Source organism: Canis lupus, chromosome 4 (assembly GCF_003254725.2).
Source record: "Canis lupus dingo isolate Sandy chromosome 4, ASM325472v2, whole genome shotgun sequence".
Lineage (NCBI taxonomy): Eukaryota > Metazoa > Chordata > Mammalia > Carnivora > Canidae > Canis > Canis lupus.
The window spans coordinates 8116462-8259736 of record NC_064246.1 but is presented as its reverse complement, the minus strand read 5'-3'; the positions used below and the strand labels follow the sequence as shown (position 1 = coordinate 8259736).

The 143275-nt window shown below is 42.3% G+C and overlaps 5 protein-coding genes and 1 non-coding gene across 15 annotated transcripts in view; 2 read left to right on the top strand and 4 right to left on the bottom strand.

The window, feature by feature from the left end:
• The window catches only part of C4H1orf131 (chromosome 4 C1orf131 homolog), a 14719-nt gene extending 9536 nt beyond the window's left edge, over positions 1-5183 (bottom strand). Inside the window, exons 1-2 of the mRNA XM_025448660.3 lie at positions 5051-5183; positions 3828-4174 (exon numbers count right to left, since the gene is read on the bottom strand). Coding sequence (XP_025304445.1) covers positions 3828-4174; positions 5051-5138 — 435 coding nt within the window. The 5' untranslated portion in view covers positions 5139-5183. The remainder of the gene's footprint in view (positions 1-3827; positions 4175-5050) is intronic.
• On the top strand, positions 4522-39742 carry GNPAT (glyceronephosphate O-acyltransferase). Of its 5 annotated transcripts, none has more exons than XM_025448657.3 (16): positions 4522-4712; positions 14317-14499; positions 21568-21744; positions 24865-24994; positions 27262-27389; positions 27702-27777; positions 28031-28182; positions 28300-28430; positions 30076-30299; positions 33009-33251; positions 34650-34729; positions 35569-35709; positions 36832-36931; positions 37012-37105; positions 38048-38109; positions 39452-39742. In XM_025448657.3, exons 1-16 carry the CDS (start codon positions 4692-4694, stop codon positions 39493-39495), a joined length of 1986 nt encoding a protein of 661 aa, XP_025304442.1. In that variant the 5' UTR covers positions 4522-4691; the 3' UTR covers positions 39496-39742. The 5 variants fall into 5 exon arrangements, with proteins under 5 accessions (XP_025304442.1, XP_025304441.1, XP_025304443.1 ...); XM_025448656.3 differs by lacking the exon at positions 4522-4712 and adding an exon at positions 5365-5505; XM_049108931.1 differs by lacking the exon at positions 4522-4712 and adding an exon at positions 6009-6257.
• Positions 39743-56530: 16788 nt separating this feature from the next.
• On the bottom strand, positions 56531-61418 carry EXOC8 (exocyst complex component 8). The gene has a single exon (XM_025448435.3). It carries the CDS (start codon positions 61262-61264, stop codon positions 59081-59083), a length of 2184 nt encoding a protein of 727 aa, XP_025304220.1. The 5' UTR covers positions 61265-61418; the 3' UTR covers positions 56531-59080.
• Positions 61419-61489: 71 nt separating this feature from the next.
• SPRTN (SprT-like N-terminal domain) lies at positions 61490-83483 on the top strand. 4 transcript variants are annotated; one of them, XM_035715191.2, is made up of 5 exons: positions 61490-62116; positions 63091-63190; positions 68413-68541; positions 71996-72260; positions 82964-83483. In XM_035715191.2, exons 1-5 carry the CDS (start codon positions 61896-61898, stop codon positions 83017-83019), a joined length of 771 nt encoding a protein of 256 aa, XP_035571084.1. In that variant the 5' UTR covers positions 61490-61895; the 3' UTR covers positions 83020-83483. The 4 variants fall into 4 exon arrangements, with proteins under 4 accessions (XP_035571084.1, XP_025304222.1, XP_025304221.1 ...); XM_025448436.3 differs by lacking the exon at positions 82964-83483 and adding an exon at positions 73181-78817 and having other exon boundaries at positions 61496-62116; XM_025448438.3 differs by lacking the exons at positions 61490-62116; positions 82964-83483 and adding exons at positions 62124-62981; positions 73181-78817.
• Positions 83484-84137: 654 nt separating this feature from the next.
• EGLN1 (egl-9 family hypoxia inducible factor 1) lies at positions 84138-141803 on the bottom strand. Of its 3 annotated transcripts, XM_025448481.3 has the most exons (5): positions 140604-141792; positions 93524-93643; positions 90513-90649; positions 87823-87890; positions 84138-86648 (listed from the first exon to the last, which is right to left on the bottom strand). In XM_025448481.3, the coding sequence occupies exons 1-5, from the start codon at positions 141558-141560 to the stop codon at positions 86584-86586; spliced, it is 1347 nt and encodes a 448-aa protein (XP_025304266.1). In that variant the 5' UTR covers positions 141561-141792; the 3' UTR covers positions 84138-86583. The 3 variants fall into 3 exon arrangements, with proteins under 3 accessions (XP_025304266.1, XP_048964887.1, XP_035570821.1); XM_049108930.1 differs by lacking the exon at positions 87823-87890 and having other exon boundaries at positions 140604-141798; XM_035714928.2 differs by lacking the exon at positions 90513-90649 and having other exon boundaries at positions 86510-86648; positions 140604-141803.
• LOC112660932 (small nucleolar RNA SNORD35) lies at positions 106471-106556 on the bottom strand. Its single transcript, XR_003137321.1, has one exon. It is a non-coding gene; the product is annotated as a small nucleolar RNA SNORD35 (small nucleolar RNA).
• Positions 141804-143275: the final 1472 nt, after the last annotated feature.

Genomic DNA, 143275 nt, shown 5'->3' with positions numbered 1-143275 from the left:
CTCCCTGCGTGGAGCCTGCTTCTCCCTCTGCCTGTGTCTCTGCCTCTCTCTCTGTCTCTCATGAATAAATAAATAAAATCTTAAAACAAAAACAAACAAAAAAGAATATAACTCAGGACGAGCCAGATGGGGGGATGTACAGAGTAAGATAATGTGGGACAGGACGAGGCATTTCCATGTCTTCTCTGAGTGTGTCAGTCTCCAAGCACCTCCACACCATCACCAACCCAAAAACTTTCCAAACTCTTTGGGTTTCTACAGAGGCTTCATTTCATAAAGTATGACAGATTAAATCATTGACCACAGGCAATTAATTGAGCCCATTATTTCCCCCCAGAGGTCAAGGAGATGGGATTGAAAATTCCAAATTTCTAATCATGTGGTTGATTCTCCTGGCAACCTGCCCTAATTCACTCACTATAAAAGATACCTTTACTCTCTCATCACTTAGGGAACTATAAGGGTTATAGGAGTTCTGCACTAGAAATGGGGGACAAAGACCAAATATATATATATATATTTTGTATTTAAATCACCATACCACACCATGAACACCTGTTTCGATATACAATGTAGTTTAACCACAGTACTTATGGCACAAGCCTAGGGAAAGAAGGTCATTTCCTGGGTTCAGGCAGGGCCAGCTGGGTTGTCCAACTTGTCAGTACCTCTCATGTATTCTCCAAAGACAACTAGCTGACTCCATGCAGGCTATCATTATCTTATTAGACATTTTTGCTGATTCCATGTCTGTCTGAACTGTCCTACAATGACCTGTAAGCTTTCAGAAAACAGGGGTCACAACTATCTTTTACCACATTATACAAACTCTTAGCATAGCATCACATATCCTAATTACTCCCAACTGACCGACTGACTATTCCTTAGCTGGCATTCCCAGGATATGCCATTAATAACTAGCGTCATATTCACTGGTATTTGTTTACATGTTGCAATGTAAACATCCTGAAGTCTTGTACAGGCTTACGTGTTTTCACTGTGTTCATAATCTGTCTCTTTAGCCAGACACATTCATGTGTTCAAAGGATAAATTTTAAAAAGGAGGAAAGGACAGAACGCCAAGGACAACTGAAAAATTTCATTAAAGTCAGGAAATCCAAAATGTCAAATGAACTGAAGTTCCTGAGAAAAGCCAACTACAGTGAAAAAGGGATCAAAAGGGAAGGGAAGGGCAGCCCGGGTGGCTCAGCGGTTTAGCACCCCCTTCAGCCCAGGGCGTGATCCTGAAGACCTGGGATGGAGTCCAGGGTCCGGCTCTCTGCATGGAGCCTGCTTCTTCCTCTGCCTATGTCTCTGTCTCTCTATCTCATGAATAAATAAATAAAATCTTAAAAAAAAAAAAAAAAAAGGGAAGGGAAGGGAAGAAGATCGGAAAGGGAAGAAAGAATCCAACAGTCGGCAGCAAATGTTCTATTATTAAGAGACAGAGAAATGCACCCATTCAATGCCAACGTTTTTGTCCTATTAGAAACTTTCCATTCTAGAAAGAACCCAGCAAGTGTAAGAGGAAACAGAAGACCGAGACACCTGAAGAAATGAGGGAAGGTACTCAGATGCTTTGTTCGCTAAATTCTCCAAATGCAGAATTAGATATAATGCAAAGCCAACCTTTTCCTTTGTGTGGCACATAGAGAAAATACTACTCTTGGTAAGGTGCACAACAGTTGGCTGTGGTAATACCAATCACTGTAAGTTCCCTGGCTGGCTGAAGGGCCAAGGGAATCCACTTCCTATCCTGCCTTAACAGTTCCCAGTGTCCCATGTTTGGAGTATGAGTTGGAAATTGACCTAGAATCCTAAAATCAAGGTAGAGGATTACAAAAAGCACTTAGTCTTTGAAGAAGGCATGCTGGTGAGTGTGACATGAAGAGCTGGCTGAATGCTAGGAAAGAGGACACAGATGGTTTTTTAAACCATGAAATAGATGTGGAAAGCACTGGACACTAGCATGTGATCACAAGTTCATCAAGAAGGATGCACGCCTATCTTTGTGGTGGGTTGAACTGCTGTCTCCAAAAAGACATGTCCATGTCCTAATCCCCAGAATCAATGAATGGATCTTACTTGGAAAAAGGGTCTTTGTAGGGTAATTAAGTTAAAGATCTCATGATGAGACCCAACCTAGATTTCAGGTGGGCCCTAAATCTAATAACAGCTGTCTTACAATAAGGGCAGAGGGAGATTTGAGACTCAAACATATAGAGAGCCACATGCAGATGGAGGCAGAGTTTAGGATGATGCAGCCACAAGCTAAAGAATGTTTAGAGACACCACAAGCTGAAAGAAGGAAGGAAGGATTCCCTTTCAGAGAGGAGTGTGCCTAGCCAACACCTTGATTGTGGCTTTTGTGGCCTCCAGAACTAGGAGAGACCAAATTTCCATCCAGCAGCCCTAGGAAACTAATACAATCCCTTTTTCCTTTTATGAGACAAAAGTTTATAGGACATGAAGAATCCAACAGAAATAGAATATTTGGATTTTTGCAATATATTTGACAAAACTATAATATCCTTGTGGGAAAAGCTGGATAAGCAATGACATCTCTCTCTTGGCCTGAATTTTGAGTAAGGCTTACAAAATTCAGTCTGAGAGAGATTACTGCTCAGTGAAATCAAACTGCTTTCCAACAGAATGTAAGTTCCTTGAGAGAGAACAGTTTTCTCTCTTGCTCAATGCTGTATCCCGGTGCCTGAAACAGCAGCCAGAAACAGTTGTCGAATGACTCAGTTTTCTCTGAGCACCGTCAAGCAGAAGGCTTATCGGTATGAAAAGATCCACTCAGCAGGCTTGCATTTCTCAAACTCTGCAGATTCCTAAGAAAGTCTTATTTTCATATTTGGCCCTTGGCTGGCTCCTGGGAGCTGACCAATTGGAATATTGTCTGATAAGAGTGTTTTTGCATCCCCAAGCCTTGAGCCAAGCCACACCAAGTCTGCCCAGATCATTTATCCTAACACTGTGATTTATGGAGAATACCTGCTTTTATTCTAGGGGTCTAGAGCTTTAGTAACTAAGGTCAGTCTGCATGTCTACATAACTGACCTCTAACAAAAACCGTGGACACCCAGGCTGGGGTTGAAAGTGGTTAGCAACACTTCCCACATACTGTCAGAGGACACTGCTGGGGATATGAAACATCCCATGCAACACCACTGGGAGGGGATATCTAGACACTTGCACTTGGTTTCCTCTGGCCTGACCCAATCAGGCTTTTCCCTTCACTAGCTTTCACTCTGTATCCTTTTGCAGTGGTAATTTGTACCTGTGATGATGACTACATGCTGAGTGTTGAGTCCTGTGAGTGCTTTTAGCAAATCCTCAAGCTTACGGGTGGTGCTGGGGACACCTGACGTGGTCTATATAGAAACTAGAAACTCATCTAGCGGTGCCTGGCTGGCTTGGTCCCTACAGCTTGCAACTCTTGATCTTGGGGTCATGAGTTCAAGCCCCATGTTGGGTGCAGAGATAAATAAAGAAAAACTTATCTTTCTAATTTTTTTAATAAAAACTTTTTTAAAAAAAGGTTTTATTTACTTAAGAGAAAGAGAGAGAGATTGCACATGCCTGTATGAGCAAGGGGAGGGGCAGAGGGAGCATGAGAAGCAAGCTCCTGGCTGAGTAGGGAGCCCATTGTGGGACTCAATCCCAGGACCCCAGGATCATGACCTGAGCCAAAGGCAGACACTTCACGGACTGAGCCACCCAGGTGCTCCCCGCAAAACTCTTTTAAAAAAAAAAGGAAAAGATACTTATCTAAAACTGTGATATCAGGGTTTTCACCATATACATATAAACCAACTCATTACCTGCATGTTCTCATTTCGATCTAGCTTCTCTTTTCTTTTTTTATTCCTGCTGTGAAATTCTATCACTTCTACTTGCTCCCTGCTGTTCTTCAGGGTTGAGGGTGATGCTGCAGCACAAGGGACTTCTGGTCCTGAAGGGGGTTCTGCGGGGGTCACAGCAGGAGTGCACTGCAGCTCTTCTTGGAGTTCCTTGAAGAAGCTGGAAGCACTCTTCCTTTGGCCTCTTACAAGAGAACCAGGTAGGGGAGCTGGCTCTCCTGTCACTGCCGCTGGGGTCCCAGCATCTCTCTTCTTGTTTTCTCCTTTCTTTTTGCTCCTTTTCTGTTCTGCTTCATATTGTGTTTCTCCTGTTTGTTCAAACGCAGAGTGGAAAAAATAAATCGCTTTGGTTTTATCAAATCGTTAAATCACATGAATGCGCTTAGGTGCGAGCCAGGGCTATCCGCACCCAGAAATACAAAGAAAAAAAAGTTTTATTTTTCTTCAAATGGGGCTGTAGTTGCACAATTATTTTTTACTGTTTAAGCAAGCTCAGAATTTCGACCAATGGCTCCACGCTAAAACAGATCTTGCAGTATCAGGTTACAAATTTAAGAAATGTTTGCTCCTTAAAGTCCCTAATGCCTTGGCTCTCTGCGTTGTGTGTACAAGGGATGTCCTCTGACGTGGAGCAGGTTCTCAGAACGCGTGGAACCGCCTTCTGGCTGAAGTGCCAGGCGGCTGCCAATCTGTAATAACTTTCTATTTCCTTTTCCCCAGGCCAGATTGAAGGAGAGCACAGACTGGCCAGCTTGGTATTAGAAAAGGCTGTGAAAAGCTTTACGTGAAATCATCTAAGAAGTCTGCGGAGAGGCACCCTGAAGGATGGAGCTGGGCCGAGACAAGGTGGTGCCGACGCCCCGGGGGCACGCGGGGCGGGAGGGTGGCGCCGGGAGGGCGGGCTGCCCAGCGGGCCGCGAGACTGACAGGGTGGGCTGTTCCGGGAGCCCAGGCCCCGCGCGCATCGCCGTGCTTAGACGAGCCCCTTGGCGCCCACACACAGGGACGACTCGGGTGTCTGATCCCTGGGTAACAGAGCCCGATCACCGCAGCGGTGTGTGCCGGACCCATCCGGGGACCCAGGTCGGAGGCGCTGGGGCTGCTCAGCCTGCGGGAACCTTTAGCCTGAACGCCCAGGGCGGCCCAGTCCGCTCTCCACGTGGGCGCCGAGGCCCCGCACTCACCAAAGTCGTAGAGGTTCCGGAGCAGGGCGTCCAGGAGGGCCCGAGAACCGGCGGGCGCGCGGGCCCCCGGCCCCGGCTCCTGAGCCATGCGGGCCGCCCCGCCGCGCTCCGGCCCCGAGCCCGCCGACACCCGCGCCTCGCGCGGCCCGCACTTCCGACTTCCGACGCGGTGCGCGAGCGCGCGCGTCGCAGGTCCCGGCGCGGCTTCCGTCCTGGTTAAGATGGCGGCGCCCGGGGTCCTGCGGAGCGGCAGCAGAGGGTGCCGCCGCCCCAGGCGAGGTCGGGCCGCCCTGCGCGGAAGAACCGCCCCCAGCAGCGGCAGCACCACCACCGCCTAGCAAAGAATGTCAGGCCCCGCCCGGGACGGCAGCCGCACCATGGATTCTTCCAGCTCCTCTAACTCCCGTTTCTCCGTCGGCTCCGCCAGTCCCGGCGCTGTCGTGCTCCTCTACTCGGTAGGCGCCCAGGGGAAAGAGGCCCGGGGCGGGGCCGCCGGAGAGGACTCCACCCGCCCGGCCCCGGCCTTCTGCGGGCCACGACCCCTCCGGCCCCCCGGCCCCCCGGCCCCAGAGAGTGGGTTCCGGGGCCGCGCGGGAGGGGTTGGGTGCTTGACTTGGTTTCCAAGGCAACGGGGTATCGGTGCGTGTGTAAGTGTGTGTGCGCTTTTAGAAGTTTCTATGGGTGGTGGCTCCGGTGGTTCCTTTCCACTCATTCCTTCTCGTACCCTCCGCCAGGCACGGGGCCTTCAGAGAGCCCCCGATACCGGAACGCGACGCGAGAATGGACCGTTCCGCCCCTGGCGAGGGCCAGCCTTCGGGTAAACCCGAGAGACCTGCGGGTCCGACCCGGCGGCAGAGGCATCAGCCTGCGGCTCCCCGCCCCGCCCCGCCCCGCCCCGCCCCGCCCTGCTGCTGCGGCGGTCCTGGGAGAAAAGTGTTGGGCTTGCATGTGGGCATAGGATTCGAAAGACGGAAAGTCTTTAATCTAGGAAGATTTGGAACTTCCGGAAATTTTTATTGCGTTTTTGTCTTCCATCCGTACTTTTTGCAGTAGTCATTTCGGAAGACAGGCATCTTCCGAGAGGCCACCCAGCCTCTCCACAGCTTGCCTCCCGGCCCCCCGCACCCCTACGCCCCTCCCGATTTTCACCGATCTTTTTTGCCACCGGAATGTTGGTCGCTCACAATTTATGTGAAGAAATTATGAGGTAAACGGTTTGTAGTTCTCAAAATTGCACAATTGTGGGGCAACTGATCTTTTTTTTTTTTTTTAACCACTAAATTATGTCTACAGGGATATTAAAAGAATGCATTTTAAAAGCACGTTACTGTGTCCAGGTTAGTGGCAGTCTCTGACTTAAATACAGTATTAATTTGTGTAGGAAGATCACAGCAGCAAAAAGACAAGAGAAGGTAAACAAAAATCTCAGTTTCAAAAGAAGCGATATAGAGGGCTACCTTCACATTGGGACACCAGTATTCTTTGGAACTTGGGAAACTTCTCTTTCCTTGATGTGGAGAGCTCTGGGTTTGTAATTGCTGTCAACTGTCCACTTGTGTGAGGATTATTACTTTAACCTCTCTCCTCATTGACCTTTTCATTCCACATCTGTGGTAGAACTATTTTGACCTCATTTTCTGACTGCTAATCCAGAGCCAGCACATGTAGGGGAGCCGGTTGCTGTGTAGATCTGACTCGCTGTAAGTAGCTTTCTCAGCCCCCAGCTGGTTTGTGAGTTGATGGTAATTTTGCAGAAAGAGTAGGGGTTTTTTACTTCCTCATTTACCAATGGTTCTTTCATGAGAACACTTCTGTAAACTTTTTCACATGAAAAATTAAGGCAATTGTATGTGAGCTTTTTCTGCTTCTGAATCTGGCCAGAGCCCTCACTGGCTCACCTCTCAGGATTGTGTCCTCTACTTTCATGATAACCTGAACTTTTTCTTACTCTTTCAGGCTGTTCTTATTTCCTCAGCCTCCGTTATTGTGCAATACTCCACCTAATGTGAGAGTAGTGCTTAGGGATATTTAAGATACTCCTGATTGCAGCAAACATTGCAGCATCCTACTCGCCATACTCATTACTCTCAATGTCTGAGATATGGAAGTAAAAGATCCAGCCCTTGCCTCTGTGGACTTGAAGTCATGGAAATAAGCAATTACAGTTGAGATAAGGGCAATGATGGAATCATGCCAGTATGTTGTGGGAGGAATGAAAAGGAGCACCTGACTTGTCCAGGGCTTCAGGGTTTTTAAGAAAAGGTGACACCTGAGCTGACTTTTTGAGGTGTGAATGGGAGATAAGGGAGGAGAGGAAGGCTGGCCTAGGCATCCATGTAAGAAAGCCACTTGCATGTTTGGGAGGACCAAGTAGTTAGATAAGGGTGGAATAAGGAGACATGAGAAACAAAACTAAGGAGGTATCTGAAGATATTTCCTAAGGGGGCTTTATATATTATGTTTATACACCATTAAAGATAGAATCTTCACTTCCTAAGGGAACATTTCAGGATTATCAAATTTGTGTTTCATTTGTTTTGTTTTTTTGTTTTTTTGTGTTTTTTTTTTTTTAAGATTTTATTGATTTATTTGACAGAGCCCAAGTTGGTGGCAGAGGGAGAGGGAGAAGCACACTCCCTGCTGAGCAAGAAACCTGATTCAGGACTCCAGGATCATGACCTATGCTGAAGGCAGATGCTTAACTGACTGAGCCACTCTGGTCCCCCCAGATTTGTATTTTTGGAAGTCTAAGAAGACTAGGTTGCTAGAGTGGTTAGTTGTGTGGATAACCTTTACTTGAGTAGAGACTGTAGGAGGAGAATCTGATTGGAGAAGGAATCTGATACCAAAAGCACGGAGATCAGAACACTATTACAGTAATTCAGAGAAGTGATGAAAGCCTGAGGCAATGGCAGTGAGCCTAGGGAGAGAGAGGATGGGTGAGTTTGTGTGATCTTTAGGACAGTTGAATGCAGTGGCTAAGGAAAAGGAGGTGGGTGGATGTTGCTGCCTTTTGCTGATAGGAAATCTGGGGAAAGGAACAGGTATAGTCAGGGTAATATATTTCAGTTTGGAATGTGTTCAGTGTGAGATGCAAGTGGTAAAATTAATGATTTCGAACTTACAGATTGCTGTGTTATGGGCCAGATATATCACAGGGTGTTTGGGAGATACCCAAATAGAATTAGAAATATGGTACCGGAGCAAAGGAGGAAGGTCTGGCCTAAATACATGGATTTGTCAGGCATCAGCAAGTAGACTGTATGTGAAGCCATAGGTCTGCTTGAAATCTTTCAATGAGACGACAGAATGAAAAGAAGACTGGGAGTAGATAATTACTGTACCCAGAACCCAAATTATGGCTTTCTTTTAGAGTCTGAATGAAAAATCGGGACTCCTTACAATGTCTTACAAGACTGCATAATTGATTCCTCCCTGATTTTACTAATCTTGCTCACAGGGCTTCAACCACACTGGCCTTCTGTTCACTGTTCCCTCTGTATGGCATGCCGTTTTCCCAGGAATTTACATTTGCTACCCTCTCCCCTGTTTTTTTTTTTTTTTTTTTTTTTCTTTTTTTCAGTCCCAGCTCAGATATCTCTCAGAGAGGCCTTACCCAACCATCCAATCTAAAGTAGCTCTCCAGGGCAGCCTGGGTGGCTCAGCGGTTTAGCTCCGCCTTCAGCCCAGGGCGTGATCCTGGAGACCGGGGATCGAGTCCCACATCGGGCTCCTTGCATGGAGCCTGCTTCTCCCTCTGCCTGTGTCTCTGCCTCTCTTTCTCTGTGTCTCTCATGAATAAATAAATAAAATCTTTAAAAAAAAAATAAAGTAGCTCTCCAGTCCCTCCTCCTTACTGTATTTTCTTTGTATTCCCATTCCAGTGTTGTACTACGGTAGTCTTGTACTGACTCTCAAAGCTGATTGATAAATTTTCATGACGTTAAGAGCACATTGGTGGAACACAGCCATTATCAAAAAGTAAAAATTAAGTTTTATAAATTTACAGTTAAATAAATTCTGTTAAAAACAAAACTAATAAATGCTCAAAACTCAACGCTTCCTAATTATTTTCATTAGATTTTACTGTTACCTCTGCTTTCAAGTTTATGTCTGTCAGACTGTAAGATGGAAATCCTATGTAATACTGGTTACTCCCTATCTGTCCCCAGATCGGTGTTCAGTGAGATCATGCTGATAGCTTCAGGTCTGCCATGGGGGGAGTGTAAATACGACAGAAATCAACAAATGCTAGAAATCAGGGCTCTTGCGTAGTTAAACATCCACCAGCATGCTACTGCTAGTAGGCCTAAGTAAAACTTGTTTATTTGTTGTCTGTCTTTCCTGAAGGGAGTGTAAACTCCCTCAGTACCCAGTTTTTGTCTGCCTTGTTCATGCTTTATTCGTGGCCTGTAGAACAGTGCCTGGTACATTGTGCGCTCTCCGTAACTGTCTGTGGAATGAATGGATACTCCAGAGCCGTCAGCAGGGAGGTACAAGGAGAAGCCTGTTTAGCTACAGATGAGGGGCTGCTATAAAAATTTAGAGAAACAAGGGGGGGAAATAACCTAAGTCTTTCTGGGACTCCTCTCTGTATTGTGCTCCTACATGAGTAGCCATGTAAATATATTTATTTTATGATGGTAAATACTTCTCCCTCATGGTTTACGGAAGGTCAATGAATGAGTAGTTAACATTCAACCCGACCTGCATGTAGGAGTCACTTGGAGTACTTTTTAAAATAATTCTGATGCCCAGGTACCATTCACACCAAATTAATCAAGAATATCTGGGGGCGCCTGGGTGTCTTGGTTAAACACCTGACCTTTTTTTTTTTTTTTTTTTTTTTTTAAGATTTTATTTATTTGTTTGAGAGAGAGAGAGAGTGCACAAGTCTGGGGAGGAGTAGAGGGAGAAGGGGAGGGAGAGGCAGGCTTCCTGCTGAGCTGGGAGCCCCTCTCAGAGCTCTATTTCAGGACCCTGAGATAGATCATGACCTGAGCTGAAGGCAGATGCTTTAACCAACTGAGCCACCCAGGTGCCCCTAGTGTCCAACTTTTTATCTTAGGTCCTGGCCTCAGGGTGTGGAGCCTACTTTAAAAAAAAAAAACAACAACAACAACAAAAAAACACTATGTGGGGACCTGAGCATCAGTATATTTTTAAAGTGACCAGGTTACTCTCATGTGCAACCTGGCTTAAAAACTGCTGGATTAGACATCGGCTTAGAACCAGATTGAGAGAAGTTTGAGCTTTTAGCCTGTGAATATTGGGGAGCCATCATCAGTAGGGTTCAGGAAGTGGCTTTAGTCAGTAATTTACTTTTTCATTCTATAATGATTGAATTCCTATTAGGAAATGGGAATACAAAAACATAGAAGACACATTACCTACACAGACAAGTTTACAGTCTAGTAGGGGAGATACCAATCCAAGCTAACAAAGTATATAGGTGCTGTCTTGACTCAAAGGAGATGACTTGACTCAGTCAAGACTCAAAGGAGATGTTAAGTTCAGTCAAGGTTGAGGCAATTGGACACAGAGATAAACAGTAGCTGTGGTTAATGGCTAAATATTTCCAGGTGAACAGTGGGGAAGGGTCTTTCTCCATCTCTTCCTCCTCCTCCCTCCCCCATCTTCGTGCATATGTATATACATGTATACTTATTTATAAGTATTTTATATATTTATGATATAAAGTATATTTATAAGTATGTTATACATGCCTGTATGTTGATACATATAGTATATCTTTATCTCCCCAGCTGATTCTGATCCTTTTCACTTTCCACTCCCAGGACCACTAAGTAGAAAGTCTTTGAGTCCCCTTTCATTCCTAAAATTATATAATTTATAATGATAGTTTGTTGCATTGTACCAAGTCTGAGTCTACATAAACTATTATTTTACTAATGAGAAATGTGAAATTGGAGAAAGTTCTTGAAACTTATAACCAAGAGTATGGTATGTTGCAGTTTTACACCAGAATTCCATCAGTGAGAAGCTTTTCCCTTATATATTCTCTATGTATGTGGGCATAAAAATGTTCATGTTTGAATATTTCACATGTTTTAGATGCTACCCTTTTTATGTTGAAACTCCTAAATGCTCTGCTGTTTATATTCTCATTATGCTTAGTCATGTTCTTAGCTTAACATTTGTTATCATTTTGTTACTTCAGCATTTAGTTGTTCAATTATGCTATATTCCAAGCACAGCTCTATGTTGAGAAATAGAAGGAGGACATGTGTTTCCCATCTTCAAGATAATTGCATTTTAGGGAGACAGACTTGTGATTGATTGCAGAGCTATGAATACACACCCTAATAGCTATAGGTAGTAGGTAAAGATTTTCCAATGAGGACAGCGGAGTCATTCCCTGTGGGCATCTCAAGGAGGGTTCCACAGCAGAGTGATGACTGAGCAAGGATGACAGAGGAATGAAAAGGCCTTTGGGGCCCAGAGTTGAGCATGCACCAAGGCCTAGAAGCGAGTCAACAATGGATTGTGTTGGGAAATGCAAATCATTTGCTATTGAGCGTGGGGGCCAGTGAATCTAGAAAGGGAAGGACAGGTCAGGTCAGAGTTTCTTGTCTGATACCAGAAGTGGCTTAGGTCTTAATTCTGAAGGAGGTGGGGAAGTCATTCAATTATTTTAAGCAGGGAACGATTTGGTCAGAATTGTGTTTTGAAAAGAGCACATGGCAGCCTGGTGGGTTGGTTCAAAGGGGCAAAGAGACCAGTGAGGAGGCTATAGTGATAAAGTACAGAGGCTGGACTTATGACCGAGGAATAGACCTGTTCTGTCCTTGAAGGCCACCTGCACGGTATTAGATGGATCACATGTAAGGATCAGGGAGGAAGGATCTAGAATAAGGCAAAGGATTATACATGGTACAGCAGTTGTTGAGATGCCTGGAAAAAAAAAAAAAACAGGTTGTAAGACTGTGCAGAGGAGAAAGAAGTTCAGTTTTGGAAAGGCCAAAGATGAAGTGTTTACACTAAATGTGTCCATCAGGAGTTCACATGGGAGAACAGAGCAGGAGATTCAACAGCATGTATAATTAGTACCTAAAACCAGTTGAGTTGGTGCGAGGATTCAGTACTGTTCACACAGACAAGAGGGCTGGAGATGTTAACATCAAGAGAAGTAGGAGGAAGGAAGACATGTTTTAGTTTTGGTTGGAACTTTTCCTCCCAAGTTGAAAATCGCTAGTTTAGAAAAATGAGGTGGATCTTCTGCTGTGCCAAGAGTCATGAATGAAAAACCAAAGTAGGAAAATTTCAGGAGGATTGGAAGAGGGGAAAGAGGGAGTCCTTGAGAATGGTGTCAAGCTGCTGGGGGCGTTTAGGAATTTGAAAAGTAGAAAGAGAGCAGGAGGGCACCTGGGTGGCTCAGTGGTTGAGCATCCACCTTCAGCTCAGGTTGTGATCCCTGGGTCCTGGGATCGAATCCCGCATCAGATTCCCCACAGGGAGCCTGCTTCTCCCTATGTCTCTGCCTCTCTCTGTGTCTTTCATGAATAAATAAATAAAATCTCTAAAAAAAAGCAGGGTTTGATATTGAAATTCAGAAGAAATGTTGTTGCATTCATAATAGCAATGCATGAAAAATAATTCGAATGTCTCTTGTTAAAAATATAGTGGAAGAAACTTAAAGGGGAGCGTTTATAACATGAAGTGGAAAAATCATGTGGCAATTCAAAATGTATGTGTGTCAGGGGAGGGAATATGTTCACTAAAATGGGCCCTGGGTCATCAGATGACAGGTGATTTTAGTTTTCTTTGTGCTTTACTGTGTCTTCCAGATTTTTATAATGAACATATATCACTTTGGTAATCAGAAAAATACTTTTTTTTTTTTTTGCCTTTAAAACATTTTATCAGAATCGTTTTGATTAAACTTTGTATCGTTTAAGATAAAGTAAAGAAGTAAAAATGACCTAATTGCTATTTGAGTGCCCCAGAATTGCTAAGCATTTTTCCCCTAGTAAGTTGACAGCTGCTCGCACAACATGCAGGAAAGATGTAAGTTCCTAGGGTCTGCCCAACACTGAAGAGAAGACACCGTTGTGTCAGCAAAACCCATGGAAGCCAGGGAGAAAGGATGTATGTGGCTTTTGGCTCCTCATTACAGCCTGTAGAGGGATGTGGCAGGACCATGCATGACCCAGGCATCCCTGCCATCTCAGCAGCAGTCCTACAAGAGGGTAAAGTCTAAACCTTAGCCCTTCAATCCACCAAGGAAAAAAGGTATTTGAAGAAGCTAGGGCACATAAAATGCATCCACTAAAATGTTTTAAGCCAATTATTAATACAGGAAAATGCCCATAACATACTTAGGCAAGATAAACTGTATTTTGTATGGTCCACATTTTGAATAAAAGCTATGTATTTGTGTAGCTGTGAATGAAAAAAAAGAAACTAAGGAGTGGTAAAGAGTAGTTATTCCTGGGGTGTAAAATTGTGAGCAATGTATATTTACTTATATGTTTCCAAACTTTCCATAATTAACATGGTGAGTGGTATAGGGTAGTGGTTAGGAGCAAGGTCTATGAAGCCATAAGGCTCGAGTTTGAAACATGTCTCTGCCCTTGGCGAGCTGAGGAACCCCAAGTGAGTTATTTTGCCTCTCCATACCTTGGTTTCCCCTTTGTTGTGAGGATCGTTTCCATATTAAGGAATAGTGCTTGGAATAGCAAATCAGACTGCTCACCAGTAGCTTCTAGGAGGACACTTTTTTTCTTAAGTGAATTTTTCTTAAATTTATAAGGAAATATAAGGAAATTTTCCTTATATTTATAAAACCCATGTAGTTTTATTTGATTTGACATCATTTTGAATTTCTATTTTATGCTTTAATTTTTAAAGCTAAGTAGAAGAGGCAAATTTATCATTGTGCTTGATAAAATTGATCAGATAAAATTGACTATAAAGTTGATTAGATTATTCTAGAGCTTAATGTCTCAATCTTTATTATCCTTTGTTAACTTTCCCAGAGGGGTCCTGGCTTTACAAAGATTGATTGCAAGCAGAAATAATAAAATATCATGATAACTCAGTATCAATTTATTGACCCCAATTTTCATTACATTTCTCCTCTTAGTATAGGAAAGCCTATTTTCAGTGCACTCTGCTCTTGTTCATATGCCATAGCATAAAAATGTTGGCAAAGATGAAACCTTACTAATGTAATGTAGTCTCCGATCTTTCCTGATTTACTTTACAGTATGTGCATGACTTTCTTTTATTTGCCTTACCCACAGAAGGAGCTCAAAAAATGGGATGAATTTGAAGATATTTTAGAGGAGAGGAGGCATGTCAGTGACTTGAAATTTGCAATGAAGTGCTACACACCTCTTGTCTATAAGGGAATTACTCCTTGCAAACCAAGTGATATTAAATGTAGTGTTCTCAATTCTGAAGAGGTTCATTATGTCATTAAACAGGTAAGTGATTCCCTCTTCAACCCCAGCCAGGTTTGTTCATTGTCAACAAGGAACAACACAGGAATGAACTGCACAGGTCCACTCACACATCGATTTTTTTTTTCAATAAATACAGTATGGTACTGTAAATGTGATTTCCTTATAGTTTTCTTAAAAATGCTTTCTCTGGCTTATTTTATTGTGAGAATACAGTATATCATACATATAACATTGAAAATACATATGAATCAACTGTGTTAATCAGGAAGGCTGTCAGTCAACAGTAGGCTATTAAGTTTGGGGGGAGTCAAAAGTTACGCGTGGATTTTCAGTCACATGGGGGATCGGCACCCCACCCCCATGTTGTTCAAGGGACAGCTGTTGTCTGACAGGGAATGATGACAGTTATGTTGTCAATTACAATGAAATATGATACATGACATGCTAGTAAGAGTCCAGTGTACAGGGGCATTAATTACTTATAGGGCAAATACTTTTGTGTAGGGAACTAGGAAAGTGATTTTTTTTAAGTGATGCCAAAAAGATGGTTAGGGCTTTTTCAGATGAAGTGGGTAAAGAAGTATTCCTAGCAGAGCAAATGACTTTTTCCCCATGGTTAAACCTCACTTCACATTAAAATTGCTGGAGAAACTTCCAAGAATCCCTGTACATAGATCTCACCCTCATATGAATTAAATCAGAATATCAGGGGGAAGGAGCCAGACGTCCTAGTAGTAGTTTTTTTTTTTTTTTTTTAATTTATTTTTTTTTTATTGGTGTTCAATTTACTAACATACAGAATAACACCCAGTGCCCATCACCCATTCACTCCCACCCCCCGCCCTCCTCCCCTTCTACCACCCCTAGTTCGTTTCCCAGAGTTAGCAGTCTTTACGTTCTGTCTCCCTTTCTGATATTTCCCACACATTTCTTCTCCCTTCCCTTATATTCCCTTTCACTATTATTTATATTCCCCAAATGAATGAGAACATATAATGTTTGTCCTTCTCCGACTGACTTACTTCACTCAGCATAATACCCTCCAGTTCCATCCACGTTGCAGCAAATGGTGGGTATTTGTCATTTCTAATAGCTGAGTAATATTCCATTGTATACATAAACCACATCTTCTTTATCCATTCATCTTTCGTTGGACACCGAGGCTCCTTCCACAGTTTGGCTATCGTGGCCATTGCTGCTAGAAACATCGGGGTGCAGGTGTCCCGGCGTTTCATTGCATCTGTATCTTTGGGGTAAATCCCCAACAGTGCAATTGCTGGGTCGTAGGGCAGGTATATTTTTAACTGTTTGAGGAACCTCCACACAGTTTTCCAGAGTGGCTGCACCAGTTCACATTCCCACCAACAGTGTAAGAGGGTTCCCTTTTCTCCGCATCCCCTCCAACATTTGTGGTTTCCTGCCTTGTTAATTTTCCCCATTCTCACTGGTGTGAGGTGGTATCTCATTGTAGTTTTGATTTGTATTTCCCTGATGGCCCTAGTAGTAGTTTTTAAAGAAACCCAATCAAGGGGTGTCTGGGTGGCTCAATTGGTTAAGCACCTGACTCTTGGTTTCAGCTCGGGTCAGGATCTCAGGGTCGTGAGATCAAGCCCTGCGTTGAACCCCGTGCTTGGCATGTCATCTGCTTAAGGTTCTCTTTCTCCCTCTCCCCACCTTACCCTACCCTCACTTGGATTTTCTCTCTCAAAAAAAAAAAAAAGTTGGTTCCAAAGTATAGCAAAGTTTGGGAACCACAGGCATATTTTAACAACTAAAGAACATGCATATTCACAGTACCAAAGCAGTTCGGTATCAGACCAAAGAGAGCAAAGAACAGGTAATGGTGAGAATTGAGACTAGAGAGCCAAGCAGGGGCCACATCACAAAGGGTTTTATAAATCTTCCAGAGGAATTTGATTTTATCCTACATACAGTGCAAAGCCACTGCAAGGTTTCAGGTTGGAGTATGACCTTCTCTGTTGATGCTTTATTGTATTTTTTATAAGATTTTATTTATTTATTTGTTCATGAGAAACAGAGAGAGAGAGGTAGAGACACAGGCAAAGGGAGAAGCGGGCTCCATGCAGGGAGCCTGACGTGGGTCTCGATCCTGGGACTCCAGGATCATGCCCTGGGCCGAAAGCGGTGCTAAACTGTTGAGCCACCTGGGCTGCCCTCTGTTGAGATGTTTTAGAAACACCATTTGATGTTTTAGAAACACCATTCTGCAACAAATGGAAACAGGAAGTCTGGTTATGATGCTCTTGCAATAATCCCTTTATGGGATGACAGTTGCCTAAATGGTGGTTGTAGAAATAGAGATGGACAGATTTAAGAATTTAAGAGGTAGGGGCACCTGGGTGGCTCAATCGGTTACGTATCCAAGTCTAGATTTTGGCTTAGGTCATGATCTCAGAGTTCTGAGATTGAGCCCTGTGTCAGGCTCTGTGCTGAGCATAGAGCCTGCTTAAGGTCTCTGTCTTCCTCTGCCCCTCTCCCATCCTTCCTCACTCCCTCTCTTAAAAAAAAAAAAAAAGAACGAACGAAAGGAAAGAAAGAAAGAAAGAAAGAAAGAAAGAAAGAAAGAAAGAAAGAAAGAAAGAAAAAAAAAAAAGAAAAGAAAAGAGAAAGAAAAAAAAATTCAGAGGTAGAGTAGACCTTATTTATGACCAGTTGGGTGAATGAAGGGAAGGACAAGAGAGAGAGAAGATGACAGAAGAGCTCACTGAGATTCAGGATCTAGGAGAGGGAATGGGCTTGGGAGAGAAGCTGAGGTCTGGTTGCTGTCATTTGAAGACATCATGATAGAGGTATTCAGTGGGCACCATGACAGCTTCCTGACGGCTGGCCCTCCCTGTCACGTTGTCCAGGTGTTCCCAGGCCTTGAGATTTACCTGTAGACATTGTGCTCCATTGACTTTTTTTTTTTTTTTAAGATTTTGTTTATTTATTACAGTGAACGAGAGAGAGCACATGAGCAAGGGCAGAGGGAGAGAAGCATACTCCCCTGTCGAGCAGGGAACACGACACAGGGCTCGATCCCAGGACCCCTGGATCATGTCTTGAGCCAAAGGCAGACACTTGAACCAACTGAGCCTAAGTGCCCCTCCATTGATTTTGAAATGGAATTTAGTCAGGCCTACGGCCTCAGAGAAGTTCTTTATCCCTACTGTTTTGTTTTGTTTTGTTTTGTTTTGTTTTGTTTCTGATTTGAACATATAACCTATGCTCCTAATCTTTTTGGTTTGATCTGTCATGATTTGTTTTAGAGAGACTATTAGCCCTCCCTACCCCCACCCCTTTTCCTCCCTACCTCCTCCTCTTTGTCCCCCTTTCTCCTCCTTCCCCCCTCCTCCAAAAGCTCCCCAAATAACTAATACACAGCCAGATTAAGTGTGACTGATGTAAGCCAGCATTTCTCAAACTTGGCTGTGCTGCTGAGAAAAAAAAAAAATCACATAATGCAGGTAGTTTGGAATTATAAACTCAGAATTGGGCAACACACTGGGCCCTCTGCGTTACCCAGGAATTCCCTGTTTCCCCAGTGAACTCTCTACTGTTCTCCAAAATGGTAGTGTCCGTGTCTGCCCTATTCTTTCTGAGTCTACAGCCTCCTCCTCTTTTCACCCTCAACAAGTGACATTTCTTCCTACTTCACAAAGAAAATATAAACCATTATACGACAACTCTGTGATCAAGCTACTAATATAGGTACATCTGATTCCCATCATTGTCTTCGCTCCTGTTACAGAGGGACAGGGAGCCCTTTCTTCTCTGGGAGTTCAATTCTCCCCTACTCCTTTGCTCTGAATTTCCTCTGCTCCCTCCTCTTCAGGGACTTTGCTCTGCTATCTGTCCCTTCAAATGTGTTTCAGCTTCTTCCTCTTCATTAGCTCTTTACTGTTTGTCACTGAACTCGCTTTATTCTCTTCCAGCTGAAATCAGCCTCCTTTGGGCATATTCCTCTCCATATGACTCAGTGCTTCCTTTCCCACTTCTGTTCTACTCACAGAAGAAGTTGGCTATGTTTTCTGTACTTGGGGCTGTACTTTGTCACCTTCCATATATACGCAGCTCACTGGGATCCAGTTTCCAACCCGCTGTAATTGCTCTTTCCAAGACTGAATGGTTCCTCCCTGATGGCTAAAGTCAACCTTGTCAACATCCTTGGTAGCTTTTGGCACACGCCCCCTCCTTTCTTTCTCTCCCTTACCCACCAAATCTTTTTTTTTAAGATTGTATTTTTTAAGTAATGTCTATACCCAATGTGGGGCTCAAACCTACAACCCCAGGATCAAGAGTCATATGCTCCAACTGAGCCAGCCAGGACCCCCTCCCCCCATCTTTTTCAGCATTCTTCACTAGTCTTTATGGGCTTCTTTTCCTTTGCCTGTCTCTTTAAATGCTGCTGTTCCTCAAGATTTTGTTCTAATCCCTTCTCATTCTACCTACTCACTCACTGGGCAGTTTTATTACCAGAATTGTAAGTACCTTTCTTATGCTGATGTCTCCCTGTTATATTATTATTATTACTATGTTATAAATAAATAACAATATGTAATGAGTATTAGTATCTGTTACTTCAGCCCAGGTCTCTTTTGAGTGTCATACGTATATTTTTCTGTTTACTGGAATACCTACTTGGAAAATCCAAAATCAGGATGAATGAAACTCTGAGACCCTCCCAGCCCTGCCACTGTACACGTACCCCTCCCAGTCACATGCAGTTTTGCACAGATCTCCAAGAATGGCCCCTCTGTTTGCTGGAAGCTCATAGCAAGCATCTGATGGCCATCTTCGGCTTCTTGCTTTTCCATCCTATGTTGTCAGTCATGAGGAGCCACCAGTTTGCTCTCCTCAACAGCTCTTGTCTCTCTTTGTCTCTGCTGCCAACTCAAGCTGCCTTTGTTTTCACAAAAGCTACTGAAGAGCTTTTTGCCAAGGAAAGATGCGATTATTTCTGCATTTAAGAAACCACTCAGGTGTGTGACATGGAGTACAGACTGAAAAGGGACATCACTGGGACAAGGAGTCATAAAGCTGGTGCTCATCTTTTAATCTAATCTTAGGTTTCCAGGAAGAAGGATCTGGAAGTACAGACAGGTCTCTTGGGCAAATGAGAAGCCCAGTTGCACAGCATAAGAGATCAGGTCATTCTCTGCTTCTGTACTTCCCTCCATTCCTGGGGAAGGCAATTCCTTCTGAACAGACCAACCTGCTCACTTGTATTCTTCATCTGTCTGACTCCTTCAGATCCCCGGGGGTCTTGTGTCCTACTCTTCAGCCTTTTGCATGGGCCCACCTGGCATCAATACTTCCGGGTTGGGGAAGGCCCTCCCGGCCATGTCTTCTTCCTAATGCACCGTTTTTCCCTTCTCTTCTCAGCTCCTGAAAGGTGTAGTCTGCCCTCCCCCAGGCACCTCCTACTGTCAGCAGGTTGGTGCACTTGGTCCAGTAAGATTGTGGATCTCCAAGTGACCCAGTTCAATGGGTCCTTTTAGTCTGTACTTTGTCTTTACCACTTTTTCCACTCCTGTTGCATTTTCTTTTTTTTTTATAAAGTTTTTTTTTTAATTTTTATTTATTTATGATAGTCACACAGAGAGAGAGAGAGGCAGAGGGAGAAGCAGGCTCCATGTACCAGGAGCCCGACGTGGGATTCGATCCGGGGTCTCCAGGATCGCGCCCTGGGCCAAAGGCAGGGGCTAAACCGCTGTCCCACCCAGCGATCCCTCCTGTTGCATTTTCATCTATATTCTGACAATGCCCAAACAGGACCTCTAACGTTGAGTAGGTTATTAGAGTTCAAATTCTTATCCAACTGGCCTACTCCCTACAGGTCATCTAATTTATATGTTTCACAAACACCTCAAAATCAGTATACCTGCCTTCTCAACCCCTATACCACAGTGCCTTCTATCCCTGGTCTCTATCCTCAATTTCAGGATGGCCCCATGGTCCATTCTATTGCCTGAAACAACTGAGCATCTCACTGCCCTTCCCCTTCCCTTCTGCACCTATTATTACCTTTTGGGGGGCCTTTTCTGTCTCCGGCTTGAATTATTTTGATGGTTTTCCAAGTGTACTCCCTTTCCTAGGCTTGTTTCCTGAAATCCATCCTTACCACCAATCCACTGATTCCTCTATTTCCCTGAAAAAGATAAAATATGGAGCTGGGGTGAGGATGATGATCCATTTGTGAAGTAGCTACTATTTTGAAGTGGCTAATTTTATGCTATGTTAATTTCATCTCAATTATTAAAGAAGCAGCAGCAGTAGTAGCAGATTTTCCACTGCATGTAATTTTGGAAGCTGGGACTCCAGCATCCTACCCTCTCATTTTCTGGGCCTCACCCTAAAGCAGAACATTCTCCTTGGCGAAGGATAAATACTATCACATAGACGCCACTCTTTTTCAACCTGCTTCTTTAGGGGGAAGTTAGAAAGGTCAAATTAAGGTTTCCTCAGGACAGAAACTAACTTGTTTATCCCCAGGCCTAGTACACAGCCAACATTTTGTTCTCTTTACAAAAAGATGTGGTGTATTTTTTTAATAAAGAGAGTTCCAGTGTGAGGTCACTGATTTCACTAGTTATCCTTTGATAACTTTGGAGAGTTTTGTCCCAGTGACCTGTGTATCTGATATAGTCTGAATGGTCACTTCAACATAATCTTATATTTTTACCTTGTATATTACATTGTAATAGCATGGAACAAGCAGATGAAGTGCTGTGACAATCTGCTGAAAGAAACTGCTAAGTATATATGCTAGGACACTAGTTCATGGGCAACAACTTATTTTAGAGAATTTGGTTGTAAGCTTATTGACAAATCAAATGGAAAAATGAGATGCTATCCTAGAAAGCCTATTCTCTTTGAATTTCCAGTCTTTGAAGTTGTCTAAATAGGATCGTTTATCTACTGGGTTATGTCAGAATATAAATTATTTCAACTGAAATGAAGATGAAAACATAGCATTTTTGAGCTATATAATGTTGGTCTGTTTGGACCTAGTCATACCAGTTTGAGTGATTAGAGTTCTGGTGGCTTTTCTTCAGAGATGTATCCCTGCTTTCCTTTTCCTTTTAGCTTTCCAAGGAATCTCCTAAATCCATCGATGTCCTCCGAGAGGAAGTGTGTGAGATTTTGGATGAGATGAGCCACAAACTGCGCCTGGGAGCCATTCGGTTTTTTGCCTTTGCTCTGAGCAAAATATTCAAACAAATTTTCTCAAAAGTTTGTGTAAATGAAGAAGGTATTCAGAAAGTGAGTATTGCTTGTTTGAAAGCAGTCTCTTCTACCTCTCACGATATAATCAACACAGAGACACGTTACTCTGCACTAAATGAGTAGCCCTCATCAGCAGGCATCCAGGCCAGGTGGACAAGGGTCTGCCTAGACTTACAGACTAACCTAACATCACGTGTCTGTTAAGTTACAGAAGTAATACTGGGAATTTCTGTATATGATCTACCTGGATCCCTCTACAACACTTCTTTTATTGTCTCCTCAATACTCTGCTGTGTCTTTTCCATAAACAAGGACGTTCCCTTATGGCGCATTTATTAAAGTAAGCAAATTGATGTTGATAGAACACAAATACACAGTAGTACGGTCATCATTCATATCGCATCGATTGCCCCAGTTATATCTTGTATAGCAAAAGAAATCCTACATCATATGTTATATTCAGCTTCCATATCTCCTTAGACTCTTAGTTCAAAACAGTTCCTTAATCTTTGTATTTCATATTAGTTTTGAAAAAAAAAAAAACAGACCAGTTATTTTAGAATGTACCTTGATTTGGATTTGAGTGATATTTTCTTAGTATTAGACTCAGGTTGTGTGATTTGGGCAGGAAGCAACATTGTAACCTCAGTGCAATAGATCAAGGAGCGCATGGTGGCTGCCTGTCCCCTTATGGTGGTGGTCACTTTCATCATCTGGTTAAGGTGGTATCAGCCGGGTTTCTCCACCGTAAAGTTACTGTATTTCCATTGGTAATGAGTAAGTGTTGTATGTAGAGATACTATCTAAGGATGGTTCAGGGTCCTGGTTTCCATCATAGTTTCTTCCATGAGTTTTCACATCGACTGATGATTTTTTTTTTTTAAGATTTATTTATTTTAGAGAGAACTAATAGGCGGTGGGGGAGATGGGGAGGGAGAGAGAGAGAGAGAACCTCAAGCAGACTCCTCAGTGAGTGCTGAGCCTGATGTGGGGCTTGATCCCAGGACCCCAAGATCATGACCTGGGCCGAAATCAAGAGTCAGATGCTCAATTGAGTGAGCTCCCCAGGTGCCCCTCAGCTGATGATTTTTGCCTGAACCAGTTATTACCCTAATGATTGTCAAATGGTGATTTTTCTAAATCCAGTATTCAGGAGTGATTTAACAGGAGTGTTATAGTCTCCTCTCTTCCAAAAGGAAGAGCTTTTCCTATTTTTATTCATTTTTAAAAATTTTTTTGAGAGTGAGAGCACATGGGGTAGGGTGGGGATAAAGGGCAGCGGGAGAGGGAAAGAGAGAGGGAGAATCTTTTTTTTTTTTAATTTTTATTTATTTATGATAGTCACACAGAGGAGAGAGAGGCAGAGACATAGGCAGAGGGAGAAGCAGGCTCCATGCACCGGGAGCCTGACGTGGGATTCGATCCCGGGTCTCCAGGATTGTGCCCTGGACCAAAGGCAGGCGCCAAACCGCTGCACCACCCAGGGATCCCCGAGAGAGGGAGAATCTTAATCAGACTCCATACTCAGCTCTATCTCATGACCTTGAGATCATGACCTGAGCTGAAATCAAGAGTCAGCTGCTTAAAGACTGAGCCACCTAGGCGCCCTTCATTTATGTTTCTTTTTCTTTTTTAAAAAAAGATTTTATTTATTTATTCATAGACACAGAGAGAGAGAGAGAGAGAGAGAGAGAGAGAGAGAGGCAGAGACACGGGCAGAGGGAGAAGCAGGCTCCACGCAGGGAGCCCGACGTGGGACTGGATCCCAGGTCTCCAGGATCACACCCCAATCTGCAGGCGGCGCCAAACCACTGCGCCACCAGGGCTGCCCTCATTTATGTTTCTTAATATTGTTTTTCCTCGTACTAAGGAGCTCTTATCTTCATTGGCCTTCCTCTCCATGTCTTTTAATGTTTGGTTTTATTCATTTACTTGACTTTCAAGTGTTCTTCCTTTTTCCTGCAGTAACTATTCTCTAGATTGCTGACTCACTCTCCATATCTCTGTCAGAGAATTTTTGGTACAGCCATCCAGAGAATGTTGACCGACCATGTCTCCTTAACTGATCTCAGATTACCTTGCCTTGGTGAATTATAGTTAGATTGAAAAAACAACAACAACAACAACAACAGATGCCTGGGTGGCTCAGCAGTTAAGCATCTGCCTTTGGCTCAGAGTGTGATCCTGGAATCCCGGGATCGAGTCCCACATCGGACTCTCTGCATGGAGCCTGCTTCTCCCTCTGCCTCTGTCTTTGCCCCCCCCCCTTCCCCCCGTGTCTCTCATGAATAAATAAATCTTAAAAAAAAAATAAAAAACAGTCCATTAATCTTGGGGAGTATTTTTGAGGCTGACAGCCTACAAAATATATCTGGAAGCTCAAATTCCTTCCAACTGTGGGGCACCCATTCTTCCTGGCGGTGAGTCCAGTGTATGGCTAGAGAAACACCATACCTCTCATTTGTCTTACTGTTTCAGGTTTGTTTTTATTAATACACCTAAGAGACACTTTGTTTTCTCTTATACACACAACCAGTCTAGCTCAGCGAGTGACGACAGCTAACTTTTAAAATCAGGCACACTTCAGGTCCATTCCTAGCTTGGCCATGAATCAGATGTGTGACCATGTCACAAATGAGGAACCTAATGCTTAGGCCTTATTTACAAATTGTGGTATTAAACAATGCATGTAAAATACTTAGTATGTAAAATGCTTAACTAGGGATGCCTGGGTGGCACAGTCAGTTAAACGTCTGACTCTTATTTTCGGCTCAGGTTGTTATGTCAGGGTCGTGAGATTGAGCCCCACTCTGTGCTCAGCACAGAATCTGCTTAAGATTCTCTCTTCCTCTCCTCCTCTACTTGCTCTCTCTCTAAATAAATACATCTTTTAAAAATTATATGGTACCCAAATAATACATTAGTGATCATCACTATTATAGTGATCTATAAAATTTATATTTTTAATGTTCTTGCATTATGTGAGGTTATTTAATTAGAACTCTGAAATAAGTTTTCTGTATGTAGTCGGGGAGGCAGAAAAACATCTTCAGTATTCCCTCTGTACATATGTACATTCTTCCGTTTTCTGATGTGACATGTGATTTTAATGATATGAAAACTGAAATTACTCAAAATGTAACATTTATTTTAAAGCTACAACGAGCTATCCAGGAGCATCCAGTTGTTCTGCTGCCCAGTCATCGAAGTTACATTGACTTTCTGATGTTGTCTTTTCTTTTATACAACTATGATTTACCTGTACCAGTCATAGCAGCAGGAATGGGTACGTATTGTTTTTCTCCTCTTTTGTTTTAATTATAAAAATGAAAATATTCACTGACATAATTTTAACAGTTACTGAAGTATTTGAAGATGAGGATGAAAATACCCTCTCCTTTCTTTCATCCAACCCCAATGTTCAAGAGTCTGGATTAGGTCTTTCTGTCCTGTGCTTCGCTACATAGACCTAAACAAGTATGTATGCACGTAGGGTTTTTAGTTTAGGTTTGAAAAATGAAATACCACCAATATGTATGACCTGCCATGCCTTTTTTTATTTGATAATGTATCAGTGGTTATCTCTAAGGTCAATAAATAGATCTAACTTTTTTTTAACATATTTTTAAATTACAGTAAAATATACAAAACCTAAAACTTGCTGTCTTAGCCATGTTTAAGCATATAGTTTAGTGGTATTAAGTACATTCACATTGTTCTGCAGCCCTCACCACTTTCCATCCCCAGAACCCCGCCTACTTTTCATCATGCAAAACTGAAATTCTATCCCCATTCAACACTAACTCCTCATTCAACTCTCTCCCCAGCCCCAGGTCATATGTTGCACCATGTTTCAGAATTTTCTTCCTAAAGGCTGAATCATATTTGACTGGGTGTATAGACCACATTTTGTTTATCATGTATCTGTCAGTGGACATTTGGTTGCTTCTACCTTTTGACCATTATGAATAATACCGCTATGAACAGAGGTGTACAAACATCCGTTTGAGTCTCTGCTTTAAATTCTTCTAGGTATATACCATAAGTAGAATGGCTGGGTTATATGGTAATTTTAATTTTAATTTTTTGAGGAACATCAAATTGTCTTCCACAGTGAGTGCACCATTTTACATTCCCACCAGTGTAGTATGCAAGGGTTCAGTTTCTCTACATCCAACACTTATTTTTTTTTGTGGTTTTTGGTTTGTTTATTGTGTTTTCTTTTTCTATAATAGCCATCCTAATGGGTAGTAAGTAGTATCTCTGTGTGATTTTGATTTGCATTTCCCTGATGACTAGTGAAGCTGATCATCTTTTCATATACTTGTTGGCCATATCCATGTATTCTTTAGAGAAGTACCTATTCAAGTCCTCATTTTTGAATTGGGTTATTTGTTCTTGAGTTGTAGGAGTTCTTTATATATTCTAGATAACAGCCCGTTGTCAGATTCATGATCTACAAATATTTTTTCCCCTTCTCCCATCAGATTTCTCCCATAGTTGACTTCGCACTCTATCAGTGGATCCTTTGATGCACAGAAGCTTTTCATCACAATGAAAAGCCTGATTTCTCTTGTCAGTTTCTTCTGTTCTCTGTGCTTTTGGTGTCCTATCCAAGAAATCATCGCTTTACCTCTTACGTTCTCTATTAAGAATTTTATATTTTTAGAGCTTACATTTAGGTCTTTGATCTATTTTGAGTAATTTTGTATACAGTATAAGATCAAGGCCCAGCTTCCTAATGTTATTATATAATATTCAGCAATATAGATATACCGTAATTTGGTAGTTTTATGGATACAATTTTACAATATATTCTTAAATTGGTGCTTTTACTTCTGTAGGACTGATTCCTAAAAGCAGGATTGCTAACACAAATCATTGTTTATCATCTCCCTTTCAAGGTAGCCAGGAAAGTTGGGATTCAGGCATACGCTTTGGTTAATAAATGCAGTAAGCAATGAGGTAAAAACTGCCAGCGACTTAAGTACTTTAAAATCATTTTCATCTGTACAGACATGTGAGGAGGTTCTTTGAAAATTGAGGAAAATGGAAAAAAGGAGGTTTTTAAAATCGATGGTAAAATAAAGCATCCCAGACTTGCTTTATTTAATCTGTGCCACTAAAAGAAGGCTATTTTTATCTCATGGGTAAGAAAGAAAGGTAAGAGCTGGTCTGGTCAGCTGTCCAGCAGGGAAGACACATGCCAGTCTTTTGTCAAGATCAGCAGCAGCGCTAGCCGAAGAACTCAGCATGATGACATTACTGTCACCGTGTCTGCTGTGTCCCCCATCTCTGGCTTGTCTAGTTGTAAACACGGAGGTGTGTGGGGGCGCATGAGGTAGCTTCCACACGCAACCCGTACATTCCCTTCCCTCCCATAAATATTAGATGTCTCTTCATATGGATTTTCAGCTTTTGAAGTGTGATTATTAATATTATAGAGCTGTTTTCCATACATGAAATCTTTCTTAAAAGAATGTGAGTTTAGATATTTATAGAGAAAGTTTCAAGATCAGCAACTCAAGATGAACTCCTTCTTTTATCATTTAGACTTTTTGGGAATGAAGATGGTCGGTGAGCTGCTGCGGATGTCGGGTGCCTTTTTCATGCGGCGTACCTTTGGTGGCAACAAACTCTACTGGGCTGTGTTCTCTGAATACGTGAAAACCATGTTGCGGGTAAATGCAGATAGTTTCCAAGGACTTTTCAGGCTGTGTTTCCTTTTCACTGGAGCTTGAGTTTGCCATAGGATCTTAAATTCTTCACTCCCAAATGGACCACTTAGCTGCTTATTCCCCTGAAGGAATGTGTATGACCTCCTCGGTCTGCGTGCAGCCCTCGTACCTGAGTGCCCCATGTGCAGTGTTTGCTCAGAAGGCTAGGAGCAAGGGGGCAACTTGGGGAAAGGAATCAAAAGAAGCGTTTGTCACTTTGAGAGTAGGCAATGGGTTTTGTGTTTTGTTTTGTTTGTCTGTGTTTTCTCTTTAAAGAATGGTTATGCTCCTGTTGAATTTTTCCTCGAAGGGACAAGAAGTCGCTCTTCCAAGACATTGACTCCGAAATTTGGTAGGTCCTTTAGAGATTGAAAGAATACAAACCCAAAATGTGTAGTGTCCTCATAGCTGCTAAATACAGCTTGACACTTTCCTTTTTTTTTGCAAGAGATTTGTTTCTTTTTAAGTGTAACTGTTTCTTTAAGTTGTAACTGTTTATATTTATGGGCTTAGTATGTAATGTACACTTTGATATCTTCCTGTTTATGTATCCTTGTTTGTTCCACATTTCAATACATAGGGAAACCATTTTTCCCTGTTGACAGGTCTTCTGAATATCGTGATGGAACCATTTTTTAAAAGAGAAGTTTTTGATACATACCTTGTTCCAATTAGCATCAGTTACGATAAGATATTGGAAGAAACTCTTTATGTGTATGAACTTCTCGGGGTTCCTAAGCCAAAAGAATCTACAGCCGTACGTAAAAGATAACCAAACTTAATATTCTTTGAATTTAGAGAAAATGCTGATTTATACACCAACTCCTTTCTGAATTTACTCTTTGTTTCATTTCCTCTGTTGTGATACTACTAGGGATTGTTGAAAGCCAGGAAGATTCTCTCTGAAAATTTTGGAAATATCCACGTGTACTTTGGAGACCCGGTGTCACTTCGATCTCTGGCAGCTGGGAGGATGAGTCGGAACCCATATAACTTGGTTCCAAGGTGCAAGACCTGTGTTTTCATAACTGACATAGAAATAAGGATGAAAATCTGAAAGTGTGGCTGTGATTCTTGAGTTGACCACTTCTAGGACTGAGACTTCATTATCGGAGATCACATATCAGGGAAGCAGAAAGCTTCAGTTAAAGAATTAGGTTTACAGGGTGCTTGGCTGGCTCAGTCAGTGAAGCATATGACTCTTGATCTCAGGGTTATGAGTTTGAACCCCACATTGGATGTGGAAATTACTTAAACATTTTTTTTAAAAAAGAGTTATGTTTGCCAAAGAAAACAGCTGCAGGAGATATATATGTCACATTCACAGACTGCTGCTCTTTCTCCTCAGGGGAACCAGTACCCTACTACCTATACTATACTATACTACAGTACATGCAGTACTGTCCCATACTGTGTGGGGGGCAGTTGTTGAGCACTATTGGTAGGTCAGCCAAAGTATGTGGTAAGTAGTATTTTGATACTAGAAGGGATTATATAATATGAACGGGAGTGAGTCCCTATCCTCAAGAATGGTATAGTTTTGTTTTTTAAGGTTTTATTTATTTTAGAGAGTGAAAGGAACAAGCAAACTCCCTGTTGAGTGCAGAGCCCGATGTGGGGCTGGATCCCGTGACCCTGAGATCATGATCTGAGCTGAACCCAAGAGTCAGGCACTTAACCGATTGAGCCACCCAGGTGCCCCAAGAAGATTATAGTTTTATGGGCATGGAAATACATAGGTTCTTTTGGGATGCAGGTACAGATACACATTTGGGTTTTCTAAATTTGGAGAAATATACCTGGGGAAGTGAGGGCAACTGAAGCCATCTACTCAGCCAGGCTTTGTGTGACTATATCATCATAATTTATCTGTAGTGCCAGCAGTCCCACAGCCACTAACGTGCCTCCCTAGCTGCTTCATTAGCTATCAAGCAGGTGTTAGCTTTTTGCTGCCACCGGCTTTCACTCTCAAGATCAAGGCCAGTTATCTAGGACAGAGTGTCTTTATTGGCCATAGCTTTCACATTAAGCCACCGTACTGTGTGGCCGCTCTAGGTCCTGTGCATATCCCTGCTTCATCCAGCTCCTTGTAGGCTCCTGATATCATTCGATTCCAAGTCTGGTCCATGCATGAAGAATCTGTTAGGGGAGGTTCATGGCAGTTCTTGGCAGGTGACCTTGAGCTTCTCAGGAGGGCAGCATAGTAGCCAGGCAAACTGTATAGCCTGTCTAGTGTGGACATGAGCAGTTACCATGTAACCTGGTAAGCATGGTCTGGGAGACATATTTGAAGCACAGTGGATTCCAAGAGGACAGAGTAGCTCAGTCTATTGGAGGAGGCCTCAGTTTCACAGAGGAAATGATAGATCCTATTTATAAAGCAGCAGCAGCAGGGTTTTTTTTTTTACTTGAACCAGGAAGAATAGGACTCTGTCCCCTTGAGTGTATTTTATCACGTCATGAGAGCGTCCTGTAGACAAATGGACAGTTTACACTACCGTAAAGTTATATTCTGGCTTTGTGACCTGAGAGAATTCGGTTGGCAGAAAGTATGTGCAGCCTTCTCAAGGGTCTATCTTCTCCCATCCCCCATTCAGATTAGCGTAGGGTAGCAGAGCCATGATTTGTTCTTCTCTATTCTTCCTTGTAGGTATATTCCTCAGAAACAGTCAGAGGACATGCATGCCTTTGTCACTGAAGTTGCCTATAAAATGCAGCTTCAGCAAATTCAAAACCTGGTTCTGAGTCCCTGGCCCCTAATGGTTGCTGTTCTGCTTCAGAACCGGCCATCCATGGACTTCGACGCTCTGGTGGAGAAGACTTTATGGCTAAAAGGCCTAACCCAGGCCTTCGGGGGGTTTCTCACTTGGCCTGGTATGTATGTGGGACCTATGTGATAAGAGTACTTGCTTTTTATTTCTTAATCTGGAAGGATTACAGCCTAAGCATGAAAAACCCTACATAAGACACTGAACAAAGCTTTGCTTAGAGAGAAAGAAAACTTTTATCACTCTGGGACTTTGCAACATGGTGATTACTTGAGAATAATTGTTTATACGTCTCTTCTTCCTGTGAGACTTGAGTATCTCGAGAATTAGAACACTGTCTCCTTGGTACCCAGCAGAGTGGAGGGTAAATGAATCATCTTGTCCTCTGTGTATTCTTCCCTCCATACCCACTTCTTTTTATTTTCGTTTTTCCAATTTTTTTTTTTTTTATCGAAATACAGTTGGCATACCATGTTATATTTGTTTCCGGTGTGCAATGTTGATTCGACAGTTCTATACATTACTCAGTGCTCACCACAATGAGTATAGTACACTCACCTCTTTTTAAGCCACAGTTGGAAATGAAATCCATTTATAGTCAGCTACCTGCTGTTCACTCATTAAACCTCTTGAGTCTGGTTGGTGCTGGGAACTGCCAGCGATACAAGGATGAACAAGATGCCACCCCGTACTGGGTTCTCCTGGCTTTTGGAAGGCAGGGGTGGGTGATCTTGTAATGAGGGCCCAGTGAAGTAAACACAAAGAGCTATGGACAGACCACAGAGGGTTGCTGAGAGCTCTGTGTAGGGAAGGGCCCACACTCAGGGAAGCTCTCACATAAATGATTTTTTTTTTAAAGTTATATATTTATTTGACATAGAGCACAAGCAAGGGGAACAGCAAAGGGAGAGGGAGAAGCAGGCTCCTCGCTGAGCAGGGCTCCTGATGCAGGGCTTGATCTTGGGACCCTGGGATCATGACCTGAGCCAAAGGCAGACACTTAACTGACTGAGCCACCCAGGTGCCCCATAGAACTGACTTTTGATGTTAAGTTCCACCTTGATGGAAAAGTAGGAGCCGTTCAGGAGAATGAGTGGGTGAAGGATTGCTAACATAGGATCAGGTTCTAAGGGGCGAATTTTAAGCAGGGAAGCATGACTGAACACAACTGTAGAAAACAGCCTGTGTCAGCTTTAAAGATGGGCTACCAGGAGGCGGACTGGAGGCAGGGGGACAGGCCAGGAGGCTGCTCGGCCTCAGAAAGGCAGGAGCCTGATCCAAGGCCATGGCAGAGCTGGGGAGGAGCTACAAGATGTTTAGGCGGAACTGCTAGCAGAAGTGGCCATCAAATTGGATGGTGGTCACCAACAGGGAAATAAAGATGAATCAGGCATGTGTCCTGGTATTTTCACAGTCTTGTGGGAGGCAGAAGACATGTTGAACTTGATTCAGGTAGAAAATCCTAAAAGAATAGGTAAAGTACTAACTCAATTTGACCTGGAAGCATATGAAAATACAGGCACCTGTCTTTCCAAGCATCTTGTTTTTTTCAAGGTGGGATAAATAAGTGGCCAGTCCACAGATAAGAGCCTCTATTCAGCAACTAAAATAACTCCAGTTATCATGGAGTGAGAGTCTGTTGGTATCTAAGTAACAGAATCATGGAGAGTGCTTCAGTACACTTCCTGATGCAGTTCCTTTTTTCTTTTTGACTTATCCCATACTCCTGTTTTCATAGCTAGAGCTCTTTGTGATCCATCTATCATTATACCATAGCAGATTCTGTTACATATATAACAGTATCATATGTTATATCATGACCTTGAGCAAGCTGAGACAAGGCGTGTGAGTGGAGAGTGATGTGATTGAGTCCAGAAGGAATACCACACCCCTCAGTCATCCCCTCCATGAAGCATTAGCAGACTTTGTTGCCCAGCTGGAGTGGTGCACCTGGTCACACACCCTGTCAGCTAGTCCTTTGGCACAGGGTAACAGTAAAATGATTTCCCTTGCTAAGAATGTTAAATAATGCCATCTCTTCATCATGCTTCTGTAATTCTCACTCCTTGGCTGTCTTCTGGCTTGTACAGTGTCAGTGTGGTGAGTTACCAGGACCTGTTATGAGCCCAATTGTTTAGTTATCTCTGATGTGGGAAAACTAGAAAATCACCTCAGCATCCCTCTGTACTCAGGGAGGCCTGGTGCTATGGGAGTGCCTCTGGATTGTCCTTTGTTTCACCAGCAAATTTGCAAAGCAAATTGTGTGTGTGTGTAGCATGTTTTATTCATGAACCTTTTTGTCTTAGTATTGTTAAATTCACATATACATGATTTTTCTTGTCTTGTAACTTGCTATTACAATACTTTGAATATCCTCGGTTCCTGAGGGAAGTGTTGGTTTTCAGAGTGGGAATTGTCAGAATGGCTAACAAATTTGGGGTAGAAAAGAAAGTGCATTAAATGTCTTTAGAGAGAGAACTTTAGTACTTTTATAAATAACCTTTACAAACACACAAAAAAATAAACTTCACACAAGCACCTGGCTGGCTCAGTTGGAGGAGCATGCGACTCTTGATCTCAGGGTCATGAGTTCAAGCCCCACATTGGGCACTGAGATTACTTTAAAAAAAAAGAGAAAAGATATCTTTCCCATAGAGTATCATTACTTCAACTGATAGAGCTCAAAGCTAGAAGCTGATACTTGAAAGTAAGTCTGTCAGGTCAGTAGCCTTGTTGGACGGTAGGCCTAAAACTCCCAGCAGAGACCCATCCTGTTTCTGTGCCATTGGCCTGAATGAATTGTCTCTTTGTGTAGATAATGAACCTGCTGAAGAAGTTATCCAGTCCAACATTCTCTTGCATTCCAACATCGCCAGCCTTGTCAAAGACCGGGTGGTTCTGAATATGGACTCCGGAGACTCAGAAGTGGTCGATGGACTTATTTTCCAGCATATCACTCTCCTCATGTGCTCAGCCTATAGGAACCAGTTACTCAACATTTTTGTCCGCCCTTCCTTAGTAGCTGTGGCACTGCAGATGACCCCTGGGTTGCGGAAAGGTAACTTGCAGGAATATGGTCTTGAACTTTGGAAGAGACCCGACCATTGAGTTCCGCATAGGCAGCAACATTTGAAGCCTTATAATGCCCAGCCACATGTGTGCAGCCCAGGCAGCAGCAAAGAATGGGGCTTGTACAACCAGAAAAATTAAGTTTATGCCCTAAATACATGGCTGTCTGCCTCAAATTTGGGAATGGAAAGGGACCTAAGAAATTGCCTAACCTAAACTGTTCCTTTTATAAATAAGGAAAATGAGGCCTAGCAAGTTACACAATTACCTCGGGAAGGGTCTGGGCCTAGAGCACAGCTCTCCATCTCCTGGTCTGGGGCCCTTTCTCTGCTGCCAACAGTTCCGGTATCTGGCAGAAGCAGGCAGGGTGGGTAAACAATCCAGGAGTGTAGGAGTGCCTACTAGATACACAGTAGAGTTCTAGAGGCAGTGAGGAGCAGAACAATGAATACAACCAGTTTTGTTCACAGGAACCTGTAGTCAAGGTCAGGGGTTTTCTACCCAGGCTCCACTGGAGGGAGAGCTACCCCCCGCCCCACCACCACCAAAGGTGCTAATTCAGTTGGTTTGGGGTGTGGGCCAGACACTGATATTCTTGTTTTTGTTTTTCATAGCTCCATACATAATTCTAAGGAGAAGTCAGCCATAAACTTTTAGCCCTGGAAGGAACTTCAGGTGCTGTGTCTATGCCCTCATTTTGTGAATGAGGAAATGGGCCTGGAGAAGTCAGACAATTTAATTCAAGACACAGAAAACTCAAATCTTATCTTTGTTCTGAGATTTCTTACATTGGAGTTTGTTTACAACTAAAGGCTATATGCGTAGTCTTCCAGAGTTGGGACCACCCAGAGATTGGAGGCAACATTTCACATACCTGTGTCTATATATTCTTCTAATGAGAAAGTTCACAGCGTGTGTCAGAGAAGGTGGAGAAGCCTCTGATGGGCCAGGCAACCCTATGTGTCGGGAGAATGAGACTGTTTTCTCTATTGTGTGCTGGTGAATTCTAGTGCTGCAGGTACCGTAAAGACAACAGGAAGTAGAAATAGAGAAAGAAGTAATTCGTTACTTTCCTTCTCTTCTAGGGATCCATGGGAAGGGAAAGTGAAGCATTTTAGCTTCTAAGAAATGTGGCCTCTTGCTCATCACCACATTGACTGGTAGAGGCCTGGTTGTCATTCAGATCCGTTGATACCACTAAACTGTAGTTTGCTCTGTGGGTAAAATTTGGAATGGTTTAGCTTCCTCTGGGGGACCTTAATTCTTATCCTTGGCATTGAATAATTTGCCTTGAGAATAGTGCATTTTGGAGAATCACAGACTTCTTGACATTTCCTGAAAGTTTAAAAACCAGTGTTGTAATGTGATGTAATTAATTTATTTTCAGAGGATGTCTACGGTTGCTTTCGCTTCCTGCTCAATGTTTTTTCAGATGAGTTTATCTTCCTTCCAGGAAACGCACTAAAGGTAAATCTTTATGGCCAAAGAGCACAAGTAATGTTCTCAGTGTGAGTTCTAGAGGTAGTAGGCTTGGATTCACACATGTGACTTCCCTTTCTCCAAGGCTACATGTGGCAGAATTATAGAGACACTTGGACACTCATTGTTCAGTGAGCTCTATTTTGATTCTTAGTCAAGTTTAATGAATAATGTAATTATTTGGTGAGAGGAGAGGCATTCTTAGAACATTGAGCGCAGCCACTATGAATAAATCAACACTATTTTTTTAAAAATTTACCAACCAGTACACATTTTCTGTTAACAACTTGTTGAAATGTGTTGGGCCTTTTGCTTTGATATTAGAACGCCATGGTCTTGCCTGATGGTGTAGGTAGCTTGTGGGCTAGACTGCTGGGTTTGTTGGGGTGGGGGGTTTACCAAGATAGCAGAAAGTGGTTGGGTTTATGAGCACTGTGCCAGGGAGCACAGGTTTTACTTAGCTAAGAGTGAGATGAGCAATTTTTTGAGCACAGCATAGTTCCACATATTTTTAGGACTTGCTATATGTGCTTCCTATTTAAATTTAAGGAACATGGCTGTGCAAAGTGAGAAAATCCATCACCCGTTAGTGATTCCTAAGACTTACAAATCTTTGGTGTGTTTTCTGTGTTTGGGGTTCAACATTTTGAGTGTTTGAACACATGCTTCTCTGGCAGCCAACAACCAGAATCTTCTGGAAGGGTTGTGGAATTAGCTGATGTTCTCTCGTTCTGAGGGCACATGGCTGCATTTACTGAGACCAGCAGTGGATACATCCATTAACCTGGATTAGTGGATACATCCTGTCCTCTCCCCTCCCTTGCCAGGACTTTGAAGAAGGCTGTTACCTGCTCTGTAAAAATGAGACAATACAAGTGACGACCAGGGACATCCTAGTTACAGAGAAAGGAAATACTGTGTTAGAATTTTTAATAGGTCTCTTTAAACCTTTTGTGGAATGTTATCAGGTATGTAACTCTTTTGCAAATTCTCCTTCATTCTCCCATACCCAGTATAACTAAGACCTCCCACCCTGTGCTTATTTCTGGTCCAAAGGGCAAGAGTCTTTCCACGGTGAATAATGGAACTAGAGAGATTGTCCATAGGATGAAAGATTCACCTCTCAGGTGAATCGTTAGGGGAGCAAGGGCTCCTCTAACGGGGCCTTTTCCAGACCCCAGAGGGTAACAGCTCTAAGATGCGGCATAACCACACTGATATCCAAGCCTGTCATACTGTGTCTTACAGCTTTTTCCATAGCAAGTAGCACGGTGTTTGATACGTTGTGGGTACTCAGTAAATGCAAGATGTGAATGATACGTAATGTCAGTTATTTATATCACTAGATATTGGAAGGGGAAGAAAGGTTCAAGTGCAAGTATCTGAAACAGTTTGTCAGAGCTCTAAGGAGTGGTTAAAGAGAGGGGATTGGATAAATCGCCAGCAGGATCTGGGCAGATTCAAAGGGAGAGGGGAGTTTGCAGTGGAACCCCTCAGAGAGGCCATACATACTTGCCAGAAGAGGACTCTGGCTCTGAGCTCCATGTGCTGGTCAGAGGCTACTGGGACCGACGTCCTGGTGGGGCAGTGCTCTGACTGAAGACATAGCCCCTGTGCAAAGTCCAGCATGAGTAGGTATTTGACAAATGCCACTTCTACTTGTAAGCACCTTTCTGCAGTAAAAGTCATCGAGCATTTTGGGACCTAACAAACTGTTAGATGTTTTTAGGGAAAACAGTTACACAAAGTCTGGCCCCTCTCTTCGTAAACAGAATAAGACCTGCTGATAGTAATTCACTTAATTTGCAACCCATTAAAGTAAGAAAGTGTCTTGTAGTAAATATCAATACTATTTCAAGCTTTTTTTTTCTAATTTTCTAAGCAATGATACAAGCTCCAGAGAGACTTGCTAAGAATTCTGTAGCTTTTCTGTGCTCCAGCCTTGGAGAGTCTTTATTCTGCTCTATCTATAGTGTTGCTTTCTATTAAGGGGGTGCCATGTCGCATTGGCGGCTGTTGCATTGTATTTGGATTGTACTTTTTGCATTGTACTTTTTCTCTCTTTCTCTCACCTTCCCTGTTAAAATCAGATAATTTGCAAATACCTCTTGAATGAAGAAGATGACAACTTCACTGAGAAGCAGTACTTGGCTGGAGTTCGAAAATTCACTAATCAGCTTCTTGATCAAGGTTAGCCACACCTCTGTGGGTGGTGACTTCTTGTAGTGGAAAACAAAAAGGGTCCACTCACGCTTTCTCCTCTGTTGTAGGCACCTCACAATGTTACGACGTACTGTCTTGTGATGTACAGAAAAATGCCTTAGCAGCTTTTGTGAGGCTAGGTGTGATAGAAAAGAAGAAAGTGTAAGTATTGGGCAGGACTGCAGGGCACTGGAGGGTGGTGATAGCTAATGGCTGCTGAGCACAGGATATACAGACCAAGTCCTCTAAACGTGATATCGGGCTTCACTCATTAATCTCCAGAGGAGTTATTGTCAGCATGAGTTACTGTGCAAATTTTATGTAGTTATGAATAAAAATGGTATTGAGGGGTGCCTGGGTGGCTCAGTGGTTGAGCATCTGCCTTCAGCTCAGGGCGTGATCCTGGGTCCTAGATCGAGTCCCACGTCGGGCTCCCTGCGGGGGAGCCTGCTTCTCCCTCTCTGCCTCTCTCTCTGTGTCTCTCATTAATAAATAAATAAAACCTTTAAAAAAAATGGTATTGAAGCAAAGAAAGTGTTTTAGGCCAGCATTTTGGTCTTGGCCTAATATTGAAATGTATAGATTAATCATAAGAAAAGTTTTGAAAAAACAAAAAAAGTTTTGGAGGAGTGTAATAGAGTGTGTGTGTGTGCATGTGCTTGTATACACTTACATATATACACACAGACGTACATGTATAATAGATAAATACACCCATGTGTACATGCAGATAGTTAGATGTTTCCTCTTCTGGGTGAAAGAATTTAAAAGTGACCAAGCTTCGTGAGGAGAGTCTCATAGTATGTCTCTCCTGTCATCAGAAGGATGAAGCATGAAGCCAACAAGTGGAGCAGGAGCAACAGGCTTGTCAACTACTTAAAGACTGGCCTTGAGGAAGACTATTGAAAAGTAGCTGGCTCAGTCAGTGGAGCCTGAGACTCTTAATCTTAGGGCCATGAGTTCAAGCCCGGCATGGGGTGTAGAGATTACCAGGAAAAAAAAAAAAATAAACAAACCTGAAAAGAAAAGTAGTCTCACTGTATAAATAATGAACACCTCCCCCTCCACACCTGACTTTAAAGAGCTTTTTGCTTTTTTCCCTAGAAATGGTGACAGTGTATTTAATGTGAATGAACCTGCCATGACAAAATTAGAAGAGATGCTTGGTAAGTAGTTCAATTTAGTGACAATACGATGGGTTTTTATTTATTACCATATAGCAAAACAAGAAAGTATAACTGTGGCACCAAATACGCTATCAAAATGAACAATAGAGTTTTAATATAAACAGAACTATTTATATCATCTAGGTTTTTCCCAAGGAAAGTGACGAGAAAGTGCAGAGAACACACAGCAAGCAGAACCTGGTCAGTCTTCTACAATATAACAATTATCAGCTTCTAGGTTAACTAATTAGGGTCCAGGATCTGGATCCTTCACATCCAGTCTTGGTGAACATGGAGAAAATACTCCTCATCTGAGTCCTTGGATTCATTCTTTCCCTCTCTACTTTTAGATCCCTTCTTTCCCCAGTAAAGGGTTGTGGTCAGTGTTTAGCGTACAGATTTTCTGAACTCAGAATTGGGGCTGATAGCACATTCTTGAGAGAATAAGCCAACCCTTACTCTTCTCCAGATGCCATCAGCTTCTCAAATAGTCCAGCCCAGAAAGGTAGGGTCATTGTGGCTTGAAGAGAGAGTCTTATATCCCAAGAGTGTGGATATAAGGAAAGAGATCTAAAAGGTCTGAAGAGGTAGCAAACACTTCTCATAGGAATGATGAGGTAGTTTAAGAAGGGGAGGGTCTTAGTATTCAAAAAGAAAATACTTATCTGCTGATTATATTGACTAAGCACTACATCGTTGAGTGGATATTCTTATAAGTAGTAAGTTTGTAACTAATCCTAATTCAGTACATTTCTCCAACCTCATGGAAGAGCTTCAAGTGGATGTCTGGTGGGATGAAGGGAACCCATATGGCTAAAGGAAATGGTTGAAGAAAAAGTGTAGAAGGGCAAAGGAATGGTTGACAAACAGGGAAGGTGGAAATATTAGTTTATTGTTGAAGAAAACATGAAGGTTGAAAAAAAAAAAAACATGAAGGTTGAAATCCTAGTCTTGTGTTTGTATTATGTCTGAAATCTTGGAATTTGTATCCTTGAAGTTCAATTTTGAGTTTGGTTAGAGGGGCATATAGCTGAAACAAACCCCCAAACCCTCATTCTGTGAGGGTGATGGAATTGATTTCTTAATCATCAATGGCAAATGTAATGTGGGTATGAATGTACCAGAACATACTAGACTGGAAGTACCAAAAGCAGACTGAGTTCTGACCCTGGCTCTACTCCTGGTCCGTGGAGGGGATGGGGGCTGCTGCTGCTTCCCCTGCAGAGGGGCAGGTGTCTCTGTCGGTGCCCTCTCAGCCTGTGAAACCACACAGAGCAAAAACAGCTTTGTGAGGAAGGGCAAATTCAAGGTCATTTCATGGGCTGTCTTTTTTTTTTCTTAGGTTGTAAGACACCAGTAGGAAAGCCAGCAACCGCAAAACTTTAATATTGCCAAACAGTTATGAGAAATTTGGTCACATAATTGCTATCATCGAAGGACTCTTACTCCAACAAGCAGGGACATGAAAGAAGAGAGCCATCTGCTCGTGGTCTGTGAGAGCCATGGGCTCAGCGGAAAGGAAGAGGTGACAGGTGCAAGCAATCAGTGTGACCCTCTCCACCACGACAGTTAAAAAGGCAGTTGTGTCCAACTCTGTGTGTGTTTTAAAATAAAATAGTCTTTTGGAAACAAAGCCCACTCCTATTTCACTAACACTTTCAGCTTATTATTACATGTGTCAAACTTTGATGCCGACTTGTGCATTACAGTGTGACCTCGACCCTGAAGGCATGGCTGTGAGAAACACACCACTGGGTAGGGTACACCTGTATTTCTGTCGCTGTCTTTATATCAGGTAGCCTCAAACAAGTATAGATTTGACAGAGATATGCAATTAATTTGCTAGCTAATGTTCAAGTTTGCCACCCAGGGGCCTTATCATTGAAACTGCTTTAGATAAAGTATGTGCACCAAAGAGAAGTTATATGATGTATCATGAATAGGCTTAAGAAAAAAAAAAAATAGGCCTAAGAATTTGGGAAGAGGGGTGTCTTGCTGTAGAGCAATCGACTCTTGAGCTTGCTGTCGTGAATTTAAGCGACTGCTGGGTGTAGGGATTACTTAAACTGTCAGGGTGCCCAGGTGGCTCAGTCAGTGAAGCGCCTGCCTTTGGCTCAGGTCATGACCTCAGGGTCCTGGGATCAAGCCCTGGGTGTGGCTTCCTGCTCAATGGGAGGGTCCGCTTCTCCCTCTGCCTCTCCGCTGTGCTGTTCTTGCTCACTTACTTCCTCTCAAATAAATAAATCACTTAAAAAATCAAAATAAAAAATAAACTTTAAAAAAAGTTCACAAGAAGAAAAGTTTAAAATGGGTGAACCCCAAAAACTGACAGAGAGCCACCTCTGGAAAAGGACATTTAAGCTGAGAGTTAAGATGCACAGGTGTCAGCTGTCAAAGTGTGAGAGTAGGGGCCAGAGGGGCAGGGTGTGCAGAGAGAGTAGTGATCAGAACGTCCTGGGGTTGGTTCGGAGAACCTGAAAGACCACCACGGCCGACATAAGAGTCATGGGCAATGAAATTAAGAAAGGCTGGTGTAGTAGTCTGCTTGGGCCGCCAGAACGAAATACCAGGCTGGGCGGCTTAGAAGTTTATTTTCTCATAGTTCAGAGGTCAGGGTGCCAACAAGGTAGGGCTCATCCTCTGGCTTCTCCCTGGGCTTGTGGGAGGCCCCACCCTCATCACTCCACATAGCCCCAGTTGCTTCCTGAAGGCTCCATCTCCACAGTGGTGTTGTGGGGGACAGGGCCTCAACATCACAATTTGCAGGTCACAATTCAGACCATAGCAGCAGGGTCAACACACATGAGGGCTTAGGGACTCATAAAACATTTGAGCTGAAATACAAGTGCCGTGGAAGATGTTGGGAAGCATCAGCGTGTGGTGCCAGGACTTGCTGTATCCAAATTCCTGGAATGTGCATTTGTTCTGCAGAGGCCGGGCTGTTTTTGCTGCACATGCAGTTGTGGAGAGCCACTGCTCCAGTCCAGGCCTTGGTGGCAGAGGGGTCTTCTGTGTGGCTCTGCTTGCTTGGGAAGCCGGAGAGTTATGTGTGCTGATACTAAGTAGAGGAGACAATGAAGCAATGTTCCCTGGCAAAGGATTTTATGGCACGCCAGCTAGACAGGCAAGGGCACTTGGCTGCCACCACCCAGGGAGAGGGAGTCAAAGCAGCTGAGAGCCTGGGACCCAGGCCAATTCTTGCTGAGTAGATTTCCCTTAGAATCCACATACACACCCAAGTTTGGTTATTTGGGTTTCTCTATGACATTCATACTATGCATATAAATGGTGAAGATGAGTAAGATGACTCGTTTACACTGCAGACATTTCAGGTCTTGGGATACGTGCCTTTCAGCTCCTCTCCTGGCCAGCTCTGACATTGGAGCCAGTGAAGAAGCAGATCGTAGAGGGCAGGAAGATGGGGTGCAGCCAAAACCAAGTGAGGCTTTGGAGCAGAGGCTGCTGTGAGGGATGAGGGAGGGAGACTTTATCACCTCTGTCTCTTCAAACCCTCTCAACTCACCCAAGTACACTAACATCTTGGAGGATAGCATGCTTCCTCTGCTAACGCACTTTTAAAGCATGTATCCTGTACTCTACCTCACAATGCTCCTGTACACACCCATAGTTTTAAACCACACTGCTGTCCCTAAGCCCTTCCACTCGCACCTTTCTATAAATTCTAAAGTTGCCACTGCTTTGAAGTAAGGAAAAAGGCCCATAGCATGTGGCTTTCCAAGGAAGTCTCCTATCCAAATGAAATATAATGTAGCAGCTTAAGAATGCAAGGTCTAGAGCCCAACTGGGTGTGAAATCCAACTCTGCCATGTGCTAGCCCTGTGTTCTTGTGTGATCTGTTTACACTCAAAGCCTCAGCTTCCTTATCCATAAAATAAAGAGTGATGGATAATCCCTCTTGGGCTGTGAGAAATAGAAATGCCGAGGGGCACGTGGCTGGCTCAGTCAGTAGAGCATGCAACTCTTGGTATCGGGATTGTCTGTTCAAGCCCCATGTCGGGCATAGAACCTACCTAGAAAAGCAAAAAAGAAATAGGAATGTTAGTAAAATATTTGAAACCGTCTTTGCTAATAGATGTAATCTCTTATTGTTGATGGGGACACACCCTAGTTGGCTTCTCAGAGAAGATGAGATCGGCTGCTTTCAGGCGGTTCCCATGGCCGTGGATGCTCGCATCCCTGACCTACAACCGTAGCAGCCTGCCTCAGCCCAGCTGCCCAACCCAACAGCAGTATGCTGTCGTACAGAGCTCCAGCACCTCACTCAAGACACCTGCTGTAATAGAAACCACTTCCACTAATAGAATGAGAACATTCAATTTGGGTTAGAAAACAGATTTTGATGCCTTGTGTAACTTTGTTCATATCTTTACTTTTTTCTCTAAATTAAAATGACCAACTCTGACAGAAATAACTATCTCCCATCAATAGATTCAAATGTCATTTTTTTTTTCCTAGAGCCCACTCTGGGCCTGCTGCATAGCTATCAACCTGGGATTCCCCATCACTGTCCTCTTGGCAATTTAGTTCACTTTTCTGTGTTGGATTCCACTCTTTTGGATCCCATTTCTTCCTTTTTGATCAGTTCTAGTGAATCCGGTCTCTAGCTGTTTGTGGGATTAATGTATTAGACTTCACATGTTCAAAAATGTCTTTTTTTTTCTGCTCTCATAGTTGTCTGACAATTTCGCTGGGTTTAGAATTCTAGGTTAGAAATCATTTTCCCTGAGAAGTTTGAAAAGCAGTTCTCCATTGTCTTCTAAAGTTATTCTTCTGAAGTCAAAAGAGCATTCTGATTCTTGAACACAAACTATTTGCCTTTTCAGAAAGCCTTTAGGATCTCTTTTCTATACTTTCTGAAATTTCGGGTGGTGTGTTTGCTGTCAGTGTTTTATGTTTTGTTTTCTGTGGATTAAATTTATGATCTTACAGTTGAGGAGGTCAGAAGCCTGAAAGGAATCTCACTGGGCTAAAATCAAGATGTCAGTGTGATCAGGAGGCTCAAGTGGGAGAATCTGTTTCCTTGCCCAGCTCCTAGATACTGCCCTCATTCCTTGGCTTAGGGCTCCTTCCGTCTCTAATCTGGAGGCTGAGGAGCAGTGCCTGGAGGGGCAAGGTGGGCAGGCTCTCTGGACCTCTAACTGCTTCTGTCACAGGCTTCCAACAGCAGAGCTCCTCTTCATGCTCCTGCCTCTCTCGAACCTCTGATTCCCGGGCCTTGCTGGGGTTCTCTGGCACTCATTGACTGGCCTTGTCTCCAGGTTCAGGTTTGTATCTCCTAAATCAGTGAAGTCAACCACTCATTTGTTGCCTTTCAGCTCACAAGTATTCAGCCTGTAAGGCTTTTGCCAGATTTCTCTCAATTGTCTATGTTGAAGAAAAAATGTTTGGTAATTTAAAGCATACATGTTACCTCTCTGTAAGAGAAAGGCCCTTCTGAAAATTTTTTTCACTTTTATTGTGACCTTTAACAGATAACCTTCTGTAAAACCAGTTTGCCTGTGGCGGCGGGGGAAAGGTTTTGCCTGAATGTACAATCAAGATTGCATCAGCATGGTTGGAACAGTCTAGAGGCCCTTGAGGGCCCCCAAGAACTGGCTAATATTGATCTGCAAAGAGCTATTGAATAGGCACATCCCTGAGACCAAACTATGTTTACATGGGAGGTTGGCTCAGGAGGTATCAGCATCTTCTGGAACAAAACTGGATGGAGGGATGCCTGGGTGGCTCAGTGGTTGAGCGTCTGCCTTTGGCTCAGGTCATGATCTCAGGGTCCTGGGATCGAGTTCTGTATCGGGCTCCCTGCAGGGAGTCTGCTTCTCCCTCTGCCGCTCTCTCTCTGTGTCTCATGAATGAGTAACTTATATCTTTAAGAAAAAAAAAAAAAAACAGATGGAGAACAGCTCCCAGGAGTCAGGAAATGAGAAACCTATTAAAGTTATTGACCATGAAATAAAAGGAAGATGAGAGGAAAGATCACAATTATCTCAGGGGGAAAATGGTTTTGGGGTCCCTAAATTGCTGCTTCTATGTAGGCTCTTAGGGTTTGAAACACTCTTTGGAAACTAGGCCATTAAATACTGAGAACATGGGATCCCTGGGTGGCGCAGCGGTTTGGCGCCTGCCTTTGGCTCAGGGCGCGATCCTGGAGACCCGGGATCGAATCCCACGTTGGGCTCCCGGTGCATGGAGCCTGCTTCTCCCTCTGCCTATGTCTCTGCCTCTCTCTCTGTGTGTGACTATCATAAATAAGTAAATAAATAAATAAATAAGTAAATAAATAATAATAAAAACAAATAAATAAATAAATAAATACTGAGAACAAAAAGGCAACAATCCCACAAATAGCTAATACATGAAAATGAACTTGTCTTAGAAAGTGAGTCTGCCTCAACTGTGTTAGCTGGGAAAGAAATATGTATTTTCTGACTGCTTCATTTTGACAATGAGGCAAAGTGATTTGTCCAACATTCTGGCCCCCTGAGAAACTCTCAGAGGTAGAATGACCTCTCAGTTTCTTAAGGCAGGCTTGGAGAACACACCAGACCACATCTGTGTAGTGAATTGTAAGACACTGTGTTTTTTGCTTTTTAAAAAATGTTTGTAGTGCCCAGGCGACTCACCTGGAGAGCTGGTCTATCTGATCGAGCGTGCAGACTGGCAGCTTGTCCCACCAGGCTGGGTCTTTGAGGTCTAGGCATGGCATCCAAATCTGATGGCTCCTAGGAGACATCCATCTCAGCGACACTGATGGGAACAAGTGGAGGTGGGCCAGACAACCCGTACTTGTCTTGCGCTGAGCATCTCTGTGCAAGGAGGGGTGAAATCTGAGAACTGACAGGAGCAGACTCAGGGAGGCCTCAGCCAAAGTTTAGCGCCCCAGCCAGCACGCGCTCAGGGGCAGCACCACACGTGCATATGCTGCTCATAAAAACGATATTGTGGAATGGTAGCAGAGCACTTGGCCAAAGCAGAATCAATATCTCCCATTTTTTCAATGACATGTTTTTGTTCTGTTTTGGTTTTTTCTTATCTGATTTTCCCTCGTGATCTTTCTTTTGACGACCGGTACTAGACTCCTTCAGAAGTGAATTAAAAAGTCTAAAATTAGGGCACCTGGGTGGCTCTGTCACTGAAGCGTCTGTCTTCTGCTCAGGTCATGATCTCAGGGTCCTGGGATTTGTCTTGCTACACTGGGCTCCCTGCTCCATGGGGAGTGTGCTTGTCCCTCTCCCTCTGCCCCCACTCGTGCTTTCTCTCTCTCTCTCTCTCTCCCTAAAATAAATAAGTAAAATCTTTAAAACAATATTTTTTTAACTTAGAAAAACTCCATCCCCCTTCAGGTTGGAAGCGCCATCACTGTATTGCCCATACCCTGTATTTCCCAGCTGCAGATTTTCCGCAGACCGCACCAGTGTGACGACGGAAAGAACAGGGCTGCGAGTTCCTACCCAGCTTGTTTGTTCTCTCTGCCTACTCGGTGGGGATAGGACCGGTTTACAAGGGCCCAGCGCTGCCTGGGCTCCTCTGAGCCCCCGGTAGGTGGGTGTTCTGGGCGCCCTGGCAGCTGGAGACAAACAGCAATCCTAAGCAGCTAAGGTCTATTAAGCACCCACCCTACACTTAATTAAATTGAAATAGAAGGTGACGTTATGCTCAAAAACCTGCAGCTTAACCTAGCACACCGCTTGTCGTGGGCAACAGCCTCCGAACCGAAGCGCTTCGTTTGGGGGCAGTAGGTGGGGGTCCGTGTGAGGCCTCGATGGCCCTGTGGTGTCCCCTGCAGAGGGAAACCCTGGGACTTGCTCTATTTCACTGACCCTTAGGGCCACTTGCTGCTCGGCCCCGCAGCTCACTGAGTCCTCAGGACACGCAGGCGGGGGTCGCAGAAGGGGACCCTCTTGGCATCAAGGAGAGAAGCGAGCTGCCTGGAAGGTCAGCGACAGGATGAAGTAAATCGTCTTCTATTTCCCGTTTCCATTCCACGAATGCCTTGCGTGAAAGAATCACACATGAACAAGACTACAGAATCCAATTTTTGTTTCTTTTAAAAACAAAACAAAAATCTCAGGCCAGAGATCTAATGGCTGAAGCCACAGGAGCCCAGGCAAAGGCCCAGAGATGCTCAGGGCAGGAGCCCCAGGAAGCAAGAGCTCCTGGTCACTTCAGCTGCCCTGGGCCCCTGCTAGGGATGGAAGGGCCCTTCCCACAGCCTCGGTTCCCTGGTTCCCCGGTTCCCTGGTTCCGGTGAGGCTGCTAGGGCTCCCAGCTGCGCCTACAACTCTACTGTCAGCCCTGAGACCGCCCTCCCTCTCCCTCCCTCTTAAGATCCTCCTCCTCCAGGTGAGGCCCGGTATATGTACCTATTACATAGGTGGATGAATACCATTTCTTGATGTTTTTGGTGTTTTTCTCCTTTTATTTTTCCTTTTCCTTTTTTGCAGTTCAAGCACATAACTAGACTTCGTTCTCCACGTCTAGCAGCTGAGTGGAAAGCAGCAAGTTGGCAGCAAAATATTTCCCTCGGAGGCTTTTGTTTTCGGTCATTTAAACCCAAGGCAGGAAATAGGATTTGCAGGAAAAAGCAGAGGGCCTTGACAGGACCCAGGAGGAGGGAGGGGGAGATGCCTCCCCGCCGACCCCCCCAGCCCCTCCCCCAAAGAAAGAAGTTGGGGTGGCTTTTGCCTTGCAAACTGTCTCCCAGGCCATATCAGAGCAGAGGAGATTGGAGAGAAGCAGTCTCCTAGGAAAGGGTCCCGGAGGTGACCCGCAGGACATCTGGAGGAGCCACTGGGAGCGCAAAAGAGGGACCCCCCTTCAGTAACCCCATGGACCTATGATTGGGGGACCACACCACACAAAGCGCTGTGCTCCAATGTAGCCCGCTCCATGTCTGGGGGGCAGCAGCCCCATCAACGCCAGAGGTTAAGGTTAGAGCTAATGAGGATAACGAACCAGGCGCTGCTCCTTCCTTAGGTTTGGAGCTATTGAGAAAGAGACACAAGTGTCAGACGGATGGAGATCCAGTTTTATTCCTGATAACACTGGACTCCAGGCTGTGCCAAGGCACAGGCGGGTCTGGTCCTCTGCCCCTGTGTCAATCCTAGACCTTCAGCAGAAGCAGAGCAAAGCCCTAAGGGAACTACAGGCAGCTAGGCTGCAATGGGATTATTAGTAGTAGTTTTAACATAAGTATTTGGGACGCTTTTATTTGTCCCAAGGATTGCAGTTGTTGAGACATACTGAAAATTGTTGATCTAAATTCAAGTTAAACTGCACCTGGTGTCTAATCTGGAAGCTCATCTGGCCCAGCCAGGTGCGGGAATGGCTCTGGCAGCGGAGGAAGCCACAAGTGGTGGAGCACTCAGGACAGGCCCCGAGGGACAAGCAGGAATCCAGAATAAACTGGGAGGTGCCGGGTAGGGTGAAGGTGGGAGCAGAGCAGGGGAGGGAGCTGGCACAGAGAACACTAAGCCGGCCCCTGCCAGGGCCCCTTTCACAGGAACTAGTCAGACTGGATTGAGCCAGCCAGAATGCAGGACCGATCAGAGGTCCCGTGGGAGCCAGAGCCACGGAAGGCGAGGGCACAGTCACAGACCGGGTGGATCCTGGCCGACGCGGCTCCCGGGTCCTCTCCAGCCACGTTCCCAGCGTGGTCTTCCCTGCCCAGCTCTGAGTGCGACTGGCAAGTCCTCGCCTCTACCTCTCTGTCCAAACAAACTCTCTTGTCACCCTTCCAAAATCTGTTTTCTTTTCCTCTGGAAACTTCCTGCTGCTTTTTAGCCATCAATGAACTTCTTCTGGGCTTCTGTATTGTTTTAAGTGCTTATGGCAGTGATTACAATAATCTATTTATTTATACAATAATAATTTTATATTTATGTATTACAATAATTTATTTATGTCCCCTCTTCTCATTTAACTGTGAGTCTTTCAGGAGATTTGAATCAAAGTTATTTAGAAAGCCATCAGACCCTGTCTTGTTTCCTACTCCTTAAAGCCAGGACTCCCTGTGCCCACGTCCATGACAACTGGAGATTTTTTCCTCTGATGAAGTAGTGCCCAAGAACAAGACGAGATGTCTCCTCAGCTCCCTGAGCTCTGTCAGTCACACCTCAAGCTAAGAGGCTGGCAAAGTCTGGGCAATCTGACAAAGGGGTGCCAGTGGAAGCTCTGACATCCTGGTCCCCAGATTACCTCACACTGGATGCCCAGAGTTGGCAAGACCCCACCCATGTGCTCAGAGCTTCTTGTCAGGTTTTTGGTCCCCAAATTGTAAACATGAGTAGCAAGTAAATATTACCTCTTTCATGAAAGAGATGAAGAAAAGCAGAAGATGCATGAGGTGGAACAAAGCTTCAACACAACCACCACAACAAAACCAGATATTCTGAATATCCTCAGTGAGATAAAAGGTGCTCTCTCAGAAAAGGATAGTCACACTCAAAGAGAACTCCTGGAAATTAAAAGTATGGAAGCAGATATGGAATGAAAAATTCAATAAGAGTTTGGAAGATGGAGTTTCTCACAAATTAGAGTAAAAATAAAGATGAAAATAGGAAAATAATGCTCTTTCCTTCTGAGGTTCTAATTGCATGCATTCTATTTCTCTGTTTTGGTCTGGATACTTCCAACTTATCTTCCAGGTCATTCACGCTGGGTCTGATTTACTCTTAAATCCATCTACTGAATTTTCAATCTCAATTTTTGAATTTAACAGCTCTGGACATTCTACTTCATTATTTTGTTGTTGGGTTGTTGTTGTTGTTGTTTAGCATCCAGTTCTCTGAGAAACTCTCAGTGTTGCATTTATTTCTGTGAATGTATCTGTGCTCTTCTGTTTGGATCTTCTGTTGGTCTGTTTCTGTTATGTATTGTTTCTCTTGGATTCTAATCAAATGGTCTCTTTTTCTCATTGTTATTTTTGAGTGCTAGATGTTGTACATGAGTGAATGTTTGAGGCCTGGAGAATTTTATCATCCCGGTGAGAGATGTTGTATTTGCTTCAGGCAGGCTGCCAGAGGCAGTAGCCACCTAAGATCCCCTTAATCCAATTTGGGTTTAAGGTGGGGCCACCCATCAGGATTGATGGCTTCCATCCTCTTGATGGCCTCTTTATTTCATCTTTATTCATAGTGTATAGACTTTTAGGGTTCCATTCCAAAATTTAGATGGGACTTTACCAGGGTTGCCTCAAAGTCCAGTTTTTGTCTCCGTAGCTCTGTGTGTCTATGGATAGTCTGTTGACAGCCTGTTTCTCATTCTGCCACTTTGAGCATCCTGCAATTCAACCTAATTCTGATATTAACTACCTGGAGTTAATGTAGATCCCTCAGACCCACAGGACTGCCCGCGCTTCAGGTGCCAGCTGCAAGTCCTCGGTGTCCTCAATCTACCCTCACTTCTACCCATCTAACTATAAATTTGGGGTCTCCCATGACCACCACCAACCCCGCCCTGTCTCCAAGGTTTGATATCCAGCTAGAACAACTCACAGAACTCGGAAAGTGCTATATTTACAATTACAGTTTTATTGTAAAAAATACAATACAGAGATAGCCAAAAGAAAGAGACATATGGCAAGGTCTGGAGGGGACAGAGGGCCAGAGAAGTCTCTGTCCCTGTGAGGTCTGAATCCCAGTACCCGCTATGTCCACCAACCAGGATGCTCCAGGAGCCTTGTTCAGTTTTATTGAGGTTTTCTGACATACACAAGCTTGATTAACTCCCTGCCATATGATTGAACTCAATCTCCAGTTTCCCCTGCCTCCTGGGGTTTGGGGTGGGAGGGCTGAGAGTTCTGGTCTTCTGCTTTTCTTTTTTTTTTTTTTTTTAATTTTTATTTATTTATGATAGTCACAGAGAGAGAGAGAGAGAGGCAGAGACATAGGCAGAGGGAGAAGCAGGCTCCAGGCACCGGGAGCCCGACGTGGGATTCGATCCTGGGTCTCCAGGATCGTGCCCTGGGCCAAAGGCAGGCGCCAAACTGCTGCGCCACCCAGGGATCCCAGTTCTGGTCTTCTGATTACATGGTTCGTTTTCTGGTGATCAGTCCCCATCCTGGAGCTTATTAGGGTCTCACCAGGAGTCACCTCATTAGCCTAACAAAGACACTCTTACCGCACTTGGGTCCAAGGGTTGAGAAGCCTTGTGCCAGGACCAAGGAGAAACACCAGATGAGTATTTTTATTAAGCTACGCCTTCAAATATGTTCTTTGCACATATGTTTTGTATAGTTCTAATTGTTCTCAGGGAAGGACTGGTCAGAAATACATAGTCCACTATAACTGGAAGCAAAATTTCTTGTCAATAGATACTATTTAATGAAAAAAAGAACAAGAGAAAAGAAAAAGCTGAGAAACTGAGTTCTATTATTATCATTATTTGATAATTTATATTTAAACAGCCACATGTGGTGAAGGGAGTACATATCGGACCTTGGATGTTTCATCTCTAAGAGAAAGACTAGAACCGCTCACCTCCAAGTCCCCTTGCATCCTTCCCAGCTTCCCAGCATCTCAATGGCTACAAGTCTGCAGGAAGGTGCCTGGTATCTCCGTTGATGCGGCTGGCTCAAAATAACTGAGACCTTCAAGCTCCAGGCGACCGGGTCTAAGTGTTACAATTCCCAATTATGTAGGAAAACGTGATTTTTTTTTTCCAGGAAAAACCTGAGGTAAGGGAAAGAACAAGAACAGAAGAGAGATGATACCATGACCACATGGAAAAATGAAAATGTTTGACATCTTTATTGGCGAGCTGTTACAGAAGTAGGTCCACTTTCCAAAATTGTAGAGCTAAGAATTATGCTTTCCAAGATGTGCAAAGTTTATCTCCAACCAGCTGTTAGCGATAATAATAAGTAATAACAACCCAGTGGTGATGGGGCAGGGTGGGGAGTTGGGTGTAGTCGAAACAATGACAGAATGTTGACAATTGTTGAGGCTCGGTCATGAGGACATGGGATGGTTAATATTACTCTGTCACTCTCTACACATTGAAAACATTCAAAATGAAAGTCTTTAAAAATGAGTATCCTTAGGGGCACCTGAGTGGCTCAGTTGGTTAAGCTTCTGACTCTTGATTTTGGCTAAGGTCGTGATTTCAGGGTCATGGAATCAAGCCCCAAGTTGGGCTCCATGCTCAGTGCGAAGTATGCTTGAGATTCTCTTTCTCTCCTTCTGCCTCTCCTCCTGCTCCGTCTCCCCCCTCCCCCCCCAAAAAAACTATCCTTAGACCTCATACATTTGTATAAAAAACGTGCTGGAAAGACACACCCACAGAATGGAAAGAGTGGATCTTATTTTTAATATCACACTTAAAAATTTTTTGGAAAGGTGATGTGTTCAAATATGAAAAAAAAAAAAAAATCTATAGGTGTGTCTCTACCCCTGTCTCCACCTAATCAGTTCTAGCTGGTCGGACCCCTGCCGAATTTCTACGCAAATATGCGACTGTATTTTCTCATTTTTCACTTGGCTCAGCAGTTGAGCACCGGCCTTCGGCCCAGGGCCTGAGGTAGCACAGCAGATGATCATAGTGCACTTTGCCTTATACTTAACACATTTTATCTTTTTAAGTAATCTCTATGCCGGACGTGGGGCTTACACTCAAAACCCCAAGATCAAGAGCCATGCTCTGCCCACAGCTTGCCTGGGTGTCTCTCGCCTCAGCAGCTAGGCGGGTGCTCCCTGCTACGCCCCTCTTGCTGCTGCAAAAACTGAAACCTGTTCACATGTCTTGTGTTAATCTCCTTCTTCTCCTTCTGGTTTCTCATTACAGTATATGACACCCCCCCCCCCTTTTTTTAAGAGAGAGCGAGCCTGGGGGCGTGGAGAGAGGGACGGAGGGCGAGGGCGGAGGAGAGGCCCGCACGGGGCTGATTCCACACCCCTGAGATGGGCCCTGAGCCCAAGTCAGGAGTCAGGCGCTCAACTGACCGAGCCACCGGGGAACCCTACAATATCTTATGCTTTTTATACTCGTTCCTCGGTCTTTGGATATTCTGGGGTTTTGTTTGGTTTTGTTGTTTTGTTTCATCTGTGTTCTCTCTGCTTTGCATTTTTCAATACTCTATCGGTACCTCCCCCAGCTCAGAGATTCTTTCCTGGCCGGGCCTGCCTACTAAGAGGCCCATCAAAGGCAGTCTTCATTTCTATTACGGTGTGATGTGGCGTTTTGTTGTTGTTTTGTTGTTTTATCTCTAGCATTTCTTTTTTTTTTTTTTTTCCTTTAAAATTTTATTTGGGGACGCCTGGGTGGCTCAGCAGTTGAGCACCAGCCTTCGGCCCAGGGCCTGATCCCGGGTTCCTGGGATGGAGTCCTGCATGGGGCTCCCTGCAGGGAGCCTGCTTCTCCCTCTGCCTGTGTCTCTGCCTCTTTCTGCGTGTGTCTCTCATGAATAAAGAAGATCTTGTTTGAGAATGTGCACACATGAGTGGGGGGGAGGGCCAGAGGGAGAAAGAAGCAAGCAGACTCCCTGCTGAGCAGGGAGCCCAACCTGGGGCTGGATCTCAGGACCCAGGATCATGACCTGAGCCGAAGGCAGACACGTAACCGGCTGAGCCACCCAGGGGCGCCCCTGTAGTGTTTTTTTCCTTTAGTTCTTAAGATTTCCATCTCTCGGCTAATATTGCCCGTCTGTCCTTGCAGGCTGTCTACTTCATCCATTAGAGCTCTCTGCTTATTAGTCATAGCTGTTTTCAATTCCCAGTCTGCTAATTCCAACATCCCCATCATGTTTAGTTCTGACGCTTGCTCTGTCTCTTTGTTTTTTGTTTTTTTTTTAATTTTATTTATTTATGATAGCACACACAGAGAGAGAGAGAGAGAGAGGCAGAGACACAGGCAGAGGGAGAAGCAGGCTCCATGCTCCGGGAGCCCGATGTGGGACTCGATCCCGGGTCTCCAGGACCAGGCCCTGGGCCGAAGGCAGGTGCCAAACCGCTGCGCCACCCAGGGATCCCCTGCTCTGTCTCTTTGAATTGTGTTTTTGCCTTTTGGTATATGCCTTGCAATTTTTCTTGGTAGCTGGACCTGAGGTCACCAGGAAAAAGGAACTGCTATAAATAGGCCTTGAGTGAGATGATGGTGGCTGGGGGAGGGGGTGGGGTGCAGAATTCCATCATCTAGTGATTAGGTGGGTTTTTTAGCGAATTTCAGAAGTGTTTCTCAGCTGTTTTCTCCCCCTTGGTGGGGGACAGGGTGGCTAGAATGGGCTGGGGTTGGGTGGTTCCCTTCCCCTGGTCAGCCAAGCTCTGATAACACTCCAGCAGGTTAGGCTCAGGTTAACTAGTTTCCCCTGAGAGCAGACTTGGTTAAGAAAACAGAGGAACAGGGGAAGCCTGGGTGGCTCAGCAGTTTGGCACCTGCCTTCGGCCCAGGGCCTGGTCCTGGAGACCCGGGATCGAGTCCCACACTGGGCTCCCTGCATGGGACCTGCTTCTCCCTCTGCCTGTGTCTCTCTCATGAATGAATAAATAATTTTTTTTTTTTTTTAAGAAAACAGAGGAACAGAGTGCTCTGTCTCATTTCTGAATGTTCTTTGCTCCACTCGCAGCTGAACATCTGAGGGGTTTCCCTCTGATGCTTAACTGTGAGAACCTGGAAGGAGGTAGGGTTCACAGTATTGTGGGGGTTCCCTTTAGGACTGGGTTCCCTTGGGTTTTTTAACTCTCAGAGTTGTGCACAGAGCCCCCAGTTTTTGTCATTATGACTGAGGTTTCTCTCTCCACGGCACTGGTCTCCGCAGTGGTTTCCACCCCGAGCCTCTGCTCGCCTAAGGCAGGACTTCCCACATCTGCCAGCTGGTTTGCCTTGTGTCCCACCCCACTCTTGGGGATCCAAGGAGACTTGTTGATTTTTTTTTTTTTTTTTTTGGTCTGCTCAGCTTTTTATTTGTCAGGACAGAGTGCAACTTCTGAGCTTACGTACAAAACTGGAAACTAGAAGTGTTCTTAAAAATATATTCATAAATTATGTAAGCTTAATGGGTAAATTTAATTTAGGAAGTATGCAAATATTTTTTGTAGGATAAATCTCCAAAAGTGGTTTGTAGGGCCAAGGGGTTTGTATACATCTGTGGTTTTATTTTATTTTTTTTATTTTTAAAAGATTTTATTTATTTATTCACAAGAGACACAGAGAGGCAGAGACACAGGCAGAGGAAGAAGCAGCCCCCTGCGGGGAACCCTATGTGACTTGATCTCAGGACCCTGGGATCACGATCTGAGCCGAAGGCAGACGCTCAACTGCTGAGCCACCCAGGCGCCCACCTCTGTAGTTTTAGATATTGCCAAATTGCCAGTGACCCACTTTATTCCCACCAGCACTATCTGAGATGACACAGACAAATATTTTAGAGACTTTTCAACACTGGCTTGGCTCTTTGTCTAGTGTGTTTGGCTAGGTAGATAATAAATCTGAGAGTATGTCAATATATTTGGTGAATCAATCGTGACACTTAAAAAACAAGCTCTTAAAAAATAAAAATAAATTAAAAAATACAAGCTCTTGTCCGGCAACTTTCCTATATAAGTGACACCCACTCAGCTGTTCAGGAGTTTGAGCACTTATTGTAGAAGCCAAGTTTCATGTAGCTTAATGCCCCATGAAATTTCTTCGAGACTGTTTAATTTTACCAATTACAAAGATTTCAATAATGTACAATTGATGTTAATGGGGCACCTGCCTGGCTCAGTCCACAGAGCATGTGACTCTTAATCTCAAGATCATGAGTTCACCCACATTGGGCATAGAGATTAAAGAAATATAATGTTTTATTTAAACTTTAAAAAAATCTTTTCAAGATTTTATATTTAAGCAACCTCTACACCCAATGCAGCACAACCCTGAGACCAAATGTCGCATGCTCCACTGACTGAGGCAGCCAGACACCCCTAAATGAAATGTTTTAAACAAAACCAAATTGGTGTCAATGGAAATAATCTGGTTTTAACTATCCCATTAACTCAAACTTGCCCCTTTATTTTTTAAAGAAAATTATAAATTATAATGTCCTGTGACAGGGGCGCCTGGGTGGCTTAGTTGGTTAAGTGGCTGCCTTTGTCTCAGGTCATGATCTCATGGTTCTGGGATTGATCCCGGCCTTGGGGTCCCTCTCAGCGGGGCATCTGGTTGTCTCTCCCTCTATTCCTCATCACCGCCCCTGCTCGTGCTGTCTCTCAAACAAATCTTAAAAAAAAAAAAAAAAAATATTCCTGTGACATAACACCTTTAACAGAATACTTACACTTATGAATGGGTAAGCCTTTGAAATAAGGAGCAATCTGTACTAGAGAGATGTCGACCATCAGCCATAATCCAATGATACAGTTCAGTGGCTCAGAAGCCAGCCCTAGAGAAAGCCTGAGTTCAAATCCCATCTGGGCCATTTAGGTAACTCTTTGTAGGTTGAATTATTTGCAAATTACTTCACAAAACAACTCTTTTGTCAACTGATGCGAAGATTAGATAAAATAACCTGATAAAGGTGCTCATCACACTGTTTGGAACACAGTAATCAGTGGTAAATGACGCCCTAAAGGAAGACTCCCACATTGCTTATCATACTTGAATTTTTTTCATATCATATCAATCATATCATATCATATCATATCATATCATATTCTGATTATGTTTTTTGGCTCAAACGCCAATAATTCCATGAGGACTCTCCAAACTCCTCAAAAACATGTTGCCCTCTTCCTTGTCAGTATTCCCACGTAATACTATGAAAATGACAACACACAGGGTTGTTGTCTTTTTTGCAACATAGTCTGCATCCAATTATTTAATTAACATTACGTTAATTGTAATTTGCAACACACTATTGTGTATTTAATTTACTCTCTAGTTTTCCCAATTTTTTCCTCTATTTTTTTTCCAATTCTCAAGCATTTCAGAGAAAGCACACTCAAATTTAGTTTGTCCTCCCCACCCCACATTATAGTCAGTGTGAGGCATAGCATTTAATACTTTTATTTTTCAATAAATACTCTTAAATCAATTATATGTGAAAGTTCCCTCAGATCTATCTGAATTGAAAAACATTCCTTTGTCATTTATGCTCCTAGTTCTTAGGCCATATGGCCTACATTTATTTTCTTCATTTATGGATGGGCAGATGATATAAAATCCACTTTTTAGAGCAAATTCACATTTTGTATATCTGAAATTTCCCATTCAAGGGAGTCCTAAAAGAACTGAGATCTGATTTAATCACAATTCTGATAGTAAGCAGAACACATATATAAATTAGCTAACAGTTTCCTACCTGTCATCCCCATAAAGACAAAAACAAACAAAAAAACCCATTTAGACTCGTAAGATAGTATTTCAGTAATGAAAACATAAGAATATTGAATCCTAACTAAAGAAGAGAGATTTAACATTGTAACACCAATTTTATCCAGTGTAAGAAAAATTTTAAGCTTTATTTTGATAAACATTTCAGATTCCCTCATATCACAGCATATCAATAAGCAAAATGTACATATACTGATTTTATACATGTCAAGTTCCAAATTCCCAATCCTAGGTAAGCAAGTTGCAAAATACTAGTGCCAATAATTTAACTATCGGTAGTATTATAAACAAAAATAAGTGAGTGTTCAGCACTTTAAGTGAAATGAGGCTTTAATCAAATAAGAGACTTAATTCCACAGGGTGTTTTTTTTTTTTTTTCAACAATAATTAATTCAATCAAGTCTGTGATTCCAAGCTCGAGTGACAGACAGTATATGTTTGAAGCAAACAAGAAAAGGCAATCAACTCTTAAGTGGTATATTACAGAATGTACTATATTTTTGGACAATCTCTAACTGCATTTGATTTTTAGGACTTGTTTTGGAGTCTGAAGAAACAAGAATTAGAGAAAAGACCTCTGACTCCACTTTGAGGATGTTACTCAATGGCTCTGTGTTGGCACAAAGATACATTATAACACTGGTGCTCTTTGATCAACTTCCCACACTAATTCAATCACCACCAGCAGACTACCTTCAGCTACATCTTTGATTGAGAAATACACAAATTTTACCCAAAGAAAATTCTGTACTTCCAGTTTTAAAAAGCAGACAGTTCTATGAAGAAGCAACCATTTAAATATCTGAGTATACACATTTAAGTTTTTACAACTTCATGCCTTAAGTTTTGATTTCAGAAGTATTTCATGGACCTAGCATCAGATATTTACACAACATGTGTTTTATACAATATAATTTTAGAAACTGTAAGTTGCACAAAATAATAATTTTTTTATCAAATTCAAGTTTCCAGTGATCTTAAAAAAAAAACACAAATTATAACTGTTTTTGCTCAGCTGAGATACCCAGTTATGGTTATTATCTAGAAAATCCTAAATTTATGTGAAAAATTAAAGAAAATCTGTAATTTTGATAATTTTCAACCTTGAAAATGCATAGCTAAAAATAAATAAAAGGGCTCCTCAGGCAGTAAGTAACTGAGTCAGGGAACTTCAGAAAGCCTAAGCCACTCTTGGAAGGTATTTTCAGTTTTACATAATTTCCAGTCTTAATACCACTATTTTAATTCAGATAAAAGACATGACCTTTGGAAGTCCTTGGCATCAAATGGCACGTTTGGACAAGAATCACAACTGGAAGCTAGAGGAAAAAATGGATCTTAGCATAATTTCTCTCAAAGTATGAGGAATCTTAATATAATCAATGCACAATAGAAGCAGTCGTTCAGAAATCTTGGGAAGCTCAAATTTCTTTAGCTCTTTTCGTTTTACTAAACAATCCGAAGCATTATATTTACTTTTAAGAACAAAGGAAAATACAAAATAAAACGAGAAAAAGGCAGCACGTAGCATTTTAGTGGGAGTCACCAAAAGTTCTTTTTCTCCCTTGGCCTTGGGTACATTATCTCACCTTTATCTTCATTTTGCTTAAAAAAACAAAAATCTCTGCTCAAAGCAGTCGTACCGAGAACAATAGCGGTTTGTATATTTTTCCTAATTTCCCATGCACCCAGATGCTGACATCTAAACAAATATTTCAGTGAAAACTTTTCTCCCATTTGCATGAAGTCTGAGCCACTATATAATTTGCAATGGAAAGTGGGGGAAAGCAGCTAAAAATCACGGGAGGCTGCCAGTTTCCTCAGTCTCTTTCTCTCTTTTTAAAATCATTTTAATTTTTTAGTATGATAAAGACAAAAGCTGCAGCTGAAAATTCACATGGTTCAGGAATATGTTGAAAAAAAATTTACTATAGTCCTTAAGATTCAAGTAAGTGATCCCAAATCAAGTATTAGAAAGCTGCTAATTAGGTGAAAATAATGAGCCACTCAAATTACATTGGCAATGTTTGCTGAGCTGTTTTTTTTTTGAAAGCTTCCCCTTGTATTCTATAAGGATCCATGTATTTGAGTCCACAAACTAGCCACTTTCAAGAAGGTATTCTTTTGACCAAAATTTACCCTAAAATCAATTTTCTCAATTCCTTTCTTTTCCCAAAATTGTTTGATCACATTTTAAGGCGGGGGGAGTGTATGAAGCAGGTCGTTTTGCACGGCACTTGTACTCTTAAAGATACCTAACATTTTAGTGAACGGGGAAACTTCACAACATACTTAAACACCACATACTTATATTATTTTTCTGTGCTGCCTAATATATACTGTAAGAAAGTGTGTTTTGACTCAAAAGGATACACTGAAATGCTATAGTGTGGCAATATATTCATTAGAGAGTTAGCATAATTTAAAAAGGAAGCATATATTTTAATAATTCCAATGTTTTGTTATTTGGGCTTAATTTGAACTCTTTTTCTTTCTTTTTTTCTTTTGATTCTGCATTTTTATTTGAGAGGGTGTCTTTTACTTTTAAGCTGTGTTCAAGACTATAAAGAGTATCCTAATGCAACTTAATATAAATATAAATAATATATAAGCAATATATACGTATACATATACACAGAGCCAAGCATCAGACCACTGATGTTGTACTTTCGGGGTTCACGCGAATAAGTCTAGATGCATTTCTCAGGTCCTGGAGTTGCTTGGCGGGTTTCCCCACACCTTCTTCAAACCTTTTCTCCACCACAGGGAGGACGGTCTCATACAGAAAGGACGCATTCTGTCTGATAAAAGCCTTTTTCTCCGGATCCTGCTCACACCGAAGGCTATAATCCACATGCTGCACAGCAACCAGGATGATTTCCACCAGGCTCTCCAAAAGCACCATGTGCAGCTCTGGGAAATACAGCTTCAGCGCTTCTTCCAAGAAGCCCATGGTCTGTTTGGTAAAGGCAACCACCGTGTAACTCAGGTTCACCCAGCAGTCATCTCCTGTGTACTGCTCAAAGTTTCTTACCCCACAACTCTTCATCTCCTCTTTGAGTTTGCCCAGGGCTTCTGGGGTCATCAAGTTCATCCTCCTCCACATCTCCTCAGAGTTGCGATGCTTAGTGGCTTCGATTATGATTTCTTTGTAACTGTGCAAGGCCCCTTGGATGTCCTTCACCAGAAGGGCATGGATGATGAAGGTGAGGTCCAGTCCGATGTCACCCAGTTGCTGACAGTGCTCCTTTGCCACTTTTACACACTCAGCCGCCGTGGAGAGGCTCTCCTTACTATCGAACACCTGCTTGCTAAAAGCATCCACAAACATGCCCATGGCTGATCTCGCCCAGACCACAAAGGCAGAGTAGCAGCCGCTGTCAGTGCCTGCAAAATCCGTCTCAAATTCCCTCGCAGTCTCAAGAAGGCTGGTAAAGAACACGTGGCAGAGCTTATGAATGTAGAGTAAAGTGGCGCCTTCGATACGAAGCTGACGTATTGCAGTATGCACAGCTGCTGCCCTGTTTCTCAAAAACAGCTCACAAGCCTTTGTGCACTGGCCAAGGCGGATGAGTTGAGAAACTGCCCTTCGAGTCGCCTTGGGACCGCCTCTCAGGGAACGATCCGGGGACAGTTCGAAAACTAGCACCTCGGTGAGCTGTCGGACCCGCTCATCCACTTTGGCCCTTAGTTCTTTAACAGGAGGTGGACTGGGCTTATCTTCTAGGTAGTGGTTCAATTTGTCCAGCAGGTCAACGGCTCCTTCAAAGTCCCTCTGCGCGATACAGACATCCAGGTCTTCGGGCAACTCCTGGATCCACTCCACTGAGAGATCCACCTTCTCCTCTTCTACCTCAGGAGTAGCTGGTTCGTCCTCTTCCTCATCCTCAAATGGGTTCCCGGCTTTGGAAGTCACCTGCGGTGGTCCGCGAGGGGCCGCTGCCTCTTCCTGCTCCCTTCGCCGCTTTTCACTGAGGGCCCTCTTGGTTTCCTCCAGCACTTCCAGCCACTCCCGTTTGATTTTAGCATTCTCCGCCTGGAAAATACGGCTCTCGGGAAACATCAACAGCTTGAACATGTCCTTCATGGGCGGGTTGTCCTTGACATTGACCACGGCCAAACCGTCCAGGGGATAGAGGGCGTTGTAGCGATACATCCCCCGCCGCTGTGGCAGCCAGGTGGCCACCAGCAAGCAGTCGTTCATGAGGAAGCCGTGCACCCGCTGCAGTTGCGCCATGTGGTCAGCCTCGTATTCCACCAGGTCCCCGTTGTACACCAGGTACTGCCCCGGCGTCTCCAGCAGGTGCCTGCAGCCTTCCACCTTCTCAAGCAAGGTGGTGAGGGTGCGCTGCTTCCCTTCCTCGCCCGGACCCGAACTGTCGCGGGAGGCGCCCCCGGGAGCGGGAAAAAAGCCAGCCTGGCCCCGCAGGTGGTCTCGGCCCCCCGCGCCGCCGCCTCCCTCCTCCCCGCCCGAGGCCGCGGCAGCCCCGGCGGCGGCGGCGGCGGCGGCCGGCAGCAGGGTGAGCGGGATGCTCTCCAGGCTGCTCTTCTGCTCGGTCAGCAGGTGGCTGAGCTGATACATCTCGCTCTCCAGGTAGGAGATCTCGCGGGCCGTCTCTATGAACTGCCGGTAGTTCTGGTAGACGTTGCGCTTCAGGTTCTGCGCCGTCTCCTCCGCCAGCGCCTGGATGCGCTGCCGGTGCTCCTGCAAGTCCCGGTCGCCGTCCGACTGCTGCGAGAGCTGCTTCACGTACAGCCGCGCCTCGAAGCCCCCCGACTCCAGCTGCCGCCGCAGGCGGCTCGCCCCACTGTCCGACATCGCCATCGCCATTTCCGTCCGAGGCTCACGAAGCCACTGTCACTACCGCCGCCGCCGGTGCCGCCGCTGTCGAGACCCACCCAAGCCCCGCCGAGCTCCGGGGCTGAGGAAGCAGGATGGAAGAGAGACGAGTACGCCTGCGCCCGAGCCTGAGCTTCGGGCACCGCGCCTGCGCAGGGGGCCGGGCGCAGGCAGCGCGCATGCGCAGGGGCGCCCGCGGCCTAGAGCCCATGCGCCGGAGGCGCTATTGCGGAAGAGAGTGGAGGGCGAGGCGGCGAGACGCGGTACTGCGCATGGGCCGGGCGTGACGTTTGTGTTTGAAGTGAGCGGCGGAGCGTAAAGGCGGTAGCCAGTCTCCTGACGCCTTCCTAGAGTCCAGGCCCTGGGAGCCCCCGTTTTGAGCCCACTAGGAGGTATCCTGCAGAGTTCTCTTTTTTAAGCCCCAGAATCTTGGCCTCGGCGTTTGGGGCAAACTCAGTTCTCGTTCTAGAGCCAGTTATTCCTGAGTTCTCGCGAGATCGGCGGGCCGGCCCGAGAGCCGCCCGAGAGCCGGTACTTCTTAGGAGCTCGACCAGGCTCTCGGAGCCTGGGATCCGTGGAGCCTGCTTAACGCCTTCGGACGCCGCCTGGGATCCCGGCAGAGATGGACGAGGATCTGGTGTTGGCACTGCGGCTTCAGGAGGAGTGGAACTTGCAGGGATCGGAGCGCGACCGGGCCCAGGCGCCCCTGTCGCTGGTGGACGCGTCCTGGGAGCTGGTGGACCCAACCCCGGACTTGCAGGCCCTGTTTGTGCAGTTCAACGATCGGTTCTTCTGGGGCCAGCTGGAGGCCGTCGAGGTGAAGTGGAGCCTGCGAATGACCCTGTGAGTCCCGAGCCCCGCTGGGGAAGCGAGAGCGGCTGGCAGCTCCTCTGCAGCCCCCGGTCCCGGGGGGCGTGAAACCTGGGGGTCTCGTGGTGGACACCAGCAGCTCCTCTCGCTGTCCCTCTCCCTCCCCTAGTCTCCCTCCCTCTCCAACAACTTTAAGAAAGCTAGCTGTGTGGCCCATTCCGGTAGCCGATTGATTTGTAAAGGACACCGGGAGAGAAAAGGATGTCTTTGGATCTCCCCTCACTTGAAAATAAATTAACACGTTTCTGACCCAGGAGGGAGAAGCACCCAGAGTCAGCCCCTAAGAAAGAATGCCGAGGAGGCAGCGAAGCCTCCCAGAGATGTGTGTTGTCCTCTTCTGTGCCCTTTGAGATGTCACCACTTGGTAGTGAGCTCAGGTGTTAGGAGGGGGACGGGGCTGACGTTTCCGTATTTCTGGACCGAAAGGATCTTCGGGGATGCCTCTAAAAGGATGTTCACTAAAGTAGAGAATTCCTGATTTGAAGTAATCTGTTCCGGCTCATGAACGGAGTTAACAGCTTTAATATGGTTGTACACCACGGTGCTTGTCTTTGAAGTAATACAAAACAGCCTAAACTAAGACAGATTAAGATAGGACATAAAACTGGTTAAAAGGACAAATCTCCTTCGTAAAGGCTTCTCTTACGCTTTCGGAGATGCGCCGATGGAGATCTGGCTGTTAACTACCACAAACTGATTATAGTTTGAAGGGAGGAGACTGGGAGCCGCAGAACAGGATTGTCTTTGGCCTCTTGCAACCTGGCTAGGGCAAGGGATGCAGTTCTCTTCACACCTCTCTCTCACTGGGGTGATCTGAAGATATCTCCTAACAAAAAAGGTATACTAGTGTGAACTGCCCAAGAATGTATAAGGATTTATTCTTCTCCTTTCTGTTTCTCTTTTGTGTGTTTTAGGTAAATAATGCTTTTGTGGTGGTTGTTTTCCAGGTGTGCTGGGCTATGCAGCTATGAAGGGAGGGGTGGAATGTGTTCCATCCGTCTCAGTGAACCTCTGTTAAAGTTGAGACCAAGAAAGGATCTCGTAGAGGTATTCTTTGCATAAACTTGATTCTTAGCTGAGTAGTTTAAAAATGCTTTTTACTGATTTACACTGCTGTGAATTAACCTGTAATATAAAAACCAAACACCTGTTTTTCCTCATTGCAAACTTTAACTGCAATGCAGATAATAATGATTACCGTATATTTTTACAGTTCTTCACAGCTAAAGGCTTAATAATAAAGTTTTATTATTTAATTCGATCTTCACAACAGCCCTGTTTATGTACAATGTGTGTTGTCTTCATTTTTATAAATATGGACATATGGACATTTTATAAATATGGACATAAAGCCTCTTCAGAGAGGCTAAGTAACTGGTTTAAGTTACATATTTAGAAGCAAAAATTTAGAAAAAAATTAAGACCCATATCTTCCTTTTGAGACTTCAGATTTGGTTCTCTGTTCAGGTGCTGTGGTGCTGCCCTCCCAGAATATCTAGCTGAGCTGGTAGAACCAGCCAGCATGAGTGAGGGCATGCTTCACTAGCAAAATGGAGCAGTAGGAGCCCCCAGATTATGGCTAGTTGAGTCTAGAAGATGCCTGAAATTCCCTAAGACACACCCGGTGTGACGACTGGTCTTGCCCCAGTTATAGCTCTTGAAATGTGTGCACAAAAGAGGATAAAAGGTGGTAGAGGTTGGATGGGAAATATGTTAAAACATGCTTGGAAATATGAAAGATGGTGTTTTTAAGGATAATATAAGGTGATGGTTTTCAGAACCATGTGAATATACTAAACACTCCAGAACTGTACACTTAGAAGTAGTTAAGATGGTAAATTTTATGTAATGTGTTTTTCACCACAGTTAGGATAGAAGACAGTGGCTACTAAATATAAAATGGTACAACAGAAATAATTAACTAATAAAAGAGAATGGAGGAATAAAGGAACAAAGCCCCGCAAAAAAGTTAGGCATAAAGACGGTTATCAGTAATTATATTAAATGTAAATGGATTAAGCGTTAATTAAACATGAACTGACATACTAGATGGAAAGAGATGTGCTTAAGATAAAGACACACAGGGCAGCCCCCGTCGCCCAGTGGTTTGGCGCTGCCTTCAGCCCGGGGTGTGATCCTGGAGACCCAGGATCGAGTCCCGCGTCGGGCTCCTTGCATGGACCCTGCTTCTCCCTCTGCCTATGTCTCTGCCTCTCTCTCTCTCTCTCTCTGTGTCTCTCATGAATAAAAAAATAAAATTGCATTAGAAAAAAAAAAGATAAAGACACACATATGTTAAGCGCAAAAGGGTGGAAAAAGACATATATCATCCAAACAAAAACAGAAAGCTGTTGTATCAGACTAAAGATTTTAAGGGAAGAAGTTTTACTGGAAAAAAGGTTAACATTTTATAATGATAAAATGATCTATTAAATAAAAACACATAATGATCCTAAAAGTAGTAATATAGCTTTAAATTACATAAAGCGTAGATTAGTAGAAGCAAAAAGGGAAATAATCCACAATCATAGTTGCAGGTGTTAACACAACTTTGTTGGTAACTCAGTGAATAAGCAGGGGAAAAAAAGTAGGCATAAAAAAACATTCGAACATGATTAACCAAGTCAACCTTATGAAGAGCTCTAATAACAGTAGTTGCTTAATGAATATTTATTGTGTAAATGGTTAAACGCACGAACAATTTTTTTTTTTAAAGGTAATGGGCGAGAAGAGAATGGGAGATGTGTGGTAATGCTATCAAGTGAGCATTTGCTGTTGGCAGAAAGTTACAATATCAGATCGGGGTAAGAAGGACCAAAGAGGAACAGTGTGACTCTGGTCTGTACATAAAGTATGACCTAAATTGTAATGAGTAGGATTCAGAAAAGGAAAAGACTTTGTCTGGTTGAGGACAAAGAAAAGCTCCATGCACGTGTATTTTATGACTACTGACATCACCACTTCTACTACTCTTTATTGATTTATTGAGTACGTATTGTGTGCCAGTAGTGGTAGTAATTATGATTAACACTAGTGTTAATCTAGTGAATAGTTAATCTAGTGTGTATAGCCCTGCAAGATCAGAATATCCCCATATTAGGAATAAGGAGCAAGTTGTAACTTGTCCAAAGCCTTGTGCATAATCAATAATAAATCCTTGGTGTAGGCTGTTTGCCTGGCTCCAAAGCTCTTGTCCTATTCCCTATACCACATGGCCTCATTACTACCACTTTATAATTGTTACTCCTGCTAATGAAAACACGGAGGTGAGCCTTAAAGGACAGATTGCATTCTGAGAAGTAGGGATGGTAAAGGAAAACCACTCTTGGCAGAAGAAATGGGCATGCTGTGAACAGAAGAGAGGCATGAAATTTAGGCATATTGAGGACCAGAAGTAGCTGCTTTTGGCCAGACAGTACAGTGGTGGGAAGTAGAGGTGTTTGGGGACCATGTTGAGTAGAATCTTGAATCTGGCCTAAATGTGGAGTGGAAAATGGTACATCTATAAAAATAGAAATTGTTCAGTATGGTGCCATGTGCCATTTTCAGGGTGTTTAAATTGAACCCAAAATTAGGAACCTTAATTTATTTCTTCTTTATAAGATTAGTTATTGATCATTACTGTGTTAGAAAACATTTGAAATATAGAGGCCCTTTGAGTTTGAATCCCAAAGAGTGGTATTTACTTGAAAAGATTAAATTCGCTTTTAGAGATGGAGTTGATAATTTTAAAAGAGATGTTTTTGTAATGGCCAAGTTAAAATGTTTGATTCACCCATTTTTCTGTTCAGCATAATTTGATAAGACTACAGTTCATTAATGGCAATCTAGTTCTGATGGAAATTCTTTGTAAAAACATTATGAACAAGGTTTGCTTTTAGAGACCTTTATGACTTTCACTGTTTTTTTAAAATATTTTATTTATTTATTCATGAGAGACACAGAGAGAGAGAGAGAGAGAGAGAGAGAGAGAGAGGCAGAGACCCAAGTCAGAGGGAGAGGTAGGCTCCATGCAGGGAGCCCCACATGGGACTCGATTCCGGGTCTCCAGGATCACGCCCTGGGCCGAAGGCCGCTCTAAACCGCTGAGCCACCCGGGCTGCCCGACTTTCACTCTTTAAAAAGATATTTCTGGGACGGCTCAGGGCATGATACTGGAGTCCCGGGATTGAGTCCCACATTGGGCTCCCTGCATGGAGCCTGCTTCTGCCTCTGCCTATGTCTCTGCCTCTCTCTGTGTCTTTCATGAATAAGTGAAAAAAAAAAATCTTAAAAAAAATAAATAAAAAATAAAGAAATATTTAAGATAAATTATGAAACAGCAGCCTTAAATACTTTTGTGAATTTTACACCTACACGTCTACATCTTTGATGTGGAAATGAACAGTAGGCTATTGTTTTATTTATTTATTTATTTATTATTTATTTATTTATTTATTTATTTAAATTTTTTATTTATTTATGATAGTCAGAGAGAGAGAGAGAGGCAGAGACACAGGCAGAGGGAGAAGCAGGCTCCATGCACCGGGAGCCCGATGTGGTTTTCGATCCCGGGTCTCCAGGATCGCGCCCTGGGCCAAAGGCAGGCACCAAACTGCTGCGCCACCCAGGGATCCCGCTATTGTTGTTTTAATTCAAAGAAGATTTATGTAAATTCAGATTAAATTTGGGCCAATCATGGGATTTATCATCAGATTTTATTCACTAGAGCAGTAGGTTTTATTATGTATATATTTTTTAAGATTCCATTTATTAATTCATGAGAGACAGAGAAAGAGGCAGAGACACAGGCAGAGGGAGGAGAAGCAGGCTTCATACAGGAGCCTGATCCTGGAACTCCAGGATCGCGTCCTGAGCCAAAGGTAGACGCTCAACCTCTGAGCCACCAGGTATCCTGGTTTTCTTGTTTTAAAATTGCACATGATTCAAAAATCCCAAGACTATGGAAAGTAATACACATAGAAAGGTTGTCCTATCCCATCCTTCTCTATGCTGAACTCCCCAACTTCTATAGGATATTGTTATTAGTTTCTTTTTTGTTTCATTTTTCTGTTTTGCAAATTTTTTAAAAGATTTATTTATTAGAGAGAGCATGAGCCTCTGGGAGGGGGAGACAGAGAGGGAGAGAGACTCTCAAGCAAACTCTGCTGTGAGTGTGGAGCTCGATCTCACAACCCTAGATCACAGCCTGAGCTGAAACCAAGAATCAGATGGTTCGCTGACTACGCCACCCACCCAGGCACTGGTTTTGAAAATACTTCTATCCATTCTTATTCCCTCTCCCAATCACCTAACATACTTCTTGTACAAAATACTGGGTACGTTCTTTTATATAGTCTGTATAGAATTCCATGATGTGGATTTTCCATAGTTCATTCAGTCAGGACCCTATTGCTAAACAGTTAGTTCCAGTCTTAACATTACAAACGATGCCACAATGAAAATTTCTCATAGACATGACCTTTCATATTAGTCTAGGTATTGCTGGGTCAGAGGATAAATGTATTTGTAACTTTGTGAGATGTTACCAAATTCTCCTCAGAGGGGGTTTGTACCATTTTGCAGTCCCACCAGAGATATATGGGAATGTTTTTTTCACCTTAGCTTTACTAATGTCAAACTGGGAGTTTTACTAATCTAGATAAGCAGAAGTAGCATATTGGTGTAACATTAATTTGTATTTGTTTTTATAAATGGAGTTGCACATTTTTTTTCATGTTTATGGTTTGTCTTGATTTTTGATCATTTCAAAATTTGGTTTCTAAAACTTTTAACATTGTCAGAGCCTTTTATTTCTTTTTCTGTGAACCCATCTATGACTTTTGCCCCCTTAAAAATTGAGTTATTGGTCATTTCCTATTATCGACTTTAGTAGCTCTTTATATTTTAAGAATTAGTAGCCTGAGAGGTGCGTTGCTCATACATCATTTTGAATTTTTTTCAGCCACGCTCTTTTCTCCCCCCACACAGAATTTTAAAGTTTTTATGTAGTTGAGTTCATTGATCTTTCCTTTGAGTTTTTGATTAAGAGTTAAAAAGGCTTTCTTGGAGCATGGAGTTCTTAACCTGGGATCTGCAGAGTTTCAGAGACTATATGCAAAGTTTTGTGAATGGATGCATATGTAATTTTTCTAGAAAGACGGTTCATGACTTTTAACAGTTTCTGAAAGGAGCCTGTGATCCAAACAAAGTTAAGACTCCAGGCAGGGTGAGAAAATGCCTTTTTATTTTCAAAAGCACCCTAACAATTTGATTGTTTTCTGTTTCAGACCCTGTTGCATGAAATGATACATGCCTATTTATTTGTCACTAATAATGATAAAGACCGGGAGGGGCACGGCCCAGAGTTCTGTAAACATATGCATCGCATCAATCGCCTGACTGGAGCTAATATAACGGTATATGAGTTAAATAATAAATATAACATTCATTAATTTAACTTATTAATAAATAGGTAGAACATTTGTGATTTTTAGTATTTACTCAGTAATTCCTGGGATTTAACTAAAAATAGACAACTGGATAGGAACAAACACTGTCTTTGAGGATTTCCCACAGCAAGACAGACAAACAAAGAGAAGCTAACCCGCTGGTCTGTGGTTGGGGCCGCTCAGGCGCCCCCCCTGGCCTCTGAGCACAGCTAGGGCAATGCTGTGTGCATAGTGGCTACAGACCGGCACTACCTCTGGATTGCTACAGCTATCCCTTAGCTTCGTTTCCTTGTGATCATCTCCTCCTTCGATGGTTCCTGTATCTGCTGCCATTTCATGTGTCATGCCCATCATCACAAGTTTTCCTTGATTTATATTTCTGCATAATATTGTAGGAAGCAGAGTCTGGGGGCAGAAAAGCAGGAGTTGTCCAACTGCTGGCGTTCTGGTGCTCACTCCATGGACAGCAGACTATGGGGCCTCCGTGTAGGAGCAGGAAAGGGGGGCAGCAAGGATACTTATCTGCTGGGTCCTTGAGATGAGAAAATACGTGCCAAACATTGTAGCCCTGTCTGAGCACAAAGTTATTTATTTATTTTTTTAATTTTTATTTATTTATGATAGTCACACAGAGAGAGAGAAAGACGCAGAGAGAGAAGCAGGCTCCATGCACCGGGAGCCTGACGTGGGACTCGATCCCGGGTCTCCAGGATCGTGCCCTGGGCCAAAGCAGGTGCCAAACCACTGCGCCACCCAGGGATCCCTGAGCACAAAGTTAAATACGAGATGTTTATTATTACTGATTCATTTTATCAGGTGACCTTGCTGTTCCTTTTCTCCTGCCCCACACAGTCCCCTGCTTGTCTTGGCTCAGTGAACGTTTCAGCCCCCGTGCAGCTCCTTGCACATCCTCTCGCTCATGGGTCCCACTTCCTCTGTGCTGTCACATGTCCTTCATCTTCGCAGCGGGCCAGGACTTCTTCCTTTTAGTGTCCCTAGCAGCTCTTTGACCATTGACAATATTTTATTCTATTTCAGACCTCTGAACACAGGGTGGCTCTTCCTTATCTTTGTACACCTCTGTATAAGATGTGTGATACAGCGCCCCTATGAGGGCTAATAAGTATTGTATTGGATTGAACCAAATTCCTGCAGATTATTTCCTGTCTTTGAAAGGCAGTAAAAGCCAGCCTTGTGGAAAATGAAAAGTGCTCACTTTATGTAGATTTTTTTTTCTCCTAGCTGTTGGCTTTAATTTTCTAGAGAGCTCATTTAATTATCAGAGTTACTTCATCAAGAAAGTAGCTTGCATTAAAAACCAGTCACATGGGGTGCCTGGGTGGCTCAGTCAGTTAAGTGGCTGCCTTCAGCTCAGGTCATGATCCTGTTTTTTAAAATCTTAAGAAAAAGAATTTTTAAAAATTTTATTTATTCATGACAGAGACACACACACACAGAGGCAGAGGGAGAAGCAGGCTCCGTGCAGGAAGCCTGATGTGGGACTCAATCCCGGGTCTCCAGGATCACACCCTGGGCTGAAGGTGGCACTAAGCTGCTGGGCCACCGGGGCTGCCCTAAATTTTTTTTTTTTTTTTAACAAAGTAAAAAACAGTCACATAAAGTCCTGACTAGCAAAAGCATTGTGGAGCTGCAGGTACAAAAGGCTTTTAGTTTCCTCATTGGCGTTTTCACTTTAAGCAAAGTCCTGGTATACTTCCTATTGTTCAGTTGGAAGAGGATATATTCTTTTATCTTGCACGTCTGTGTGTTTTCATTTAGGAGAGGTTTTATCGCATGGACACCCCTTGCTTTTACAGGTTACATCCTGTTATAACAAACTCCACAGGGCATCTAGTTCCACAATTTTATTTTGGTGACTACATTGTTAAAGAAGTCACATCCCTAGGCTGTTACAAGTTACAAGTTACAGGACTTGGAAGCAAAATAGATCCAATGTCCTGGCTTTTTAACCAGTGAATTCAGTGAAGAATTCTTAACATAAGGGAGAAGGCAGGGTATTCCATATCTCTTTACCCCAAACCTCTTCCCTCCAGTGCCTTCTGCGCCTCACGTAATGTATTGTTGGCATGCTTGCCAAATCATACACATTTGTTGCTTAGGAGGGAGACACAGTATAAAACTTACCTGTAGAGTTATAGAAAGTTTCATGTTCTTTTCCTCTGTGGAATTTATTAGAAAGTTAAATGTCTAGTTAAATGTCTAAATGTTAAAATCTCATCTGTGGAGGCCCCTTATCTTATACAGTAGTAATGTTCCACTGGGAGGACAGAAGAGAAAGGTACATGGGTTATTGAGGATTATCAGGTCTTCATTGGTGTCTTGCTTTCCACAAGGCCCCCAAGGTGGGAGGGCTAACTTTCTGTTCAGTCAAACCTCTTTCATCTGTAAATAAGATTCTATCTAGAGGGTGAAACTAAATGATCCTGTATAAGTATTGAAAAGCTCATTCGCAGAGAATTTTGTTTGAATCAATGAATGAAGCTTTTCATTCATTCAGGCAGCAAATACTGACTGAGCACCTTCACTGTGCCAGAGCCTATATTAGCCACTTAGGGACACAGAGATGAAAATATTTGAATCCTGGGGCACCTAGGTGGCTCAGTCGATTAAGCATTTGCCTTCAGCTCAGGTTGTGATCCCAGGGTCCTGGGATTCAGTTCCATTTTGGGCTTTCTGCTCAGCGGAGAGTCTGTTTCTCCCTCTCCTTCTGCCCCTCACCCCCACTCATGCTTTCTGTCTCTGCTCTCTCTCTCAAAGCTTAAAAAAAAAAACAAAAGATCCTTTGAATCCTGGGGAGCTTTTTGCCATAAGCAGGTAGAATGATGCCCCCATGAGGCTCATTACAAAGACAAGGGGGCAAAGACCTTTGAGAATGTGGAGTGGGTGTAGCAGAGACTGCATCAGGCAAAATGCTTGTGTAGGTGGGGTTGAGCATTTCTAGGAAATAGTCCAGAATCCTTTGGTATTGTTACTTACAGGGGAAAATTTCAGTTGAACAGTAGGAAGGAATAATTGTTATTTATTATGGCATTATATAAAATTTTGTCTTTATCCTGATTTTTGATCATTTTAAAATTTGGTTTATCCTGATTTTTGATCATTTTAAAATTTGGTTTCTAAAACTTTTAGCATTGACAGGCTTTTGTGGGCTAAAAAGTTTTTTGTTTTCTAATCTCACATCTTTCTATCTTTACACAGTTTTTGAAGTATTATTAACTGCTGCTGTCCCATTAAAATGAACTTTGGGAACAGAAGCTAAATCTGTTTGCTGCCTTCTCCAAAGTGTCATTGCAGAGAGCTCTCAGAAACTGGAAAGTTTAAACACAGGAAGGCTGCTTCTGTATTTTTTTAAAATTGTTAACTTTGCCTCTTTAACACTGAGCACTTTCTCTCAACCCAGGTGTACCATACTTTCCACGATGAGGTGGATGAGTACCGGCGACACTGGTGGCGCTGCAATGGGCCTTGTCAGTACAAGAAACCCTACTACGGTTATGTCAAACGTGCCACCAACAGGGCACCCTCTGTGCATGACTACTGGTGGGCTGAGCACCAGAAGACCTGTGGCGGCACCTACATCAAAATCAAGGAACCAGAGAATTACTCAAAAAAGGGCAAAGGAAAGACAAAAGTAGGAAAGCAGCCAACAGCAGCTGAAAATAAAGGTAACTTTGTCTGCTCTTCCATGCTTGCTGGGACCACAGCTAACAGTATAAAAGCCAGGGCTGTCCTCTGGAGAACTGGTGTTAAGATGAGCTTAAGGATTATTTCAAGTATAGACATTTGTAAGTGTGGATTTAAACAAATCCCATTGTTTGTGAAGTGATGGTAGAAAAATGTACTTTGCGTAGTGTGAGTTAAAGTAGAAATTGTGTTCACGGATAATATTGGAGTTAGGTAAAGGCCCTTTCCCTATCTTGACTCACTGAGTCATTGGGAAACAGAAGGCAAAATGATTGTCAAAATAAAAACAGTAATTCAAATAACAATGCCCGGAATTACTCCTAACCCACCCCTTCCTATCAGTTGGCTTCTAGCCGAGTGACTTCTGCTGTTGATGTATGTATTTTCATTGGGAGAAGAATGGGAAAAGGATATGACATGTATGTGCTGGTACTTCATCTTTGAGATTTATCCCTTTCCTATGAAGTTCAGAGTCCCTGCCTTTTGAAGAGGGAACCAGGTCACTAAAGTTAAGACTTCTTCCCTTGGGAAATTGTTGGTTGGATCCAGAAACATTAATAATAAGCTACTTTTCCTAAATTCAAAAATGGTGAGTGAGTAGAGGAGCTAGAGAAGAATTTATGTGGAGAGGTTATAGATCCCCATTCTGTGTGAGTAGGGGGAAAGAAAAGAATGTGGGAGGAGACTTTTCCCTCTGGAACTAAACTTGAAGAATGCTAAGTGATTTTCAAGGTACAAGTTCCTTTGCTAGTGGGCTTGGGATGCTAGATTTTTATTTTTTGTGTTCTCTCCCTCCCTGAGCCCCCTGACCACTGTAGATACGTCCTTCTCCCAAGCTCATTAGCTTAACACTTGTTACTGTATTAATTTCGAGTCAAGAGAACTTTTGCTTCTTTTGTAGATAAATCTAACAGAGGTGAGACCCAGCTGTTGATCCCTTTCAGTGGGAAAGGATATGTTCTAGGAGAAACGAGCAACTCGCCTTCATCGGGAAAGTTTGTTACTTCGTATGCTATTAATAAAACCCAAGATCTTTTAAGTCAAGACCATTCAGCAAAAGCTCTCAGACCCAATTCTAAAATTGAGGTGAAATTTGAACAGAATGGTTCAAGTAAAAAAACTCCTCTAGTGTCCCCTATTCTTACTGCCAGTCACCAAAATGTCTTAAGCAACTACTTTCCTAGGGTCTCAGTTGCCAACCAAAAGACCTTCCGAAGTGTGAATGGATCTCCAACAAAAAGCCTAACAACCGGTGACATCACTAAAAACTCCATCTCTTCTGGATCTCACAAAAGGGTCACCTCTTCTAAGATATCCCTGAGAAATTCTTTAAAAGCACCGGAATCAACATCTGTGACTGCACCCCAGGATGTGAGTGGGCCTGAGGAGAAACTCCCAAGTAAACGACCCAGGCTAGAAGACAAGACTGTTTTTGACAATTTTTTTATCAAGAAAGAGCAAGTACAAAGTGGTGGAAATGATCCAAAGTGGAGTTCACATCCTACAGCTGCAACTCAGGATTCCAGCAGTGCATCCAGCCAGAACAGGATGGTCGATTGTCCTGTTTGTCAGAATGAAGTGTTGGAGTCTCAGATTAATGAGCACTTGGACTGGTGCCTTGAAGGTGGTAGCATCAAAGTCAAAAGTTGAAGAAGTCTTTGAAAGACAAATGGGTGTCACATGCCACCTATATTACCCTGCTAACATAGTGTCAGCCACTCAGGAAGTTCTGGTGAACATGAAGATTTGTAGGTTTTAATGTAGTTCTATTTTATAGATATATACATGAGGTTGCAATGGAAAATATTCTATGTCGAAAGGTGCTATATTCACTTTTGCCTTGTGTATCCTGTAGCTCAGAGTTTGTTCTGCATGTGTACATGTATAGTTTTTAGATACTTATGTTCTTCCTTGCTCTTAAATTGCATTTAAATCTGTTAATCTTTTTATTTATATACCTTTCCTCAAAATACATTGGAATCCTGACAGGTATTTGGTTAAACTGAGTATTTCTTTGTTCATATTAAAACTCAGTCATAGAACTGAAGCTAAACATTGGCCAAAATTACAATTTCGAGGACAAAGTATATCAGTTGTTGTAGGGTACTCAAAGTTTTTTGTTTTTTGGTTTCTTTTTTTAATCTCAGCAGGAAATATATTTTATACATCTCCAAGAATTTTATTTCTGTCATCACTAAAAGGTGGCAGCTGGTTTTAGGTTAAAGCATAGAAGGAATATAGTCAAATAAACGTTTTAGACGACTACTCCTGCAATCCTGTAGGCCAGAGTTGAGTGGTTTTCTCAAGATGTAGCCAGATGAGTGGTTCACCTGCTAAGGAGCTGGTGTAAGTCACATCACAACAGCCTCTTTTATGTTAACAGTGGAACACTGTCTGGAAACAGTATTATGAACCTTAAGCCAAAGTTGTAACCGTTAAAATAAAAAGGAATACCATTTGTGCATTTTAAAAAGTAATTTCTTTTTAAAAACATTCTTACTGTGTTGTGGCAGAGACCAAGATCCTTTCGTCCGTTCACTTTCTCATGGCTGTACCACTAGCATGTTGGCCTGGTCCCAAGAGTTGAATTCACAGGTTTTCTTTCTCCTGAGCTATGTTGCGACATGACCTCCACCTACCCGAGGTGCCAGCTCCTCTGTGTGAACTTGGCCTTGGTGCTCCTGGGTGACGGCAGCCTCGGGTCAGGGAGGGAACAGTGCACCTCCTGCATTCGTGTCCGCACGCTTCCTAGTCTGCAGCCACAACCCCTGAGGGTAATCACTGTTTCTGTTACGTCTCTGCCACCCTGGGGTGCTTGAGTGTGGTTTTAACTTCATGAAGTACTACCCTGTTGCCACACTGTAGAAGTTCATTCTAGGTCGTTGCTTTGAGTGTACAAATACGCCAGGGTTTATTCAGCCATTCTAATATTAACGGGCATCTGAATTATTTCCAACCGGGGGCTGGCTGTGACGGAGACTGCTGCTGAAAACATGCTTCCTCGTTTCTGTTGGGCGTCCACCCAGGATTGGAGTGCTGGCTCACCAGGGTACGTGCATGTGTAGCTTTAGTAAATACTGCCAGCTTGCCCTCCTGCCAGCAATGTAGGAGAGTTTCAGCTGTTCAGCTGTCTTCACAGTATTATCAGTCCTCTTCAAATTTAGCTCATCTGGTTGAGTGTTTACAAGTTTTGATAACTTCTTAAATATGAAGTTGAAAAACAGTATTTAGTATTTATAGATAAATGACCTAAAATATATGCAATTACATCTTTCATAGAGGATCACTGTCTCTTAATTTAGCAAATTACGTGCAAGTGAGCAGCTTTTGAGCCCAAACTATACAAGGTTTGGGGCAAAGAGGTAAACAAGACAATCCGTGTCCTCAGGATTTATAAACAGCCTCGATGGGGAGTGAACACAGAAAGAGCTCCTGACTAGTTTCTGCTGGGGGCTGTGGGAACTTGAGGGGAGGTTCCCTGGAGGAGACACTGTCCGAGTGGGTCTTCCAGAGTGAGTCAGGATAGCCTGGTAAGGAAGGATGGAAAGGGGCTTGCAGAGCGAAGGAGTCAAAGAAAGGTGTTGGTTGGAGCTAGACCAGCACAGTCTACAGGGGGAACTAAGCTGCTCCAAATGAACAAAACATCTTCCGTCTGAACATCTTACAAAGTAAGATGTGAGGAGTAAAATGGCAGAAGGAGGTGGAAGTTTGAAGGTGGTGTCATGTTGCACACTTTGGTTTGTGTGGTCCTGGAGAACACCCCCATGTGTTGATTCAGGTCGGGGTGGTGCACTGGGGGCAGGAGGAGGGCTTGGAAAGTTGACTAAGCCAGTGGAGAACATTTGAGAAGTGTTTTGATGGATTCTCTGAAGGGTAACATAAATGGGCAGAAGGGCTGTGTCAGGGCTGGAGAGGGTGGGTTGAGAAAGAGTTGGTCAGGTGTTTAGAAAAAAAATTTTTTTTAGATTTCTTATTTACTCATTTGGGAGAGCGACAGTGAGCAGGGGGAGGAACAGAGGGAGAAGTAAACTCCCTGCTGAACAGGGAGCCCCATGCAGGACTCGATCCCAGGATCCTAAGATCACGACCCGAGCTGAAGGCAGATGCTTAACCTACTGAACCACCCAGATGCTGCTGTTTTGTTTTGTTTTCTTTTTTTTAGTGGAGGGAGGGAGAGAGAGAGAACCTTAAGCAGGTTTCACACACAGCATGGAGCCTGATAAGGGGGCTTGATCTCACAACTCAGATCATGGCCTGAGCTGGAAATCAAAAGTTGGTCACTTAACTGACTGAGCCACCCAGGCTCCCCACCAGCTGGCCAGTTTTAAGGGATGATGAAAACAGGTGGCAAGAAAGGGAAAGTTAAATTTGGAATTAAATAGCTTTCAGTTCGTGTTAAGGCTTTTGAGAAAACCTGCACCAAAAGAATTATTACCCCATTCTGTGTCATTTATATGAGAGAAACCGTTTTCTGTTCTGCTGGTTTAGTTTTTTACCCTTTAAAGCAAACACCCTACCCTAATAACAGCTGGTATTCTGGGTCAGCCTTTATTTTTTTATTTTTATTTTTTTAAAGATTTTATTTTTTTATGATAGTCACAGAGAGAGAGAGAGAGAGGCAGAGACACAGGCAGAGGGAGAAGCAGGCTCCATGCACCGGGATCCTGATGTGGGACTCGATCCTGGGTCTCCAGGATCGCGCCCTGGGCCAAAGGCAGGCGCCAAACCGCTGCGCCACCCAGGGATCCCTGGGTCAGCCTTTAAATGCTATCACTTCATTCTGGGGAGATGGGTTGGGGGTGAAAGGTAGTTAACTTTATAAAATCTCAAGGCTATCCATTATCTACCTAATTTTAAATTTGGAAAGCTCTGTTTTGCTTTTTAGACTATAAATGTGTATCTAAAATGATAAACAAAAAACTACTGTTCCATTGTCCTAAAGCATTGAGCTTATTTTTTCAAAACTTAACAGGTTTAAAAAAAAAAAAAAAAACTGAGAAAGTGAGAGCACACAAGGGGGAAGGGCAGAGGGAGAGAATTACAAGCTGACTCCACGCTGAGCACCAAGCCCAATGTGGAGCATGACCCCGAGGTTATGATCTGAGCCAAAACCAACCAAGAGTTGGATGTTCCACAAACTGTGCCACCCAGGGGCCCCTCAAAGCTTATAGGACTTCCAAGTAAATTTCAGTGTCAAAGTGAAACAGCTGCTGTGTTTTCCTACAAACTTAGTGCCTGCCTGGGATCCTGCATCTGGGCACGTGCAGGACCTCTTCATTGGGCTGCTCAGAAGAAGCTGAGCTCTTTTTGTAGTTTGTTCGTTCTTACTGAGGGGTGCTGGTTTCCTGTTATCTTTTGTCTTGCTTTTATAGCAACTGGTTGTAGTTGTTGACCAGCAGCACATCCACCACTGAGGTGAAATCTAATATGGCAATTATTATCACCAATTGCCTAGGGAGTTAACAAAAAGGATGCCACGTGGAGATGAGCACTGGCTTTGTTTTTTCTAACATTCCACCAGAATGTCATATCATATGTACTCCATCACATCTCTTTGGAAGCTAGGAAAGTAAAAGATTGCTCTTAGGTGCCTCTGGAACCATATCATTAATAAAGTTTACAATGTCGTGTATCATAATACAGAAACAAGCCGCTGTTTGCTTCCTTCTGTACTTGAGCCACACTTGCCAAAAGATGTGCCCTCTTGGTTACTGAACACCAGGGGGCGCTCCTGGGAAGTTAAATTTCTCAGAAAAACCGAAGGCATGGAAGCCAAACCAAACAGATGAGAGAAACCAACAACTGGAACAATATTGCCAGTTCTGATTAGTAGAAAGGAAAGGATAGCTATGGTCTCCAGTCCTGTGAGAGAGGGTGCAGAGGGCCAAAAATGTGTGCTTGCTCAAACCAGGGCTGCTGTACAGGGCACTCGGGCCTCCCTAGCCTTGTTTTCCTTTCACCTCACTCTGAACACGCTGACATAACATGTCTGCAAGAAAGCAAGCAGGAACCCACACATGGGGCAAAACAGGAGAGTTCATAACAGGAAGCCTTCCAGACAAGTCAAGACCTATACTTTCCCACTATTTCTGAAATTACAGTGCTCTTCCTTTGAGTATGTCTGAGACAGAGTATTCTGCTCCGCATCGCCTAGATTAGTCTGAAAGCTTCCCAAGACACTGTCCTTTACCCCTATGTCAGAGGAGCCTCTTAGATTCTTCGTGTTAAGTGGTTGAAGTGGCTAGGCATTCTCAAGTTCCATTTCTATGCTTTCGCAGTAATACCTCCACGAACATGGACTCTTCTCCATACCTCTCTGAAGAACCCAAGGTTGCGTATTTTCAAGCTAGAATACTCTTAAAGACCCAAGTCATTCCAGGTCATAAGCATTCCTTGCAAACTAATGTATGAAAATCTGCATCTACATGAAAGAAATGGGGAGGGTATTGTTTTTGTTTTTTACAGAAGATTCCTCACAGGATTCTTTTTACGTGTTTGTATACATTTAAAATAAATCAATAGAATGGTGCCTGGCTGAGTCAGTAGGACGTGTGACTCTTGATTTCAGGGTTGTGAGTTTGAGCCTCATGTTAGATGGAGACATTACTTAATAAAATCTTAAATAATTCAGTAGATAAATGCGTATACCTACACATACATAGACGCAGGTATAAACGGTTTCTAGTAACAAATATTTCTTAAAGATTTTGAGATAGAGAGCACATGAGTGGGAGGAGGGCTAGAGGGAGAAGCAGACTCTCTGCTGAGCAGGGAGTCCAACATGAGCCTCCACCCCAGGACTCTGGGATCACAACCTGGGCCAAAGTCAGACACTTAACCAACTGAGCCACCAGTAACACATGTATGAATTAAGATAGACCCACCCATACTGGTTCAATTCTGTTCTTAAAACCTAATACTCAAATAGCCACCTCCATAGGATCCACAAGAGGAGGCCGGAGTCCAGCTCCTTAGCACATTGGAGTCCTCCATGTTGTGTATTGGCAGATTGCCTGTTCTCGCTGCTCTATAGCATTCCACTGTATGAGCACACACTTGTGTGTACCCATTCTACTTTATCTTTGTAACCTTTTTTATGTACTCTTGGCTGCTTTTTACTTTTTCAGTGCCCTCCACTGTTGAATCTATTCTTCCTTGGCCAGCTATAATTTAATCTTGAGATAATTATTTGTTTATTTTTTACAGCTTGCTGAAGGTTTTTGTTTTTGTTGACCTTTTGAAATTTTTAAGAAGATTTATTTGAGAGAGAGAGTGTAAGCATGCACACAAGCAACAGGGGGAGGCAGAGGGAGAGAGAGACACAGACTCCCTGCTGAGCAGGGAGCCCAACGCATGACACATTCGGGACTCCATCCCAGGACCCTGGGATCATGACCTGAGCCAAAGGCAGATGCTTCACCAACTGAGCCCTGCCAGGTGCCCAACATTTTTAAGTTCCAGGGTTGTTTAATTTCGGCAAAGTCTTGTTTAAGGATATTTGATTCAGACTAGCTATTGTTGCACTTTTCTTCTGCCTTATGGTTGAGGAGAGACTTTTCATCAAGCTGTACATGATTCTCATTTTGTTTTCTTCTTATGGCAGTGTTTATATGCACCCTTTTTCTGTTCATTTTGAAAGGCATTCTTTTCCTGACTTGCAGAAATGGTTGGTTCTATCCAGGTGGAGATGAGGGGTTTGTGTGGCTTACTGGGTTTGATCTGTGAGTGTTCTGTTGGTACAGTGAAATGCAGTATTCCTCAGAGAAAAGTTTTATTTTTGAGCTGAGAAGGGTTTTTCTCTCCTATGATTCTTTTCCCCCATGAGACCCTGGCTTCCTTCTTGCACTTAACCATTAAGTCTCCGGGAGACATCTACCCCTCCTCCCAGAAATGGTACCTTCCAGCAGCCACCTTCAATCTCATGAACTTTCAAACTCCTTTCTCTGATGACCCAGTTGGCCAGTGCTCTGGTGAACTGGTGTCAGATTTATCACTACAGATCTTCCTCAACTTACAACAGAATGATCCCATCATAAGCTGAAGATGCACTTAATACACTAACCTACCAAATATCAGAGCTCAGCCCAGCTGACTGTGAACGTGTTCACAACACTTAGGTTAGTCTACAGGTGGGCAAAGTCATCCAACACATAGTGTATTTGATAACAGAGTGCTGAATATTTCATGTCATCGACTGAACACTGTACCAAAAGTGAAAAACAGAATAGTGGGAAGTACATCAATTTTGACTATCATGATTGCAACGCTGCCTTGGAGCTGAAGCCACCACTGTCACCCAGCATCAGGGGGGAGTATGTACCACATATCGCTGACCGGGAAAAAGATCCAAATTCAAAATTCCAAGTATAGTTTCTACTGAATGTGTATTGTTTTTGCACCATCATAGTTGAAAAAATCATGAGTTGAACCACTGCCAGTTGGGGGCTGTCAGTATTTCCATCCCTCGTGGTGGAGTCCCTTCCTGCCCCCTGCCCACTGCTGCTGTATACTGCCACCATCAGGCCCCCATTACTCGTGTCCCTTTATCATACAGTTTCCACCTGACTCTGACTTCCCGGGAGCCCTGATGCTGGCCTCAGATGCTTCTTGCTCTGCTTTCCCACAAGTTGAACTTCTGTCTCCCAGTTATACTGCAGGTATGCATTCTAGGTGACTTACTCGGTTCTCCTTGTCTCTATGTGTTGGGAAGATCATGAAAGAGATTCAGATTTAGGCAGCTGGCAATATTTCTTGGAAAGCCTGAGTACCTCCCCTTAGATACGAACACCCAGCAAGAATTACCAGATGTGTGAGCAAAACCTGCAACTTGAAAGAGAAAAATTAAAATGAACACAAAGGAAGGTTAAATACTTTTAGTACAGAACTGGTTGTTCTATACTAAAAGAGAGAGAGAGAGAGAGAGAGAGCTCTTGAATATTAAAACCTGGTAACAGAAATGAAACCCTCCCTGGCGTAACTGGAAAAGAGACTAAGAGACTTAAAAGAGTAAAGCAGAAAGACACATAGTAACTAAGAGCAAGAGGCACAAACCAGTCAATGCACAGTCGTTCCAGAAAGAGCAAGAATGGAGGGGGCAAAAAAGTACTGTAATAGTTTAAGGAAGTGTCCCCAAATGTAGGGCATGAATTTACAGTCTGCATGGCTATCACGGTGGCTGACAAGAGCACCACACCAAAGCACGGTATAAAACGACAGAGCTCTCGGGACAAAAAATAATTCCACAAGCTTCCACAGAGAAAAAGCAGGTTATGTTTAAAGAGTCAGGCCTAGGAATGGCTTCAGATTTCTCCGCATCCACACTGGAAGCTATAACCAGTGAGGCAATGCCTTCAAAGGACTGAAAGAAAATGATTCCCAAAGGAGAGTGGTAAACCCAGGCAAGTTATCAATGAAGTGTGAGGGTCCCAACAAAGACGCTGGTCTTGAAAAATTCACCACCCACGTACTCGTTTGCAGGAAGACATATGAAGAACATGCTCCCCCAGATTGAGGAAGTCAAGCGAGAAAGGGGAAGATAAGGGATCCAGGAAACAGGAGAGCCAGCAGGGAGTGGTGGAGGGGTCTCCAGAACAATGGGGAAAGGAGACCTCAGGAAGACGGCTGTGTACCAGGCAGGACAACGACTCCAGACTGCTGAGGCTAGAAGCCACAGGAAAAGTATGAAAAATCAGGACATTAGGATACAAACAAATCACGGACGAAAAGTCATCATGATTTACTCTGCATCCAAGCTCTAAAGATCAATAGTCTTAACTATCAACTTGATCGAAGTTACAATGTGAGGAAGAAGGGGGATACAGAGGTGTGCTGCCCACGTGTGGTCGGATGGTGCTGGCGGCTGGACAGGGCCCTACATGCTTGTCTTTCACATGGGGAACTGGTTAGCAAATAAGGTCTCACTCTGAAAGTCCAACACATAACAATATGATTATGTTACTTAGAACTAATCAGGCCACTAAACCCAAAGAGTCACTGTAAGTTTGTGCTCAGAAGAAGGCTCATTTCCTTAAAAACCCCCTTCTAGAACAAGCTGACTTAGCTACATATACATGTATAACTCTGACCTTAAAAAAAGTTAAAGAAGAAAAGGACCTCCTATGGTCAAGCCCTGCTCTCCACTTACTGGCTGTGTGGCTGTGAACGAGTCACTGCTCTCACCCTGTTTGAGTTATAAATGGAGGTGAAGTTTGTTCTGCATACTCTGTGTGTTCCCAGGTAAAAAGGCAAAGGGGTTTTATAGAACTCGGTAAAAACAGTCATTAATTTTGGCAGGAAAGGTCTTAATCTCAATGAAAAGACTTGATCCAAAAAGCCCTGATAATCTTTATGACCCCTGGGCCCTTATTTGGAGTTCAAAACTCATCCGTTTAATAAAGGCGCTTTGGCTGCGGGCAGCTGTTAAGGCTGTACCTGTCTTGTGAAGTGGTTTCTCTTTAAGTGTTTTCTCCTTACAAAACTCTTCCCAGCTCATGAGGCCAGGCCCTTTATACGTGTCATTTGTGCAATGGTTTATCCTTGGGCACTTGCAATATTTCAGGTGAAATTTACTTGCTAGTGATCAGGAAAAGAATCTGCATTTAAAACCAAGAGCAGAATCAGGGGAATGTATTCCTGACTTTGGAAGTCCAGTGAATGATCTTTTTTTTTTTTTTTTTTTTTCCAGTGAATGATCTTGAAGCATTGGAGGCTGGGCATTTACTCCTGAGTGTTTCTAAATGAACCGAAAACCTCCAGTACACATGTACATTATTAAACCTACAGTATGAATATTTTCCACTGAGGTCTACAGCCACCACAGAGCCCTCATGCTTGGGCCGTGCACGTGTTGTACTTCATTTAGGTCTCACACAGCTCAGCGGGTATTTGTTTTCAGATGAAAAAGGCTCCAACAGTCACATAATTAAGTGGCTGGGCCAGAACTAAGCAGAGATTTCTCAGTCCTGCGCTCTTTCTACAACACTACCTAATTTAGTCTTCATCTCTGACTCACCTGCCCTCTCCCTTAATCCACCCAGCTATATTTCAATGCATTTTCCCAAATGCTCCCGCGACAGGCCAGAACATAACAAAACCACCACACTGGAAGTTTTTTAGATTAGAGAGATATGAGCACGTATATTGACCTTACATTAATATCAGGGAGGGAGACAGAACATGAGAGACTCCTAACTCTGGGAAACGAACTAGGGGTGGTGGAAGGGGAGGTGGGCGGGGGGTGAGGGTGACTGGTTGACGGGCACTGAGGGGGGGCACTTGATGGGATGAGCACTGGGCGTTATTCTATATGTTGGCAAATTGGACACCAATAAAAAATAAGTTAAAAAATAAAAAATAAAAAAATGAGAAAAAACAAAACAAGAGCTCTTCTGTTTTAGTCTCTGATCAGGACCACACAAATTAAACTTCTGTGCATACGCACACAGGGTAGCTGTGTCAGTTACAGAACTATGCCTATAAGGCTCCTTCCTGTTTGCTGCAGATGAGTGACAAGAGATATACTCAACAGCACTAGCACTAGTGTTAGTAATTTTTAAAAATTCTATTGAAAGGGCAAGAGTCCAAATGTCGCCAATCCAAACAAAGAGCTCGTGGATCCCATGGACAAGCCAATTACCCCCAGGATGTTTCTAAAATTGTTAGACTCCTATGTTTACTGTTCTCTCTCTTTCCCTTGTGATCATTTACAAAAAGTAATACCAAATGTTCTGGACTGAGCCAGAGATGTGTGATAGAAAACACATTATCTGATGTAAGGACCCATTAAGAAAGTCAGTGTATGATAAAGAATTAAAAAAAAAAAAAGACAGCTGGAAATAACAACCATAAGTTTTTCAAGATCATTTATACATCTTTTTAATTAGATTAGCTTTACAAGCAACTTGAGAGCTCTTTCGTAATGAAACACTGCTTTTCAAAGTACATGACTTTACCGTCTGTGTATGAATCCTGAAATTCTCTGCCTACTGTTGATAAAGGTCTGTGTTTTACAGCTGGTTAATGTGTTGAATGAAAAATAGCATTAGAAGCTTTATCTTTAACCAGGATTAAACACATATAGGCCACAAGTAGTTTTAAATTTTGTTTTAAATAGAGTCCTGCTTGGTGACAAGTTAACGGTCCCACTGACATGAAAATGAACAGATTTTAAATGGATATTAAAGAAATGGCTATCCTGGATTTCTTGATCCTTTCACAACGATCTCCAAGAAGTTAGATACAATTTTCTGAAAAATACAAATTTTAAGACCTGCCTGGAAAGCACAACCCACAGAGAGTAGAATCTGACACTTTGCACAACTGCAGAGATACACATGTGAATGACACAGGGGCCCCCAGGTTAAAAGGCTGTTGCAGTACCACCTTGACAATCACACGAACCCCCCCCCCCCACCCGCCAACAGAACACAATTTCTACTAGACCTAAAAATGATAGCACTTTTGAGCTGTGGCCTAGCTCAGCACGCTGCACCGCAGACCAGATGGCAAAGACAACTTGCACTCCCAGGTCCGGCTGGCAGAGGCACTTATGATAGAGATGTTACACTGCGTTATCTGGACACGGAGAGGAAGTGGGACAGAACGAACAGGGGCAAGAAAAATCAACGAACTCTAATTTTCTCCTGCAAGTTCTCCTACTAAGTGAGACCACAATACTGAATCTTTCATCCCACCCTATCCACACTGTCAGTTTCACTAAACAAGTTTTTTTTTCATGTTTTACATGAACAATAGCAATCTTTTAATAAAAATTACTGAGCTTTCCATAGAAAAGGTCTCGAATTGAATACAAACTATACAGATGCTAAAACTGTCATGAGTTGAAATATACAGAAGTATTTCTGTACACACATTTTGGCAAAGATCAAGGACAGAGATAGAAAACCAAAGTGGGCAACATCTAGACCCATAATTCATGCTAAATATGGATGCCACCCTTTGGGCTCTGCTAAAGATTAGCCCAGGAAAATGAAGTCTTAGACATCCATCCCAGTTCCTACATCAAACAACAGAAGTCTGGGAGGCCTGTGATATTGTAATAGTCCCTCTTTTTTTCTGAAAAGTAAAGGAAAAATCATAAAACAGAATAACAGAATTACCTGGTTTGCGACTTGTTTTGTATTTTTAAGCCAAGCATAGAGCTTTCAGTACTGACCAAGAGGTGAGCATTACACCTGGGGAACACCTGCTTTGGCTTGGCTCTGAGGCTTCGCTAACACTGGGTCTGTACTACTAGGGCTCAGCCCTGGCGCTCAGTCTCCCCTGATGCTAGCCCACAGGAGCCAGGTTCTCAACTGCAGATCATGTGCTTCACAGGAGTAGGAAGAAAACATAACAGCAAAACTGGAAGTATAGTCAACTTGACGGGAAGCAAAAGGAAAAGTCGTAGGAAGGGGACATCACCTTCTACATCTACAGGATATACCTGAAAGCATGAGAGAGCCCTTTGTCTTGGGAACTTGATGCTGAGGACAAACTCAAGTTCATTTAGTGCCAGTCATTTTAGTCTTTTAAAAATTCTAACTTAAAAGAATAAAGCCTGGGCATTTTTTCTTATAAAACATGAACTGAAAGTTATTGGTAGTTTACTGTTAACATTTAGTCATTAACAATGTCAGAAACACGACAGCAGCAATCTTTAAGAGCTCAAATTAGTGTAAAGGACAGGACGACAAAACAATCTGAGTTTTCAGTTGGTGATTAAAGTGCTCCTTTTCTCATGGTAAGTAAAAAGGAAATGAAAGTCATCATCAGTCACTGGCAACAAACATGATAAGAGGCCTTTTAGGGCAAAATTTAATAGTACGAAGAAGTTTACAAAAATAGATCGATGCTATTTGGGGGAGTAATACTGGAATTTTTTCTCGATTCAGTTTGATGTACTGTACCTGGTCATACAAAAATTACTTCAAATTCAAACTTGACTCTATAAAAAAGGGAGAGATGAAATGAACTCATCTAGACGACAGATCTGGCAAAATATAAGAATGAAAAAATTCTACCTAGGGCACTTATTTCATGTCCAGATATCAACACCATTCTCAGTTGGTGGCGCAGCTTGTACTCTTCCCATAAGCAATCACAGGTTTGGAGTCAGTCATGCAGTACAAAGTCACATAGTCAGAGTCTTCTTTCTGATGCAACACGACAAAGTTGTTTCTATTTCCTTATTGAAATGCCAACTGGTTGTCTATTTTTCTTTATCTCATTTATCCATATTCACAAATTAACAAATAGCGTCAACAATTATTGTAGGTGAAGGAGGGTATTGCTGGATCAAAGGCTCTATAAGACGTCTTTACTGATTGAATCAGAAGGCTTATTGAGTTCAACCCTCACACCTTTTTCACCTGCAAGGTAAAAATAATATATATATATTATTCATTCATTAAGCACCAGAGAGCTTCTGTTATTCTGTTACTCCTTCCCACTGAGCTCCTAACAGTGTGCACAATGCCTCAGCTTTGAAAAACATACATCATCTGAAAACGATCCCACTTGCTACCCTGCAGCATTGTTATAAAGAACGCGCTACTCTGAATGAACTAGTAAACCTTCAAAGGGAAAAGCCATTCTCTACAGAGATAATGATTTTATCTCCTTTTTACTTTAAAAACGATTTGAATTGCTATAAAATAGCAGTGTTCAGCATCACTGAAAGCGCACCGCTAGGGTTCTGCCACAAATAAGAACTTTAAAAATACATTAAAAAAGCAATGAACGTGCAATTTTATGATTTTACAAAAGGTTGCTGTGGGATTATCAATGGCTCATGAAAATACAGCAAATCAGTAATGTGAGCCCTGAGCAGACTTTTGGAGACCGAAGGTAGGGTTAAAGAAAAGAGGGAAGTGGTCCATCCAGTGGAAAACTCAGACCCCCTGCTCTCAGGAGACAGTGTGTGGTGGGGTTTAGTGGGGTGGAGGGTGGGGGTGCTGGCATACTGAAGGGTCTTCAGATTTAGTACAAATGTGTTGATCTACGGACACCACTAGCTGGCAGGGACGGACTCTACACGCCTGTCTTACTAATTTCCGCATTTCGATTCATCTTCTTTGTTTTTTTTTTTTTTTTTTGATTCATCTTCTTTGTATTCATTTTCTTCACGTCCACATTCAACGTGGAAGACCTGGATATTCTTTAGCTCATGTACGTTTAAAAAGGAAAGGGTATTTATTGACTTCCTTCTAATGGGAGAATGACAGGAAGCCAGACGGGGGTTACCAAGAGTGGGACAGCTAGTGACTGCAAAGGGTAATCACAGAAAAAGTTGGCTCCTATTTGAATAATTTTCTCAGGTTTCTTGCCTCAAACTTTCCTCATCTTTGGACCATTTTGTTGGTTAAAGATAAAATGAAGATGGCTTGAGAGAAGTCCTCTTTTACAAAGGGAACTGAGGAATCTGACAAAAATAAGGAACGAGTCTTTGTGGAGGTACTCAAGACTGTGTCTGTGCTTACAGACAGCACCGTGTGACTGTGGGCACTCTCCTTGCGGTGTACCCTGGCCCCAAATAATGTTTACCTGTTAGATATTTTACTTTAGCTCGTGCTCTCTCATCTGCATCAAAATACCAAACAGTTATTGCGTACCTAAAAGAAAATTCAGAATAGGGTAAGAATGATCACACTGGAGAAAAAAAAAAAGTGGTATGCTCTTGCAATGGTCTATTAAAATGTGTAATGCCAAAATAAAGCTTTGACTGAATGGATAAACGAGCTCAAGGATAAACGAGCTCAGAAACAACCCACCTCTCCAGTAGCCTCGATGCTCAAGAGTACGGCGGAGAACCAGGAATAGCTAAAATAGTTGTTGCAAAGTTGTTGCAAAGTTTCTTAATACCTACTGAACCTACTTGATTATCTGTTTTGTGAGGCCACAGCAGGTCAGACACAGATGATAAGAGGGTAAAAGAATGGCCCTTACAGAAAAAGCACACTATCCATAATGCAAGTTCTTGAGAAGAAAAGAGAAGCAAAAGGGCTTGAAAGGGAGGGCTCACAGTTTCAGCAGCTTCTGAAGACATCACTGTTTTACAGCAAAGACTAATGGTGGATATTTATGATTTTATAACCTGAAGTCATCAAGAAAGTTAAGTGATGCTAAGAGTTCTTAGGGCTTTTATCAAAACAGTTACACTGGTTTTGACATTTAAAGTTTATTTAGCTAAACTTCATTCCTCTGAAAATTTCACTTATTTGGTACAGCTTGTTCCACAAATAAAAGAATCTCTAGTTTATTAAATACTGTGAAGCCCACAGTTACACCTCCTGGTACCAGTAATGGGGAAAGTGTACACATACCACAGTAAATAAAAACACACTATAAATGGTAATTCCTTAGCAGAATATGACAATTAGTTAAAGTCTCTTGCAGATTCTGGCCACTGTTCCCTGGGGCCAGGGTGGGGGGTGGTTTGGGGGAAAAAGCCACACTGAGTGAAGAGCCCGTCAATGTGACAGAACTGAATCATGTAATGTACCTGAAGGAAGGAGTCAGAGGTAGAGTAGAGTCAGAGTCTGGGACTCTGGAGAAATAGGAAAGAGAGGCCCTCAGATCACTTAGTTGCCAAGTGACAATGCTGAGGTCAGAGTCTAGCCTCACTTCCAGACTCTGCTCCTTCCAGAGCTCCAGCACACCCTGCTTACCATAGAGCCTCTTCTATTTTCCCAGGTGGCCTTGGGAATGGGAAAAGTGCACAGATATTTAATTTTCTCTCCTTGGCCATTCCCTAAACTTTCAGTTACTTAATAATTAGTCTTGAACTTGAACAATCTTGACCTTTCACTCATGGCTTCCCCACCACTGTCCTACCACTCCTTGCTTCTGGTCATTCTGAGCCTTCTCTTCACTGTGACACCTGGCTCATCTATTCCATCTATTTCAATTCAGACCACTTTCTCCCTCCTCCAAGTCCTGTAGCATCTATCCTTCACAACTATTTGGCATTTACTACCTAAAAATGTTTGTCATTTATTTAGAAATGATACAAGCATGCCATACTCAAGATTTCATTAAAGGGAAGGTTTATGAAGCAGTTTCTAGGTCAGAAACGCTTTTAAAGAAGCAGTAGTGGCAGAAATGGGTACTGGGATGCCAGGAGGAGAGATGGGGGTTTGGGGATAGCACATCATGTGACGGGGACAGGATTCCCTCCCTGGTTTCCAATTATGGATTCTTAGGATCTCTAGCCACAAGCAACTCCGCTTGCTACTCACTATGTGAATTAGGGTTAAAGGCAACACAGTTCAGAAAGAAGCAAGTAAGAAGGGGCACCTGGCTGGCTCAGTCAGTAGAGCATGCGACTCTTAACCTTGGGGGTCCTGAGTTTGAGCCCCATCTTGCGTATTTAAAAAAAAGGAAAGAAAGCAAGCAAGCAAGCAAGCAAGCAAAAGGAGAAGTGACTATAAAGTCTTTGGAATTTGAACCTCATCTCGGGGCTGGCCTGTGCCTATCACCACCAGAAAAAGCAAGCTCTTCTCCTGGTGTATCTATGGCTAGGCCTCTTCTCAACCAGACCTAACTACTGTAGGCCAGTAACTCACTATCATAATATTCACAGTCCTTTCTATAATGAAAAAGGGTATTTGCAAAATAGTGCTATTTTTCTACAAACATTTATAACAATGTCTGCAACATCTTCTATTTTAAGAGTCTTAATATTTCAATGTAGAAAGTGTCCAAAAGAGTAATAATAAGGCTCATATATTATTAAAGCTAATGGGTTAGTTTTTGAACATTAACTCCCACACATGGCAACCTCTCTTTTTCCTCTTCATTTCTACTTTCCGGGTGCCTCTTATTTTTTTGTTTTGTATAATTTTTCTACATTATCCCTCTCCCTCTTTTTCCTCCCTTTTCTTTCTCTATCAAATCTATCTGTCCCCCATTTGAGTCTCTCACAGAATCACAGAATGGATTATACATGGAGATGCACAGAATAATGAGATAGGGCTGGGGAAAGGAGAAGGCCTATCCTTCCATTTCTTACCCCAAATGGAAGTGGTTACACAAAGTCACAAACATTTAGTACCAACTGGGAACAAATCATAAATAAATACAACTATTCAACTTAAAACAGTTATGACTGAAGTGTTATGATAAAGGTAACTAAAAAACAGTAAGATACTCACTAGAAATGCTCAAGTATATCCTATCTATCCCCTCCTCTCCTACTATACTCTTTACCAATTTTTTCTTAAAAGGAATACTACCTTGTAGAATATGCTGGTTGTACTTCATGAGGGTTGCGACGGTCAGACCAGAAAAACAGCAGTCTATCAAATTTGGGTTCAATGTCAGCAAACTGGGCTTTGCCTTCTGGAAAAATTCGAAGTATACCTCCACTTACCTACAGAAAAGAGCCAAATATGTAAGTATAAGAGCAAAAACAATACACAATGAAATTTAGGGAGAAAAAAAAGACCATGTCAAAGTCAAAATTCGTAGTTGGAGTATTCATAGATATACCTCAATTAACAAGATATGAAGAGGAGTTGAGATTCCAAGTATATGCACTAATATGAGAAAAAATTCATTTCTTGTTTTGGGGATTTCTATAAATACTGATGAAACAGATGAGTATTATCTGAATTCAAAATGCTCCAAATAACACCTGGAAGTTTTAAAAAACTAGTACACATTTCTTATCTAGGTATGCTTATGATGTGCTTAATTAGCCTACTCTTTAAAAATGTGTCCATTTCAAATCACCCTGACTAAATTACTATAAATGGTGAGGTATGTCAAACGGTTTATTGTATTTTAAGCTTCAATAGTAATAAGACAATCACAAGTTTAATGCCTCTTATTTAAAGAATTCAACTCTATCAGTAGAAAGTGTCATCACTTATCATCACCACCATCATCACTGTGGTCATTATTATTAGAGATCGTACCTCTCCCTTTCCAGACTGGGCCTGACATTAATGGCTACCTGTTTATACAACTGGATTCCATTCAGAAAGGATACTTATATTTACCCAAATACACATCCATCTCTATTCAGGATTAGATGGACTCTTTACCCTTGAAGAACTAAACTCCTAAGCAGGTAGATGCTTAAATTGAAGGAACTTCAATATTTAATCAAGACATCATGGAGGTTGAACCTAGAATCTGTAGTTAGATATGCTGTTTATCAGGCTCATCCTTAAGTTAAATTCAAGCTACTTGTACCCTTGCCCACCTTCCTCAGGTCTGTTCAGATTGATTCCCACGGCAATCATGCAAACATCTAAAGAATCTCTAGACTGTGACCAAGAACGCATTCTTTTCTTCCCCCTGACCTCTGACTGGAGTCACTAGGAATATCACAAGTGATCTGCTGAAAATATTTAACAGAGATAATTGAAGCTTCCAATCTTCCTCTGGGAAACCTTCCATGACCCCTGAATTAGGTAGTCTTCCATGTGGTCCCATAGCAACCTGCCCTACACTGGCCATAAGCAATTGTCATTGTTAATCTACTGATCTGTACTCTCCTTTAGATCCCAGGCTCTATGAAGGCTACTTCTATTTCTGCTCTATCTCTAGCATCCAAGACGACGTCTGGCACACTGTACATGTTCAGTATAATCTTGCAAAGAAATTTTCAGGGCTACATACAAAAATACTAAGGACTTTTTTCTGCTTATGCACTAATTCAAAAACTATATATTAATAATCTTGGTTAGGTCCTAACAAAATTAAAAGATCAGCCTAGAAAGAAACTAATAATAATATAAAGAAGTTAGGAATTACTCAAATATATTTCTAGCTTTCAAGATTGGGAAAAAATAAATGTCTAAGTTTTTTTTTTAATATTTATTTATTTATGATAGTCACAGATAGAGAGAGAGAGAGAGAGGCAGAGACATAGGCAGAGGGAGAAGCAGGCTCCATGCACCGGGAGCCCGACGTGGGATTCGATCCCGGGTCTCCAGGATCCCGCCCTGGGCCAAAGGCAGGCGCTAAACCACTGCGCCACCCAGGGATCCCTAAATGTCTAAGTTTTAACTCAAGTTACACCAATTTGTTTTGTGCACTGGGCTCAAGGTGAATGACCAAATTTATGTGTCTATTTTAAACTTTGAAAGCTGTAACAGAAAACCATGCTTGTTGACAGAATGCTTTGAAATTTATTTAACCTACTTAGCGGTAAAACTTACCTCTCTTTTTAACTCTGATAGAATCTTTAAATCAATATGACACAGAAAGACTACTGGAGCACTGGGAGCATATTCTAAGTTTTAAGTATGATTTAGGACTAGGTTTTTACATATTTAAGACTTTGGGTTTTCATTTCGGTATATATGTTTGTGCTGGGGGAAGTGTTTTAAAGATTATTTGATTTTTAAGAATTGCCCTGGCTACACAGGTATGTTCACACTGTGAAAATCCAGTGGGCTATTTATTGCGTTCACTTTTCTATTTGAAGACTTCAATAAAAATAAATAAAGTTTTCTAAAAATCAACCAAAAATTAGTTTAGACAACCTCCAAAGCAATAAGAAAGTATGACATACTTTTGAGGTTACGATCACTTAAAATCAAGTGAAACTCAGGCTAATATTAAGGAAATAAACATTTAAAACAAGAGAAAATTAAACGTACTGTACACCCTAATTGGCTTTAAAGGATTTGTCAGTATTGATAAACTTCTAGTTTTTTCCATAATCAGGAAAAGAAGGAATCCTGCCTCCAATATTCAATTCAATAACCCAATGCCAGAGAAGATCTCTACCAAAAGAAATAAGTAGAAAATAATCCACAATAATTATTTACATATAATCTCTCTCAAAAGCCATTATGAAACAATTATTCTCAAAGTGTTTTTTATAAAAGCTACTAAAAGTTATATATTTCAACAAAATACATTTTGTTAATAGTTAAATTCTGGGGGGCACCTGGCTGGCTCAGTCGGTGGAGCATGTGATTTTTGATCTCGGAGTCGTGAGTTCGAGCCCCACGTTGAGTGCAGAGTTTACTTAAAAAACAAAACAAAACAACAACAACAACAAACAAAAAAAAGTTAAATTTTGGAAGCATGCCTCAGAATCTGAAAATAAGGGAATCCACTTATTAAAACACATTATGTTCTACTTTACAAAGATCCACTTCTAATACTCAAAACTGAAACAAACATAAGTTTTAACTATTCCATGTGTTAAAGACAGTCTCCCTAAGAGGAGTATGAGTCTTAGTAGCTGTGGGAAAATAAATAAATGGTCAATTAAGTTGCATACCTTGGCATCCCAGTCTTTATTAAGATAATATATACATGTCACACATCTTCCATCTCCGTTTGGATTATCAACATGACGTACATAACCCGTTCCATTGCCTGGATAACAAGCAACCATGGCCTGTAATAATAATGATGATAATTGTAAAAGTCTATACACATTATGAATAAAAAGGCAAGACAACTTATAAAAGAAATCTGATTTTTGGTTACTCTCACACTTAAATTCTTCTAAATAAGAATCATATTTTGTAGATAAGAAGAGGCAAATATATTCTATGTTGGCACTTATAAAGAATACAAGGGCAGGTTGGTAAATAATCCAAGGCCTGGTGATATCTGCTTCACAGAGAAGGGAAGAACCCACATGGAAGATTTGGAGGTCAGAAGGATTGTAGGACCCACTTTCAGGATCTTTATTCATACTGATCATCAAGATCAAGTGAATTTTGTTCTGAGGATAGAAGGAGACTTCTATCCTCCCTGAGCTTACTGCAGAACACCTACAGTATTGTCAATCAAATACCTGATCTGGCACTGTCTCTGAATTTAGAAGGCCAACTCCAAACATTACATTTAATGTCCATGATTTAAAAAAAAAAAAGAAAAGAAAAAAAAAGAAAAGAAAAAGAAAAGAAGGCTAAGTGACAAATTAGCATGTGACTAATTCTTCAAACCAGAAAGAAAGTCATTTTTTGCTCAGATTATAACAAGATATAGTTCAGAAGATTGCTGGGTATTAAGCATGAAGGTGGAAAAGACATCCAAAATAAAAAGCACCAAAAGAACTCACATGCTCTAGGACTGTAGTACATAATAATCAACTGAAATTAGAAAGAGTGATTTAAAAGGCAAAAAACCTCAGAATTATGAAGAAAACAAAAAAGATGGTCAAGGTTACCACTTATTCCTGAAATCTTTTATTTCTCCAATTTTTTCATGTATTGTAGTCAGCCGATCAGTATTAATGTCTAGCAAGCACTTTAAACTTTAATGCTCAGTAAAAAAAAGACATTTTCATAGACACCCTGGACCTACTGCTCTTTCAGAAGCAGAATTTTTGGTGAGTATTTATGTCTCTATTTTTCCTGATTCCAGATAGAATTAAATGCTTTCTCTTGGGACTTGAAGTTGTAATAACAGGCAGAACAGCATAGGTTTAGTGGATTTAATAATGCTCGACAAAAGATAAACCCAAACAACTTCCCTGTCACTAGCTGCTAAGGAAAGGCACATGTAACAGATCTGGAATAGGAAGTATAAGAAAGTACCAATTTAACAGTGTTAATAAGCCCATCTGTTAATAAAGACAATTATGGCAAATTACATGACACATTCTTACCCATGGAAAAGAATGAAAACAAAACCAAACAAAACGAAAAACCCAACCTGAACTCTTCCCTAAAGTAGTCTCATCTCAAAAAAGTTCACTCAGGCCTCTCCAGCTGTCTGGTGACTTGAACATCTCTTATGCAAAGAACAAAGGGGAAAACTTTTCTTTGTTCATCGACCCCACCCCACTCCACCACCCCACCCCATCCATCCTATAGCAAACACCTCCTGAGCACCAACTATGTGTCTGAAAGGCCTTGGTGGGGGGAAAAAGGGGCAGTAACTACAATGACGAATAAAACAGTCCCTTGCTTTCATTTGTTATGGAGCCTAATGTGGTGAAATAAATAACCAATAAAGAAACATGTATAATATACAGTTAGGTGGTTATTTTCTCATAAAATTGAAGAGGATGCCAAGAAGATGATTTCTAGAATAGTGATCAAGATGTGAGTAGAGACTTCAATGAAGGGAGTGGCAAGTTGTGCAAATATCTGTGGGGTCAGCATTCCTGGCTGAGGGAAAAATAAGAACAAAGGCAGAAGTGGCTGCACCCAGTGGAAAACCATCACAGGCCAGCTGGACTGGAATGTGCCAGGGCAAACCATGGCGGTTCAGCAAGCCATGGTGAAGGCTCTGGATACTATTCTAAAAGTGACAGGAAGCCAATGGAGATATATCTGATCAATGCTTTAAGGTCAGTTTCAATTCTGTATGAATAAAAACTAACAAGTATGTAACCTCAGTACCACCCACTACCTAGGATTTATTGGATGTTGTATATTTGCCACATACTCTTCTAAGTAATTTATGTATACTAACTCATCTGACACAACTGTATGAGGAAAATAGTATCATCATTCTCATCTTCATTTAACTATTAAGGAAACAAGGCCCCGGGGGCGTGTGGGTGGCTCAGTGGGTTAAGCATCTGCCTTTAGTTCAGGTCATGATCTCAGGGTCCTGGGATCAAGCCCCGTATTGGGCTCCCTGTTCAGTGGGGAGTCTGCTTCTCCCTCTGCCCCGCCCCTACTGCTCATGTTCTCTCTCAAATAACTAAATTAAATCTTTAAAAAAAGGGAAACTGAGGCTCAGAAAGGCTAATTAACGTTCTCAATGTCTGTGACAGTAGGGCCAGGTATAAATGCAGGCAATGTGGTTTCAGAATCTACGCAATTAGCTGCTATGTGAGACTGAACAGAAAGAAGGTGGCTAACTGGCTACTGCAGTTTCTAGGAGAGAAACAAAAGGAGGCCGCCCAGGGTGGCAAAGTAGGGTAATTCTGAAGGCAGAAAACCAAGTGATTTGCTAATGGACTGGAAGTGGAGAGTAAGAATAAGAATAGTAAAGGATGGCTTTTTCTCCCTATGTAATGGAGTAAATGGGGTTAACATTTTCCAAAAATGGGAATACAACATGAAGGAATAGTTTTAATAACATGCATTGTGGAAGAAAAAGAGTTTCTCGGCAATGGTCGTGATGAGCAGACACCGCAGAACAGAACAGAGTCACAGACATGAAGATTATGTCTCAGTATGGGATCTGTGCCAGTCTCTTCTGAGCCACCTTCCTTGGCGCACTGGGTTATGAGGAGGTACTCGGAGTTGGTGACTGGTGGAGGGCTGTGGTGAATTGAGAAGAGACCAAACAAAACAAGTAGATTCTGCCCCAACCGTCAACTAGTGGCAGCACTTCTCTGCAGGCTGGTACATAACTGAGAAGAAAGCAAGATGGAGTTAAGAGTCCCAGAACACAGGCAGATAAGCCCCTCCACCCGAACAATTAGAGGCTATAGGAGAAGGACAGAGCCTAAGCACACCCAGAAAAAAGCAGACTGTAACAGAAAATCTGAGACCCAGGGGCCACATCCTAGAGGTTCTGGGGAAAGAAAAACCCTGTAGGAAACCTGCAAAGGCTTGGAAGGGTCACGAGTTTATTCAAATAACTAAATGGCCTAATGACACAGTGACACTGCATTTAGGAACTGATGTTTGTACTGAGGGTCCTCTCCATTTGAACTATAGAAAACATAAAAAGGGATTTCTCTGGGTATGGGCTTTAAGGAGGGCACTTGTTATGAGGAGCACAGGGTGATGTATGGAAGTGCTGAATATCACTATATCTGAAACTAAGGTAACCCTGTATGTTAACTAATAAATTAAAATAAAAACTTTAAAGAAAAGTGTAGTCTCATGAAATCTGGCAGCTACTAAGTTTACAACCAGTATTCATATTTAGCTATGATCTGCATCATCAAAATTTAGAGTTCCTTAAATGTAACACAGCTTTTCCAGTTTTGAAATAATATTCTTGCTCTATTTCTTAATTGGTAATTATGTTTTCCTGATGCATTTTATATACATTTGTGTAAAGAAGACTCTGATGTTGCTGTTCCTGTTTTGTTTGCTTTTAGTATGCAACTAGCATACTATTATTCATACGTTTATTAAATTCACTTTATCTTCTAATAATTTCTTGGTAAAGCAACTACTAACCACTCATGCTTTACTCATGAAGTGCTGCTTGAGCACCTTATTAGTCTAGATGTCACTGGCAGCTTTAAAAATTATTTATGCATTAACAGGAATTTAAATAAAAACTTAAAAAAAGAGAATGGAAAAAAAGTATTCATGGCATTCCTACCATATCACAGTACAACAAAGGCTGCTATAGTAGCTATCTGAAAGGACTTAAGTGGAAAGAAAAAAGCAAGCACACACAAAACAAATAATGAACTGAGTAGCATAAATGATAAACAAAAAGGATTCTGAGAAAAGGAAGTATTCATGTAGGATAAAATAAAATAAGGGAACGAGGCTTTGAGCTACATATAAGACCTAAGCTTATCTTGGAAGGACAGATGTGATTTGAAAAAGTGAAGTTAAGAAAAACCAAGTGTCTGAAGTTTACAAATACAGCGAACATTTAAGTGACAGTACAGTAGCTTTTAAGAAGTTCATTTCTTTATTCTAGGATTTACATGGAAGATATTATAAAGTACACTGCTTTGGTCTGAATGTGGGGCCCCCAGATTCATATGTTGAGATTCTAATCCATAAAGATGATGGCAACAGGAAGGGCCTTTGGGAGGTGCTTAGGTAATGAGGGTGAAGCCTTCAGGAATAGGATTAGTGTCTTAGAAGAGAGGCCTGGAGGGATCCCAGTCTCTTCTAACCATGTGAAGACACAGTGGGAAGTCATTAGCCATGAATCAGAAAGAAGCCCCTCACTAGAAGGGGACTGGCATGGTTGCCTTGATCTTGGACTTTTCAGCCTCCAGGACTGTGAACAAATAAATTTCTGTGGTTTATAAACTACCCAATCTGTTTTTTTTTGTGTGTTTTAATAGAAGCCCAAATGGACTAAATTACATCTATAAAAGACAAAACTGTTGCAACAGATTTATGTTAGATGTACCAGTTCTAAGGATAAGGAAATGCATGATAAAAGTCTATCAAGCAAAATTAAAATGAGATATATTAGAGATTGAAGTGATACTCCCTGGCTGTCCTGTCCTTTCCCAAGAGAAGCAGGCCCAGACATGATTCTGTATTCCTATAAGGTTTGGGGTAGAGGACAGCCCAGAATCTAGGCATTTGCCTGGAAAAGAAACAATGCAATTGCTCCTTCATAATTCTGAGGTATGTTCCTAATCTGCCATCTCTTTGAGATGCCAGCTTTAAATATTTCAATTTCCCACTGGGAAAAGCATATTTAAACATAAGCAAAACAATAAAATAGTATTTTTTCCTTTTTGATATGAAAATATACATGATTGAGGATGTTCTTAAGATAAGAAACACCATAAATTTGTTTTTCACTCTGAGAATAAAAGGAAGGAAGAGGTTTGTGATACCTCTTTGGAATCTGAAGACATTTCTGGCATTGGAAGACATGTATTCAGTATGAAGTTGAACCAGGAAACTTTAAAAAAAAATTTTTCCTTTTGAACAGAATTATTTTAAAACATTGATTCAAAGCTAAGAGAACTAAAATTTTATGGGCTATCAAAGTACTATTTTCCTTGAATGAGGGGAAATGGTTTACTATCTGAAAATTTATCCTATTAAAATGTACTGCCTAGGGGCGCCTGGGTGGCTCAGTTAAGGGTCCGACTCTTAATCTCAGGCTCAGGTCTTGATCTCACAGTCCTGAGTTTGAGCTCTCACATTGTACTCCACGCTGGGCATGGAGCCTACTCAAAAAAAAAAAAAAAGTACAACCTAAGAATACATAGCATTGGCCCTTTTTGATGGTGACTGTGAACATTTAGTAAGAATTTACTGCAAGCCATGCACAGATTATTTCATTTAGACTTCACAACAAATTCAGCAGGTAGGTACAATTAATCTCTCCATTTTAGAGTTTAGAAAACTGAACTACGACGAGCATAAAAATCTTGCAAAGGTCACAGAGACTCTAAGTGGCAGACGTTGGATACAAACTGAAGTAGTCTGAAGAGAAAAAGTGCTCTGTCTGGACTCTTGTTCAATGTCTGGTTCCAGCAAGGTTTGTATTCAGATGACGGAGTTCAGATGAAATTGGGAACACAGGCTCCTATATGACTCCCCCAGCTGCTCTAATGCCATGGATGCATACATAATGCCCAATTCTTGAACATACAGATGTAGTACATATGGCGTTTTCCAACTCTATGGTACAGCTTTGACCATCCTAAAAGCACACCCACCCACCACCATATATCTGACTCAAATATGGGGAAAAATAGGTCATCAAAAGAGCTGAACTAAGAACATGTTGGTATTTACTGTAAGAATAACCTAATTTTAAACTGTAGTATTCAATTATGCCTGTTTAGGTAAATCTCATTTCAAAAAATATATATAATTAAAAACTTTATAAAAAGTCATGAGTTTTGTTCATTGCATTAATTAGCATGGGGTGGGTAATGGAGGAGGGCAATCTACATGCATTAAAAAATTTAAATCTCTTGACTTATTTGCTAATCTTTAATGTTGTAAATACACTCAGACTGTATGTTTTGGGAGGTACTTTTTTTCTAATCCACATTATGGCAAAAAATGAAACTCTCACTGAAAACCAGGCTTCAGCAATAGGAACAAGAACAGCTCCTCTTGGTTCAAGCCTCTAGTCCACACAGGGAGATAAAGACCCTCCGGAAGATCAGCACTGAGTGAGATGCATTAATTCCAAGTAGAAAGAGAAGAAAAGAAGGTCCTGAGAAAGTATCATGATAGATCATGGCAGAGTTTATGGAAGCAGCTATATCGGAACTAAGCTAAAAAGAAATATAAGTTGGAGAGAGTATTTCAAACAGAACAAATCATGTAAGGGAAGTTTTATTTATTTTTTTTAAAGATTTTATTTATTTATTCATGAGAGACGGAGAGAGAGACAGAGAGGCAGAGACACAGGCAGAGGGAGAAGCAGGCTCCATGCAGGGAGCCAGACGTGGAACTGGATCCTGGGTCTCCAGGATCACACCCCAGGCTGCAGGCGGCACTAAACCGCTGCGCCACGGGGGCTGCCCATGTAAGGGAATTTTTATTATTTTTTTTATTTTTATTTTTTTTAATTTATTTATTTTTGATAGTTACAGAGAGAGACAGAGAGAGAGAGAGAGAGAGAGAGAGAGAGAGGCAGAGACACAGGCAGAGGGAGAAGCAGGCTCCATGCACCAGGAGCCCGATGTGGGATTCGATCCCGGTTCTCCAGGATCACACCCTGGGCCAAAGGCAGGCGCCAAACCGCTGCGCCACCCAGGGATCCCTAAGGGAATTTTTAAACGCAAGAAAATACAGAACACATTTGGTGACGAGGAATATTCAAAATTGCTAAAGCACAGAGTTGACAAGGAGGAAGAAAACTGAAAAGGTGAGAGGGGTCAGACTGTGGACAAACCTGAGTGCCTTCTTACTCTACCATTAAACAAAAGCCAGCATTTTGGGGCGAGGGAGCAACACGATCAGCACTGTGCATCAGACACACAACAAGTAGAATGTAAGATGATCTGGGAACGGGGACAGAAAAAGACCAGTCAGAAGGCAACCACTGTAGACAAAGAAAGGAAGCAGTCTGATGTAGCGGAGGTGCTTTGGGAAGGGTGGGGAACAGGGAGCAGGGGCTGAGGGGAACAGGGAGAGGTCATGACCATGAGGAAAAGGAGAGGACTCGGTAAGTGCTTCACAGACAGAACGGAGGATGAGGCTGAACCAAAGATGGTTCACAGGAGTTTGTGTCCAGCCGAGGCTAGGCCATTAATGGAAGTGGGGAGCATGGGCTTGGGAGAGGCCAGTGTTTTTTGGAACACTGAGTGTGCCACGCTGGTGGGCCCTCCCGGTGGAGATGTTCAAAAGGCAATTGGAAATAAGAGTCTGGAACTCTAAAAAGAGGTCATGGCTGGAGATGCAGACTTATGAGCCACCCTCATATGGGAAAGCTGAAGCCATATGGCTGCCAGAGATTGTCAAGAAGAGAACAGGGGACAGAGTCTCATGGAATAAACTCATTCAGAATAAAAATTCATTTAACTTTGCTTTCCTGATCATAGCAAAAAACCACTGAATAACCAGGCAAAAGCTAACTGTAAATGATTTAGGACTCATTTTTTACTAATTATTTGTAGATGAATTGTAAATGATAAATACATACTACAAAACAGGACTTATAATAAGGGCATTTAGATTGTTTCCGTAAAATGTTTTAAGAAGCTTCTTGCCATTATAAACAAAACTGTGATTGAAAACAGTTCTGGAGGGACGCCTGGGTTGCTCAGTGGTTGGGCATCTGCCTTCGGCTCGGGGTGTGATCCCAGACACACCGCATCGGGCTCCTTGCTTGGAGCCTGCTTCTCCCTCTGCCTGGGTCTCTGCTTCTCTCTCTTTGTGTTTCTCATAAATAAATAAATAAAATCTTTAAAGAAAAAAAAAAACCCGAAACAGTTTTGGAGCCCTGTTACTGTAAATGTCCTTGATACCTTTCTAAAAATTAAATTCCTAGAAGTGAATTATAAGGCTTTAAAATTCTTTTATTGCCACAATGTTCTCCTGAATGGTTCTACTAGTTTAAACTCCCACCAGTCTGTAGGAGTACACATATCCTCCCACTCATTTGCCAATTCTGGCTACTGAATTTTATTCTTTTAAAAACTCAATTTGATAGGTAAAAACTTATATTAATATTTTAATTTTATCTCAACTTGTGAAAGCAAACATTTTTCATATTTTTATTGGCCATTTAATTCCTGTTAACTGCTTACTCATATCCTTTATTCACTTCATTCTTTCTCTGTCGATTTTTTAAGAGCTTTTTAAGCTACTAGCTTTCTGTCATGTGACATGACAACAATTTCAACACTTTTACTATGCTCCTACAGAATATTTTAATACAAAATAGTTATTATTTGTGCAGGAAGGCAGAGTATAACCATATTAATTATTAATATAAACTGAAGTTTTAAGAAGTCCAAGAGACTTTCTGACTATATTCATAGGAATGTGAAAAATGCAGAGAAAAAAAAGCAAAGATAATAAATAGCATTGTTCCAAATTACTCCCCAAGTGGCTCAGGAATGATGGACTGCTTAACACCACACACACACACTACTTTCCTTACTCGGCCCTCATTCTAGTCCAAGAAAAAGAACTTCCATATACATTTAAAAATCAACTTGCTTTTAAAGACAATGCTCCCAATAGGCAGTGTGATCTAGATTCATATAATGATGCCTTATGAACTCTCTGTTTCCCTTTTAGGAATTGTAAAGTTATACTTTATAAATTAGGAAGCCATCTGATGAAGCAGTTTCTATTTGAGCTGTCTAGCCCTGCTGTCAGAAAAGAGACCTATAATTTGCTAACCTTGGCTCCAATCTCACAAACTATGCACAACTCTTCCCCGGGCTCCTAAGCAGGGCTCTGTATTTATGCCACTCACCCACAACCGCCCCTCTCACCCCCACCAACCACAAAATTGAGGAGGAGGACAGAGCAACCTCTTTCCCGTGAGGAGGTTGGATCCCAGGCAAGACTCAGCTTGATCCCCACCCAGGGAGTGGCATGATTTTATTTGAGCCCATGCAAGATGTCACTGGTAAGACACATACTCAGACAGCTATGGTAAAGCTGTTATGTCATTAATATAACTCCCTGGCGGAGTACACAACTTAGTATTAAAAGAAAAAAATAAAAACAGAACAAAATACTCAGCTGTTTAACATTACAAACATCTGCTTCAGCATTTCCCTAGACCTACTGAGCAGGTACTGCATTCTGCATGGGACTACAGGGATGAAAAGTTCAACACCTGTTTCAACACCAGACTCTAGAGGAGAGGTGTGATTTTAAAATGTTATTTACATCATTTCAGCATAGAGTGTAATGCATATTTATTTAATGGACTGGAGGGCATGGATTAGAAGTTCCTGATATTCCTCCTGGAGCAGGGAGTTAACATTTGCAAAACCACTACTGGATATACCAATCACTGGTTCATGTTGAAGTTGCTAACAAAAAAATCTCACTCCAGGGGCGTCTGGGTGGCTCAGATGATTAAGCATTTGCTCAGATCATGATCCCGGGGTCCTGGGATTAAGCCCCACGTTGGGCTCCCTGCTCAGGGAGCCTGCTTCTCCTTCTCCCTCTGACCCTTCCCCCTGCTCATGCTCTCTCTCAAATGAATTTTAAAAATCTTTTTTAAAAACCCACCTCACTTCAGTAGGATAAGTCAAATTCTCATCTCTCCTCAAATCCAGAGGATATGGTAATTAGGATAATAGATATCAGAAATGACTACAGCAGTAGAAAAGAGTGGAGTTCAGGATACATGGTTTGGCTATAGTACCATAAAGGGGACCACTGCTCTTACATGAGCACATACATATGAATCTAATGAACTCTGTGGTGTATATTCTTTGGAATTGTACCCAGGGCTCAGGGTTCCTGCTGGTTCTGTGATTAGTTCCATATAAGGGAATTTTGTTGTCTGATCCCAAGTAGGTTAAACTGAATCCTACACCCAGATTAGCACTTCTACCTAGAATAAAACTTTCATAAAAGGTATCGGTCAGAGTTCCTAGAAGAATGGAGAGGAGGGACTTTATTTAGTTTAGAAAACAGTTTGTAAGACTATTTTTTGCACTTGCTGGCTAATAAATTTTTGTATGTGTGGCAGAGTTCAGTCTGAATTTTGCTTTCATAGTAATGTACCTTTTAAAAGTTATGTTTTAGGGGAGTAGATCTATGGTGTTCACTTATCTGTAGCTTGCAAACATGAGCAGTATCTCTCAAAAAGAACTTAATACCCACACAACTGAACTGGCTCAAGTTGCATCACAACAGGGAAAAGTCATGCGAAAACAACCAGGACAGTGTAATAAACACGACACAAGGTACCTAGATAGCAAAGATGATTAATGCTCTCATGGAATGGGGTATAGAAGATTCTGCAGACAAAGTGACATATGAGCACAATTTTGAAGGATAAAAATACCAGGTGTCCAGAGTAGGGAGAGAGTCCAAGTAGAGGGAACACCCTAAGAGGAATGCAAATGTGAGAAGTGTTGAAGGATGAAGTGCACAATGAAGAGCATCAGAAGATGTGGCAGGAAGGCTCCTACTGACTTTCAAAGGAGCTTTGTCTTACAAGCCAGTGTAGCCATGTGTGTTCAGTAAGAATCACTTGGTGGACTTCTGAAAGTATGATGCCCAATGCCTCCACTTAAAATAATGATTTAGTAGGTATAGAATGAGACCTGGGATCTTGGAATTTTAAACAAGCACTCCAAAGGGTCAAACTTCGAATAATGATAGCAAAATAATCCAATTTCAGTCTGAGTACGGGGGGGGAGATGTGGGAGATCAGGGGTTCAGTTCTAAACATGTTTAGTTAGGGTATGCGTAAGGTACAGTTACAGGAAGACAATCCCTGCTCTAAAAGAACTTATATTCCAGTGGAACAGAAAGGAAAACTAATCATTTTAACACAACCAACAACTAAAATGATGCCTGTCAAAGGGGCACCTGTGTGGCTCAGTTGGTTAAGTTTCTAATCTTTGGCTCAGGTCATGATCTCAGAGTTCTGGGATCAAGCCCTGTGTCAGGGTCCCTGCTCAGCAGAGAGTCTGCTTCTCCCTCTCCTTCCCTATCCAGCTTGTGTTCTCTGCTCTCTCTCAAACAAATAAATCTTAAAAAAATAAATGACCAGGTCAGGCACTGAATATTATTACACTGCAGGGGCAGTTGGGGTCAGAGAAAGCTTCTTGAAAAATGGGTCTTGAAAGAAGACTGTGAATTAGCCAGGCAAAAGAGAGAGAGGAGAATGTTCCAGGAAAAGAAAAAAGTCACAAAGACAACAGACAGCACGGTGTGTGTGCATGTGCATGTCCTGCATGTAAATTGCAAGCAAGGGGGAGCCCAAAGCACCAGGCCAGTGGTGTGACAGATGAGGCAGGATGTATCCAAGGCCACGCCCTGGAAGGTTAGTGTGCTCCTTGATAGTTAACTTGCACTTCATCTTACAGGTTAACAGGGAGCCACTGAAGAGTTCTCAGCAGGGAAGTGATATTATCAACTCTAGGTTTTCATTTACTTGAGCAGGTGACTTGCGAGGCACATTTCTGAAGCACAGCTATGAAGTAATGAGTCTGCTTTTCTTACTGGAGCTGGTAAACCACAGCTATTTCCTTTTGTGGGTTATTCTCTACAGGAATGCTTGTGTTTTGTTCTTGATTTGATATTCTTGATGCAGAATTAATGCAATAACAAAAAGCTGTTTTTTAAAAAATTTCCCCAAATGAATGCAACTCATATGAAGTACTTAAAAGTGTCAAGATAGCCCCAGGCTTACTGCTTGGACAGATATTCAATAATTGCTAAAATGCTCTTTTTGGTTTAAGACTTAAATGCATAGACTCAGGACTCCTTAGCTGAAAAGACTGGTCATAAAAACATACAAATCAGACTCTTAAGAAATCAGTAACTCCAATAATGAGCCGACTTTTTCAATAATAATAGCAATAGCACAACCCCCTTTGTAGGTAGAAAAGCAAACTCTTCTAGAAAGCATTTGTGGTGTGAATGACAGAGATTCAAGTCACATGCAGCCTTTGCAAATTTATTTTACAGAGCTTCCATATGATGCATCTCATATTCATCTCATTCCTGCAACGACTCCATGAGTTCTGTGGGAAAGTCGAGGTCTCCATTTTACTAATAAATCTATCTGGGCCTTGTTGGCAGTGCTGAAGCGCTTCTTCTGCCAGCCATATTTTTGCACAGGAGTGTAATCACTGCAAGGACCAGATCTGGTCCCAGAAAATAATGATGGCCCCGTTTCAAATAACACTAACCTCTACTCTGCTTTTATCACTTTGAAGGAGTTTAATGTTCTTTGCTTTCTGCATCATTCTTAGAAAAGTTGCTGGATTACTTATAAATAACCATACCCAGACACCCTTGTAATATTTCTCTTCTGGGTTTCTTCCATCAATTTTGGACTCCTATGAGGCAGATCTTATTAATCTGTGCTAAATACAAGTGCTCAAATCTCTGTTGAGTAAATCAATTAATGATGAAGGGTAGAGAGAAAGGGGAGAATAACTTCAACAACTTTAATACGATTTATTGATTATTTTTTCTTCTGGCATCAGCTGTGCCAAGTGGCTTTCTCAGCAGTGCCCAGGGTGAGCACCTGAAGACCACTGTGAGAAGACATCATCTATACTTTAAAACCGAATACAAGTTGAGTTTTATCATCTTATGCTAAAAGTTGACAGAGGTATTTACCAGGTTATGAGTAATAAATCAGAAGTTCAACAACCATCCATTTGCACAGGAAACAACCATCCGTTTGCACAGGATGACACACATATATTATATACACTATGTATATGTGTGTGTGTGCATGCACGTGTACATAAAGAAGGATAGTTATTAAATTATGCCAAAAGACCGATTTTCATTCAGTACCATATAGCTTTATTCTGGGTGTAGGCACAGCTTATTTTTAAGAATGTTCAAGTAGGAGAATGCTTGGCTGGCTCAGTGAGAGAAACACAGGACTCTTGATCTTGGGGTCATAAGTTCGAGCCGCATGTGGGGTATAGAGATTACTCAAATTAATTTTTAAAAAACACCAAAAATCTTAAAAAAAAAAAAAAAAAAAAAAAAAAAGGATGTTCAAGTAGGGGTGGCCTGGCTGGCTGGCTTAGTCCATAGAGCATTCTACTCTTAATCTCAGGATTGTGAGTTCAAGCCCCACGTTGTGTGTAGTGGCTACTTGAAAAAAAGAATATTCAAATGTACCTAGTGAGTGGTTTAGGAAAAGAATTCAAATAGAATATGAGATTTCCATAACAACCATTAAGAAGTGAAGTTCTCTAAGCCTTTATATCTAGTAATTTTCAGGTATATTGACAATAACTAGCAACCTCCAGTATTTCTCTCAAACCCTTGTTCCCAGCCTTGTTCTGATGCCACCAGAACAATCATCTATGCTACCCTGCTTTTTAGAGCCACCTGCTTCTTTGATCCATAGTTTTCTGCTGGCCCAGGCTCAGTCTTTATGTCACAATGTTTACTGAATCCTACTGATGACTGATTTCTACCCTGCTCCTCTGATCAACATTATATGTCAGTCTACTGTACCTGAAGTTCTATAGACTACGATCCAATATTATGTCCAAATGTGCTGTTGATACAAGAGGAAGTTTTGTTTTGGTTCTGGGTGGGGCCCAGTGACTCTAACCAAAGGGACCATAAGATAAAAACTGAGGACCCGTGCTCTAAGGATAGGAATTTGAAGAGAATGTTGCAAGAAGTCTTAAGGTGAAGTATTAAACGTGAGGCTCCGGGGCAGCCCAGGTGGCTCAGCGGTTTAGCGCCGCCTTCGGCCCAGGGCCTGATCCTGGAGACCCGAGACTGAGTCCCATGTCAGGCTCCCTGCATGGAGCCTGCTTCTCCCTCTGCCTGTGCCTCTGCCTTTCTCTCTCCCTCTCCCTGCCATCCCTGTGTCTCTCATGAATAAATAAATAAAATCTTTAAAAAAAAAGTGAGGCTTCCCTTTTGCATAAAATTTGAGACAATTTTTAATAAATTAATTATGAAGAACCAACTTGGTTGATAAAATGGTGAGATGTGAGTTGAGTAAACTAATAGTTTGCTTCTCTTTGAATCTGCATCTAGGCCTCTGTCAACCTGGGAGGAGAGTCTATTGTCTTTAGTCTCTAACCAATTAATCTACATTTTTATCAATGATTTTGAATGAAAAAAAAAAAAAAAGGGATTTCTCAGTATAACTTTTCTGAATAGGGAAAGTTTAGATAAGTGCACTTTACAGGAAAACCACCACCAATGGCTGAGGTATTACTATGTGTCAGTCACTGCATGAGGAACTTTATATTAGTTCTTTCATTTAATTCTCAGAATCCCTGTGAGATAAGTATTATGCTCATCATGTGGAGTAAACTATACAAAGGGATAAGACGATTTGGCAGAACAGATATCCTAAAAACAAAACAAAAAATCCAGGAGTTCTGGTTGACCATAAATTTAAACTAGCCACTATGTTGCTAAAAAGCTATGGCTACCTTAAATAGTTCTACTAGATTCTATACTACTTAGGCCCTATTCATTTCTGGGGATACATTAGAGTATTTTTTTTTAAATGGCTAAAATCGTGAGGGCAGTGTCCAGTAAGGAACAGTGGCAGGATGTGAATAGGTTTAGCCTGGAGAAGACACATTCCCGGTGGACTGTAATCTCCGGAATACAGGGACTGAGTCAGATAAAAATAGCACCACATTTTACGTAGTGCTTTCCAGTTTGCAAAATGGCTTTTACCTTACACACAAAATAAAGGAAGCACACTGAGATTAAGAAGACTGGGACCTGAAGCCAGAGTGCCTGTACTCAAACTCCAATTTTGCCCCTTCCTGCCTGGGGTCACTCTGGACAAATTATTTAACTTTTCTGTGCCTGACTTTGTCTGTAAAGTGAAAATAACAACTGTATACCTGCATGGTAAATGAACTAGTACATAAAAAAGTGTTTAACAACACTGCCTGGTGCAAAGGCAGTGTTAATGTTGGACAGCTATGGGGTGCTGGATAAATCCCAAGCCTCCAGAGCTATGACCTCATTCTAAAAATTAGGATTATCACTATCTACTCATAAGACTAGGAGTTAAACAAGACAACAAAGGAAAGTGTTCTATAAATCTTAATTCTTTTTTTGTTTCATAAACACCTTCATCAGAATGCCTGGGTGGCTCAGTGGTTGAGTGTCTGTCTGCCTTTGGCTCTGCGCATGATCCTGGGTCTGGGGATCGAGTCCCACATCAGGCTCCCAGGGAGGAGCCTGCCTCTCCCTCTCTATGTCTCTCTCTCTCTCTCTCTCTCATAAATAAATAAATAAATAAATAAATAAATAAATAAATACACACCTTCATCATAATCTCTAAGAGAGCCTATTATGCTCCAGGCACTATGCTAAGTATAATTATCTCGTTTAATCCTCACCAACTATATAAAATGCCTACTTCTATGATCTTCACTTTTCAGACAAGGAAACAGGCCTAGAATGGTTAATTTATATGAGGCTGCAGAGCTAAGCTGTCAGCGAGATTGAGAACTCAGGTGTGCTAGACTCTGTAGCCCAGCTTAGAGCCTCCATATGTATATAGGCTTTTCACTTACACATCTCAGCAGCTAACAACATGCCTACTAGTAAAATGCCTCATATGTATAAGATGTTTGATAAATGTTTCCTTAATTAAATTAATGAATGTTAGCAGTCTTCAATTTGGTGCAACTGTTGTAAGGAAACAGGATATGTAGAAAAGCCTCCATTCCTGCTCCATGTGCCAGTACGTGGGGGGGTTGATCTTGGATCACATCATCTGAGCCCAGGTTTCTTTACTTCTAAGATAAGGAACCTGGACTATACAATCTTCCAATCTGGTTCAAAGACTACATGGTTCCATCTGGCAACACTTCTGATATAGCAAAGATTTAAAATAAAAATTCTAGAATTTCAAAACTGGAAGAGACCACAAAGGTCTGGCCCAAACCCTTTAGACAGGGGAATCCCAAAAGACAAAAATCTGGGTTTCCGAATCAATTTCCAAATCTACATTGCTTCTTCTGTAATGACACAGAGTAGACATTTTAAACTAGATTAAAAGAAATATATAAATGGTATCACAAAGTCCAAAAATAATGGGTACCAAAGTCAAATGGTATTTAGTAACTTTTATATTCTAAAATCTCTTTATTAGTCACTATAAAATATCAATGTTTATTGCTTAAAATAGCATTAAAGATTAAGATATTAAAACACTAAGATATTTATTATCTTTTAATTTTGTTAATACCCAATTCTAATAAATAACAAGGGTAGCCTCAGAATAAATTATTTGGTAATAAAAGACTTGCAGTAGCACAAATTAACTTAAAAAAAAGTTGTTTTTTTTTTTTTTTTTTTGAGAAAGAGTGCGAGTTGGGGGTAGGGTGGCCAGGAGGGGCACGGGGAAAGGAAGAGAATCTCAAGCCGACTTCCTGCTGAGCATGGAGCTCGAGGCAGGGATCAATCCCACACCCTTGAGATGATGAACTGAGCCTAAATCAAGAGTTGGATGCTTAAATGACTGAGCCATCTAGGCATCCTAGCTTCTTTACTTTTTTTCTTAAGATTTTTTTATTTTTTTTATTTATGATAGTCACACACAGAGAGAGAGAGAGGCCCAGACACAGGCAGAGGGAGAAGCAGGCTACATGCAGGGAGCCCAATGTGGGACTCGATCCTGCATCTCCAGGATCAGGCCCTGGGCTGAAGGCAGTGCTAAACCGCTGAGCTACCCGGGCTGCCCAGCTTCTTTATTTTTAAAAGCATTTATAGAAATACTGGGTAAGATTTTGAAACTATTGTTACAAAGGCTAAACAAATAACAGAAAAATTTTCATAATCTCGAGACACACTAAACTACAAAAATTCAACTACAATTTTATATTTTCAAGGATATATAAAGTCTTAAAAAAACGAGTACTGGGGCTAAATATAAAAAAACACTAGGACATGAAACTATAAAACACAAAACATTTTAAGAGAAAAAAATAAGAGTTTAATTTTAAAAAAGCAATCTCCACTATAACACTTAAGGTAAATGTTATTTAAGACATATTATAAATTATTTATTAAGCATATTATATAGAACAAATGGCCTAGATCTGTCTGATTCACTATGCTCTCACTCACCATAAATCCATTAATTTTAATGCACAAGATGTGAAAATACAGTGAGAAAACTACAAAGAAAATGTTACAGTGGTATGGACAGGGTAACCGACATATAGTATAATGGTCAAGTATAGTAAGGTCTAGAATTGGCAAGTCTGGATTCAAATCTCAGCTCTACTACTTACTATCTCTATGTGGGCATAACAACAATGTACACCCCCAAAGGGACATTATAAGGATTAAAAATAGAATGCAGGGGATCCCTGGGTGGCTCAGCGGTTTAGCGCTTGCCTTCAGCCCAGGATGTTATCCTGGAGACCCAGGATCGAGTTCCGCATCAGGTTCCCTGTATGGAGCCTGCTTCTCCCTCTGCCTGGGTCTCTGCCTCTCTCTCTCTCTCTGTCTCTCATGAATAAATAAAATCTTAAAAAAAATAGAATGCATATTGCACCTGGTATCCAGTAAACACCCAATAAATGTGCGCTATTAGCATCACTGCCAGTTATGCTTCTCAAATGCTGACACAGGAGGATGTCATCCCTGCCCATGTGCTAACATCTACTTTTGTCTTCCCGGTACCCATTCCTCCTCATCCTTGGGCAAAATGGACTTGTGGTCCTCAATCCTATTTGGGTGAGCTTCACTCTCTACCCTCTGGTGTGAGCATGTCAAGCCTGATCAGAAACCAGTTCAGAAATGGGCACATGACCCAAACCAATTGGAACCAGTGGGACTCAACTCCAGGATTTTATTTGGAGCTTTCTTCTTATGTACATCCTAGGATATAAAGCTAAAACTACTGGGGCCAACTTGCTATCACATGAAGAAAGCTTGCAAGAGAATAATGAACAGGAAAGAAGAGCTGAGAAAGCAAGTTTTGATGGTATTATTTGTGCCCTTGGTTTCAACTGTGACAGAAGGTTGATCACTAGGATTTATAGTTATGGGGACCAATAAATATCTTTTTTGGTCTGCTCAAGTCCCTTTAAGGGATTTTTCATTTTGTTTTTGACATTTGCATCTGAGATCTAACACATCTGGTATCAGTCACCTCCCAGAAGCTGGTGGCCAAGGATGCAGTAAAGCTGACATAAAGGGCATGGGTTTGAAATCAGCAACATCTGGTTTCTAATCCTGATTCTACCACTCATTAAACACTTGAACCATGGGCAATCTGTTTAAGCCTACCTCCTCATCTGTGAAGTGGTTTGATACCTGCCTCAAAGAGTTCGTAAGAGAGGCACCTGGCTGGCTCAGTAAAAAGAGCATACGACCTTTTTTTTTTTTTTTTAAAGATTTTATTTCTTTATTCATGAGAAACACAGAGAGGAGAGAGAGAGAGGCAGAGACACAGGGAGAGGGAGAAGTAGGCTCCATGCAGGGAGCCTGACATGGGACTTGATCCTGGAACTCCAGAATCACGCCCTGGGCTGAAGGCGGGGCTAAACCGCTGAGCCACCTGGGCTGCCCGAACATACGACTTTGATTTCTAAGTTGTGGGTCCAAGCCCCGTGTTGGATGTAGAGATTACTTAAAAATAAATAAATAGGGATGCCTAAGGTGGCTCAGGTGGTTGAGTGGCTCTTGGTTTCAGCTCAGGTCATGACCTCAGGATCCTAGGATCAAGCCTGGTGTGGGGCTCTACGCTCAGTGAGGACTATGCTTGAAAATTCTCTCCCTCTTCCTCTGTCCCTCTCCCTGCTCTCTCTGAAATAAATGAATAAATCTTTAAAAATAAATTAAAAAAAAAAAAAACCTGGGTTGATGAGAGGATAAATGTGACAATGCCTATAAACTGGTTGGCCTCCACCTAAAAAGGAGTAACACTCAATTAGTAGAAGCTATTACTATATTATTGATCTCAAATTGATCTTCATATCTGATGTAAATCCAATGTCTGTATTTCCAGAGGTTTAGCCATCTTCACCTACATAGTCTTCATCCTTAAATTTAACATTGCCAAATCTCATATTAACTTATCTTCTCCACACACACCCCCATCACTCCCTCTGCCCCTCCAAAAAAAAAAAAAAAAACCCTCATTAAGGATCAATTCTTCACCAATTAATAAGATGTGTTCCAAGTGGTCTCTAATTTCTAATTCTAGGATCCTAGGAATCATTCTAGACTGACCCTTCTTGCCTGTTAGCCAATCCATCACTGAGTCCCACTAAATCTTTGTAGCCTGACAGCAAAGAATGTTCCTCTTCCTGGTGGATAAGAACAAGGGCAGGACCCCTCCAACTCCAGGATGTGCGACCTTCTCACTGGCTTTTCAAGGAGACCTTCGATCCTCTTATCCTGCCTTCTCATCTTTTTCCTTGTGGCTTCATCTCTTTCCAAATCCAGGATGGATTTCTTGCCAGCTCTCTTTATTTTTTCCCTAACCTCACTCTGCAAACTAGCAAATGTAAATGAATCCAATCTTTGTAACTTTTACACCCAAGCTACCTACCAAGCACTACTGTAGGCTGTCTCAGCCCCGACTTTTTAATTCACTAGGTGGAGAGGTTTCCCATTTATCTGAGGTAATTAAGGCAATGAGGTAGAAACTTCTCAGCTTCTTACTCCCATGTTTCTCAATGCATCCTGATGTAAAAGCCCCACCACCTCATTTCCCTTAATCAGAAAGCTGATGTGTACACAGGGCTAATCCTGCCTCCTACAGTGCTTCTGCAATGTTAACACGCATACACATCACCCGGGGACCATATTAAAAATCCATATTCTGATTCAGAAGGTCTGAAGCTGGGGCCTGAAAATTCTGCATTTCTCACAAAACAATACTGCTTATTTGAAGCAACATTTAGAAAAATAGGATCTAGACTCTATCTTGTTTCATCTCCTCAGTGACCTTTTACTCCAAGTCAACAATTTTATCCCTATGTCTTCACATACGCTTCTCTATCAGCTGCTCCTTCCCCCAGCATTGAACAAACCTGTCTCTTCTACTTTAAAATAATCCCTCCTTTGCTCCTCCTCTATTAGCCACCATCCAATGTTTTTAACTGCTTGGCTCCACAGTTTCTATGAAGAACACTTTATGTCAGTGGTTCTCAAACTGTCTTTGTTCACAGAGTAATTAATATCTCAGCAATTTTTTCATGGAACTTCTAAGCTAAAAGAAATACCTATTAGTTCTCTTTATTAAGCAGAATGGGCCAAACCACTTGGCTGGTATAAAAGTCCTAACAATTTTGCACCTTGGGGGCCCTGTGTAACTTTTCCAACCTTGGAATCAAGTTGGACACAACAGCCTCATTTCCTGTTTCACTGTTATTTTTAGGCAGTACTTACTTTTTTAAATCAGAATTAGCACTGAAACCTAGCTTCCAAAGGTATGACATCAAGGAAAGGAATACAGTGATTTAATAACTGTACCATCTGAGAGATGTTGCCGTATTTCCTTTGAAATTTAAAAATATTCCACAGCATCCCTGTGAGTCTGCTGCAGTGCCCTGCGGAGCCTCAATGCACAATTAGGGAACTGTGGGTGTAGGCAGTCCTCAGAATCGCAGCATTCCCACTGCTTAAGAGGTGGCTGGAAATGCAGAACCTGGAGACTTACTCCAGACTCAATGACTCAGACTACTTTCACAAAATCTCCAAATGACTAAGACAGCACTAAAGTTTGAGAAGGCTGGTTTAGAGTCCCTGCCTGCCATCTTACTTTTACCATTCTGACTTAACTCACTGCTTTCCAAGGACGTGCCTCAGGACTCCAATGAAACTGCCATGGGCAAAGTCCTCCCCCTTTTCAATGAAAGCAAAACATATCTTTCAGTTCCAATCCTAATGAAACCTCTCTGCTGTGTTTGATACTACTGATCTTCTTCTTGTACCTCTATTCTTCCTTGATTTCTAAAACAGTCTTCTAGTTTTCTTCTTTTTCTTCTAATACTGCCAAATTCCCTTCCACCCCTTTCTCCACCAATGAAGTTTGTTCCCCCTAAGGCTTCTGTAATTAGCATTACTCCTTGCTCTGTAAACCTCTTCCCTCAGGGGACTGCATTCAATCCTGTCTGTGGTTTTAGTCACTATCTATAGACCAACCACCACAGTCCAGAGGGCTCTCTGGAGTCTTAGACATCTAAACCAATTTCTACTTCTATGCAGAACACAGGCATAGTAAGCTCAGCTATGCCAAAACCCCTTACTTGCCGGTCTTCCTTGGCCTTCAGGTAGCTCGGCTTCATATACCCTTTCCTTTACCAAATGGTATCCTTGTTCAACCACTTCTCCATGTACCTTCCCCTCCACAATCAGTTAAACCAAACATCCTTGCTTGGTCTCGAATCTGTCTGAATCTCTCCATCCTCATTACCCCTCTCTTAAAAGAGGTCTTTATCTTTTGCTTGGAGTCCTGTAACAGCCTCCTAACTCACCTCCCTGCCTCCAGGATGGCCACGTCCTGCTCCAAACCCTTCTCTGCGCCCCACCCAAGTAAGTTTTCTAAAATTAAAATCTGGTGTCACTGCCTTCCTCTAAATCTTTCAATGGCTCCAATGCCTAGCAACACTTTTCAAACTTTTCCAACTGCTTTAGAAAAGTTTGTAAATACAGATCTAAGAAGCTCACCACAAACAAGAAACTTCTTGCAAGGCTCAGTTTCATCTTAAATAGTCATTTCAACTTTACTTCTAGTCTGTAAGTAGCTATCTATGTTATTAAAATAATCTTTTAAATTACTTATCAGTTAAAACTACTTAACTTTTTCCAAATGATAACTGAGTAAAACTGACACTCAAGGAAGATACACCTGTTATCTGTGGTTTCAAATATCCTTTGGCACAATGCCACTAGGCCAGGGGTTGGCAAACTACAGTCTCAAGCCAAATCTGGCCCCTCACCTATTTTTTTAAAAATTTTTATTTATTTATGATAGGCACACAGTGAGAGAGAGAGAGAGGCAGAGACACAGGTAGAGGGAGAAGCAGGCTCCATGCACCGGGAGTCCGACGTGGGATTCGATCCCGGATCTCCAGGATTGCACCCTGGGCCAAAGGCAGGCGCCAAACCGCTGTGCCACCCAGGGATCCCTCACCTATTTTTATAAATAAAATTCACTTGGTATAGCCAAAGTTCAGTCATTTATGCATCATCTATAGCTCTTTTCAATTATGACAGCAGAGCTGAGAGGTGCAACAAGTATGACAACAGAACTGAGAGGTGCAACAAAGACCAAGTAGCCCACAAAGCCAAAAATACTATCTGGCCCTTTGGGAAAGTCTACAGACCCCTGCATTTGACCTTGAGTACTGTTAAGGCTGGAACTGTGCTTTACTTATCTTTATATCCGAGCACAGGTCTAGAGAAAGTACTAAAAAATATTTAACTTAAGGAATTAGAATACAGCCAGGAAGACTTCTAAGGCCCCATAAGGGATGTGCCCATAAAGTTGCAGCAGAATGCCTCCAAGCCCTAAGGAAGACATATAGGGCCAGAGATGGTCCTTCATCCCCCAGTGAACTCTGAAAGGCTGAGATGAAGTAGGGAAAATAGTATCCTACTCTACAGAGGTCAAAACACATTCTGAAGTAACTGACAGGCCCATCAGACCTAAAGCCACCTCCCCGAAGAACTTCTGTATAGCACCATATCACTCACACATGCGTCTGGTGGCATCTAAGAGTTAGGAGCTATATTATTCAGAGTAGCTGCTATAAAAACTAGTCTTTCTGGAGTCTGTGCAATTGCATCACATTTTTCTTCTCCAAATAGTGGGAAACAAAACACTTAAAACCAAAATATTTTATTGAAGGGTAAGAAAGATTGAAGGCCACTAAGAAGATTGCCCTACTTTGCAATCAATATTAAAAAAAGAGAATCATTTGAAGAAATATGTAGAGTGTCGGGAGGAAGGGAGAGAGAGAGGGAGGGAAGAGAAGAACATTAAGGAAGATACAGAGTGCTTATTACTCTAGGATCTTAACCAGCAAAAGAACCATGAGATGCCCTAATTAAAGCATGGCATATCCTAGGGACAGGAGGTAGTTCCACTTGCTAAAATAAAGAATTTTATTAAGAGAAAAATAAAGTGAAGCACCTGGGTGGCTCAGTGGTTGAGCACCTGCCTTAAGCTCAGGTTGTGATCCCGGGGTCCTGGGATTGAGTCCCACATCAGGCTCCCCATGGGAAGCCTGCTTCTTCCTCTGTCTTTGCCTCTCTCTCTCTATCTCCCTTGAAATAAATAAGTTAAGAGAGAGAGAGAAATGAAGTGAAACTTAGGCCACATAATAGCAGGTCTTACATTCTCTGCTAAGGAATTTGGGCTCCATTTTTCAAGCTACTGAATGCCCGAAGTCTTGTAAGCAAGCACAGATAACAATCTGAGCTGTCATTTAGGACAGGAGTCAGCAAACTCTGGCCTGTGGGCCAAATCTAACCCATCACCTGATTTCTAAAATAAAGTATTACTGAAATAAAGCCACATTCATTCATTTACATATTGTCTAAGGCTGCTTTCTCATTACAATAGCAGAGCTGAGTAGGCTTTAGGAACACAAAGCCTAAAATAACTATTTATTTAGCCTTTTGGGGAAAATCTGCTGATCTCTCACTTTGGGAATATGACTCTGGTAAGGGAAAATGAATGTAAAAAATAGATTAGAAGGACAAGGGATAATGGAAGTGGGGAGATGACATTTGTGGCTACCAGGAAAAAACACAAACAAGGTAATGAAGATCTAAATACAGTAGTGTGAATTGTAGGCCAAACCCAGGTTGAGCCTCCATGTCAGTGAGAACGGAAACTACACTGAGAGGAACCAGAGACACACTGAACAGGAGCACGAATCAACTCAAGGTTTAGTAGCACCACGGCTGGGAGGATGTCAAGAACATGAACTTTAAATTTTTTTTTTTTAATTTTTATTTATTTATGACAGTCACAGAGAGAGAGAGAGAGGGGCAGAGACACAGGCAGAGGGAGAAGCAGGCTCCATGCACCGGGAGCCCGATGTGGGATTCGATCCCGGGTCTCCAGGATCGCGCCCTGGGCCAAAGGCAGGCGCCAAACCGCTGCGCCACCCAGGGATCCCAAGAACATGAACTTTAAAATGGAACACAAGATAAGGATTCAGAGGGAAGATGATGGAGGATTAGTTGCGATCAGATATGAACACTCTAAAATATGAATAAGACCTACAGAAAGCACACCTTCATGGTGCAAGAAGAAAATCCAACAGAAAAACAGCAGTAAGGGGCCATCATCACAGTGATGTTACCCGAAGATACAAAACTGGGTGAAAGCGAGGGGATGAGCCATGTTGGGGATGGCAGTGGGAGCAGCAGAGCCCATTTACTCTGCGACCACACGGGCAGACCCTGTCCTGGGCCCCGGGTTCACTCGCATCCTCCCAACAATCCTGTGGTACAGGAATCACCCCAGTTTGACAGATCAGAAACATGAGCTTGGAAAGGATTCAGGTTAAGTTCCAAGCTCACACAGGAATGTGGCAGGGGTGTAACTGAAACCGGGGTCTACTTGATACCAAAGCCAGTGGCCAATCTCCATATTACACGTGAAGAGAAAGCGCTGACGCCAGATCGGAGGGAAACACCTACATTTAGTGAGAAGAAAGGAAGCCAGCAGACAGGGTTCCAGAGATGACAGAAAGCCAGGGCAGTGCAATAGCAGGTCACCCAAGGTAGGAGAAAAGGAAACTGCACAGCAGTTGTGGGAACTCTGACAGCTCACTATGTGCCAGGTACAACCCACTACACACACCGGCTCATTTAGTTCCCTCCACCACTGTGACAGAAGTGCTATTGTTTCCCACAAAACAAATGTGAAAACAAACCAGATAACCCGCTGGCTTCACACAACTAGCCAATGGCAGAGCAAGGCTGTGAATCCAGGCATTCTGATTCTGAATGCTACACTAACCAATACACCACACTACCTCTGGGTTCAAGTGCTACAGAGCAGCTAAGGAGAGAAAAGATGCGAGAGAGAAAAGGACAAGTCCTCTGACAAAATTAACATTTTATGTTAATTAATTGAACAGCTTTCAAAAGATTAGTTTCAGAACAGCACTTGAAGGCACACATCATATTATCAGGGAATTTAAGGAAGAAATATGTGATAAATGAGTAAAGGCAGATGGTATCACCTACTTGTAGAAGTCATGGGGAGAAAGGCAGAGAGAATATCAATTTATGGGATTAATACAATCAAGAAAATATAAACCAGTTGTTTTCATTAATAACAGATCTTTTTTCTTTGCCAATTGTTAAGAGGTATTTAGAATAATTATTCAATAAATGCCCTTTGGGTATCTGATACATCAGACATCACATTTTTAAGATCCCTTACTGATTAAGAGTATGCCCTATACCAGTTTTCTCAGATCCAAATGGGAATTAGAAGCTCCATGAAGTTCTAAGAACTTGTCTGGCTTTCACCCTGGGTCAAAATCTCTGATTCAGAAGCTCTACAGAGGGCCCCTGACACTAGTGTGACACTAGTGTGATTCTCATGCTAAGCTTACACACCTGGAGGACCCTCTGCACACACTGCCTATGTGAAGACAGGACCTTGGTACGTGTCTGAGGTTAATATGAACTTACTATTTGATTGATACTCTTTAGTATTTATGTGAAAAAAAACAGCTCCACGTAGAGTACGCTGTACTTATATACTATCAAAAGAATGTTCCTTTAACTGAGTGGTTGGTATTTTTCTTGAGTATGAGTTTGTCTATGTTGAAATTAAACAACATTCCAATGGTGCATTTCTGAAATTATTTCAGTTAGGAAGGAGAAAAACTCATTGGATAAATACTTGGCTTCTCCTCAATTTTTTAAAATTAAAAAATTTCTGTCATGCATGGAGCAAGATCAAGTAGGAGACCTGAAAATAAATACAGCACCCTCAAAACATACATAAATAAAACCCTTCTTCACATGTCTTACCAGATAAAGCTCTCCAATCACATTATCCTGATTTGGGCTCTGGCTCCGTAACTTCCTAGTTCTGTGATTTGAAACAAGTTTAAAACAAAAACAAAAACTTTCTGTGTCTCAGTTTCCTTAACTAAAAAATGAGGAAAATAAGTACCTACACACTAATATGGTTGTTGGGAGAATTAAGCAAGATAATCTGGGCAGAAAGAGTACTTATAATTGTGGGTGGTACATAAGCATTCAGTAATGTTGGCCATATAAGAATATAAAAATCTTCTCTAACTCAGCAATTTTATTCTTGGAAATTTTTCTTATAAAAACTGGGCTAGTATCCAAAATATAAAAAGAACTTATCAAACAAACCCAAAGAACAAATAATCCAATCAAGAAATGGGCAGAAGACATGAACAGACATTCTTCCAAAGCAGACATACAAATGGCCAACAGACACATGAAAAAATACTCAACATCACTTGGCATCACGGCTATACAAATCAAAACCATAGTAAGATACCACCTCTCATAGAATGGCTAGAGTGACAGATGTTGGTGAGGTATGGAGATAGGAGAACCCTCTTGCATTGTTGGTGAGAATGCAAGCTGGTGCAGCCACTCTGGAAAGCAGTATGGAGGTTCCTCAAAAAGTTGAAAAGAGAGCTAGCCTGTGACCCAGGAATTGCACTACTGGGTATTTACCCCAAAGATACAAATGTAGTGATGTGAAAGGGGACCTGCACCCTAGATGTGCATCAACATATGAATGGATAAAGATGTGGTTCCATTCCACACAATGGAATACTACTCAGCCATCAAAAAAGAATCTTGCCATTTGCAATGACATTGAACTACAGAATATTATACTAAGCAAAATAAGTCAATCTGATAAAGACATTATTGTATTATTTCACTCATATGTGGAATTTAAGAAACAAAACAGAGGATCATAGGGTAATAAAGGAAAAAAATAAAACAAGACAAAATCAGAGAGGGAACTAAACCATAAGAGACTCAATTATAGGAAACAAACTGAGGGGCACTGGTGGGGGGACATGGTAACTGATGAACATTAAGGAGGGCATGTGATGTAATGAGCACTGAGTGTTATAGAAGACTGATGAGTTACTGACCTCTACCTCTGAAACCAATAATACATTTTATGTTAATTAATTGAATTTAAATAAAATTTTTTTAAGATTACTCAAAAACAAGACACCTATAGATATCTTCAAAGATCTACTGAAGAACTACTGCTGAAGTCACAGCAAAAACCTAGAAAGAACACAAACTTCCACCACAAGGAGCTAGTTAAATAATTTATGGTACAATCTTTTCCTCAGTACAATGTTTCTGAGATTCATCCATGTTGTTGCCCCAGAGAGTACAGTTCATTTCATTCAATGGCTGAATAGGATCCCACTGCATCATGTCCCACATCTTATTTATCTAGTCACTAGATAATGGAACCTTGGTTATTTCCTATTTTTAACTACAATGAATAATAATACTCAAGTCTTTTGTGGATAGGTTTTTACTTCTCTTTACAGATATAGAGGAGTGAATACTTGGATACTTAGGGCCATATGATGAGTCTATATTTAGCTTTCTGAGAAATGGCTGACCTATTTTCCAAAGAGACCATGTCATTTTATATTCTACAAGTAATGAATGTATCAATATACGAGGATTCTAGTTGTACTACATCCTTACCAAAATCTGGTATTACCAATATTTTAAATTTTAGCCATGTTAGTGTATGTACAGTGCTATCTCATTGCTTTTAATTTTCATATCCCTAACAACCAATGACGCGGAGAATCTTTTCACATATTTGGTCATTTATATATCTTCTGCTGTGAAGTATCTGTTCAAATTTTTTGTCTCTTTTAGGTTGTTTTCCTTATTATTTTGTTATAAGAAATATTTATACCTCTCTCCCTCACCCACTCTGAAGAAAGCCAGCTGCCATATTGTGAAATTTTGTCATGTTTCCTACCCTATAAAAGGTCAAGGAAAGAAGAAAGTCCTCCAGCCAAGAGCCAGTGAGGAACTATAGCTTTCAGTCCAACAGTCTGCAAGGAACTAGATCCGACCTACCAGCAAGGAGGAAAAAGGAGAGAGGGCCACATTTACAGGAGAATGGAAAACACAGTGGGATTTTCTCCACCAGTTCTTGGTTGTTACACAAGTGAGCCATCACTGACCTATTTCCACGATTCCAACATCCAGTGAATCACCCTGACCACTGAACTTTGCCTTTAAAAATATTTTCTAATAAAAGAAAACAGAAGCTAAGTGATAAACACTTAAGAGTAAATTATAAAGAATAAAAAATTAGAATAGCACAATGCAGAGAGAACAGTGTTATTTTCCACTGTTACTTCTTTCCTCTTTTATCTCTGTATACGTAGATTATAACATAGGTTTATATCTAGAAGAATTTATATATTCCAGATACAAGTTTTTTGTCAGATACAGGTTTTGTAAACATTTTGTCCCCAAAGGTAATAAAATATTTTAAGTGGTGTTTTTCTTTTAAGCAAAAAGCTTTAATATTAAAGTCCAATTTTTCAGTTTTTTTTCTTTTATGATTCATCTTTTTGTTTTGTCCTGAAAAATCTCTGCCCATCTAAAGGTCACAAAGATTCTCCCAAATTTTCTTTAAAAATTTTTATGGCTTTAGGTCTTATATTTAGGTCAATAATACATTCTGAGCTTAGTTTTGTGTATGGAGTGAGATAAGGGTCATGTTCATTTTTCCAGATACATATCCACATATTCTGACACTATTAAAACAAACAAAACAAAAACTATCCTGCATTGAATTACCTTAGTATCTTTGTAAAAAAAAAAGAAAGAAAAAAAAAGCAACAAAAAATCTGATATTTTGTGGGTCTATTTCTGGACTCTTAATCCTGTCCATTGACCTAGATGTCTACATCTATTTCTTATTTGACTCAGAGGTGATTTAGGAATGTGTTGTTAAATTGCCACAGATGTGGGATTTGCAAGATTTCTATTCTATTTACAATTTAATGCCACTGTGGTCCAAAAATATACTGTGAATTATTTCAATCCTTTCAAGTTTATTGAGACTTGTTTTATGGCTATGCATATGGTCGATTCCAGTGATGTCCCGGGTATGCTTATTCGGTCATTCTGAGGAGTGTTCAACAGATGTCAATTAGGTAAGTTGGGTGACAGTGTTCAAGTCTTCTACACCCTCACTTATTTTTTTCTACTTGGTTATAACAATATTGAAATCTTCACCTGTAATTTTTAATTTGCTACTGCTATTCTATTGTCAGTTTTTGCTTCATGTATTTTGAAGCACTGTATTATTTTTATAATCAGAAACGTATAAAGTTTCTGATTTTATACAAAGGAGCAAATGCTTTTCTATATGTAAGATTTTTACAGTTCAGATATATACACAATTCCCAAATTGGAAAAGATAGCAGCAACTGGGGTGGCTGGATGGCTCAGTCAGTTAATAGACTCCTGATTTCAGCTCAGGTCAGGATCTCAGGGTTGTGACATCAAGCCCTGCATTGGGCTCCACGCTCAACAGGGACTCTGCTTAAAATTTTCTCTCCTTCTCCCCTGCTGCCATACACTCTTGTACGTGCCAGCATACTCTCTCTGTCCCTCCCAAGTTAAAAAAAAAAAAAAAAAAAAGATAGCAATCATAAAAATTACCAAGCATTTAAGCTATATTAAATTATTAAACTATTCAAAGTATTGTATAATTCAAAGGAATCACTCTTCTATATAATACCTGGATAGATACAGTATGTATGTATGTATTTAGTCAGTTGGTGGGCCAGAGCCCAGGTCTGGCGGCCAGTGCCAAGCCCATGTCCCAGTCCACTGATAGATACATTTCTATAAGAAAAATTTGGTTATGAACACAAGAAGTTTAACTTCACTTGCCTTTCCATTCCTTTTTTTTATTTTTCAAGTAGGCTTATGTCCAATGTGAAGCTCAATGTTGGGCTTGAACTCAACCCTGAGATCAAGACCTGACCTGAGATCAAGAGATTGATGCTTAACTGACTGAGCCACCCAGATGCCCTTCCATTCCTTATTTTCAAATAAGCTTTATTTTCTTTGTAAATGACTAAAATGATCTTATCCAGCGTCAATATTAAAAAGCTACCTACTGGGGTGCCTCGGTGGCTCAGCTGGGTAAGTAAGTATCTGCCCTCAGTTCAGGTCATGATCTCAGGTCCTTGAATGGAGCCCAGCATCGGGCTCTTGGCTTAGCAGGAAGCCTGCTTCTCCCTCTGCCTCTGCCCCTTCCCCCCTACTCATGCTTGATCTCTCAAATAAATAAATAAAAGCTACATACTACAATATATAGAGTTTGTATCTCAATGGTTTCTTGTTTCCACTGTTAACAATGTTAAGAACAATCAATTTTAGAAAAAAAAGTGTGGAACCTACAAGCAATTTCTTAAAACAAGGGCAACATAAGCTTCTTAAAATGCATTTTTCACTATGAACCCAATTATCACAAGTCAAATTCAATAGCACAGACACCAAACTAATTCTATGAATTGGAGATAACTACAAGATGATAATATATTAAAGATAAAGGTAAAATTTCAGCCACAACACATGGCTGAAACATAGCTAACCCCAAATACTCCTCTTTATTTTAGGGAAACAAGAATTAACTTTTAGGATTTTGCTCTAAAAGCTTTCTATTAAGTTACAGACTATATGGTAAATAAAAAGAAATAGTAATACCAATAAATCATGAAACTATGTATGTATCAATAAAAGCTAAAAATAAGTATAAACTCATTTGTGAGATCTAATCCAATCATTTTAGGCACTAGCTTATTTATATGCATGACTAGCTTTTAAAATTAACACCTAAGAGTTTCAATTTTTAAAATGTACCTTAAATAATTAAATTAATAATAAATAAAATATTCACTGCCATCTGACTTCACTTTGCTAAGAAGATATAGGGGTGCTGAAGGAGGGTGAAGGGAGTGTTGATATGGGGAAGAAGGGGCAAGAGAGAAATCCTTTGATCAAGGTGTCCCCCGTCTGTTATTTCATGACCCATGGTGTAACACAACAATCTGAAATTTAGCACAAGATGCCCTTATCAACTGACCATTTGTTTTTCCACAGAGCCAAGGCACTGTGTGCCAACTACCTAATCAAGAACTGATTCATTTTAATTAAAAATAAGGTTCTGCAAATGTTGGGAAAACTGGACAGATGCAAAAGAGTAAAACTGGACCACTTTCTTATACCATTCATAAAAATAAATTCAAAATGGATTAAGGTTCTAAATGTGAGCCCTAAAACCATAAAAATCCTAGAAGAGAGAACAGGCAGTAATTTCTCTGACATTGGCCATATCAACATTTTTCTACAGATGTCTGCTGAGGCAAGAGAAATAAAGCAAAAACAAACTACTGGACTATATCAAAATAAAAAGCTTCTGCGTAGCAAAGGAAACAAGCAACAAAACTAAAAGACAACCTACTGAAAGGGAGAAGGTATTTGCAAATGATGCATCTGATAAAGCGTTAGTGCCTAAAATATATAAAGAACTCATATGACTCAACACCAAACCCCCCAAATAATCCAATTAAAAAATTGACAGAAGATGTGAACAGACATTTCTCCAAAGAAGATGTACAAATGACTGACACATGAAAAGATGCCCATCATCAGGGAAATGCAAATCAAAACTGAGATATCATCTCACACCTGTCAGAATGGCTAAAATCAAAAACACAAGAAACATCAAAAGTGTTGGTGATGAGGTGCAGAAACAGGAATCCTCATACACTGCTGGATAAATATGCAAACTGGTGCAGTCACTATGGATAACAGTATGGAGGTTCCTCAAAAATTAAAAATAGAGTTACCATACCATCTGTTAATTCTACCACTGGATATTTAGAACACAAAAAAAATTAACTCAAAAAGATATATGCACCCCTATGTTTATTGTAGCATTATTTACATTAGCCAAATTATGAAAGCAGCCCAAGTGCCCATGAGTAGATTATGGGAAAAAAGACATAATATATATATATTCACACACACACACAGGAATATTACTCAGCCATAAAAAATGAAACCTTATCATTTGCAAGGACTTGGATGGAGCTAGAGTATAATGCTAAGTGATGTAAATCACTCAGAGAAAAGACAAATATCATATAATTTCACTCATGTAGAATTGAACAAACAAAACAAATGAATAAAAAATGAGACCAAAAAACTGTAACTATAGGGAACTGGTAATCACTAAAGGGGAGGTGAGTGGAGTGGGGGGCTGGGTGAAATAGGTGAAAAGAATTTAAGAGTACATTTATCATGATGAGCACTGAGTAATGCATAGAATTGTTGAATCAGGGACGCCTGGGTGGCTCACTGGTTGAGCGACACCTTTGGCTCAGTTTGTGATCCCAGGGTCCTGAGAAGAGTCCAGCATCAGGCTCACTGCAGGGAGCCTGCTCCTCCCTCTGCCTATGTCTCTGCTTCTCTCTCTGTGTCTCTCGTAAATAAATAAATAAATAAATAAAATCTTAAAAAAAAAAAAAGAATTATTAAATTACTATATTATATACCCAAAGCGAATATAACACCATTATGTTAACTATACTGGAATTGAAATTAAAACAAAACAAAAAACAAAATAAAGTTCTGATATGCCATTAAAAACAAGTCAAGAATTCTGAATCTAAAACTGAACTTTAACTTGTGATGCTAATGTTAACCAATACAATGCACAGGAACAAAGGTCTAGAGTTAAGAGCAGTTAAGCCAAGGCTCAACAATTTGATACGGTGCTGCCGAAAGCTAAAAGTATAATCGCTTTTTTAAAAAAAGCTTCTCTCACAGGGATGCCTGGCTGGCTTAGTCAGTGGAGCATGCAATTCTTGATCTCAGGGTTGTGGGTTTGAACACCATGTTAGGTATGGAGATTACTTAAAAATAAAATCTTTTTTTAAATTTTTTTAAAATTTTTATTTATTTATGATAGTCACAGAGAGAGAGAGAGAGAGAGGCGCAGAGACACAGGCAGAGGGAGAAGCAGGCTCCATGCACCAGGAACCTGATGTGGGATTCGATCCCGGGTCTCCAGGATCGTGCCCTGGGCCAAAGGCAGGCGCCAAACCGCTGCGCCACCCAGGGATCCCTTAAAAATAAAATCTTAAAAAAATGTATTAAAAAAAATAAATGAAAAGCTTCTTACCACAATCAATTATTCAGTATTTCTCCTCTTAATTAGGTCAACATGATTCCCATTTCATAGATGAAGAGACTGGGAGAGCAGGACGCCTGGGTGGCTCAGTGATTGAGCATCTGCCTTCGTCTCAGGGCATGCTCTGGGGTCCTAGGATTGAGTCCCATATCGGGCTCCCTACATGGAACCTGCTGCTCCTCCTTCTTCCTATGTCTCTGCCTCTCTCTCTCTCTGTTTCTCTCAAGAATAAACAAATAAAATTTTTTTAAAAAAAGAAGAGGAGACTGGGAGAGGTTCTGATCAGTGCTCAAAGCGAGCCAGAGAACAAGAATCCAGAGCAGATCAGGGCTGGCAGGACTATTTTCATTTCTGGCTTTTGTCAATAATCACCTCTTTTCCCTACTGTCCTCCCTTTCCCTGGACAACTCTAAGAGAAAGAAATACCTCCAAGAGTCTTTAGGGTAAATATATATATATATATATATATATATATTAGAGAAATACTTTACTGTTATTTGCCACATCAAAACACAGTTCTTGAAAACTAGCAGTATGAACAAATTATTCTTACATATTTATTTTTTTTAATTTTTATTTATTTATGATAGTCATAGTCACAGAGAGAGAGAGAGAGGCAGAGACACAGGCAGAGGGAGAAGCAGGCTCCATGCACCGGGAGCCCGACGTGGGATTCGATCCCGGGTCTCCAGGATCGCGCCCTGGGCCAAAGGCAGGCGCCAAACCGCTGCGCCACCCAGGGATCCCTATTCTTACATATTTAAAGATACTTTCTACCAAAACTATCAAGAGATGCTTCAGATCTAACAACTATAGGAACTATTTTTAATATAAATAGAATCAACCAATATGAATTCTAGTTTCATTTTTGTAAGAGTGTCCTTAATCCCGGGCACTGGGTGTACTGTTACTAAGGGTTTTTTGTTTTGTTTTGTTTGAGAGGGAGCGCACAGGTGTGCATACACATGCAGGGGGAGGAGCAAAGGAAGAGGGAGGGAGAGAATCACAAGGAGACTCCTTGCTGAGCAAGGAGCTGGACCTGGGGCTTGATGTCACAACCCTGAGATCATAACCTGAACCGAAATCAACAGTTGGGATGCTTAACCAACTGAGCCACCAAAGTGCCCCAAGAATTTTATTTTTTAAAAATTCAAATTAATCTTACAGAAATGCCAACTACAAGTAAAAAACCAAAGCAGAAGCAAAACACATATGAACATATACAATGGGAATAGGGAATAAGACCGTATAATGGGAAGCGAAAAAAGAGAAAGAATCACAATCCAGTGTTAATCATTAGTGATAAAGGTTCTCAGTCTTTCGTGGTAGAACTGCACACCTAGAATTCTAAAGCAAGTTTTAACCTAGCAAGATGTGCTTGAAGAGGTACTAAGGTCATCTACTAAGGTTTCTACCTTGGTACATACCAGTTAACTTTTTGTTTTGTTTTATATCCAGACTGTATGAGGCAAACATCTTTCAGAAGTCTGTACATATAATAAGTTATAATATATCCCTGTATCTGGGTCTTGAGAAGTTAAATTGACTACTACCATAGGGATAAAAATCCAAAGCATAGTTTTATAGACACAGGAGAAGAAGAGCAACTGAATAACGAAATCTTACTCTACCATAACCAGATATTAAATGCTTAAAAATGTTTTTTTGTTTTATTCTTTAGAACTCTTATAACGTGTTCTTAATGTAGGGTCTATGGATGGGCCTTATTATAAGCAAAACATTATGTGCTTGTTCTTTATTAGGATGGGAAGGTACACAGCTTCCATTAGATTCCTAAAGGGAGGGAATGCCTGGGTGGCTCAGTGGTCGAGCATCTGCCTTTGGCTCAAGTCGTGATCCCAGGGTCCTGGGATGGAGTCCCTCATCAGGCTCCCTATGGAGAGCCTGCTTCTCCCTCTGCCTATATCTCTGCCTCTGTGTCTCTCATGAATAAATCAATAAAATCTTAAAAAAAAAAAAAAAAAAGATTCTTAAAGGGGTCCAGAAGCAAAACAAAGTCATGAGCCACTTACATAACTACCTTGGAAAAAACTTCTAAGCTCTTGGTGAGGATGCTATTATCATATATGATTTTTAGCGAAAATTTTCTATGAAATACTCTGGGTTGCATGCACCCCAAACTACCACCATTCTTTTGCACATAAATTATCTGCAGTAAATATGAAATCTCTGGCTACTTTCCTTACCAACCCAAAAACCGTATTCAGAGAATGAAAATACATTTTAAGTTCCAAACTTCAGCATAATTAGGAAGTGCAACTCTTTTTAAGCATGCAAACGTCTGAGTGCATTTCAAGATCAAATCCAAATTGCACTGTCCAGTTACTGTCATCTGCACTACCCTCTTTGAACAGTTAAATCAACTGTTTCCCCCCAAGCTGATTAAATGCCTGAATACAGCTGAAGGTTTTCTGATCATGAAGGAATATTTCTCACCTTGCTTAACCCATGCCTTCTTTTGTTAAATATTACTCTTAAACTTCCTTTCATGTTATTTGAAATTCTGAATAAATTACAGTCCTAAAACCAAATCGGAACTATGATCATTTTAGAAGTTTAAAAATCTGTTCTTGAAAATTTTTACTCTGTACATGAATAATGCAATATCCATGTTGAACTTTGTGTCAGCTTGCTAGCCGCAAGCTTCTCTTCTTTCTTGAGGTCATGCAAAAGAGGATACAAGAGGTCACTGTCAACATGTCTATTATGTTGCTTTGTTTTGAAGTGACATGTGTTCCCTGGGGAGTCTCATGCCCCTGGTTGGGGGGAGGGAGGGAAGATATGCAGGCCCTTCCCCCTTGAGATTCATGGATGTGCAGGGTTCTACCACAATCTGTAACCTGATCGACTGACTCTAAGCTAGGCAGGGCATGAAACTTCATTCCACCTTCACAGTAGACCTTTCTTCCCAAACTTGCAGTTAAAAATAGTTTAGGCCATATTGGCCTTGGTTATTTTTATCTAGAAAATAGACTAGAAACAGCACAGTAAACACAGAAAGGAGATGGTCACAACAGGACAAAAATCCTCAAAGACTTTCAAAAAGTGTAGTTCTAGAAATTAGATGGAAATAAGGGGAAGCAGGGTAAGGTACTGGGCGGGGCAGGTGAGTACAATTCACCAAGTGTTAATATACAAACAATAAAAAATATGAATGACAACTAAAGGTGCTATGCCTTAGGACAGAATACTAAAGAACAGTCCTGTGTCCTTACATCTTTCTGGAGAAGATTCCTCAGGAATAAAGGTATACAAAGTTTTCGAGAAAAAAAGAGATTGGTGGAGGTACAGAGTTCAAGGCTATATTTGGGAATGAGATTTAAGCTAGATCTTAGAGAAGGTAAAAGACTTAAATTGCTGGAGCAGGGGTGTTGGAGTCATAAACCAAAGAATTCATAGATATGCTGGGAGAAGGGCAGCAATGGGGAAGAACATAATCTGGCAGAAATAGTGGTTTTCTTCAAAGAGGAGTAGCAAATCAGAATGGGCAGGTGGTGTGGGCCTAAGCAGTTGCTGAGCATTAGATGCATGAGAATCAACTGCACCCTTACAAATAAAACTCAGAAATATTTTTGAGTAAGATTTTTATAAATGTTAATAAATTTATGTGAGGTGGATATAAGTGGTACACAGAAAAGAGTGAATTAAGAAAAAAAATAACACTGTGAAACAATCCAGGTATAAAGTGATCAAAAACCTCAATTGGAATAGCGCAGTAGAAATTCAAATATAATACTTACTGGATGCCCGATGCAAGGAGCATCGCACATAAGATGGGTCCTATCCTCAAGAAGTTCACAATTAGTAGAGGAAACCCACCAGCGTGGACAATGTTCTATCAATGCTACGAAGTGTCACAGCAACAGATAGAATAGCACTGTAATTCTGCTTAGAGGCACTGAGTCAAGAATCAATCAACTTAGAAAAACTTCCCTATCACCTTTTCACACAGAAAGCAAATGCAGGTTCAAAGAACCTGCAAGAAGGCTCCAGTGCCTAGAAGAGAAAGTATATGATGAGAAATGAAAAACATTTTTTTTAAAGTTTGTATAGCGTATGAAGACTTTGGAGGAAACAAATATTTTCAAGCAGGATAATGATATGATCTGTATTTTGGAAACGTATCACCAGGATAGAAGGGATTGGAAAGGAAAGATACAAAAAGGAAACCGGCTTTTGTAATAATTGAGACAGAGAAGATGGATCTCACCAGCAAATCATAAGTGGGAACAGAAACCAGACACAGATAGGAAATAATTTTTAAATGAGCACAATTTCCATGTTGATAAAGAAGGTATGCTCTTCTAAAACATGGTTCTCTTTTCAGACTTAGAGACTTTCAGTGGATTTCCTCCACTTCCTCCGGACTGAACTGCTTCCAGGAGACCTTTCCTGGCTTGCAGACCAATTCAGGGCCCCTCTGACCTGTTCCCATGGGATCCTGTCCATCTCAGCAACATCTACCATGCAGAGGACTGCAGGCTCAAGGCTATCTTCCCCTCCAGAATGGCAGACAGAATTACCTTGGCTCAAGTGCTGTAGAACTCCCAGTGCCCAGCACTGGTCCTGGCATATACTGGGCACTCTGTAAACAGTTGTTGAAAAAAATAAATGCAGTCCACAGACAGGATCAATTTTAAACCTGTTCCCTCCTCTCCCCATCAGAAAGCCCTATACCCTCCAGCAGGAAACTTAGAGTCTTGATCATGTTGAGTTTGCAGTACTTCCAGAACATGCAGGTGGAGACATCCATCAGTCCATCAGATCAAGGAGCTCCGACAAACCCTGCCTGATCATCTGCTGAGCACTTCTCATGCATTATCCGTCTCTCTTCAAACTTTATTGAATTAGGTGCCATTAACTCCTATTATACCAATGAGGAAGCTGATGCTTTAATTGTTAGAAAATGTGCCTAAAATCAGAATGCAATTCAGTAGCTAAACAAGGGTCTGAACACAGGCAAACTAACTTAAGAACCTGTGCTTCCCAAGCACGTCATTGACATCAGCCAGGAAGAAAAAGTGATGACTAGAGCAAAGAGAGAAGACAAAGCACAGACCATTAGAAACAATAACATTTAAGGGGCAGACACTGCAGAGGAGGAAACAACTTAAGAAATGGCCTTCAGATCCTTGTGTAATTCCTTCCCCTGGAGTGTGGAATCAATCTAGTGACTTGCTGCAAACAAAAGAATACAGTATAGGTGATGGGTGTCTCTTCTGTGGTTAGGGTACAAAAGCCTGGGACTTCAGTCTTGCTAGGGCGTTTCTGGCTTGCACACTTTGATGGAGTGAGCTCCTGTGTTGGAGGCCCACATGGCAAGGAATTGAGGTCCTCAGTCCAACAACCCACGAGAAAATGAATGCTGCCAACGGCCACAGAGTGAGCCTGGAAGCAGACACACCCCATTCAAGCCTTGGGAGGAGACCACAAACCCTGGCCAGCAGGGTAAGGGAGAGTGAAAGAGAGTATGAAGCTTGGCTGTGCCCAGATTTTGTTTAAAGTCACTAGGGTTTGGGGTAGTTTGTTATGTAGCAATAGGTAACTAATACAAGTGGATGTTTCAAGTTGTTCCCGCCTGTGGCTTCTGACAATGATGAGGAGAAAGTTAAGAAATGAGCTTCAGGAAGAAAACTACAGGGACACCTGGGTGGCTCAGAGGTTGAGCATCTGATTTTGGCTGGGGTCGTGATCCTGTGATCCCCGGATTGAGTCCCACATGGGGCTCCCTGCATGGAGCCTGCTTCTCCCTCTGCCTGTCTCTCTCTGCGTCTTTCATGAATAAATAAATAAAATCTTTAAAAAAAGGAAGAAAACTACAATTAGAAGTTGCGAAAAGAAGGAAAACTGAAACAGAGGTCTGCAAAATTCAGTCTTAAATTGAAGTTATTTGAATTGAAAGTATTGATTCCTGGATTCTATAGCTCATGTTGACTTTTCAGGTTTAAAATTTTAAGAACCATTTCATACATGATAACCTAATGTCTATCCATATTTCCATGCTGCTCCTTTACTCTGGCGTCAAAAGTGAGGCTTCCTATCTCCTCAGAGTCCTCGATACAATATTCTAATTTTTACACAATCAAGTTCCCGTTTGATAGTTGGTACTTTTATTTCTAATTCCAGTGTCAGACTCCAAAGCAAGGGGATGAGAACTCCTATACCTCTGGCATTTTTCAGATCATTGAATATGGAGCCTAAGCTATCCTAAATTTATCCCCTCTTTACTTACTACTATAGGTCTCTATAAGCCATCTTAAGTGAGCAATTCATGTAAGATAGAACGGCCACACTGGCTGACAGCACCCAAAATGCTGCAAGATTTCCTGCAGTAATTCCTGCAGGCAGCAGCCCCCATGGCAGGGCTGAGAGCACAGTGTGCAAAGAAGCCATGAAGCCTCTGGACAAAGGATGGGCTCTAAGGTCAACAACAGTAGCAGCAAGCACAGCCAAATTGAAGGAATGTGCAAAGGAAGAGCAGAGAACTTTTTTCTGTAGCTCTGGCTGCAAAATAAGTGTCAACCACCTGCTATAAATGGAAACTGAAAAAGTGGGGCAAGAGAAGAAAGGCAGAAGAGTTAGGGCAAGACAAAATAATCATTATTTCCTTCCAATTGTCCAAGCCAAAAACCTATTCTTGACTCCTTCCTGTCTTTCAGACCTCACATTAAATCCATCAGCAAATCTCACTGACTCTATATATACCCAGAACCCATGTCTGCAGTTACTCCCCATTGCCTAGGGTAAAACCCACAGTTCTTGCCATGCCTTACAAGGCAAAATCCTACATGATGTGATCTTACTTCCTAACCCACCACTTCATGGATCGAAGCTCTTACCATGATCCTCCCTTACTCTTGTAACCACAGCGGCCTCCTTCTTGTTTTCTGACATATCTGGCATATTCCATGTCAGGGCCACTGTATTTGTTATGTAATGACTTCACTAGAAATGTTCTTCTTGCAGGTATCCACATAACCCAGGTCCTCACTTCATTCAAGTGCCTACTTAAATACCATCTTATAACTTTATTGGTCCTAAGAGAAGAGTACCCCCTTATCACCCTGTTCTTGTTTATTTTTTGCCTTAATATTTGCCACCTAACGTGACATATCTACTTATACACTTATTTAGTGACTATCTTTCCCACTTCTTGCCTACCTCAAGCAGAATTTAAGCCCAATGAGAATGAGGGTTTTTTGGTGGTGTCATTGTTCAGATTGCTAGCTCCTAGAAAAGGCAAGTACTCACTTCATATTTGGTGAATGAACAAATGAATGAAAAGACTATCAAAGAGGACTCAGAGAACACAACAAGGTGAACCAAGAGTATGTACATTTTGCCTTGGCAATGAAATGGGGTTTGGGACATTGAATGAGGAAAATGAGGATTCCAAACTCATGAAAATTTTATAGCAGTCTCAATGAGCAAATAGAGGCTACAGATACTATCCGAGATCTTTGGAAACAGAACTATGGATCGGTTCTGGGAAAATGTGATAATGATGTATGAAACATTCCAATAAAGGTGGCAGAACAGTTCAGCATTTGGACTAGGAAATACAAGTGTGAAAAAAAAGTATTTTAAGGAAGGACTTAGGTTAACCATCTGTCAGTTTTCTGTTTGTTGTTTTGTTTAGTCTTTTAGAACAGAAAGGTTCTAGCTGCAATAACCATCAAAGACAAGCTATGAATATGGTTCATAAATGATATGAATGCCATCCTGTAATTATAAACAGCATTTCAGGTACAGAACAAGGGCATAGTGGGAAAGGAGGTAGAATACAAGCACAGCAGAAAAAGGCAGGCATAGTAGTAAACTGCATCTATGAAAACCATCTAAGCATCTGTTCAAGTGAAAGGGAGACTGAAACATTTAGTGTCACTTTAAAGGCCTAAAGCAAAAAATTGAATAAAAACTAAGCTGATAACATCAATCCAATGGCATGCCAGAAAGGCACAGGCTTCAGAAAATATTGGAGAAGATAAACAAAGGTAGATTTGCAGCCTGATAGGAAAAAAAGAAAAAAGAAAAGGAAAAGAGAGAATGAATGTGTAAATCAGAAATGCAGAGTGGAAAGACAGTTCCTACTAAGCAAAAAGAGAGGGAAGGCCAGCTTTAGGAAAATAGCTTTAATGTTGGAGGAAAGAGAAGGTGAATAAAGAACTCTAGGGAAATTAGGGAGGAATTAATTAAAGGAGGAAAATTTAAACTACAATGGCAGATAAGCCAAAGTATATAATGAGAGGAGTAAGAGGGAGAAGAAAAAAGAAGTTATAAATGTTCAAGCAATTCTCAAAAATGGCATAGTACCACAATTAGTTAAGTAGGAATATGTTATTTTTACATGCAGTGCAGCATAAAGTTGCAGATATAAGAATCTATTGCATCAAATGCCAGTCAGTTTTGTTAGTAAGTAGCTCTATGTTGTTGAACAAGTCACTTAACCCCTCTGGGACTTATTTTCTCTGTTTAAAAAGAAATGTATCCGGATGCCTGGGTGGCTCAGCAGTTGGGCATCTGCCTTTGGCTCAGGGGGTGATCCTGGGATCTGGGATCCAGTCCTGCACTGGACTCCTTGTAGGGAGCCTGCTTCTCCCTCTGCCTGTGTCTTTCTCTGTGTGTGCATCTCTCAAGAATAAATAAATAAAATCTAAAATTAACAAAAAAAAAAAAATAAATGTATGTGTTGGAGGAGGGAGTGGTCAGATCAAAAACGGGTGGGTGATCATGCTCCGTCTTTTTTCCCCTCTAGCTTATAAGGGGGAAAGACAGGAATAGCACAGAACTCTTAGAGAAAGAATCAGAAAAACAGGAAAATTTTAAGATAAGTAAATAGTTAACGACAGTTTCACAATGGGCTTTACAATTTAAAGTGCTTTTACATGCATAATTACATGTACTCCTCATAGCAAGTCTGCAAGGCAGAAAAGGCAAGTATGATTTAACACCACTGTACACATGGAGTCACTGAAGCTCAGAGTTATTAGGCAATTGGCTCAAGGACACAGAAGTAGGGGTAGATCCAGGATCCCAGCCAGATGGAATAGCAGCACAAAGTCCACCATCCTTCCATGTTCAGATGTCATCCTCCCATGTGACTAAGTCCTTGCAGGGTATTTTTGCAGCTTACTAAGCAACAGATGAGCGAAGAGTTGTAAACATGCAAAAAAAAAAAAAAAAAAAAAAAAACAGAATCCCTTTCCATTTAAAATAAAATTCCTTTACAGCTAAAGGAGTTACCTTATATTGTGAACTACATGGAAATGAATTCACTATACCAAATGTTTTCCTACAAAGTTGATCTTGGTTCAGTCACAACCTATGAAGACTGCTGTTGCAGTACACACATAGCTCTTTTAAAAATGGTAAAGCACTCTGAGAAACCGTTATTACTGCACTTGCAATGTTTTCTACCTTTTCACATATGGAATAACAGACTTTGATCCTTAAGACTGATAGAGCTATTAAAACATTAAACAAGCCACTCCTTTTTGTACGTTGTGGATGCCAAGAGTATAGAGAAAGTGGCAGAACTAGAGTGAGAAGGAAGTTTTGTTTATAACATCTGAAAGGACTGTCACCACATCTCTCCAGTAGTGATATAAAAGCAACAGGATTTTCCTCATCCTACTCTTTGCTCTGAAAGCTATCATCAGCCAGAGCTGACCAACTGCCACACTAATGAAAAATCATAGGATTATAATCTGCTTATTAGACTCAACCCATTTTATCACTTCTTTTCTTTTTGTACATTTTAACTGAACAGAGTAAATTTTGGATGAATTCCAAAAATACATATATGATTCTGGTATCTATATTGTAACAGGCCAATCTTTTCCTTTGGAGTAGCTGAGAAGCTCCAACTGAATAGTTCTGCATTTTCCCATGATCCCTGGTCGTCTGCATTCCTTTTCTTCCTCTACCCAAGTAAAGCCACCTAGGATTTCTTTGAGCCCACACGACACTACTCTTCACCAATCATCAGACCATGATCTCTTCCTACTGAACACCACCGCCAGCTAAAGGGTGTGAGAAAGGAAAAAGGATCAAAGGTCAGTTTAAGGTCAAAATAGGGAAAATCCCGAGAAAGGGGCCAGAGAAAGTGGAAACTGAAGCTCAGTTACATCAGTGTTCTCGTGTATTACTTCATCCTTCGCCTGTGGTTCCTCTTTTCAAGGAGCTGGACAAACAAGGGGCCAGATAAGCATTCTAAAGTAGAAGCCTGGGGGAAATCAAAGCCGAACACTGAGCAAGCCACAGCCAAATTATACATCATCTGATTATCAGGCCCTCATACACACAAAGACTACTCAGAGTAGATAATATAAATAAAAAAGGACAACCGAATTTTGGTCAGAAAACTTCAACACAAGTCCTGGTATGCTGCATGATTTTCTGAGGCTCATCTTTCTAAATCACACACAGGAATAGTGTATCAACAATTCTTACCTATTTTACAGTGTTGCTATGAAAATCTAAGTGAGAAAAACTACATATTTGAGGCAAGTGACTTTTTAAATTACTATAGCGTTGTAAAGAATAACAAAATTCTTAACGGAAGACCCTCTCTTCAATCCCATACATAATACCCATATTCTGCCTCTCTTAAAAGTTACACTGAAATGAGCATGATTCAAATGGGTTAACAATTAAGTGGCTTTTCAGATACTGAAGTAAACACTGTGTAGTCATCTATTAAAAAGTTTATAGAAGCCAACCATAAAGTACAGTTATTCCTATACAAGGCTAATGCTATCGCCATTAATAAAATATATCAAATTTTAGTCCCAGTAGCATACTAAGTAATCTCCAGCTCATCTAATATCCTACCTATGTGGAGTGTAGTAGAAAAAGCCTGAGGCTTGATAAATGACCTAAATTTGAATCCCAATGAAGTCGGCATAAGTGGTAGGCCTGAGCCAAGTCTGACCTGAAATATCCTCAAACGTGAATTAGGAATATTACTACCTACTGCATAGGAGTAAGATTATTGTGATCATGTCTGTATTGGGCCTGCTCTGGTGTCTAGCACATTATGGTGGCTCAATACATGGTGGCTAATAATCCTACTGCCTTCCCATTCCCCCAAAGCAAGATCTTTGGGTTTCTCAGGAATACTAAAATCACACGATTAAACACGATTAACAGAAACTCTCTCCATCAGATACAATGAAAGGGATTCCCTAAAATCATTCATAGATTCTCAAATTGTGTGCCAAAAATTAATGTAAGCATAAGATCAATCTAAAGAGTTTAAAACCTGTCCTTTTGGGGCACCTGTGTGGCTCAGTTAAGCGATGACTCTTGGTTTGGGCTCAGGTCACAATCTCAGGGTCATGGGATCCAGCCCTGCGTCAGGCTCCACACTTAGCCAGAGAGTCCGCTTAAGATTCTTCCTCCACTCTCCCTCCTCCCCTCTGCATGCACACACGCTCTCAAATAAATAAATCCCTTTCAAAAAACTAAATAAAATACATGCACTCAAGTGGCTTACCACCCCGAATACTGTTCCCTTCAGCCACTGGGTTGCCTGACGAATAAGGTGGTATTTTCCAACAACCTCCCCATGAGAAGCAACTCCTCTAAGAGCTAGGCTGACTACTGTCCCCTCCCTGAGGACAGATGAAAACAGTGGGGACAGGAGAGGACTTAACTTGGAAAGCTAAATTAACCAAGGAAAGCAGATCAAAGAAGATTTAGGACATTAACTTCTATGGGTCTTCGCCTTAAGTTTATACCTCAACTAATGACTCTGGTCAGTGTGCAGAGAGCTATATTGATATTCCCTCAAGCTATATTGATATTCCCATGAACTGCTCTAGAGTTCATGACTATACTCAGATTTGATCCATGAAAAAAGTTGTTTTTCTTTTTTTTTTTTAAAAAACATAAATGAAACTCTCATTGAAGACTGAGAATGAGATCTAAACAAGCTCCTCTTGTTTTCTTTCAGCTTAATGTTAAACGCCTATTGATTTTTTTTTTAAACTGCATATTAAGACGTGTGCCTTCATCCAGTAATGAATGGCAATATATTAATTAGGTTTTTTCTTCCCCCCACAAAACGTTCATGTTTAGAACTTTCCTCATTGCCTTATGCTCAGCCTTTCAGGCAGCCTGAGAGTCACCCGTAAGGACTGCCAAAAGAGATGCCCTGACAACACACAAAAGAACTAGTGGGAAGAGTCAGTGTGTGTGCACAAACACACACACGTGATGATCTCCTAAGACAAGCTCTTAAAACTCAAAATATCAGACAGAGATTGATGGTGGAGGAGGGTGGAGCGGGGCGGCCTGGGGAGGAGCTGGATACAAAGAAAAGATTAAGACCTGGCAAGCAAGCAAAATGAAAAAGAACTGGGAGAGTATTAAGGAGAGAAGAGTCTCCTGCTTACCACAGAGAGAAGGGAAGGGGGATCAGACTAGGTACCAGCAGAAGAATGTGTTGGGGGAAAAAACTTACAACAGTAAAGAGAAAACAAAGAGATTCCACCAAATTGAGACTTTAGAATGAGCCCTCCCTCCTGCTCCAATTCCATGGGTTTAGTTTTTTGTTTTTTTGTTTTTTTCCAGGAAGCTACCACACAGTTGTTTCAACAGAAGGATTATATTAACAAAGCAAATAAAGGAAACCTCTGCTAAAAATGTAACCTACCTACACTGCAAGGTCTAAAAACGGAAATACTTCTTTCCCCGTTTTGTGGTGGGTTTCAGAACAGTAGAGACAGGGAGGGGGAGAAGAGCAATGAGAGGGAGGGGAGCAGCCAAGCTCTTCCAGAATGCGAGGAGTCTTTCGACTACATACTTGTGTTAAATTTACCTTTTCGCGGTCAGGCTGGCAGAGTCTTAAACCAAACAGCATTCCACTCTGTAAACCAGATCTGGTGAGCACCTCCAACACCATACAGAGAATTTAGGGGTACATGCAAACACAAGGCACATGCAGAACCAGCACTTGCTTTGGGTTCTACTAGCCTAATAGCCCCCACCGGGAGGCTAACGCTCCGATAATGTCTGAATTGACGAACAGTGCACTGGAAAAGGAAAAATTGGAAAAGGGGAGGGGGGGGGGAAGCAAAGTGCAAGGAAGGGTCCTAGGTCTAGCTACAAAACCATGCAATTAGAGACGCTTGTAGACGGGCAGGACGTGACAAATAGCGGGCGCGGATAAAGGGGCTGCCCAGAGGAACACTTATCTGTGGATTCTATCCGTTCTCCCGAAGGGGTGCTACACCAGAGGAAAACCACTTTTACAAAGAGAAACCACGCTCCCGGCCCCGGGCGGCCCCGGGCGGCCCCGGGCGGCCGGCGGGGAGGGCCCCCCGGCGAGGGATGTCCAGCGCGGCCCCCTAGCACGCACTTACTTTCGTCCGGCCATTGATTTTGTAGTTGCCCAGCTTCCCGTTGCAGTGGCGGATCAGGTCGTCCATGCTGCTCATGAGCAGCCCGATGGTTTCGCAGCCGGGCTCCTTGCCCTCGATCCAGGTGATCTTGTCGCCCCGGATGTCCTTGGACGAGTCGCTCTTCTGGCTGACCAGCTGGCCGTCCGTGAACTTGCCGGTGTCGTGCAGGGCGCGCACCTCGTCGCCGATCTGCTGGCCGGTCTCCTTGCCCAGGAAGTCGTCCACCACACAGATGCCGTGCTTGTTCATGCACGGCACGATGTACTCCAGCGCCAGCTTCAGCGCGGGCAGCGGCTTCGTCTGCCCGTTGGGCCGCAGGCCGCCGCCGGGGCTCAGCCCCTCGCCCGGCGTGCCGCTCGGCGGGTACAGGTTCGTCTTCTCCGGGTCCTCCTCCTTCGCGGGCTCCGCCTCGGCCGCCGCACACGCCGCCGCCGCCGCCGCCGCCGCCGCCGCCGGGCCCTGGCCGCCCGCAGCCGCGCGAGGCGGGGACGCGGCCGCCGCGGGGTCGGCCGCGGGCTTGGCCTTTGCCTTGGCCGCGTCCCCGGCGGCCCGCGGGCCCGCACTCTCGGCGGCGGCGGCGGCGGCGGCGGCGGCGGCGCTGTCCCGGCGCGGCGCTGCCTTCCTGGCCTCCCTGGGCTCCCGGGCCTCCCTGGCCTCCCCGGGCGGCGGCGCGGAGGCGGCGGGCGCGGGGCCGGGGTGCCGCTGCTGGCCCGCTCCGGGGCCGGGGGCGCCTTCGCCGCCCTGGCACACCAGCTTGTGCTTCTTCCAGTCCTGGCGCTGGTGCTCCTTGCTGCAGTAGAAGGAGCTGCGGCAGCGGCTGCAGCGCAGCAGGTTCTCCATCTTCCCGCACAGCTCGCAGTACTGCCGGTCTCGCTCGCTCGGGCTCGGCCCGCCGGGCCCGCCGCTGTCATTAGCCATGGCGGCGGAGGCCGAGCGGGGCGGGTGGCGGCCGGAGGGCCTCGCCCGGGGCCGGGGAGCGGGCGCCGCGGCCGAGGCCGTCACTGCGTCATGCACCCGCCGCTCCCGCCTGACGGAGGCCGGCGCCCCGCGCCCTCGGCCCGGCCGCTTCCTCGTCCTCGGGGCCGGCCGCGCGGCGCCGGCGGCCGCCTCAGCGCCTCATCGCTGCCGCCAGCCGAGGGACCGCGGCCCGCGCCGCGCACGGCGACCTCCGCTCGCGCACGCGGGCCCCGGCGCGCGAGCCCCGCCGCCCCGCCGCCCCGCCGCCCCGGCCGCCGCCGCCTCCACGCCCGCGGCCGCCGCGCCGGGCCTGTGGAGGAGCGCAGGGCGTGCGGGCGCCACTCGCTCTGCGCGCTCTGCACGTACACCACGGCCCCGCGGCGACCCGGGCGGGCGGCGCGCGAGGGCGGAGGGGCCGAGGGGAGGGGAGGGGAGGGGAGGGGAGGGGAGGGGACGGCCCGGAGGAGGGCCGAGGGGGCGGTGGCCGCGCACACACGCTCCGGCGCGGGCGGCGCCGGGGCCGCCTCCGCTCGCCCGCACTCGGCGGGGCTGGGCCTGGGAGCCGGGGGCGGCGGCGCCCTGCCCCTGCCCCTGCCCGTGCCCCCGCCCCCGCCCCCGCCCCCGCCCCCGCCCCCGCCCCCGCCCCTCTGCGGGCTCCGCCCGGGGCGGGCCCGGGACCCGGAGGCCGTGCGCCGCCGCCGCCGCCCGCCGCCGCCCGCGCGGGGACGCCGAGGGGCAGGCCCGCGAGCACGGAAGGGCGGGGCGGCCGGCGCCTACACCTGCTGGCGGAGAGCGGCAGCGGCAGCGGGCCCGGAAGATGGCTGCTGCTTGCGGCGGACCCGCCGCCGTGCTCGGGCGCGCCCCCGCCTGCGCTGCGAGGTGGCTCCCGCAGCCCGGGCCCTGCACGGGAGGAAACGGAAATTCAGAGAAGTCAAGTCACTTGCCCAGGGTCGCGCAGGACTGGGACTGAAGCCAGGAATTAGGCTCCGTCAGATTCCACGGCTGCTTTTTCCATGACACCAGCACGGCCTCTGTGTCGAGGCCTGAAGTGGTTAAGAACAAAAACAAGTATTGCTGCAGTGCTCGTCCACGCCCCTATGCCCCGTTTGAGCCACGGTTACGGGCACTGAAATTTCATCTAGAACAACAGCAACACAACGTCTTCGAAGCCCCATGAAATCTTGCGGACTGTCAAACCCTCCGAAGAAACGTTTGGCTACCAAGGTCAAGTTAATCAGCGGTGGCTCCGATACCCGCATTCAAGCGCTTAAATTCAAACAGATGGGTTTAACTTCTGAGAATTGCATTTTGCTGTCCGCGAGAACCACTACATTAACGACTTTCTGAATTAAAAAAGTCTCGGTAGAATCTTCTACGCTGATGAATACAATTCATTGTTTTGTAAGACATAAAAACCTTATCAGAAGTAAGCCAAAGATTTTATTCCGAGAACAAAAAGAGCTGCAATTTAGGTTTGCACGATTTTTATTGAACACCTGCTAATGTGGAAAATGCTGTGCTAGGCTTGCGTATCTGAATAGGTGGAAAGTAACTTCATTGGCCCTTGAGATGATAGCCTTTAAGCCTAACACATAAGAGTTGAAAGGTGTGGGTCCAAGGCAGAAGAATATAAGGAATAATTATAAACGACTTTATAGATTTTTTTTCTTAAAAAA

Bases quoted from the DNA above. Each gene is read 5' to 3' on its own strand.
- GNPAT (XM_025448656.3), top strand. From the start codon at position 5,395: ATGTCAGGCCCCGCCCGGGACGGCAGCCGCACCATGGATTCTTCCAGC. The intron at 28,183-28,299 runs GTACGTAAAAGA...TGATACTACTAG, and splicing joins AGCCAAAAGAATCTACAGCC to GGATTGTTGAAAGCCAGGAA. The intron at 36,932-37,011 runs GTTAGCCACACC...CCTCTGTTGTAG, and splicing joins TAATCAGCTTCTTGATCAAG to GCACCTCACAATGTTACGAC.
- EXOC8 (XM_025448435.3), bottom strand. From the start codon at position 61,264: ATGGCGATGGCGATGTCGGACAGTGGGGCGAGCCGCCTGCGGCGGCAG.
- SPRTN (XM_025448436.3), top strand. From the start codon at position 61,896: ATGGACGAGGATCTGGTGTTGGCACTGCGGCTTCAGGAGGAGTGGAAC. The intron at 63,191-68,412 runs GTATTCTTTGCA...TTTCTGTTTCAG, and splicing joins CAAGAAAGGATCTCGTAGAG to ACCCTGTTGCATGAAATGAT. The intron at 72,261-73,180 runs GTAACTTTGTCT...CTTCTTTTGTAG, and splicing joins AACAGCAGCTGAAAATAAAG to ATAAATCTAACAGAGGTGAG.
- EGLN1 (XM_025448481.3), bottom strand. From the start codon at position 141,560: ATGGCTAATGACAGCGGCGGGCCCGGCGGGCCGAGCCCGAGCGAGCGA. The intron at 90,650-93,523 runs GTATGCAACTTA...TCTTTTCTGTAG, and splicing joins ATAAAGACTGGGATGCCAAG to GTAAGTGGAGGTATACTTCG. The intron at 86,649-87,822 runs GTAAACATTATT...TTTACCTTGCAG, and splicing joins TAAAGTAAAATATCTAACAG to GTGAAAAAGGTGTGAGGGTT.